This window comes from Rhineura floridana, chromosome 1, assembly GCF_030035675.1.
Source record: "Rhineura floridana isolate rRhiFlo1 chromosome 1, rRhiFlo1.hap2, whole genome shotgun sequence".
NCBI lineage: Eukaryota > Metazoa > Chordata > Lepidosauria > Squamata > Rhineuridae > Rhineura > Rhineura floridana.
This window is the reverse complement of record NC_084480.1, coordinates 288150181-288289884: the sequence shown is the minus strand read 5'-3', so window position 1 is coordinate 288289884 and position 139704 is coordinate 288150181. Positions and strand designations below refer to the sequence as shown.

General features: G+C 42.0%; 1 protein-coding gene and 1 pseudogene across 1 annotated transcript; one reads left to right on the top strand and one right to left on the bottom strand.

Moving 5' to 3' along the window:
• Window positions 1–18394: 18394 nt before the first annotated feature.
• Window positions 18395–130443, bottom strand: GRHL2 (grainyhead like transcription factor 2). The gene is made up of 16 exons (XM_061604559.1): window positions 130197–130443; window positions 105081–105270; window positions 103671–103738; window positions 100760–101156; window positions 99704–99759; window positions 96942–97098; window positions 95217–95328; window positions 88340–88434; window positions 66122–66280; window positions 44192–44279; window positions 43769–43905; window positions 39852–39883; window positions 38262–38353; window positions 37914–37999; window positions 27324–27388; window positions 18395–24350 (listed from the first exon to the last, which is right to left on the bottom strand). Exons 1-16 carry the CDS (start codon window positions 130214–130216, stop codon window positions 24236–24238), a joined length of 1869 nt encoding a protein of 622 aa, XP_061460543.1. The 5' UTR covers window positions 130217–130443; the 3' UTR covers window positions 18395–24235.
• Window positions 117248–117366, top strand: LOC133375754 (5S ribosomal RNA; annotated as a pseudogene).
• Window positions 130444–139704: the final 9261 nt, after the last annotated feature.

Below are 139704 nucleotides of genomic sequence, written 5' to 3'. Positions count from 1 at the left end.
AGTGGTGATCTTGATTGTTGATTACCATTTTGGATCAGGAAAGACAAGTGTGTATGTTGAAAAGTGAACCAAGGAAACCTATCATATGGGGAAATGTATGTTTTGATGGGCTGATGATAATGAAGCAGCTTCTACAACTTGAAGGCCACTTGCCTGGAAGAGGGCGACAAAGAAATGACAGGATTTGGTAGTTGGATGATGGAGAAAAGATTTGGAAAGGAATATTTTCTCTCTTCTTTTAGTTAAAAGAAAGATGATGAGAATCAGGCGGATCTCTGGTACGCCAGCAAACATGTTTTTCCTAAAGACATGCCTGCCAGCTTATGTGAAGGCAGGATGCATCAGCTTAACTCCTCTTCCACCTGCCAGTGCTACTCTGCAAATGACCCTCCAAGGTCATAGAAATCATAAGAGTTGGAAGAGACCTTGGAGGTCATCATGTCCAAAGCCCTCCATCTGCAATGCAGGATGCCACTCATTACCCATGCCAGATGGTCATCCAGCCTCTGCTTAAATACCTCTAGCAAAGAAGAGCCTATCACCTCCTGAGGCAGTCTGTTCCGCTGTTCCATTTCCCCTTGCAGCCTGGCTTCATCTGGACTTGGAACCAGTCTGGCAGGACAACAGTGGGAAAGGCAGAGGGCAGCATTTGCAGGGGAGAATCAGAAGGGTTTCAAGCACCCCTGTCTGCCCACTGCTTTCCCCCTGCAAATGCCCTACCCTTACATCAGAGATAAACTCAGTCTTGGAAATCAGTATTGGAGACATGTAGGTCTGTCCTGGAGAGAAGAAGTTGGATGTGGAAGAAAAGCAGTGGAGGAGTCACTTCAGCTCGAGCACCTAAAATCACTGCACAATTTATGCAGCCGATGCTGAAGGAAGCATGTTGATCTGAGTGCAGTCTGGTTTCACCATTAGAGAGAGGGAAAGCTCACAAGCAAGGTAGCCCGTTCTCCCTCAGTTTTCATGCCATAAAGTAATCTTGTGAAATGGCTAGTTTTTCTTTCTGATGTGTTTCAGGCACCAATTATCACATGATCCCACCCCCTATGGTTGCACTTGCATAACACCATCTGAATCACACTTCAGAAGCGCCATTTGAATCAGCTGTGAAATGCTCTTCCATCCTCATTTTTTTCCTGGCACTCCTGGGTCCATGGGGACTTTTGAGGGGGCGAGCAGGGGCACATGACCATCAAGCACTGTTTCAGATATAAAATTGTAGGGCTCATGCTTCAGTACAGCTCCTTGGTCTCTACTGAAACATGGAAATGGTACCATTTGTTATATAATATATATATTAAAATGTTTTTTAAAAATATATATACAAAAAAGCTATAGGAGAAAGATGTTGAATGTTTTATCTATATATTTTTTTGCCTGAAGGCAACTGTTTGTTTTATCATTCCCCATCTTCTTCAGACCCCCAGATAGTTGGGGTTGGGAGAGAGAAGCAGAATCAAAGGAGTAAACACAGAGTTTGTAAGCAAGAATTTGAAACACCCTTTTACTCTACAACATGGGGGGGGATGCAAACCTGCCATCCTCTGGATGTTATTGGACTCCAATTCCCGTCAACCCCAGCCAGCATAGCTGATGTTCAGGGATTATGGGGGTTGTCATCTGACAACATCTGAAGCATACTCTAGAGTAGCCCTCCACTACTCTAGAATAGAGGTGGACAGAAGGAAGATTTCAGGATGATTTGCAGTAGATTGGCAAAAGTGTTTGCCTCCCAATGGTTTGTTTAACAGTCACAACAGCTAAAATGGTCTCCCCTACTCTGTCCTAAATTAGGCTGTTCTAGGGAAGGAAGCTTGAGGGGATGGATTAAAAAGAGGATTAGACAAATTCATGGAGGACAAGGCTATCAATGGCTACTAGCCATAATGGCTATGGTCTGCCTCCATAGTTGGGGGTGGTACGCTTCCGAATACCAGTTGCTGGAAACGGCAGGAGCAGAGAGTGCTCTTGTGCTCAGGTCCTGCTTGTAGACTTGCTGTAGGCATCTATACCGCAAGAGGAGAGAGTGCAGGCTTCCCATGGGCAACCGGTTGGCCACTGAGAACAGGATGCTGGACTAGATGGCCCATTGGCCTGGTCCAGCAGGCTCTTCTTATGTTGTACCTTTACATGCTTCTGAATACCAGTTGCTGGAAACCACAGAACATGAGAGTGCCCTTCCACTCAAGTCCTGTTTATAGGCTTCCCATAGGTAACTGGTCACTGTGAGAGCAGGATGCTGGACTAGATGGCCCATTGGCCTAATCCAGTAGACTCTTCTTATGTAAGGGAAACCAGGTGTGAATCTTTGTGTGTGACTGTGTGAGCTCAGTCACTAGCCCTTAATTCTAACCATGCAAAGGTCTAGGCCTTCCTAGCCTCCCACTGACCTCCATTCTGTATCTGGATCCAGTTGATGGACCCCGAGGTTCTGGTAAGAAGGAAGTAAATCTATCAAGTGTGAAGTCTGCCCACCCCTACTCTGGGCACATCTCTCAGGCCAGCTGTTTCGATCCAGAGCAAAGGAATGAGCTGTTGGGATAGAGCTGTTGGTTTATTGAAGCATCCACAGGTTGGGGAAGGACTATAGCTAAGTGGCTAAGTGGCAGGGCTGGGAGAGAACTCTGCCTGAAACCCTGGAGAGCTGCTGCCAGTCAGTGTAGATAGTACTGAACTAGATGGACCAATGGTCAGATTCAGTTTAAGGCAGCTTCCTATGTTACTATCTGCACAGAGCAGGGGTTGCGTCTTTTGCTCCGGAGGAATGTCAAGGTGGATCAGAGATGGCGTTTTCAGATGTGCGGAAGGCACTGGAAGAGTACTACATTGGGGGAGGGGGGCTTTTGAGCATTAAGTAAGCACAATGGGGATGTGGGTGTCAATGGCGCCCCCCTTCAGACCGTTGCATTTGCTTAGCTAGCAAAAGCAGAACTCCAAACTCTCCAACACTTACTCATAGGGCCACCATTTCACATCACAGTCGTTGTGGTGGTAGATTTAAGATCATTTCAATTTTGAGGAGCAACAGATTTTAAGAGCATTTGTTTGGCTACTTTTTAATATGTACCTCATAAGAACTATAGATATATTAAGGACACATTAAGAACAGGCATCCCCTACCTTTCTTTAAGTGAAGGCCTTTCTGCTTTTGACCTACATACATGGTCTACAAGCCCATTTCATTGTTAATGACGAAGGTTAGTGGGTAGAACCTGTAAACTAGTCAGCTCTAGGCTCCTGAGGAATAACCTGATGTGATCGAAAACAATGAAGGGGTCTACCCTGCCTATTCCTCCTCCTCATCTCACCTATATGCAAATCTGGTAGACTTTCGAGATAGTTTTGACTCTTTTTGAGTCTATACATGCATCCATAGAACTAGAAGTCCTGGTTGAGAGGCGGGTCTTCCTGGGATTTGTCAAGTAGCCTTGTGGAGGCAGAGCACTCCCCACTGAGTCTTAAAGCAAAGCAAGCTGGAGACGATCGGTTAGTGCTGCTGCTGCTACTGATATTACATGATGTAAACTAGAGGTCAAGCAGTGGCTGTGTTTTACTAGATGTTTAGCAAGAAGGATAGTGATGCTTTATACGCAGTGAGTAGCAGAACCTCTCTTTATTCATCCCAAAATCAACCAAATGCCAAAAGAGATACCCAAATGCAATTTGTTCTGATCAATATCCAAACTGCCTACCAGCTGAGAATTTTATCAGAGGCAAGGCAAGATGTCTTAGCTAACAAGGAGAAAGGAAAGTGAAACTAAACTAAAAGTAACCTGCTGTGCTCCTAACCTAAGGAGCCTTGTCAGAATTACTAAACTGTATAGTTAGGGACATTCCCCAAACAGCAAACCCAGACATTTCCTCAGAAAAAAATATAAACACTATCTTGCCATCTCTAAGTTGTCCTGTTGCCTGTGGCTTATAGCCACGAGACTGGAAGGTCACAAATGGAATGCAGTTGAAGGCTGCCTCCAATTCCTTGTCTATGGCATATGGGACTCAGTTAACTGCCTCTGAACAGAAAGGTCCCAGATATAGCTATTGATAGGCCTTGCCTCCATGAACATAAGAAGACCCTTATTGCATCAGTCCAACGGTCCAGCCAGTCCACTAGTCCTTTTCTGTATTTTTTTCCAGCTCTATGGTATACTTTTTTGAGAACCAGAGCTGTACATAGTATTCTAAATGTGGTCAAATAGTCCGTACGTGACATCAAGCAAAGCATCAGCTACAGCTGATGGATGCCATTGGTAGATCCCTGCCGTCACTGGAGGCATCACTGGAGCTTGTGCAAAGATGCCTGTGGTGGTGCTTGGTGGATTGTGCCCAATAATACAAAAATAACATGCAGCATTGCAAAGTCATTGGAGAAGCACAGCAAAATCAGACATGTTTTTATAAATTAAACTGACAATATCCTAATGCCATTATAGAAATCTATGGAGCAACTGCATTTGGAATATTGTATACAATTCTGGTCGCCTCATCTCAGAAAGGGTATTGTACAGTTGGGAAAGGTTCAGACAAGGGCAACCAGAATGTAAAGGGGACGGAGCGACTCCACCGTTAGGAAAGGTTGCAGCATTTGGGGCTTTTTCGTTTAAAGAAAAGGCAAGTTAGACGTGAAATGACAGGTGTATAAAATTATGCATGGCATGGAGAAAGTGGATAAAGTTTTTCTCCCCCTCTCATAACACCAGAACTCGTGGACATTCAATGAAGCTGAATTCTGCAACATTCAAGACAGATAAAAGAAAGTGCTTCACGAAGTGCATAGTTAAACTCACTCCCAGAGTGATGGCCACCAACTTGGATGGCTCTAAAAGAGGATTAGACAAATTCCTGGAGGATAAGGCTATCAGTGGCTACTAGCCATGATGGCCGTGCTCTGCCACCATAGCCAGAAGCAGTATGCTTCTGAAAACCAGTTGTCAGAAGTAACGGGGAGAGAGTGCTCTTGCTCCTAGGTCCTGTTTGCAGGTTTCCCATGGGCATCTGGTTGGCCACTGTGAGAACAGGATGTTAGACTAGATGGGCCATTGGCCTGAAACAGCAAGCTCTTCTTATGTTCTTACGTCATCACTCTCATTCCATTGTCTCTAGTGACTAACTGATCTCTAAAGTAACTCCCATTTGTAATGGCCACACACATGCAAAAAAAAGGATACTGGATGAATAGTTTGCATGGAGCAATATGAAATGCACTAATGTGTGTATGTGTATGCATATATGTGTGTGTATATGCACACACCATTACGGTTATATTTTGTAGCTCGTATTGTAGTCACTTGGAAATTCTACATTTGAAAATCCCACTGGTTCAAATGTTTTGCGTGTAGGAATGATAACATATAGACCAGCAATTATTTGGATCATGCCAAAGGGCTTGAATTAAGCATATATATCCATTCTTCATCTTATATAACTCTGAAGCTAGTTGTGCAGGTTGAAATTTTTCCTATGTTTAATATGAAATAGTGAGATTTTGGCCCTTTCTGTTTGCTAGAACTTGGAGAAATGTTTGTCATGGCAAAGGCCTGGATTTATGTCTATTAGTATCCAGAGGATAGCCTTTTAACCTTCTACCTCTATCTTCTCACATATTTTGTGAATCCACCAGAGAGGAAGTTGATTAATCCCATCATACACATTTTTATGCTGACCTCACAAAACTGAGGATCTCTTTGTTAATTTCACAGGACCAAGTCAGTGAAATTCATCTAGAAGTAAGCATTCATCTGGAAGTTGCATCCATCGTCCTACCTGGGAACTCACCTTGTGGACAGGGCCCATCAAGTTTCCCTGCCCTATTGGCAAACAGTATATTTTGACTTGCATGACGAATTCAACTAGATGATATGGTTGGTTCATGGGTATGAAATTTGTGACGGCGTTTCAAATCACTGTGGAGTGCCTACTGTCATTATTCCAGAACTTCACACATTCTCCTGGTATCAATCCTCATCAGCAGGAGCAGGGCATTATTGCTTACCTAGCTTCCCAATGCAACGGTTGCTGCGGCTAACCAAGAGGGGAAGGTGACAGGGAGACTGGTGTGGGTGCAGCAGCATAGCCAATCTGCTGCTCCCACTGCTGTACTTTGCCCTTCTTCCTCTTGGTTACTGAGAGCGACCTACATGTTGGGAAGCCAGGTAAAGAACCCCTGGAAAATGTGCTATGGGTGCCAGTCACAAGATGGCTGCTATGCACTGTGGCATCACACAAAATGACTGCCACAACTAGAAGAGCATAAAAAGAGATAAGAACATGAATTAGTGTAGGCATGTCCCTTGTCAATGGTGGAAGAAACATCAGCTGGTGCCATGCTTGGTCACAGAGAGGAGCTCTTTGCACCTCTCCTGTGTTCAAAGTGGAAGGGAGGGTGGAAGTCCTGGCATCCAATGAAAGGTCATGCTGGGGGGGGGTGTTTCACAGGTGCCACAGGAGATACTGGCACTAGGTTGGCCACCCCTGAATTCATCCAATTGCCTGATGTGCTTTGAGCTCACAACACTTTTCCAAAAGCAGCAATGTTAGTGAGTTCTCGAGGTATAAATTACTTTCACTCCCTTATAACTCCAAAGTTAGTGTTGCAGCCCCAGCACAGAAATGCTTGGGATGGGATCTAATCACTCCATCACTGGTGGAATTTGCAAAACATGATGCTTGCACTTAACCCTGCCAGTTCTTTTAAAGCACTGCTGCTACAGGATGCTCCATCTCTGGAGGGTTCCACTTTATGGGGAAAGGGCTCTGTTTGTAAGGAGGCTTAAGAAGAGGAGTGGGGCAGAAATCCAGTTCTATGTAATTCATACTTCCTGAAACAGTACACAAACTGAAACAAAGCTATCCTCCAAAATGTACAGCTGTCTGAATTTTGCAGCGCAGTTCTCCAGCCAAGTAAGTGTAGGAAAATGCATATATCAGGTGTGCATCAAAATGCATGTGTTAGGGGAACTTACAAAAATGTATTACACTTGGGAAATTACTTGCAAAAATTTGTATATTTGGCAAAATTGGGTACAAAATTGGGTATACTAGGAGAAATTCACATTAAAATGCTGATGAATATATCATAAGGACTGTTCTAAAAGAAAAAATCACAAACTGATGTGGAAATGTGAAGAACTGAATGTAGGACTGAGAAACAGAAACTGAAGGAAACCAAAACTGATAAATCTGTCTGTCCCTTCTTAAGAATCATATGCAATTATTCATTTCAACCCTATCAGTGCAGATAAAAAATTAGCCTACTAGAACTCTAGAGCTTTAGCTGAGGTCATAAAAGGCCATGCCCACAATGAGTTCTTTCTCAAAAGCAGCCAGATGTCTTTGAAAATGTTGCCTTTTGTTTAAGCAGCTGTGCTCACCCATTTGCTGCAATGCTCAGAGAATCTTTTGACTCAGAGCCAAAGTCACCCACTTTAGGGGCAATGCATGTGGTTCCTCCTCTGCTGCTTTAAAACTGGAACAGACTTGATTTTTCTATTAATATGTAACAACAAGAGGCCATTAGGATGCAAAATGTGGAAGACCAGCAGCAGCTGCACAGAACAGAGATATTTGAAGATTTTGGTGTGCATATCAATCCCTTACATCCCAATTCTATACACAGTTACCCAAATGTTAAGCACACAGAGTTTAAAGGGACTTGCTCCCAATTTGTGCATCAAATTGGGGCCATGCTGGAACTGAGATTATTAATGTCTTTAGTCCTTGCATGATTGGAGATATTGGGCCTCAGCCAGACTGGGACAATGGCATGGGGGGGCTTTCATTCTTTAACCCGCAAGAGTCCTTTCTGGAATTGACCCCCTGCATACCAGCATTGGCACTAATGGGAGCTTTCCTCCTATTGTGAATAATAGGTGTGTGTGGAGGGCCCTGATTTTGAGAAGGAACTTGGCAGGAGTAAAAGGTTAAAGGGCACTCTCCCTATGCTGTGGTCCTGTGCCAGCACACACACACCTAAATACTAGCTTTAAAAATCAGCCAAATCACTTGACACACATCCTGTCTAGCTTGGCCCTTAGAGCAACATTGATCCCACAAAACAACACAGCTGGTGAAAAGTACATTTACCTGGAAGCTTAAGCTACAGCCCTATGTATACCTGGGAATGAGCCCAGTTGAACACAATAGCACTTACATTTGAATAAATATGAGAGGATTGCACTGTTGGCATTTAAAATGGTGGCAAGCAAGCTTTTAAGTAACGTAGATCTCTTCATAATGGCTCCTCAAGGATTTTTTAAAATGAGAGGGAAGATATTGAATTGGGCCATCGTGCTTTCCCAACTTGAGATGGTTGTTTAATTACCTGTGTTTGCAGACTCTAAGGTACCAAGATGAAGTGAACTGAAGTAAGCACTTAGGCTGTAAAACAGAAGAGGAAGGGGCCATAGCTCAGTGGTAGAAGTCATTCTTGTATGCAGAAGGTCCTAGATTCAGTCCCAGGTAAGGCCGGCAAATGCTCCTGTCTGAAACCCTGCAGAGCACTGCCAGTCAGTGCAGACAATACTGAGCTAGATGGATCAATGGTCTGAGGTGGTATAAGGCAGCTGCCTGTGTTCTGAAGAAGCTGTGCCGGAATCGATAATCATGGAATGGCACTTTCCCACCTCCTCCTTCCTGCTTCTGAGGGTTGGGGGACTGTCTGGAATGGCATGTGATATGGCACTGGGGGGAACTACAGCAGGAATGGTAAACTGGTGAATCCTGGGGGTCCCTCCCCCTTGCACGAAACGTGGGTTCTGCTTGCACAATAGCACCTTTGGATCCAAACCATTATTTCCCTTTTGCTTTTTTCCTTGTTCTCAAATGAGAATGGACAGACTATATGATGATCCCCGTTCCTGCTGTTTAGAGTTCATGGCCCCCATACAGAAAGTCATATGTGCACCTTGCATGAGGAACTGTCTGTGCAACTGCAAATGGGTGTTGTTACACATAGTTCCTAGCTCAGGTCAAGCAGTAACCCAATAGCCCCTCTACACAGTTCCAGAGATTGAGCAATGGGCTGGGCTTGGTCCCTCTCCTAGACCACATTCTTCTTCTTAAAAAAACAAATTGGTCAGCACTGTCCCCATGCATTTATTTATTTTGCCGCTGATGCAGCATGCATGTATATGTAGACATTAAGTTGGAACCGCTGTTGCTAGAACACCTTAATGCTGCCATCCTTCGCAATGAAAAAAAAAAATCCGCATGGAAAATCATCATACATTACAATCTCTGTGAATTGTACATGAATTCCTGCACACACCTGCTTCCAGTATAGGCTCTCTGTAATGTGGGAAGGGGACTGGTGTTGACAAATTGGTGCACAGGATTCTGCATGAAAAGGACCATCGACCTGATTTAGAGAAGAGGACCTTGAAGGTGGAAGTTGAGCTAGGTAAAGTATTTTAGCACCTACTGGCACCATTTTCAAGGCTGACAAAGAGCTCTGTCTAACTTGAAAGCTTGTGTATCCTCATACTGCCATTGTTCTAATAAAAAAAACAAAAACACCAAGTGAGAATTCAGTGGGAATTAGCTGGAAATGCTTACTGACTTTTTACTTATAAAAGCTTACTACAAACCATCTTATCAATGTTTTAGACCACAGTTAAGTGTGGATATTACAGACACATAGTCTTTGTACATACCCATGGTTTACTTCAAAGCCATTGGCCAATAATTGATCATAGATGATGTGGGATCAGAGGTCCGATTGACTCTTGAGCCTTTGCTAGTCATGCTCAGATAACTGCTGAAGTGGTGGCAGCAGGCTAGGAAGGTGTAATGGGATTTCCTTTCCTTTCTCCCCACTTTCTTTCCTCACTTAAGAGCTGTTCCAGTGAGAACAAGCATTTTCATGTCAAAACGTTAGCAGATTTCAGACATACACATGCATGCATGCACCAGCATATACAGCCACAGACTACTGAAGACATTTAAAATGCTTTATACACATTTCTCTGTTTTGTAAATAAATATTAAATCCCAAATGCTGACAGCAAAGAGACTTCAGTTTGTCTCTGTAGCATTTCATTATAGCCTTCTGGAACTGCTTGGTGGTGAGGTGACACAGTTTCTCAGTTTTGTCCTTCATTATATTTTGGAGCCATATGTTTCCTCCATCCTCAGTTTTTATGAGGACAAACCATAACATCACAGAGCTGCATAAGGACTCAGGAACAAATTCAGGATACAACACAGGCTGCTTCACAGGTTATTGGATTTCCATCGCATTGAGGATGGAAACATGCATCTCTGACCATCCTGGCCTCAGTCTGGAGATACCTGGCTCATTATCTTGTTGTTGTTATGTGCCTTCAAGTCAATTATGACTTATGGTGACCCTATGAATCAGCGACCTCCAATAGCATCTGTCATGAACCACCCGGTTCAGATCTTGTAAATTCAGGTCTGTGGCTTCCTTTATGGAATCAATCCATCTCGTTTGGTCTTCCTCTTTTTCTACTCCCTTCTGTTTTTCTCAGCGTTGTTGTCCTTTTTGTGAATTCTGTCTTCTCATTATGTGTCCAAAGTATGATAACCTCAGTTTCATCATTTTAGTTTCTAGTGATCATTCTGGTTTAATTTGTTCTAACACCCAATTATTTGTCTTTTTCGAAGTCCATGGTATGTGCAAAGCTCCAACACCACATTTCAAATGAGTTGATTTCTCACTTAATCCACTTTTTTCACTGTCCAACTTTCATATCCATACATAGAGATCGGGAATGGCATGGTCTGAATGATCCTGACTTTAGTGTTCAGTGATACATCTTTGCATTTCTTTCTGTACTTCTGCTTAAAATCTCTCCAGTTCCTCTTCTTCTGCATTTGCCGTTGGAGTGCAGGCTTGGATGATGGTTATGTTAATAGGTTTCCCGTTTAATCTTATTGATATCACTCGCTCAGACCTTGCGTTGTAGCTCCTAATTGCTCTTGCTACATCACTTCTCACTATCAAAGCAGCCCCATTTCTTCTTAATTTCTCATTTCCTGCATAAAATATTTTGTAGTTGCCTGATTGAATATGTCCTGTTCCCGTCCATTTTAATTCACTCAAATCAAGTATTGTAATGTTGATACATTCCATTTCTTTCTTGACCATTTCTAACTTTCCCTGGTTCATGCTTCTCACATTCCATGTTCCTATTGTGTGTGTCGTACAACTCTAGACTCTCCTTTTGCATCTGTGCGCATCAGCCTCTGGGCTTCTGTTCGGCTTTGACCCAGCTGCATCATTCGTCACAGCGCTACTCATACTTGTGTTCATGATCTAGATTCATGGATCTAGATTTAGATCTAGATCTACTTGTGCTCATGATCTAGATTCATGGAAATCACTGGAGCAAATTAGTCATAGTGACTAACTTGGGTCCCATGGATTTGGATCCCTTGCTCTGAGTAAGGGCCACAGTGTAAGGCAGATGGGGGCCACATCTCATACCTGAAATCTGAATGTGCATTGCAAATCTGCCATGCCTCCATTTGAGCACTGCAAATCATTTGCTCATCAATACTCAATCTGTGTAGCATGGTTCCTGATCAAGGTAGGCCTGGGAATCTACCCATGGACATTGCTCCTGTGGGTGTATCTCCCTTCTTGGATCAGGTCAAAGTATATGTAGTTTTTAAATGTTCGGCATGATACGTTAAAGCAAACCTGTAGAATGAACACAGTGGAAGAACAGAGCAGATTTGATGAATGGTAGTAAATTCTGTGTTCTGAAGCATGGCCACTGTTGTGTCCTTTTCTATGCTTTTTATTAGGACATTTCTAGAGTTCTCAATGTGAAAGGAATAAACTTTTCTTATATACTGACAAATGCACCTGTATTTATTGTCCAGAGAATGACTTTTATCTGTACCAACTATACTTTCCTATTGATCGAGACTCCTCATACATATAATATGCAGATTCTGTGCAAGTCTTTCCAGTGTTGGTTTGCATTTTTAAGACAGTATTGATGCGTGATCCTACTGTGTGTTGGTAGTGGCAACTTTGTTGTAAAACGTAAAACAAAACAATCTTCTTAAAATTGAATTCTTATATTAGTGTGTGGCTTGTAGAAACAGTACCAAGACTTGCATGTTCGTTATATTGCAGCCTTCGCTAGCCTGGTGTCCTCCAGATGTTTTGGACTACAACACTCATTAGCCCCAGCCTACATGTGCCAGCTGGGGCTGATGGAGTTGTAGTCCAAAACATATGAACGGCACCAGGTTGGCTACAACTGTTACGCAGATTATTTCCAATCCACATTGCTAGTTGTTGCACAATGATGCAATTATTTTCAGTTGTACGGGAAACCTGCATTCCTTGTTTGTTTTGTTTGCTTGTTTGTTTAAAAATTGGGATTTGTTACAATCTATTTTTCTGTAATCTGGTTGATTGCTTTTTTTAAAACCACACTTACTCTTTGCTGCTCAGGGGTTAGATCTCCTTCAGAGAAAATTTGATCCCCAAACATGGTAATTTTCATGTACTCCTATCTATGTGGTGGGTCAACTCTTCTGCTTTACTCAAGATTGGCTCCAGATTTGAGGAGGCCCCTGTTGATGGGGCCCTGGTCATAGGCTCATTTTATAGCAGTGGCTGAGACTGGGAAGCAGCCACCATGTCAGTTTCACACAATGCCCTGGAGTGATGCTGCATCAGGTACGCTAGGGCGCGTGGGTTATTTAAAAAGGTGGGCAGGTTCCCAGATCTAGGGCGGGCAGGAGGGCCAAAGCAGTGGAAGTAAGGCAGGTCTCAGTGCCTGTGAGCACTACTGAAGTGCTAACGGTTTAGCAGCTGCGCGAGGGTGCCAGGGAATGATGCCAGGCCTAGCTTCATTCATAGCTCCTCAACCTTTCATGGGACACCTGAAAGATCTTATGTATTACACACAGCCATTCCAATTGTCATCCACTCTATCGATGGCTCAGCTCTGTCCGGTTCCCTTATTTTTAGAATGCCATTTATTAGAGATGGAGCTTTTGTTTCCCATTCCCTAACTTTGATGGTTAAAAGAACTACATACTTTATAGATTATGAACTGAATCCAGACTTACAGTGCAAATCCTAACCAAGTCTACTCAGAAGTAAGTCCTACTGAATTCAGTGAGGCTTACTTTCAGGTAAGTGGGGTTAGGATTGCAGCCCTAGTTGTGCCCAGAGTAGATCATCTGAAATCCATGGATCTACTCTACGCATGGCAGTATGAATCCAACCCATTAAAAAGAGTGGTATAGATGTGTTTTGTCCAATGTAACTTTCTGAGAAGATGTATGGTCTTAGATTCAGTTATCATCATGTTATCTTTTGACAGTTGTTTTTAATCGCCTCAGGCTCCTGAATTAAACCTTTTCAATACATCATCTTCCTCTGACAAGAGATTTACAATAGGCATAATCCAGGCAAAATGAAGCACATTTAAGGCCTAGGCATACTGTGGAAAAAGTAAGAATTAGGATGTAATGGATGTATTCCTCCATCATGCTTGGCTGGGGGGGGGAGCACCATATGCACACATGCTCAGCCTATGAGAAGTCTGGATCCAGACTTTTCAAACGGGCCAGTTGTTTGATTTACCTGTTTATGCACTGAAATAGAATGGAATCTGTAGTGGACAGTACGGCATGATTAGGCACTATGAGTGTTTGTTTTTAATGTGAAAATAGATTGTAGTTGGGTATAGCATATAAATATGTTAAAAGCAGCAAAGTGTGTTGGTTTTTAAAAAAAGATGCATTTGTGACAATGTCTTTTACAGTGCCAAACGTATGAACAGTATTGTTTTGAAGGAAGTAAGATTTTTTTACTGTATTGAACAAATGTTGTTTTTAAATGTTAGATTTTGGATAATTTTGTATTGTAAACTGTTTTGTGACATGGTGCTTTTTCATACTGGAATTACTGATTGCACCTGATGATAATTATTCTGTTTTCTTATATGAATACGTAACCTCAAACAATCTTTATGAAAACCAGTGTATGGTGGAGACCGGAGGTTTGCAAATATAAAGTCCTTCATGAACACTCTAAATGTTCTTGACTCAAATAAATACTCTGCTGCAGCTAGGTTTTCTGGAAAATTCCATTGCAGTACTCCTGGGAAGGAGGGACAGACAAAATATGTAGTCATTGTGAGGAGACCCACATGATTTTGACCTTGCCAATGGCAATGAAGCCTCCTCTTACTGGAGGATTTATTAATGGATTAATTCATTAACAATTTCATCCCGCCCTTCTTCCAAAGAACTCAGGGCAGCTTACATGGTCCTTCCTTTCCTTCTTTTTAATTTTGTGTAACCCTTATAAAAACCATGTTAAGTAGGTTAGGGAGAAAGAGAGAAGGACTGGTCCAGATCATCGCAATGAGCTTTGTGACTAACTGCAGATTCAAATCCAGGTCTTCCCACTCCTAATCCAACACACTTCAATTCAGAGAAGTTCAGTATCACATCAATGTATACACAGTCATTTAGTTGCTCCAATAGAGTGAAAGGAGAAATATAAGTTGCATATGAGAACTCATTTATTTGGGTGGAATACAAAAGTATTGTACTACAAAAGTATTTTGGAATACAAAAATATAAATAAATATTCAACCAAAGCATACTGTGCTGATAACCCACAGAACCCAGGACAGAGAAATATATGTGCTTTGAGAGCAGTGACAGCTCTATCAACTACCCCCCTCATTCTTAAAATGTTATGATTAAAAAAGGGTCTTTACCACAAATAATATGAGAGTAGCTAAAAGCTTTGAAAGTGGATAGATAAATAGGCCCAAAGATATCTGAACTGGAATTTTCAAGTCAGTTTAACATAGATACAAATCATTAGTAATTCACTGGCACATGACTTCAGGTCTAGAACTTTTAACTACATGGAAGAATTACTAATTTCCTTCTCCCTTAGACCTGTTGCAAGGTGTATAATCCATATAACCAGAGGCTTACCTGTAAGGGTGAGTTCATAACTTCAAATGCAGAGGTAGACAATTTCTCATCATGTCATAGCATGTTTCTAATTGTGGGCTCTTGTGGGCTAATTGCTTTGAGAAGAAATCTGGATTTGTGATGGCTCAGTGTGATAATGGACAATATGTTTGAAATTAATGGGTCAGGTTTGAAAGTAAAAATACACCAAGTATGGCATGAATATCCTATTCACACATGAAAAGTAGATGTTCTGCCACTGAGCTGTGGCCCTTCCTGTCATGTGTGAATAATAGCTGTGGGTCTATTTCCATGTACTGTACACTTTTGGTGGAAAGCCGCCACAAGTTGGCTTTCTGACTGATAACACCACCGCAACCGCTACCAACATAAGAACTCAAGAAGAGCCTGCTGGATCAAGCCAATGGCCCATCTAGTCCAGCATCCTGTCCTCACAGTGGCCAACCAGATGCCATACCTGGTCCCAACACACAATAGGGACATAGGAAGCGGTCGTATACAAAATCAGATCATTGGTCCATCAAACTCAGTAGTGTCCACACTTAGTGGCAGTGACTCTCCAGGAATTCAGGTAGGAGGTATTCCCAGCCTTACATGGAGATGCTAGCTTCTAAGGGATCCCAGTGATCAAAGTCTGAAAAAGCACTTTTAGGTTGTTTTAGAACAACCATTACCCAAGTGCTTAACCTGCAGAAGGAATAGGTTATTATTTCTTTCTTGGGCACATTCCTACTGTCTATGCTTACCCAGAGCATAGGAACATAGGGAGCTGCGTTATAGTCAGACCACTGATCCACCTTGCTCAGTATTGCCTACACTGACTGGTGGCAGCTCTTTAGGGTCTCGGCAAGAATCTTTTCCCAGCCGTGCCCAGAGATGCCGGGGTCTGAACCTGGGTGTAAAGCAGATGATCTATCTCCTCCTTCTCCTCTTCTTCTTCAAACATGATGCTTTACAAAGTAAAAGAGGAAAGATCCCTGCCAGGAAGGAAGGAAGTGGAGGCAGGGATAAGCAGGGAAACTATATGCAATCATTTCAGCTACATGTACTTAGTTACAGTCAAGGGGTTACTGAAAAGGTGGGTGTTAAGGAAGGATTTGAAAGATGTAATAGAGGAGGCATCTCAGAGATGTTTCGAGAGGCAGTTCTTAGCCTGTGGACAGCAAAGTAGGAGAGGTAGAGTTGGCTGAGGGAGCAGGAAACTTTTGGATGGCTGAGAATAGTGGCAATGGAGGAGTGAAGATCATGGGCAGGGATTATCCGGGAATCATAACAGAAATAAAGGGGGAAAGACCATGTACCTTTTTACATATTGGCTATAATGTAATGTGTTCAGATGTAATGGTTTAGTGCCACAGGAGTATCCTGGGCAAGTGTCAGGTTTGCACACTCCCCCTTCCAATTTCTTCTGCCATAGTCACAAGGAGATGGGAAACGTCTGTTTTCAACTCACCGCAGTTACTTGTTTTGAGATTAGTAGGTACATGTAGCCAGATGTTGTGGATCACTACTCCCTTTGGCCATGGTAGCTGGGGCTGATGGGAGTCCAATAACATTTGGAGGGCATCATGTTGACTGTCCCTAGGACAGGGAAACAAGCCAACAGTGTAAACCATGGCATGATGTTGGTTTGTTTCCCTAAACCAGAAATAGTCAATCTGCAGGCTTTGAAATGATAAACATGAAATAATAAATCCCTGTCACTAGTGGCTTAAAGGAACAGAGGGGAAGAGTACACAAACCCTGAGATTTATAGACATATTTTAGCATTATGTGGAAACCAGGCCATTATGTTTTCCATGCCCTGTCTATCTCGATTCAGTGTGAAGAATCACTTACTCAGCAAGAAAAAGTATATTTCCCTCTCTTAATATCATGTGGACTAAAAGTCTGAACTTCCACTTTCACCACAAGCACTTCATGGTTTCTTTTGTGGTGAATGCACATCCCTTTTTAGAACATGCTGCTTCTTGAGCTGGTGTAGAATAGCAAGAAAGTGCATGAGCAAGAAGTCCCCATTTTCAGATCTCAAGATTGTGTGAGGTTACAAGGTTAGTCACAGAAAGGCCTGAAAGGGACAAACCCTCTCAGGAATACATTCCACACACCCTCCTGGGGAAGGGCTGTAGCTCAGTGGTAGGGCATCAGCTTTGCATGCAGAGCATGCCAGGTGTCTTCAGGTAAGGGAATGTCCCCTACTAGAGACCCTGGTGAGTTGTTGTCAGCAAGATACTGAGCTACATGGGCCAACATGGCAACTTTCTAAGTTTCCTGAATGTTCTATTTTAATTTTTTTTAATGCACCAATAGGCATCAAGTAGAGAACTTGTGGCAAGAGAGTCACATTCACCCCTCAGCATCCTTTGGTTCCCTGAACATGGTAGACTTAACTCTTGAGGCCCCTCCAGATGCCCTTTTTATTGCACATTCATTATGATTTGTGTTCATTATGCTATTGGTGCAGTCATACAATCCCACTTTCAATACTATTTGCAGTTGCAAATGTTTGGGAGCAATCATATTGCTTCATTTCCAGTCAGTGCATCTCCTGTAACTTCCTGCTGAAATCCCGTAACTTTTCATACCATAAATGTTATTGGAGGGTTTTTTTGGCCTTGCTTTTGTTGTGCTATAGCCCTTCCAGATAGCAATAATGTGGTAGCATTGGAGAAGTGTTGCAGAACAACTAATAAAGCAGAATAAATCCACAACTACTGCATTATTATTGTGTCAAAAACATGTTGCAAAACACACCCATGAGGACACACCAGTCTGGCAGGGCCCTTGCTCTCTGTTCCTTTGGGGATGGCTTCATGTGTGAGAGAGGGAGAGAAAGAAGACGTCGGAGGGCAAGAAAGAACTCGGCATTCATGTCAGACTGCAAATTCTCTCCACTTTGGCTCTGGCTCTGCCCACCATTGACTACAGCTCACAACTGACATTTCCCATGAGTTAACAGCCGTTCATAGGAAAAAGGTCACATCCATACTATGTATTTAAAGAACATTTATATTCTTTAGCAGTCATGGCTTGCCCCAAAGGAATCCTAGTTTACCCCCACTGGGGATGGGGGGGGGATTCAATTCCATTTGCATTTAAAGCTGAATCTATCAAATTTGTATTTTCCGAAACAATACCAGAATCATAATACAGCAATCCTTCAAAATTCACACTTCTCTAAATTTTGTAATGTGCTTCTCCAATCTATGCATACAAAATGCATATATTAGGGGAAAGTGTTCATGAAAATGAGTACCTCCCAGAACTACAGTCTTAACAAGATATCCTTAACAGGGCTTTTGGGGGGAAGCCATGTGCTTTTAACATATGGTGTGGAAAGATTTCCCAGCCCTGGGCCCTGATAATTTGGGAGATAAGAACTGTGCTGGGAGTATTCAGCTCAGTTGCTCACCACATAAACCAATTCCCAGTTCCAGCGTCCTGATGAAGGAGTGCAAAGGCACTGAGGTGACTGACAACCCCTTGGCACTTATTTTTAATTTTTATTAAAATGACTCTTAACATTCAAATCATTCAACGAACTATTATAAAACGTATTTCCTGTACTGGGATCTGTGCCCACCCTGCCCCAAATTGCTGCCAGCAATGATATATGCATAAGCCCACAACTGATTGCACACCTAGTGGGTGAAGACTGAAAGAGCGTTCTTTCACAGCAACCTCCATCACAATTCATGGGAGGATAGACTCTCATTTATTTAATGAGGAACCACATGACAATTTCAAAGAGTCCCAGAAAAAGTGTAAGCCCACTCAAGCACATGTGAGTCAATATCCAAATGGTTCAGTGTGGAGTTGGACAAGCCTTCAAACATCCTTGGAAAAACCAAGCCAGTTATATCTTATGAATATTTATTTCTTTCCTTCTTAAAAATGTACAAAAAAAATAAAATAAACCTGTATTATTTACGTTTATAGATTTCCCTCTCCCATAAACTATTAAGTTACACAAACTATTTTTCTTAGAATAAAATAGCGCACAGTGTTTATACATACAGCTTCCTTGCTTTCCAGAGATGAGGACTATGCACAGATTTTTGGCACAAACACTCTTGTTTGCATCACATCACCCTTTCCAGGAGAAATATTGAGGGAAGGGAGGGAGAAAGGAAGGGGTAAGGGTTGCAAGAGAAACAAACATTTTACATGCTGCACACTTTTAAAAACTTCAAACAAGTCTATTCATTTCCAGTTCTGTGGAATGATGCTGACTGAATTCATAACAACAGCTTTTCAGCTTCCTCTTTAATAAAAACAAACAAACCTGTATTTAAGCAGTTATGTTAGTTTTGCAACTTTCCAACTGATCCACAGAGATCAGAACAGAGGAAGATGAACAAGAAAAAAAATTCTGGGGGAAATGGCTTAATTCATAAATCAAATGTTTCTGTATACAGTACATAACCAAGTCATTCCTAAGTAGCTTCAGACATTTGTCAGCAACAACAAAAGTCAGAAAAATAGCTAAGCTTGATAAAGATCTCTCCTCTTCCATATCCACCAAAAGTAAAAGATGATTTTTTAAAAATCTGGTAGGCTGGGTTGTCTGCATGTAATTTCTTTAAAATGCATACACTGAAGCAGGCCTTATTATTCTAGCAATTGTTATAGCCATGTAAATATTGTCATTTGCAATATGTATCATGTATCTTCAGCAGGTAGACATGGAGAACTTCTCCGTATAGTGAAAGCCTGAGATGTTCTGAAAAGATTGCCTTATGATTCTATGCAAGATTCTCTCTGCAATTCTATGCAAGTGCAGAATATAATATAAGGCTTTTAGCCGCTGCCCCCCCAAATCAGTATTTTTTTTAAAAAAAACCACACATACATGCACAAGTTTCTAGCCCTTTTTAGCTAGAAAGGCACAGCTTTTTGGCAGGGATTGACACATTAAATATTATATCATTTCCCTACACCATCTCTGCATGGATAAAGAGTGTACCAGGCAGCCTCAGAACATATGCAGGTTCTTAGCAGTGAAGATATTTATCTCAGAGTACAATAGTAACAGTGATCTTTGGGTGTGTTCTGCCTATAGTGTTACACTTTCTACAATGTCTGGCATGCCAAGGCATTCATGAGCATTTGTCTTTCAGCATCAGTAAGTGATTCTAAAGCATGTGGTAGCATGCGCATGCCACACAGGATGCTGGCTAGGCCTGTGAACTGACAACTCACCCTAGAACACACTTACTATTTCTTTATGTCTATACATTGCTGGAGGTTAATAATGAATCCGGAATGAAGGACAGTCACAAAAGCTGCCTTTCTGGACTCCTTCAAAACATCACAATAAGCTTCTAAGGGACCCCAATGGTTTTCCAGAACAAAGACTGAGAAACCAGATTGCTTTAGAACAATCATTATCCATAAGTGCTAAACTACAGAACAGAAGGGATAATTATAATTTCTTTCTGGGTCACATTACTACTAACTCTGTGACTTCATAGAACACAGGAAGCTGTCTTATAGTCAGACCACTGGTCCATCTTGCTCTGTGCTGCCTACCCTTGGCTGGCAGCAGCTCTTTGGGGGTTTCATGCAAGAGTCTTTTCCTAGCCCTGCCCGGAGAGTACATATGGGAACTTCTGCATTCAAAGTAGATGCTCTACCACTGAGCTATGGACCTTCTTCAATTCCTTTCCTAATAGAGACTCTTGTGCCTTTAACAGCCAGCAATAGATGTTCAACAGGTGTAATTTTAGCCGTCACTTTACTTCATGATGGGGAAGAGAAAAGCATCTTTGAATTTCATCCAGGCAGCCACTTTGGCAGTCAATATCAGTTTGCTATAAAACGGTTTTGTAAACTCAATTGATTCTCAGGTAATGCTAAATCAGCATATTACTCACTTTAGATATATCAGTCATTGTAGCTTTACACAACTATAAGGGACATACATGCTTATGCAAGTATACACAAATAAAGAGGGTATTTATTCTTCCTTGGGATTTGCATACATTGCAAATTTAGGGCAACTGTTCTGAGTTCTTTTTTTTAAAACAACCAATATTGGTTCAACTCAGAAATGCAAGATTCTGACCTAAATAAATTGACCTTAAAATCACAACCAAAACTGCTTTCCCATAATTCAGGGTTTGGCATTTCTGCAAAATTTGAAACCTCGCAAAAATCTAAAGAACTAAGCTGCTAAAAAGGGCATAGCAGGAGCAAACTCTACTAAAATTTAGGTCACGCTAATTTACATACCAGAAACCTTTCAAAAACATTCCACTCTATAGCACCATTTTGTGGTTGTCTTATTTAAGCAAAAGATCTCACTTTTTGGTCTCACTTTTTGGAGCTTTGATTGTCCCATCAAAGGGGTACTGCTTGAACTTACTTAAAATTTATGCACATTTTCCAAAATGTTTTGAAAGATTACTTTCCCATTTTTGCTCCCCCAAAGTTAATAAAAGAATTTGAGGGTTTAATCTCACTTCATACTTCATATTCACAGGCTTTCGGGGAGTTAAAATTTAAAATAAAAGTTCTTCTACTCTTGGTTCACACAGCAAGGAAGAGCATGTGCAAGCCACAGGAATGCTGTTACGGTATGTACAGACTGTGGAAAGCTTCTGTTTATATCATTGTGCTGTGTGAGCATATAAAGCTGCCTTACACCCAGTCAGACCCTGGTCCAGCTAGCTCAGGATCTACACCACAGTTTTTCAGCCTCAGGTCCCCATATGTTGTTGGATTACAACTCTTATCATCCCCAGCTGGCTTAGCCTATAGTCAGGGATGATGATAGTAGTAGCCCAGCAACATCTGGGGGACCCAACATTGAAGAAGGCTGGTCTACACTGACTGACAGCGGCACTCCAGGGTTCTTTGCTTTGTTGGAGATAGTGGCAATTGAATCTTTGACCTTGTACATGAAAACCAAGTGCTCCACTATAGAGCTATGTTCATTCCTCCATAGTCCCATCAATGGAAATGCAATGAAAAATTGTCTACTAGATGCTGATAAAACAGGCTGAATAACATAACCATACAAAAACAAAGTCTATATAGCCGGGACTTATATGTACATTTAGATCCCAAATCAAAGAAGGTGTATGTACATATTTACATTTAGACTCTAGTGTGACCCATCTGGGGACACTAAGAAGTTTAACTAAGGGTGCAATCTAATACACACTTACCTGGGAGTAAGTTCCATTGAATCTAATGGAGCTTACTTCTGAGTAAACGTGTACTGGATTGCAGCCTAAATGAACAAAATGCACAGAGGGTCCATTCATGCAACACATTTCTTCCATTCCAGCCACAAATCTTGGGAAGATGAATTGACAAGGAAATGACAACCACTGATAAGGCGAGCAGGGTGAGTCAGGAGGGAAAGAAGATGAATGGGGGGAGGGAAGCTAAGGTGAGCCACCAGGGTATGGAGCATAAGCTGCATTCTTTTTCAGGTGCATCAAAATTGCCCTGCCCTGCCTGGTTTTCTAGGACTGTTGGCATGAAATCTCCCAGATCAGTTCCTTTGAGTAAAAAAAGAAGCCTCTTTATGCACATCTGGTCACATCCCTGCCACGATCAGAGGTGTACAGTTCTTTCCTTAGCACTATTTGTGCAGTTCACTTTGATGTGAACTGCATCACCAGATACATGCCTGCAATGCATGTTGTGGGAATGGGTCTCAGCTGTTAATTTATTCCATTAAGCTGTTTTTGTAGTGTTTGCTGACCCAAATCTGGTCTGACCAAAATCCATCCATTCATTCAGTGGAGATAAGATGGTTGTCTTCAAATATTTGAAGGGCCGTCATGCAGGAGATGGAGCAGTGTCGAACTCTGTTGCTCCAGAGTGCAGGACTAGAAGCAATGAGTGGGAACTGCAGGGACAGGAACAGTGGAGCAGACTGCCTTGGGAGGTGGTGGTGGTGAGGTTTTCCTTCGCTGGAAGATTTAAGCAGAGACAGGGTGGCCATCTGTCAGGGATGCTGTGATGCCATCTTGCATTGCGTCTTGCAATGAGCAAGTGGTTGGACTAGATGGCTTCTAAGGTACCTTCCAGCTCTATAAGTCTATGTTTTTGTGAGTTGCTATTTAAAAAATTTTTTAAAAGACCATCTGGCTCAATTCAGGTTTGGCTCCAGTTTGCCTGAGACTCTCAAGTAAAGGTAAATTGCATGGAGATACCATTTCTTCAGAAAGGCCAAAGCCAGAACTAGAAGCAGGCATTGAGGGGAGGGTGGCATGGCTGTTGGAGCTGCCTCAATTCTGGCTGTGTGTATAATGTAGGAGAGAGAAATGGAGGGTCTCTCCAACAAGGATGCATAAGAGAAAAAGATGAAAATCCAAGGGTGCAAACAGAAGATAAATAATTCAGGAATTGGAAGACAATGCAGCATCGCTGCACAGAGACTAGGCATGGGAGGGTGAGTAAGACCCACAAAACCTCCCAAGCTTGTGGAGTAAGTGTCCGATGGGCCAATGGAAGGGGAGTCTTAACGTCCTAATATGGATGCTGGACAAGCCACCCGAGCAAAGCTACAGAAACATCAGCCTCTCTGCACACTGAATAGCTGTTGGCAGAATCTCCCTGCTCAGCAAGAGTGTCTGCCAGCTTCTAATCTCAGCACAAAACAACAGTGGCAGTAAACACATCCACACAGGTAGGAAAAATATATTATTACATATTATAAACATTATATACAAAGGTTAAAAATTGATGTTTTACTTACAAATTACATGCCATCTCAGTCCCTTACCTACAGTCCTCAATTGCCCTGCGCCGGGAAGCACTTGGGGGCATATGGCTAAACTATATGCTACTCAGCTTTTGCTGGAAGTTTCGCACACCATCAGTCACTTTCCTTGTCATTACCTCTGCATGGATTAGAATATCAGATCTTCTAGCAATTTATTTCGGAAGGTTCAATTTTAACTATTAAGTCCCAGCTGAACTAATGCAATTCCACAAATTCATTTTCTTCCATATTAACTGATTTTATTTAAAAAGTCACTGTTTCACTCTTGCAGTGGGTGAGATATCCAGGGTCTGTGGACTATTTACATATTGCAGAATGAGGAGCAATAAATAAGGAACTTTGTGGAGGTATGTTAGCTCATCTTGAACAGACTGGTCAGTTAACAACTAGCCAAAAAAGAACTAACATGGTCCAAACCAATGGCGTTTTGTAACAGCCGCTCTTCTTGGCATCAGTGAGTCATCAGGGCTTTAGAGGAATGGTTCTCTTTCTTAAGACAAGGGTGAAATGCTATGACTTCACAAGGCTGCACTCTGATCTAGGCTAGATCTCTGTCAATGTGACCTTGAAGCCTTCCACCAGGCTCTCCATGTTTAGAATGAAAGTGTCTTCATTGGAATAATGTTCAATTATGTTATCATCCATATTCACCAAGATCCTAGAATTAGGAAGAAATGCGTTAGTAAAATTGCCTATTTTCATATATCACAGGATCAATTCAGATGGTCAGTTTGTGAAGCTGCTATGGGGTGTGTGTGCGCGCATGCATGCACTGACCATGTGGGTGAATGCTTTTAGGCAGCCATAGCACAGCTATTTGTCTCCAGCTTCAAAAGTGAACTATAAACCAAATTTAGCATAGTGGTGCTTCCTTTTGAGTAAATAGGATTTGACTGTTCTAGTGTTAGTGATCTAGATTACTGCAGACTCTCCAGTTTGATCCAAGCCAGTGTAATCCTGTTCAGATATTACAAACTTTCCAAATGGCTGGGAAGTTGTTTGAGCTATATGGATAATTTTTTATTACTGATCTTTGTATGCCACTCTGGGAGCATTTTTCGGATGAGGAGCAGATTAAAAATGCTTCAAACAAATAAATGCTATATTTGCATATACACACAACCTGTGCAAATATTATTTTTTAACATTATACTTCCCATGTAGCACATATTGTGAGGCATTCCACAATGGGTTCCACTTGCTACTGCCTTTGCAAAGGCTTATCTGATCAACACAGTAGTGGTCCAATTCCCACTGATTATAATGTACTGTGCATCCTCAGCAATCCTAGGAAACTAGACATGGCCTCAAGAGGACTGTCTTTTTTCTTTTAAACCACATTCCTAAATTTTATGAATGGCCCTAACAGAAAAATCAGAAGATGCTCAAACCCCATCAAGCTATCTCTAGGCCAAATGAGGAACTGCCAGCCTTTGGGCTGCATCTGGCCAAGGGCACATTTCCGTCCTCTCTTCCTCAGTTTGGCGCCTTCTCCTAGGCCCTGCCATTGCTTTCCTGATGCCCATCACTACCAGCCCATCACCGGCTCTCATGCTTTCCATGCTGAAGGTCTACAGTTTGATTGCTACCATCTTTTGGTTAAAAGCTGAGGGAGAAATGAGAACGGTTTCCCATGGCCTGAGGCTCACTGCCAGCTGGATTAGACAGTTCCAGACTAGATAGCCTAATGCTCTGACTCAAGGCTAACTATCCTGGGTGTGCAGTCAGGGAGACAGAGCAAGGGAGGAGATGTTAGGCACCAGGCAGCTAATTATCGCTACGACAGAGACAAATTCATTGAAGTGATCAAGACAGGAGAGTCTCTTACTCCTATAGGGGTATAGTCATTCAGGGTCTTGGGGGGTCTTAGACCCCTTGCTTTTTGGGGGAGCAGGGTCCCAGCAGGGTCTCTATGTCTCCAATATCCTATGAGCCAATCAGTACAAAAGGGATGTGTGTTAGCCATTGAGGAAAGTCTTCTAACATGCTTCCTTGTCCTTTCCTGCTGATTGGAGACAATCAGAGTAAAAGCAGATGAGTCAGCCACTGAGAAGACTCTTTTCAGTAGCTAACCCTCCCTTCTTTCATGCTTATTGGCTGCTAGGGACGTCTGTTGTTGAGAGAGAAGGCATTAATTCTCAACCCAGCAGCAAAAAAGGGTGGCGGCGGCTGTGACTATCACAAGGGGAGCCTGCACTTCTGGATTTGCCACTACACTACTGTACTATTATCTGTTTTTCCTCCTCCTTTCCCCTTGTCTTCAAATACTGAAACTACGGTTTACAGAGACTTCTACGCTTTTCTGATCAGTCTCAGAGGTAATTAAAATACTAATTATCCTGTATTTAATTTGGAATGCCACTGAATTACATTATACATATCACAGGTGGCCCCTTCTTGTGTCACATTGGGAGAGCTTCTGCATTGGGAGAGCTTCTGCAACGCTCTTGTCTCTTCCCAGGCTGTTTGGGTAATGTGAGGTCAATATGAAAAGTCCGAGAGTCAATGCTGGCCATGGAGGAGGAGCTGCAGTACAGGCTCATCCCGTGTGATCCCAGGGCTTGTCACATAACTTGTGTGAGATGGATTTGCACCACTGTAGCTCCTAGACTGCTTGCACCAAGAGCTCTGTAGGTGCAAAAAAGTGGTAAGAAACTAGTAATAACTACACAGTAGTCAGAGGCCAATGGCTGGCTTGATGCCTGCTGAAGCCCCTATTTGAATTGTGAGTTGCTCTGAACAGGGATCTCCTCTTGCAGTGTAGCCACACATCACCTAGGACAAAATATTTCAGGGTCTCAAGCTGGGGTCTCAAGCCACACTCAGAAAAAAATGTGAATAAGAGCTGAAATGCATGTATGGGGAAAATCTTGGAAGACATCTTGATGTAATGAGGAAGTTTAGAATGGTGTGATCAGTTTCCATGTCCCAGGCTCTTATCTCACGCCCCTGCATTCCAGCCACATAGGTCTGTTGCCATGCTTTCTCACCCTGCCTACATAGTATACAACAGTACAGAAGGCTCAGAGGTTTTGTTTATGTAACATGGATGAGGTAAGGGAGAGGCCCTTAATTGGCCAGAATGGATAGTGGATGCCAATAGCTCACTAGTGAAGATGTTTTCACACACTGCTAAGGGCTTGGGACATGGCCTTCAAGGCAGGTGCAATGAACCATGCAGCTACAAAGCTCAAGGACAATGACTAGCAGGATTGATAAACAAAGACAAAAGCTTGAGACCCAAATTAAAAACATCCCACAAGGTATAGCTAGTTAAAGTCACAGGTGCAAACCTGCACCCAGGTCCAAGGGCTCTTTTGGGTATAAATAAGGCTCCCTAAATACTGTTCAGAGAGCTTCAACACAGACTTAGACCACTGAGGTGCTGTGTACCTATTGGCCAGCTGGGATCTCTCTGTTGCCGCTTATCTGGGGCTCCCAACAACAGAAAGGAGACTGTAAGAAAAACTCTACTCAGGAGCTGCTGGTATCTTTTTAGTGCCTTGCCTGTTGTAAAACACCAGCTGCTCACGAATAAAGCTTTAAATCTTTTCCACTGGTGTGTTCATTGCCTCTGAAATTCCCCAAACCTCTTGCCTTCGGCAAAACAATGTGTTTTAGTTTCTCTTACCCCTTTTTGCTCTTCTTGTAAAGTTTTGCAATTTTTTCAGCTGGAAGGCCATATTTCTCAGAAATCTGAATTTAAAATTAAAAAAGGAAAGAACAATTATTTAAAGTAAAATCCAATCCAGTATCACCATCTTCAATTAAAGAGTGTGGCTAACTTTTTTTTTATATCACAGAAATGCCATGAGTCTCCAGTGACTTTCATTCAAAGGAAATCAAGTCCAAAGTACATTCTGGAACTGTGAAATTTCTCAGTTTGGAGGCAGGTATGCTTATAACAATATGAACATATGTTAACTGACATAGAAAAGATATGCTTTACATCAAGGATGAACATTAACATGAAATGAAATGGACTGCCTTCAAGTCGATCCTGACTTATGGCAACCCTATGAATAGGGTTTTCATGGTAAGCGGTATTCAGAGGGGTTTACCATTGCCTCCCTCTGAGGTTAGTCCTCCCCACTTGGCTAGGGCCTGCTCAGCTTGCCACAGCTGCACAAGCCAGCCCCTTCCTTGTCTGCAACTGCCAGGTGGGGGCAACTGGGCTCCTTGGGACTATGCAGCTTGCCCACGGCTGCACAGGTGGCAGGGGATGTAACCCTGAGCCACTCCCTGTGGGGGGTGATCTTTAGCTGGCCCTTGACACCCAGGAGACATGAGCGGGGATTTGAGCTCACAGACCCTGGACTCCCAAGCCAGGCTCTCCTCCCCACTGTGCTGTACCAGCAGTGAACATTAACATAGTAAAATATTAATATTTCTTAGTCCTATGAACATTAACATAGGAGTAAGAAATATTTTTATTTTTAACTTATCTCTTTGATTTATCTTTTATTATTACATTTATATGCCACCTTTCCTCCAAATAGGTCATGGTGATGTATGTTTTATCCTCACAACAACTCTGTGAGGTTAGGCCAAGAGACAATGACTGGCCTAAGATTATCTAGCGACCTTCATGTCTAAATGGGAATTTGAACCCTTGCCTCCCAGGTCACATCCAATACTCTAACTACAATACCACATTTTAGGATTGGACTCAGGATAAGCCCAAATGTTAAACACTACTGAGATTTCTGTGTATAAAATCTCTGGATTAGGGTTAATCCAGCCTGCATTAGGCTGTCTGGTTTTCAGCCAGATACTCTGGCTTTTGGGGGTCTGCTCCGGGTCTCCGGGTGAGTCAGTTTAATCTCCGGACTCTCAGCTTTCATTTAAAAAAACATTGTTTCTAGGTGGTCTGGTTCTCGAGATACACACCAAAATGTCAACCCCCCCCCATGTCCGTGAAATGATCTCTTAGCTGGCTGCTCTAACCCCACCCTTTCAGTTTGTAGCCAATAAGTGAAGTCAGGGTTGTGATTGACATGGGATTTCTGGGCCTCCAGGGAGTCCTTAGACTCCATTGCAAAAGTAGAAAACAATTGTTTTTTTCTGTTTATCTGAGAATCTCACAACTGAGTAAGTATACAGGTGGGCCCCACTTCCCGGCACTTCACTTCCCGGCACTTTGCTTCCCGGCGTTCCGCTAATGCGGCGGCTTTGATTTCACTTTTTTAAAGCCAATTTTGCCGTTTTGCGACATTTTGGCGTCATTTTCACGTGACAGCACCATTATATTCAATGGGGTTCCGCTTTACGGTGGGGGTCCAGAACGGCCTGTATAGCTTTCAGCAGTACCAAAAGTATTTTTTTTCTCTTGTGTTCATGAGTCAAACAACTTTAAATTTTCCTGGGCTGTTGAAGATGGCAGTGTTTTGAAAACCTTCCCAATATGAAGCTTTAATCCAATAGTTGCTTTTCTGGGAGTAAAACTGCAGTGCTGATCCCACATACATGGAGTAAACCCCATTGAATTCAACAGGACTTACTTTTGAGTAGACATGGTTAAGATTGTGCAGTAAACGAATGGGACTTTTGAGTAAACAGAGTAAAGAACTGTGTGTTGTAAATCTTTCTCACCCTCCAATCCTATTTTTAAAGCAATTAGGCAGGGTTTACATAGATATCACTGCTTTTATTATATAGAAACTAATACTGATGTTTTTTAAAAAATATTCGGCAATGACCATCTCATTTGGACAATAAACTAATATATGGGGTCTATGTATTTTTACATCTCCAGTGTGTGTGTGTATATAGAGTCTTCCCAACAACCCTGTGAGGTATGATTGCCGATTGGAAACCAAGGCAGCTCACAAGAAGAAATAAATCCCTTTAAAAACCAATAACCATAAAAAGTATAAACAGTTGCAAAACAGCTTAAAGTAGCATGGTTCTGAAGTTTGGGTTGGGTGAGTGCTCCTTATCACTTGAGGCTGCAGTTCTGTGCACATTTCCCTGTTTGTGTAAGTCCCATTGTGTAGATTGGGACCTGCTTCTGAGTAAACAATCACAGGATTGCACTACAAATATCTTTACAGGTTGTGTAAATAATAAACATCTTTGACAGTCATGCTTATATAAATATTTCTTCATTTAAAGCACATGACTTCCCCTAAAGAATCCTGGGAAGTGTAGTTTCCCCCTCACAGTTATAGTTCCCACCACCCTTAACAAACTACAGTTCCTATGATTCTGTGGTGTGATTCATGTGATTCAAATGTGTGTTGAATGTGCTTTAAATGAATAGTGTGGGTCTGCCCTAGGTATGATATACATTCATTAGTGCACTGAAAAGAACATTTTTAAAAGATACTTTTTTTAAACAGGGGAAAGGCTGTAGCTCAGTGGTAGGGCATATGCTTTGCTTGCAAAGATCCAAAATTCAATTTCTGGAAAAGACTATTGCCTGGAATCCTGGAGAGCCAATACTAGTCCATGTCATCAGTACTGAGCTAGATGGTACCAAATGGCCTGACTTGGTATAAGACAGATTCCTTTATTCCTAAAAGTGGAAAGAGACCCAAGGGCCAGAGCGACTCCAAAATTTATTTATGTATTTCATTTACAACATTTATATACCGCTTTATTTTAAAAAACCTAAAAGAGGTTTACAGAAGGAATTAAAACAATATAATTATTGGCAAAAACAGTTAAAGACGGATATTTAAAAACATTCAAAATAATGAAATCAACGAAAATGATTAAAAGCACAATAAGTTCTACATGTCTGGATAGGCTTGCCTAAACAAAGTTTTTAGCAGGTGCTGAAAACAGTATAACGAAGGTGGCTGCCTAATATCAATAGGCAGGGAGTTCCAAAGCGTAGGTGCTGCCACACTAAAGGACTGATTTCTTACAAGAGCAGAACAAGTGTTATGTGGCAGCTGTAGCATGGAAAGCACAGCTTGAACTTGGCCTGGTAGCAAATCGGTAACCAGTGCAGATTTCGAAGCAGAGGTATTATGTGCTGATAGGGTCTCACTCTTGTCAGCAATCTTGCCACAGCATTCTGCACTAACTTCAGCCCCCAGGTCAGGTTGTGCTGCATGGGGATTTCTGTGACCTTGGCTGCCTGGTTGCCAGGATTTTTTTAGTTTTGGTTTTTGGTTAGGAAACCTGACTGGTTGTGGGATGCTGAGTTTTCTGCCTTACTCATAGGAATTTCTTTGCTGTTGGTATGGTATTGTATTTAGGAAATCATCACTGTCTTTTATTTTTTTTTCTGTTTGCATTTCATTTACCTTTAACGTCACTCCCTTACATCCATAGCAGCAACAACAGTGGTTCCACGTGCTCAGTTCAACCCCCTTAACCCACTGATGATGCACCATGTTGGTTGCATGACGGTTTGTTTCTTGCCCAATAGTGGTAAAAGAGAATTCACATACTAGGAAGTGTGGCTGCAATTGTTGTTCCCAAGCTGCTGTCTGTGAAGGTAGATCAAACCATGTGTGTTTTCTGTCCGTTATTACTCACTGGAATTGGATTGGCTGTCAAAGTGAGTTTATAGCAGCCCACAAGGCAGACAGAAAAGGGGAGAGAATCTTCTTACTCTTATTCATTTCTCAGACCTCTTTCGGAAGTGAAGGGTCAAATCTATAAGAGGTTTGGAGCAGCCATGTTGAAAGGTACTGGCAGGGCATTCCTGGCAGGGGGTTGCTAACCCTGCTTGGATATGGATATCTTTGCAGAGGATCCCTAGTCAAGCTTTTACCAACAGCACAATCCAAACCATATCTACTCAGAAGTAAGTCCTATTGAGTTCTATGGGGCCTAGTAAGTATATTTAGAATTGCAGACTTTAGGGGCATCCATCTTTACTCCTGGGTGCTCCTAACATCTCCACAACGCTAGGCTCCTTTCTTCCTACAATGGCCTTCTGGTGACTGGGCTGGCCTGAGGGCACTTAAATCCTTCTTGCCAGAATGAAGTAGACTAGTTTAAATGTTCCCTACCCAGGGTCTATCTTTCAGCTAAGATTTCTCTCTTAATTTCCAATCAGAGAAATGTTTTTGTTTGAATTATGCTCCAAGCAACTGTGGTTGATGCTTAACGTATCATGCTTAATGACATCACTTGGGCCTGCCCCTGTGACATCACTATGACCTGCCCCCATGACATCACTTGGGCCTGCCCCTGAAATCTCACGCTTTGGGATGCTTCTGACCTGGCAACCCTACTCTGAATACCTATTTACAGAGTGAACTAGAATTGGAAGAAAAATATAATTGGAAGGGCTTTTGCAGACTGATCAGAAAAGCTCCACAATCATTTTTTGGAAGCATTTTGCTCCTCTCTCCTTCCCCACAGCGTCAGTAGTATCAGAATAGCTCTTTTCATGTTGATAATGTGATAACATCCATCTGCTTTTATGGAGGTTTGGAGCAGATAGATGTTGCAGTGTGTCCTTCAATTAGTCATGGATGTGTCAGCCTCAGAATTGTTAGCATGTTCTTTTTCAGGAGCACACACTAAAGTAATATATAAGGGTGTCCCTTAATGAGGATAACATTATATCTAGAGAAGCTTCTTTGTCACACATTGTCCTTGGCAACAGGATACAGCAACACATCAAAGCAAATTTCTCTTTCTCCTTTGCCAGTCAGAAATACTTTGCAGACCTAGAAATTACAGGCCTAGAAAGAATTAAAGGATGACTAAATCTCTACACTGAGAAAGATATCTATATATTTAAGTGACTCTCAAAGTAGTGTTAAGTAGCAGTTACATATTTGCCTCCCTCCCAATAGTTTTTCCCAATCATAAAAAAAACTTCTTTCTCCATACAAACCAGCAGACTGGAGGGAGATGGGTAAAAGCACTCCATTTTCAGATTCCTCTAGTTTCAGGCTGTTTGTATCCAATTTCAGCTTTCTATGTATTGTGGAAGGGCCTTGGGGAATAGGTTACACAGTGAGTGCCTTGAAAATAATTTCATAAAAGTTGCCAATTTACAAAGAATTTTAGTAGCCTGCCTATGAGAGATATGAGGTTTTTTTAAAAAAACTTCTTAAAAAAAAGTTCTATAGTCTCAGACTTTAGAAAACACAGATTAAAAAGACAGCTGTTCTGGGATTATAATTTTGCAAATGGAATTTTTTTAGAATTGCTAATGTTTTTCTCTTCATGAGCATATAGAATAAATCACAGAATGAGTTGCATAGGAACCATTCCTTCCTAGTTCCCTTTCATAGATTCTAAATGAACAAAATTTTGACCAAACTGGCACCTGTTCACAACAAAACTGTGCATGGCTTTGAAGGTTAGCATCCAGGTCTCCTCTCTCCTTCTCCACATTTAAACTTTACCAGGGTTTGGTGAAACTCAGGCTTGTTTCAGCTCAAGTACGTATCTCAGGCCACATCTGCATCTTACATTTAAAACAGTATTATACCACTTTAAACAGACATGGCTTCCCCCAAAGACTCATGAGAACTGTCATTTGTTAAGGGTGCTGAGAGTTATGATGAGACTTCTTATTCCCCTCACAGAGTTATTATGCCCAGAGTTCCCTGTGAAGAGAGAGTGATCAATACACCACTCTGGAAAATTGTAGCTCTGTGAGGGGAAGGGGGGTCTCCTAACAATTCTCGGCACCCTTGAGAAACTACAGTTCCCAGGATTCTTTGGGGAAAGTCATGGCTGTTAAAGTGGTATAATGCTGCTTTAAATGTAAGGTGCAATGTGGCCTCAGAGACCATGTGAAGCAATCAGGCAGTGAGTGCTGTTGCTTATGTAGCCAAAATGGCACCACCGTTTGTTAGCAGGAGGTGTTAGTAGATCTGAGGGAAGACCAAGGTTTGCAGAAGTACAAAAAAAATCTGATGAAAAAGCACACAGGTGGTGATAGGAGACCAAAAACAACCCAATGAGAACTAAGCGTTCTCAGCAGCTACAGAATGCTGACTGTTAGGGACAAAATGGAAGACTGTGGGGGAGGCAGAATGAACTGGAGTGGCTGGAATCCTGAAGAGCAGAACTCCAAACTGCAACATTTTGTTGCAGATTTCACTGGTAGAGTGCCTTTTTTACTCACAGGCAGCACACCCCAAAGCAGCCTTGCACAACTCACAATAAACTTCATACAAAAGCATTTTTAAAGCTTTTTCTCTCTTTGCAAATGCAAACATCTAATTAGTGTTCACTTCACACCTTTCCTTATTACTCAGACTCGGGGAAAGGAAAAAGAGATCAGAGGCCATCCACAGAGCACCCGACAACCAGCTGACTAGTGGATCATCTTAATATGCTAGGTTTTGTTGGAGGTGTGCGAACAATTCAAAATTGCACAGCCCTTGACAAAATAAAGCAGGAGGCTTTGGGTATGAAAGTACCAGCTGGCTAACTGAGATTTCAATCAGAACTGAACTGAGCATATCCAAAGGATTGTATTTCTATTTTTATTGTTAAGGAGGCTGACATGCTGAGAAATGAACAGAAAATCAGGGAACAGAGTCACCACCTGGTCACCTGATGGTAATTTCTAGTTGCCAATGGTGATCAGGCAATATTTTAATAACAAGACTGAAATACCCAGTTTTCAGAACTGTTTTAGTTACTTGGATTCCTGGATTGTTACCTTCTAGCAGTGCAATCTTACACATGTCTACTCAGAACTAAGTCCTCTGAGTTTAATAGGGCTTTCTCCCAGCTAGGTAAGTATGTACATATTAGGGTTGCCAGGTTCAGGGCCTGAGACTGATCCTGTATCTTTAGGAGAAGAGAAAGTCAGCCAAATGCAGGTGTTCTTGCAACACTGTAATGCCAACCAAGAGGTCTTCTGTATCTTTAAAAGTTGTGCAGGGGGAAGGGAGAATTCCACCTTGTGGTTTTTCCCATTATAGTGTTGCAAGACCACCTGCACTTGGCTGACTTTCTCTTCTTCTAAAGATACAGGATCAATCTCAGGCCCTGAGCCTGGCAATCCTAATACATATAGGACTGCAGCTAAGTGGTGTAAAAATATCTTTAATCATTATGATAACCCTTTGGGGATTTTCCCAGCATCTTTCTCCTCCTCCTTCAGATCATTTGAGTTTGCTTGGACAAATCTTTTATTTTACAGTCAAGGCTTTTAAAAGGGTACTGGAATATGGCAGCTGAGAATCAGAATTCATAAACAAATCTGATTGTATTTTTCAGATCATGGATAAGGGTTCGAGGAAGTTCTGTACCAACAAAAATTGTCTCCTATCTGAGTGTTTATGATAAGCACGAGCTATTTAGTACTCAGGGTGGTTGTTTTGTCCTGCTGTTTCTTATTTTTCAACTTATTCCTCAAAACCCATGTGTCATGTATAGCAACAATGTTCTTGGTCCTTCTAAAGATGTTTGATGAAGCAGGCTGTTGCCAGTGAATGCTCATGCAATAGCAAACAGTTATTCTCTAAGGTGCCATAGTACTTTCTTGTCTCCAGAAAAAGCGCAATTGTGAAAATAAACTGTCTATTCTTCTGGGAAATAATTATAAAAGGGGGAAGAATGAAGCAAATTCTAAATATGAGAAAATATGATCAAGGATCATGGAAAAATTTGGAGGAGGCCACAGATGCAAGTGATAAACAAGAGGAAAAATGTGCAACTTGTAAACAATGGAACTTCCTTTTAGTATTTTATGTTCTTGTTGGTTTGCTGTTTTTGAAAACAATGGTGCTAAGCTTAAAGCACACAGCACTGCCAAACTCAATTAACTGTGTGTGTGTTTGCATGTGTGTATATGTGTGTGTGTATGTATATATATATATATATACACATACATACACACACACATAAAAAAAAATACTGTCTTTTGCATGCGTAACATTTTCAAGGTATTTCTCATATGTTGCCAGGGGGTAAAATCATGGCTGGATTAATATGCAATGAAGTGTAAGGGATGTCAATGTGGCTCCAGTGCAAAAGCTTGTAGTCACAGAGCATAGGAACATAACTGGGAAAGCTTGGCTCTTTCCATAAGGGTTCGTATTCAGAATTTATTTTGTGGGAGATTTCTGTTTTCTAAGCTCCACCATGTCCCTTCGTGGCAAGCAAACACATATACAGGTAAACTGACCCAGAAAGAGGAATCCGTGTGCAAGAAGACACTTCCATGCACTCATTGCCCTTCTAGACGGGTCTATGCAAAACAAAGCTGTGCAAACAAGGCACAGGGTGTGTGGAAACAATTCCAACCTGCGTGTCCTGGCCCTGTACCAGAGGTCCTTGGAGGAAAGGGCAGGCCACGATTGCCTGTGGGGATCTCTCCCCCCGCCAGCATATGATTGGTGCGATTCCCAACGTTCCCACGTTCAATCCTCAGAATCCCCAGGTAGGGCTGGAGAGGAATCTTTGTCCAAAACTGTTGAGAGCTGCTGCCAGTCAGTGCAGACAATACTGAGTTAGATGGACCCATGGCCTGACTCAGTATAAGGCAGCTTCCTATGTTTAATTAAGACGGTATACTTTAAAATTTAAAACCATGAAGGAAATGGATTCATGAGAAAATATACTGGAGGTTGGGGGAGACGACAGGAGGAGAGCAGGGCTGAGAAGCAGAATTTTAAAATCCTGACGACAGAGGCTGGATGCCACACCTGAAATGCCTTCCTCCCTCTCCTGATTCTCTTTCCCAGAGTAGCTGGCCTGGTAAGGAACAGTCCAGATGAAGCAGAAGCAGGTGTTATAATGAGACCTGTTTTCATGATTTCCTCCTTATTCCAGTGTAATTCAATATGTATTTTAAGATTTTTGATGTGAACAGTAACCTATGGGTATTGAGCACATAGTTTTGGGGTGGGGGGAGATAAATAAACATGTGTGATAGAATAAACACTTCAATTGCAGAATGAAAACCACATTTTATATTTGAAGCCAGGGGAGATTTGCCAGCACAAAGCAATCTAAGATCGGGCTCTCTCTCTCTGCTTAGAACTACTTTGCTATCTTCTCTAGTCCAGGCTGGTGAGTACGGATGGAGATGACAAAATCCTTGAAGTCAAAATTTAATGTACTAGGAAAAGAAGACTATCAAATGCTTGGAGCATGCACTGGAATGCTCAAAAACTGCATCCATTCTGTATAAACAGATTGCAAGCAACCACGTTGCTATCCAGACCATACATCTTTGGGGAAGATGTAGAACCATGAAGTTACTCTGCCTGACTTCCTATAATGTGTGAGTATAGAACAGGCTAGGCAGATGTATTGTTTTTGTTCTGTGGTTGAACTCTCTCTCGTATTTTACCTAACCTTCTGGGTGTTTGGTTTAAGGAATCATTTGCTGCTATATTTTTGCACTTATAATTTTATTTTAATAAAGACTACCTCTTATTTACCAGTGTGTATTCATTGCAGGGGACTTTTGGCTCTGAATCCAGCATCTTGGCCCTTTAACCACAGACAACTGTATAACTGGGTATTTTTGCCTTAAGGTTCAAAGACAAGGAGTGTACTTTGGTTCTTGTCTTTTGGAATCCTTGGCAGGTCTATTTCTAGCACTTTGGGTTTCCCCATGGCCCAGAGTGGGTGCCCAGGTTAAAGGGGTGATGGCAGTCTACTTACCTTACAGGGTTGGTGTTTGGCTTAACTCAGCCCTGGTAAGGGAGGCACAGGTTGTGCCTGGCCGGGATCAACTGCCCTGGAGTTGGGAGTTGACCCTGCAAGTTCTTTACAGGTAGCAGACATGATGAGTACCATCCATTCTTATGTGAAAAAGCTAAGCACTGCATTTGGGGACTGTGGCTTGGGCAGGAGAAACATCTGCCCTCCATCTTTGACACTGGGAAGCCTAAACTTTTCCAACAGGGCTTCTGCAACATTCTGTAGAGAGACACAATGTTTCTTTCTACACCAGCGACAGGGAACTTGTGTCCTTTCAGATGTTGCTGGACTCCAACTCCCATCAGCCCCGTCCAGCATAGCCAATGGTCAGGGATGATGAGAATTGTTGTCCAGAAACATCTGGAGAGCTACAGGTTCCTCTTCCCTTCTGCACACAGCGCATGCAATAGCCAAGTCCCCCCTCCACATACGCACAAACCCTTCTATCATCCTGATAGCAGTTTGCTTGTTAAAAATCAACATCTTTAGCATAGCTTTGACCAAATATAAAATATGCAATTATTTTGCTTGTATCCTGCCCCTTCTACAAGGAAGTTCAAGAAGAGTATGTGGTTTTCTCTGGCTTTAATTGTGTACAATAAATGAAATTGAGATGACAGATACTTACTGCTTCCATCAGTCCCTTTACAGTGGGCGATTTTAACATCAAAGCATCAAACACTTCATCAGCCTCTTTCCTTACGTATAGCAGCACTGAAAGAATAAGAACCAAACTTTGGAACAGACACAGAACAGTCCCACAATTGAATTACTTCCCCTTGGATAGAAAATCATTCCTCTCAGACCAATGACAAGTGAGAAAATCCAGGCTCAGATTAAAAATAAAACTATTCCACGTAGGAAGGATGTCCTGGGTCAGTAGTATTCACTGATCTGGAAATATCCAGAGGGAAATTAGGTGTATGAATTCTGACTTAGTGAAAATGAGGGAAGGAGCCTGAGAATTAACAGGTACCTCTTTTTGTTCCTTCTTCTTTTATTTGCTTCAGCGGTGGGGGGCCAAAGTCCTCCTCTACTGGCCGGAATATCCTTTTAGCCAAAATACTACTGTTGGGGGAGAAAAATAAGAGAGTTAATTTTATTCACTACTATAAATCTAGTTTAAGTTTTACCATAATCATTCTCCCAGCCACAGAAGAGAGGCTGTGCTGTGCTGCGGTTACACTGGCCAAGATTCCTTGAAGACTGCGTGTTTGCCACTTTGACAGAATTCCCAGAGCAGAGGTTAGCAGAAGGTAGATATGGGTCTATTGGTAGATCTCTGAGTCACTTGCAGTAGATCTGCAAGAACCTCAGATTCCAACTGTTTGACAACAGCAGCAACAAAATAACTCCTCCCCCAAATTGTACTGCTGAAACGTAGGAAGTCCTGAGTAATCAGGAATGGATTTCTTTTGTGGAAAGATTGCAAACGCAGTTCAGTTCCTGTACTCAAAACAAATTCCTGGGTTCAGTCTTTTTAAATTCTTATGTGTATGGCTTTTGCAACAGGCTCCAGTTGGTGAATTTCAGGATTGTAGTAAAAAATGAAAAAAAAAATGAAATGAACCCTTCCCACCCCTGCCTAGAGGGCCCACATATGCAATAGCACCCACACATGTTCTTTGTCTTCCCCCTAGTTAAATCCCAGGTAATTATTTCTATCACGCTTTATTTATTATAGTTTTGTAAAGGAACAGATTTTTAAAAAAAGATACCATCAAAAATCAACACTTTAATTCAAGATACAAGATAAAATTATGCAACACAACAGCAATAATTTAAAGAGAGAAAAACAATGATCAACCCACGGGTTATTAATTACTAAATAGATGAATCCTATTTTTTAAAAGCTTTAGTACTTTTGACAGACCTAATCTAAAAAGCAAGCTTACTGTTTAATTTCATGACTGTGTATTGCACTGATTTATTACCACAGCTAACGGCTTTATATATTTCTGTAAAGTGCTAACTGCAACAAAGCTGGATGTATTTTGTAACTTTGTGCAAACACTACACAGAAACCTGTAGTGAGGCAGAGGCTTGGCACCCTGAGAACTTAAGGGCATATGAGCACATACGAACACACATGAACACAATTTTTAATTCTTAAGGCAAAAAGAGAGAGGCTGGACATCCTGAAAGCCAGGGAAAGGGTGAGAAGGGCTCAAGAGAAATCCCAAAGACTAAAAGAATACATAAGTTCAGCAAGTATATACATTATTTCTTAATTTTGTACAATGTATATAGATCACAAAGTTCAGCTTTTGGAGCTACAGAATTTGGGTCGCCTTTCTGCAAAAAAAGTTTGGTTTGAAATAAATATGTAAGACAATGTGCACATGAAGACATGCAATCATATGTATGAGTAAAAAAACCACAACAGTTTGCTTCTAGCACAAGGCAACAGAAGTTGGAATAAAGTAAAGAAATGTGCCTCTGCCACAAGAAAAGTTAAAACATTTGACTTCAAACACATCGGAACTTTAGTGCTTGGTTATTATTATTATTTTGTCAAGGGATTGAACTCATGGCTGTAAAACTTATGAGACAATAAATGCCTTACCCTTCTCGCTCGTCATCTGTGTTATAGTAAACCTGTAAAAGAAAAGGAACAGATGTATTGTTGAGACATCACCGGAGTTGCTATATAGGAAAGCTAAGGAAGGGACAGAGCAGTTGCACCCGGGACTCCATTTTCTATTTGCTCTCCGTGTTGAAAATCATCTCTTCACTTCATCTAGCATAGGCATGCCCTGTTGGTTCCAGTGGGACCTGCACAGGAAAATACCCTAGTAGCAGATTGGGTCCTTTATTTTTTGGTGGGAATTTCAAAGATTAGCTGCGTTTTGGTCCATGGAGCGGTCTGAGAAGTGCCAGTTAAGAACATAAGAAGAGGCTGCTGGGCCAGTGGCCCATCTAGTCCAGCATCCTGTTCTCACAGTGGCCAACCAGATGCTCCAATAGGAAGCCTGCAAGCAGAGCCTGAGTGCAAGAGCATTTCCCCTCCTGCAGCTTCCAACAACTGGTTTTCAGAAGCATACTGCCTCTGACAGCAGATAGGTTTACATTAAAATGTGAAGTTCTCCCCCATCTCTAGCTCTATTACTTAGGTATGCTACATTCCCCAAGACAGATAGCTAGTGGGTTATAGAGATATATATGGTATTGTATCATACAGTCACAAATCTTTACATTATAAATTTATATACAATGTTTCTTAGGTTAGCTCATGATTCCGGCTGTAATACAAATACAATTTCCCCTTGTATTCCCATACAAGGAGGTGACTGATGGGTTGCTACTACTCTTTCAGTGCAGGACAATAATTTTTAGCTGACTACTACTATCACAGAGTCTAAGGTACAAATACTTTCAAAATGATGGCTGATTAAAAGAAATTAATGGTAAACTCCCACCCGTGTCACTTTAAGTTTAGTTACATGGAGCATTCCAGGGAGATGCTGATCATTCTGTGCATCATGTTGTCTGTCTTAATATTCCACTCTTTCTCAGAGATATTAAGAGAAGGTGTTTAGACACAGGGGAAAAGCTGTATAAGTAAATTCTAATTTCCCTAGGATAGATATCAAATGGAGAGAGATAAAATCTCAAGATGCTACAATTGGAATTTCATTTGGAAAAGAAAAGAAAAGCCCAACATGTTTTGGCCTGTGATTGGTTTAGACCTTCATCAGGGGCTGTAAAAGGAAAAATATATCACATAAATTTTCAACAATGAAAACCCAATTAAATTATAATTAAATTATATATGCCTGTATATACTTACTCAGCATAAAATGTAGAAACAGTCTGCAGAGATCTCCGTTTAAAGTCACTTTTTCACCTTCCCTGGCAACTATATATACTATCTCAAGGCACTCAATTATCAAATTTTGTCCAGTATAAACTGGTGGAAGAGGCAGTAGTCTTAGCCATTGCTGTCTGAGGCATACAGTTGCCAGTACTGCCTGGGCCAATGAAGACTATCTATGGTGTAGTATCATATCTACATTGGTATTTTTGCTAACCATAATTAGCTCAAGAGTTTACAAACAATGTTTAAGAACGTAAGAAGAGCCTGCTGGATCAGGCCAGTGGCCCATCTAGTTCAGCATCCTGTATTCACAGTGGCTGACCAGATGCCCATGGGAAGCCCACAAGCAGGCCCTCAGCACAAGAGCACTCTCCCCTCCTGCGATTTCCAGCAACTGGTATTCAGAAGCATGCTGCCTTTGACTGTGGAGGCAGAACATAGCTACCAGGGCTAGCAGCCGCTTATAGCCTTATCCTCCATGAATCGGTCTAATCCTCTTTTAAAGCTATCCAAGTTGGTGGCCATCACTGCCTTCTCTGGGACCGAGTTCCAGTGTTTAACTAAGCACTGTGTGAAGGAGGACATTTGTACATGATGAGGCAGGAAGAGAAAGGGAGTCAGTGGAACACTCCCAGTCTCCCTATGCATGGTAATAGCAGCAGCAGTAACTCAATAGTAGTAACATGTGAGGGAACGAGGTCATGGGAGGGGAAAGAGAGCCAAAGGAGCACTCTCAGTCTTCTAAGTAGCTCAGCAGTGGTGCCCAAGATCTAGAATGGCCTCCGAAGAGGGATGAGCCCAGCCCCGTTATTGCCTGCTTTTAGGCAAGCAGTGAAGGCAATCTTAATTCAGCAGGGCTTTTGCTGCTGCTCCCTTTATTTGTATTATTATTGGTTTGGGGGATGAGATAGTGATTTCTATGAGTTCCCTTCCAGCCTCTGATTTGGAACTCTGTACCTGGAGGTGGGCTCTGCAGCTGAGATACCTGCTCCGCTGGTCAGATGAGTCTCCTTTGTTAATCTAATAGAGTGGCCAGGTGGGGTAATGGGTGTGTCAAGTGTCCATTAACTGGTGAATGGGCCTATTGCTAATGAAAATTTGCAGAAGATCCCCCCCCTTCCTGGGGCCAAAGAGAGACATGTGCTTTTAGTTAAGTCAGAGGGAAGGCTGGGAACTGGAGACATGCAGAGAGGCCTGCTCCCTGCACGATGGCTTCAGGATGACTCCTATAAGCCTGATGGAAAAGCAAGATCTGTTGGACAGTTGATGCTCTGAACCCCTCCACCTTATGCTCAGGCTGGGAATGTGAGTAAATAAACCATATTTCTTAAAGACATCACAGACCCCGCTGACCTTCTTTCTAAGGAAACCAAACCCTGGGCAAGTGCAGGGACCCCCTGAAAGTCTCACACCACTCAGAGATTGGGGTGGCATGCAACAGTATCAACCTGTTTAATCTATTTTTAAAGTTTTTTTTAAAAAAAGCTGTATGTATTTGCTTGCATACACTGCTTTACACTTAGAAAATTCCAAGGTGGGATACAGAAAAGATACAAACGTACCATAAAAATAAAAACAACATAAATTCAAAATACAGACATGCATAAAGTACAATAAAGTACAATACAATAGTAGTTTATTCCATTTTGTTTTTATATGACTTTTTTTATGACTGTAAGTCACCTAGAGAATCTTGTGGAACAGCAGGGTATAAATACTTTTAACATTAATAATTCTAATAATTCACACCAGGGGTGGACAACCTGCAGCCTGCAGTCCTAATTTGGGCCCTGGGGCCATATTGGTGAAGCCGCACCCACCTGCCCTACACCTCTCCTCAGCTTATTAACTATTAAGGGGCTATTAAGAGAGCAGGATATAAATTCAATAAATAATAAAGAAAGAAATTTACCCCCTCTAGGATGCATACCTTAATGTGGTGAGGGGGTTTGAGAGTGTCAAAGAAGAAGAGAGCAATGCCGTCAGGAGTCTAGACCAAGAGGCTAGGCTCCTAGCAGGGGCACCCAAGGCGGAATGGTCAAAGCTGAGACACCAGACTAAGATGCATCCAGACTCAGAGGAATGTATAAACGTATAAATAAATTATTACATAAATATTAAATATTAGTTCCCATTCATTTCAACTGGGTTAAGCACAAGGCCCACAACTTAGTGACAGAGCAGATGATCTGCATGCAGAAGGTCTCTGTTTAGTCCTTGGCATCCCCAGTCAAAAGGATCATTTAGCAAGTTATGATATCCATGGAAAGCCCCTGCCAGTCAAAGCAGATAATACTGGGTAGATGGAGAAGTAGTCTAGTAGTCTGACCTCGTATAAGGCAGCTTCCTATCTATGCATGCTTAAATATCCCACTGAAATCAACAGAATATAAAAATTGCTTTTATTTTGTCTGGATCATGTCCATTCACTTCTGAACTTCCTGTAGCAGAGGTGGGGAACCTGTGGCCCTCCAGATCTTGTTGGACTCCGACTCCCACCAGCCTTCAGTCAATGGTCAGAAATGATGGGAGCTGTAGTCCATCCCTAGCCCACAGCATGTCAGCACTACTACAGATGTGAAAAGACATCCTCTTACAGGAGTGCAGCCCAAAAAGCCCACGTCTATACTTCTACAAAGAATCAGGCACTTTGCCTCATTGCCTACCTGCCCAGTTCTTTGTAGGTTCCCAAAATGAACATCTGGTATGAAGAGAACTGGCTGGGAGTCCAGGTCAGCCATTGTTTTGAAGTAGGTGATGTCACTCTTCTTCTGGAGAGGGACGGTGGTTAGTTTCCCTTCAGCTGTTCATGGGAGAAGGATGGACTTGTAAGTTGCTTTGAGATTCTTTTTGAAAAAAAGTGACTAATAGATAATAATACATAATAATAATGGCAAAGTCAATGAATGGAACAACATGAGGAGTATAGCTGAGCACAATATAGGCCAGCCTGTGCTAGCCTGGTGCCCTCTAGATGTTTTGGACTACAACTCCCATCAGCCCCAGCCGGCGCTGGTGTCCAAAACACCTGGAGGGCACTAGATTAGTGAAGGGTGGTATAGACTGAAGGAAGGGAGTGTCTTCCTCACCGTTACTACAGGGGGGTTGTGATAGCTGGCCTTTTGCTTTCTTTCTGTTTTGCTTTCTTTCTTCATCCCGGATCTTCCTCTCAGCTCCCTGTCATGAGAAAAACAGATATTAATAAGTCTACTGCACATGCTGCCTCATCCAACAGGGATAACTGGCTCACAGCTGTTACACCCCATTCAACGGGTGCAGATGAATTTTATTTATTTATACAATTAGTGACATGCCACCACTTGGAGTACAGCCCACGCAAGGTAGCTCACAGCATCGGAAAGGCACCGTATTTCATATGTTGCTGTTCTGGTAACAAACCTTATGCAGGCTATTCCTAGGCTTATTGAAATTATAAAGGAATATGGATTTCTGGCTGGCTTACAAATTAATTTTGATAAATCAGAAATGTTGTGTTTTAATTTGGCTCCAAAATTACAAGCAATTCTACAACGGGAAACTTAATTAAAACTTTGAGTTTCAACACTCAAACATCTTGGGGTTTTTATTCCTAAAAAATAAGCAAAACGGAATCACTTAATTACACTCCTTTGATAAAGATAGAAACATTGTTGCTGGATTGGAAACACTTGCCTCTTTCACAGATGGGCCGAGTTGCAGCAGTGAAAATGATGGTTCTTCCAAAGTTATTGTTTCTCTTTAGGACAATCCCAACTGCCAACATCACCCAGAAATTAAGAAGTTGGCAAAATTTGTAACTGAGGTTCATTCACCAAGGGAAAAGGCCTAGACTTCGTTTATCTATTTTATATAAGAGGGCAGCATAGGGGGGTGTAGAAATACCAAATGTGAAACTGTATCATGATGCTGCACACTTGAAAAATGAGTTGCCAGTAATTCAGAAAGATGTGAATCATTCATGGTTGTCTATGGAATGTCCAGCCTGCTGGGAATCGAATGCATGCCTTTTATGGCATACAGGGGAAAAGAACTTCATTTCCTAGATAACCCCTTCCTATTTTAGCAGACTTGTCTGTCTGGAGGTTGTGGAGGAAGTGTTTGATATCTCAGCCAACTCCTATTATTCCATTTCTTCACCATCCACTATTTTATTATCAAAATAAGCTCTCAGACTTTGCTTGTTGGGAGGCAAAGGGGCTTTACACTTTACATGACTTATTCAGGAATGGAGTTCCACTTACTATAAAACCAATTCAGGAAAAACTATACCCACATCAATGTACTTGGTATCAGTTACTTCAGGTTCAGCACTTCATAACAATACCTTCTGTGGAGGAGCAGGAGTAATATAAAATATTACTAGATCTAACTACTGGGATTTTAGATAGCCTACGACAACAATGGAAGGAAGATGTTGGTATGGAGATTGATTCTGTAAAATGGGAAAATTTATGGGATAAATTCCAATTTCATTCAATATCAGCAAAACTGCGACAAAATTCATATAAGATTATTCATAGGTGGTATTTAACTCCATTAATTTTGCATAGAATCAATAATACTGCTACACAGAGGTGTTGGAGGGTGTGTGGAGAACTTGGAAGTTATTTTCATATGTGGTAGACATGTGCTGTACAGGCATTTTCCAAAAAAGTGTTTCATGAAATTGGGATGATTACAGGGCAGAACATCAAGTCTGATCCTGTTACGTCTCTTGTCGATTTTCCAAGGAGATACTCTTTCACTGCACTCTAAGGATCTAATAGTAGCCTTACTAGAGGCAGCAAGAATTGTAATTGCTCGTCATTGGAAAATATTGATTACAATTTAATAGAATTATGGTACTCTCAGGTATGGAACATAGCTTTAATGGAAAAATTAACGCAACAAAGATTGGCGAGGTGGGATCCAAATAAAAAAGACAACTTTTATATTAAATGGTTTATGTTTATAAACTATGTAGCAGTAGGGCAGCATAATTTCTATCAGCCATCAACATGCCTCATTATGGAGGGAAGTCACTGGGTAGTCTATGGAGTTCATTGCGCTAAATTGGTCTACCAAAAGTGAATTTCTAGATCTCTATGGCATTCCATGTATTAAATGTTATGCTTTTTAAAGCTTACATTAATCTTTGGAACTCTGTTCTCCACCTCTTATTTATTTATTTCTTATTTTTATTATTATTATAATTTTGAAATGTTTTATTTTACCTTTTTCTCCCTTTTTAAATTTATCTATGTATGCATGTTTTGATTGTATAAGCTGTATGTCAGTACATTGTAACAGGCATTTAAATTGCTACAAAGAGTTTGGTTTGTAAACGTAAGAAGTTGATTTTTAAAAAAAGAAAAAAAGAAAGGCACCATATATGAAATAGCCCAGAATAATAAAAGCTAAATAACAATGGTAGCAGCATTAGGGATGGGGGAGAACATCTGCAAAATTCGTACTTAATACCGGATTTCGACTCAATCCAACAGTCCGCTGTCTTTTCGGACAGGCATCTCTTGTGGTGGGCTGCAAGTGTTTTTTCCCCCCTGAATTTTTCCCTTAATTTTAGATAATTACTTTGGTAAGTTTTTTCCCTATATGTTGATGCATTCTTAACAGCTGTCTAGGTGATAACAATTGCCATTAACATTCATTAACCTCCCTCCAATTTTCTATTTGTTTTGTTAAGGCAGTGGACACGACTTCTTGAATGCAATAGGAGCTACTACTCAGCAAGCAAATTTGTCTGGCTTTGGGTTTCTCTTCTAAGTTATACAAATAAGCCCCTGAGCGCTGCTGCCAGAGGGGGGATGACGATGCTTATCTGTACTGAAGCGCATGGTGCATGTGCGTCTGTCTGCCATTGGCATTGCCCATCCCTTTGCTACATGGCATAAGGGTGCACATGCCCACATTGTCATCATAAGAGGGAATCCTCCAGGCTGCGCTGCTACCAGTTCAGGAATCCTATAGGCCACCATTCCAGTGATGGTGGGCTTTTCCACAGTAAAAATCAAAAGTACTGCAAAACAAGACTAGCATATAGCGAAGGGGGGGGAGAATATTAAGCAGCACATCAGTTAGCCCAAGGCAAGAGTCAGACTCCAATTATCTTCCTAACTGATAGGTAAATAGGAAAAAAACCCACGTGGAACACCATAATCATTTTCATAAGTATTTTCGTTAAAAATTAAGTTATTTGTTTGCAAATGAAAAAGAAAACACAGCTGATCGAATCGTCAAGTGCAAAAGCAAGCGGGAACAAAAAAGGGTGGGTTGGGAACAAACGACAGACTATCAGAATACAAGCGGATTGGAACTAGGCAGCGAATCCCACTCCTATGCAGCATTAATATATTTTTTTAAAGGACAGTTAAAATACTTATGACTAACAAAACAACTAAATGGGGGCGTATTATGTAACACAGCTCTGTGGGAAAAGCCTCAGGGAAAACGCAATTTGAAAAAGATGGTTTTTAAAAATTGTTCAGCAATCCATAGCATGGAGGCCATTCACACAATAAGGGGAGGGAGAGAATTCTAGCATCCTTGATTACTTCCAGACTCACCATTTTGGGAGAGGGATCCAATCACATTCCAGTAAATGTGGGTTTGTACAATTAAAGTGGATTAAAACTCTTAACTTTTTGTTTTAACCAAGCTTCTTGTAGTAAAGAAATTGGTTAACTGGAAGTGTAGGTTAACAATCGATAGGAAATTATAAAACCTCTGCACAAATTGGAATGAATGCTCAATGAAGAGCATACATCATATAACATCAGCACAAGCTTTGCAAAAACAAATCAGGATGAACGCTCAATAAAACAGGTCACCCGGAAGCAACACTGGAGCCATCACCGAAAAGGCCCCATCTCTCATGCCCACCAACTTGATTGACCTCACATGTGGTATATAAGCAGAGCTTCTGAGGCAGATCTCAGTGCCTGGACAGGTTTGTATGGGTGCAAGTGGTCCTTTAAATAACTCAGTCTTAAACTGTTTAGGTTAACTGTTTAAAGCAGTGGTTCCCAACCTTTTTTGTATGGATTACTTGAAAACTGCTGAGGGTCTTGGCGGACCACTTAACCATTTTTCTGCCTGTGGTAACAATTGCAAAGTGCTGTGCTAGATGCTGTATGATTTTTAATTGTATTTTTAGTGCTTCTCCTGTTTCCTATATATTGCATTTCACTGTATTCCATAGAATTCAAACTGTAATACAAAAAATAAAATATAAGAAATAAAAGAAGCAATTAAAATACAATTAAAAATCAATACAAATATTTAATGCGACTGTCTCCTGTCTTCAACCACAAATCCACAGACATGCCACAGACCACCTGAATGAAACTTGCAGCCACTGGTGGACCATGGACCACAGTTTGGGAACCCCTGGTGTTAAAGGTTAAAACCAGTACTTTGAATTTAGATATGCACTGGTAGCCAGTGCAACTGGTATAGAACTTTTGCCATATGCTCTGATTGTCCTGCCCTCACCAACAACCAAACAGCAGCATTCTGGATTGGCTGGAGTTTCCAGACCATCTTCAAAGGCAGCCCACACAGAGCACACTGTTTCCCCCTTTTAAAGTACAGGCAGATTTCAGGTCTTTAGTTTCCTTAAAATAAACAACAACAACTCTCCCACAGGGTGGTGAACCAGCCTATAACTTGGTGTATTTTTGTACCAGAACTGAATCTGAACAATTTATATGGCCCTGCTTAAGAACCTAACAAGAGCATGCTGAATCAGGCCAATGGCCCATCTAGTCCAGCATCCTATTTTCACAGTGGCCAACCAGTTGCCCATGGGAAGCCTGCAAGCAGGACCTGAGTGCAGTTTCCATCACCTGGTATTTGGAAGCACACTGCCTCTGCCTATGGAGGCTGAGTATAGTCCTCATGGCTAATAGGCACTGATAGCCTTTTCCATGAATTACTAAACCAACCTTCTCCAACTTACTGCCTTCCAGATATTTGAGCTCCAACACTCATCAGCCCCAGCCAGCATGACCAATGGTCAGAGATTATGAAAGTTGTAATCCAAAACATATGGAGGACACCCCATTAGGGAAGGCTATACTAAAACACGGGTTTTTAAATGAGACCACATTTCCCTTATGTAGCCACCAGGGGCTTTTGATGGAGCCAAGGGAGCAGTTCACTCAAATTACTTTTGTGGGATATCATCAAACTACGAGAGCAATACTGGTGCCCACCATGCATACTGCGCCTGAAGCTAAATACTAGTTTTACAGGCAATGAAGAAGAGTGTTGCTATCATTTACTGAGAAGGTAAGAGCAGCCCTGCTGGATCAGACCAAAGACCATTTAGTGCAGCATCCTATTTTTTACTGCAGCCAATCAGATGCCAATGGAAAGCCCCCAAGCTGGGCATGGAGGCAGCAGCTCTCCTTTGCTGCTTCTCTGAACCTTGTTTTGTTGCTCCTACCTTCCACATCCCTTTATTTCCCATGAGAAAAGAGTTACAAAATGCCTCACTTTATCCAGCGTAACCTTGCTTTGAGTTACTGCCTCACCCAGGCACTTCTGATTTCCCTGATCTAGGGGATCAATTTTCTAGTTAGAAAACCATTCAAAGCATGACAGAACAAAATGCCAACTCACAAGCTTCAGGAGTGTCATCAAGACCCATAGGGGCCATATTTAGCACACAATTAAGCAAGTACACATGGGAAATAAATTAAACGGGAAGCACAAATTCACAGACAGTCAGTGCTCACTCACCATCAGACTGTGTTTGCTCTGCTGAGGCCCTGCTGGGATTGTCTGCATTCAGCCCTTAATCCCTTTCCCCAACCTTTCCCAAGAGGCGCAGGACTAATATATTAATACCAGCAACAGAAATAGTCAAAGCTATAAATGCAGAAGATTAAGGGAGCCCCGCAAGCTATTACATCCATGCTCACAAACAGACATTTAAAAAATGCAGACTTGTTCTGTGGGACATTAAGAGCTATCTCTGTTGACTTAGTAGGCCTAAGAGCAAGTTTGCAGTCACTGATCTACGACAATGTAAATGCATAATGAAGGAATTCCATACTACTATATATGCAATAAAGAGCTAAGCACCCATGTGGAAGCAGCTACATTATAACCAAATGAAGAAACAGGAATCTAACCTGTAATACACAATACTCAGAAAGTTGCTAGCTGAGGCCAGTTAATGCTTCTAAGACAGGGCTGGGAAATTCCAGCCCATGAGCCTAATTAGGCCTCCCCATTTAGCCCACAGGACATGTTGACCAAGCCATGCCCACCTGCCCTGTTCCATATGACATTAGGGACAGATAAAAACCTTTCTCAGGCAAAGGGGGGATTGTAGGCACTGCCAACCAGCTGGTTGGTGGTGCTTACAAAGTCCTATGCAAAGCACTAGATTGCCTTCCTGTGGCCTCTCACTGGTGCAGGTTGCTTTAACTTGCCTATTGGTTTTTATGGGTTTTAATTTGGTATGGTTTTAATGTTGTATACTTGTTTTTAATGTTTTAATTGTTGTAAACTGCCCAGAGAGCTTCGGCTATGAGGCGGTATATAAATGCAATAAATAAATAAATAAATAGATGCCACTCTGAAAGAGCCTTCTGAGGACCCAGCAACCAGCTGATTGCTGGACCTTCAGAATTCCCTTTCAATGTGCTATCTTTCCCAGTGTTTTGAAAGTGGCTTCTAGAGGTCCAACAATGAGCTGAATCAAAGGGGAGAGATATACAAATAGGAAAAGGCTAGAAAAACACACACAAAATGAACAGACAGGACAGGTCAGGAAGAATGGATGGACAAAACGAGCAAAAACAAACATTAACACAAATGAAGACAACACAAATGGAAAAAATGTAAATTAGATAAAAATAGCTATAAAATCCATTATTTACTCATTATTTAACCCCAAACATAAGCAATTAATGTCTCCCTCCTAGTGTGACTTTGGGTTGGGCCAACCCTATCTGTGTAAGAAGAATGGTCAAACTATATGTCATGATTAACATGCTATTCAAAAAAGCGTGCTTGTGCTGGCCACTTTTATTTTGAAGAAAAAGCAGCCTTGAGGGTCCCAGTTTGAGTCAGATCAGTGCCTTGTACCACTTTCCTGCCACCAGGCTTCTGTCTGCCCCCCTACATTTGGTGCAGAGTAAACAGTACCTTTGGGGGAAAGTAACAACCAGGGAAAGGAGGATTCCAAGGAAACTTGTTCACTAGCCCTTGAAAGTCAACAGGCAGATATCACAGCTCAAGCTGGTCTCTCAGTGCTCCCCAGACCCCCAGTCAGCAATCTAATGAAGGACCAACATCAGCAGAAATCTCCACATATCTGGACTGTGGTGGGAGATGGAAAGAGAGTTTCAGATGCGTACTAGAAGTATTGGAATGACATCAAATCCCTTCAAAGCTGCAACCTTTAGTCTTGCTGGATGAAGAATTAATGTGGAAACCAAGAGAATTCATTCACACAATCACTTCATGCTCACAGATGGGGAAGGCTGCAATCACTCCAGGGTGAGCTCCACTTCAAAGCCTAGTCTTCTGAATATTTTCTGAACTTGGCTCATTTGATACAGGGTGAATGACAAGCCTCTGAAGTTCTTAATTGCCCTTAGTGGCTGGGAAATCAAATATTTGATGGGATGAAGATCGGGAGTAAGGTGATAGCATCTTCATATATAAATCTATCTTCCCTCATACCCAGTTTTGATGCAGAAACCTGCGATACAGCTGTAAACCCAGGGAGTATAAGAAATCCAGTGAAATAAAAGCAGCAACATCCAATTGTTCTGATGCCTTTGGTTTCAGCTTAAATGTAGGCAGCTGCATTTTACTGAACTAGACCATTGGTCCATCTAGCTCAATCCTGTCTACACTGACTAGCAGTGGCTCTCACAATTTGAGACTGGGGTCTCTCCCGGCCCTACCCTACCTGGAGATAGAACCTGGGACCTTCTGCATACAAAGCAGATGCTCTATCACTGAGCTATGGCCCTTCCCCTTAAAAGATCTGTCAAAATGAAGCAAATTATACATTTGGGACTTTTCTCATAGATTCATAGTTGGAAAGGACCCGAAGGCCATCTAATCCTGCTCTTTGCTTCAGTGCAGGACTGGCCACTTCTCAGTCCTCAACACTAAAGCATTCAATCTTAAATAACCCCTTTGTTCATCACCACAGACTGTAATAATATTAAAGATTTTAGGTGCCCATCACCCTCTAGTGATGACCTTCCAGCTTGACACCAAAGCCTCTAATAAACAGCCATATCATTCTGGTTTGCATCCAGAGCTTGGAAGTAATCTGTTACAAGTCACAAATTACTTGTAATTCATTACTTTTTTGAGGAACAAGTGGGTAATTCCTTTACATTTTGAATGTAATAGAACTAGGAGTAATTTTATTACTTTGGTGGAGTGATTATAATATTTCCAGCATTACTTTGGGGCATTACTTGGGGGGGGGAAGCAGGGGAAGTCTTTTGTTCCTCTGACTTGTGGATGAAAATCATGTGCCTCAAACTGGGCTTCTATGCAGTGTCACTCTTCCCTTGTGCTCTGTGGGTGGGTAGGAGGCAACGAGGGAGGAGGTGGAGAGCAAGACGGGGTGGAGTGGAGAAAACAATTGTTTAAAAATATGCATGGTGGTGGTGAAGAATGGAATGGAGGGGAAAAGGAGCTGGAGGGCAAGAACATGGATAAAGGAGGAGAAGGAGGCAGCAGCATAATGGAGATAAAGAACTGTGGAGGTGAAAGATGACAGTGCTTGTGCGTGTGTGAATACTGTGTTTGCACTTGGCACACAAAGTGGCCTCCACCACCTCTCTGGCTACTGTGCTGCATTTGCAGTATTTTAACTTTTTTGCATCTCGGGGAAAATGTTTGCTTGGGTGAGTGTCCCTTAGTTGGTGGCAGGGCAGGGTTTGGGAGGTGGTTAAGTGAGAGAGATTATGCTTGCTGGCTGAGGGTGGTGGTGGTTGCACTTGGTTTGACGTACAAAGATCTGAGTAGTTGCCTCTCTCCCTCCCCACCTCCCTTACCAGTGGAGAGACCACCATTGCTATCTTATGGATAAAAATAATTATTCTACTACCTCTGTATGTGTATGCTTATTTTTAATGTTGTTTTAGGCTACTTAGATGTGTGGCAGCCAAGGCCAGTACCTTGTAGGCATTATTTTAAAAAAGTAACTGAAATGTAATTGTAGGGATTACTTTTGAGAAAAAGTAATCAGTTACTTTCAGAGCAATTGTAATTGCGACGATGATTACTACCTTTTTGGGCCATGTAATTGTAACTGTAATTTATTACTTTTTAAAAGTAATCTTACAAGCTCTGTTTGTGTCCCACTGCCTTGCACTTTGCGTCACTATTTAAGTTGGTGCCAAGTCAGTGTGAATAAACAAGCTATCCTTTCTGTAGCATTTTATTCTCACTTAGCAGGTACAGAAAGGGGCATAAGCTGTTGGGAAACCATGTGAAGATCTTAAGGATTTAAGATGCTAATGCGGGGGGGGGGAGAGGGGTATCACAGTGCAATTCTGCATAGCAGAGGCTCTTTCCTGATGAGTTTCAAATGCCTGAACCTTTGAATGTTAATATTTGTCATGCTCTGTTAGTCATATGAGTATTATCTTAAATCACTCCAGTCCCCAGCATGCTAAAGTTGGAAATATTTTTTGCAGGCATCTCATAAGCAGTTTTCCTTCTTTCTTTGTTACCTGACACTGTTATGCACCTACGCTTGGAGGCTTATTTACATCACGTAAAATAAAATGTATTTGGAGGGCTGACATCAGCTGTGAAGGTCACAGAATCGCAGAATTCTAGAGTTGCAAGGGTCCTCAAAAGTTGTCTAGTCCAGCCCCCTGCTCAGAGCAGGAATCTTGCAGCTACAGAATCCCTGGTAACACCCACACCATACATTTAAAGTACTCTTATATCACTTTAACAGACATGGCTTCCTCACTCAAAGAATCCTGGGAACAGTAGTTTGTTAAGAGTGCTGGAAATGGTAGGTCTCCTAACAACTCTCAGCACCCTTGACAAACTACAATCCCAGGATTCTTTGGGGGAAACCGTTAAAGTGGTATAAGAGTGCTTTAAATGTATGGCGTGGATGTAACTCCTGGACAGACAGCAGTCTGGCCTTTGCTTAAATGCCTCCAGTGAAGGAGAGCCCACACTTCTCAAGGCAGCCTGTTCCACTGTCAGACAGATCCTATCATTAGGAAGTTGTCTCCGAATGTTTAGCTGAAATCTACTCCTTTGCCATTTTCACACATTAGCTCTAGTCCTCCCCTGTCCATCCTGAGTGATAGCAGCCCTGCAGATATTTGGAGAATGGTATCATGTCTTCCCTAAATCTTCCCTCCTCCATGCTAAACACACACTGCTCTTTCAGCCATTCCTCATAGGGCTTGCTTTCCAGTCCCCAATTGCATCTTTCCTGTAAACAACCTGGAGGCTGCTGCTGGCAACTGTCCTCTTCCATGTAGTGACTTTTATGACTGCTGCCATCTTGGAAATGTTCAGGGTGTGTGAGCAGCCCTTCAACATGGTGGCAAGGGCAACAAAGGTAAGGACCAGGGTAAGTCTGGTGTTCCTGGGCTTGTATGTACATTGCTGCTAATCCCAACACTGGATTCTGATTGGCGACTACAATTTGGATGGTATATTTAGATTAAAAATATATATATTTATATTATGTATTCAATTTATTAGTCACTTGCCAAGCAACCTGCACAATTTATAGATCATAAAGCAGCCTTTCCCAACCAGTGTGCCTCCAGGTGTTGTTGGACCACAACTTCCATCAGCCTCAGCCAGCATTGCCAATGGTCAGGAAAGATGGGAGTTGTGGTCCAACAACATCTGGAGGCACACTGGTTGGGAAAGGCTGTCATAAAGCATAACATAAAATGAAAATGAATACAAAATAAAAAGCAGAGAATAATGCATAAAACAGACCCAGTAAAACAGCAGCAAACACATAATAAACAGCAAAATATTGAGGGGAAACAACATGTAATGAATGGTATTAGAAGCATGAGATGCTCTGGGTCACACAATCTCACTACCAAGCTGTGAAGAAAGAAACCCCTGGTAGGAGCCAGATATAAGCAATGTCCTGAATTCTACCCCAGGGGGGATCACAAAGTAATTTGGCCGCCCTTTGGTGCCAGCCCTGATCTGCCCATCAGTTGCAAAATCTCTTAGAAGCTACTTTTTTAAAAAACGCACCCAAGTTGCTCCTATCAGGTTTTACAGTAAACAGGGGCAGGGTTTGACTAGCGTCACGTGCCCCTGTTTTCAGAAGAGAGAGATGGAGACGCACTGGAACTGACAGAAAAGTAAGTGTGCTTCTATCCTAAGTTTGAAAAATGTGAAATTGTACATGCTCAGTGTGTTTTTGTTGCTCTTTATCAAGGCTTTGAGTGTGGTTTTATACAGTTGTATATGTTCATTTTAAATATATTTTTAAATATTTTCTGTTAAGTTGCCCAGATTTTGTTGTTTTTACTCTTGACTTGAGTTCTTTGCATGGTTTAGGGATGGCACTGGGGGAGAGCAAGGCTTGTGCCTTTAACAGCTGTGTGGCAGTCAGAAATTAAATTAAGGCTTTTCTAGTATGGAAATACAATTATGGGGAAAGCTTCACCTGTTGACATTCTGTCTGTCAGACATATTATTATTATTATTGTCATATGGAGCTTCTTGAGCCAAGTGCAGAAGCGGAGGCATCACTGTATACAAGTGGAACACCAGAGTCCAAATGCCCTGGCATCAACCAGGCTCTGTTCACCACTCTGGGTGATTTACTTTTATCTCCTTCCTTTGACTTCCTTCAAAATGTGTTAAAAGTTGTTTATATTGCTGTAACTTGCCGTGGGACTTTCTGGTGAAGGGCAGGTAATAAATATCATCATCATATTTGTTTTTGTGATGAATAATAAGTGACATTATTTAATCTTCGTTATGTATTTTTTCAATTAACAAAGACTAAAATCACAACAATTAGCATGTGGGGGTTGCAAATATTTTTGAGGTTACAAAGGGGTCCCATGATCATAAAGATTGTGAACCAGTGTTCTACAGTGCTTTGCTCAAGAATGCCCTTATTCTTCTCTGTGTCCAAATATAATGGGATACATCTATGATTAACCTGCGCGGCACATTCCTATTGGTTGCTCCAGCATCAAGAATCAAAATTATTTTCTTTGGGGTTCCAACAAAGACTTCCTTATGAAGAGAACTGACTGTGCCTGAACATCCTGCACTGCAATCCTGCATAAAGGTACTTGGAGTGTTGACTGTTGGTCTGAACCTGCGATCACACCAGAGCTTAGTCCAAAAAGAATTTCACCTCTTGCTACCACCTGGTACCAAGCTGAAAGTGACACACATATGGAAGTTTACAAAACAGCCCAGATGGAATGGATTAAGTCAAGTCTTGCTGAGGTGAATGGGACCAACATTCACATCTTGCCTGAAGTTTTAGAGAAATTTTATCTCAGAGATGTTATTATGAACTCAGTTGGATTCACCTGCTCCATATGGCCTGTGTGAGTCTCCCAGATTATTTGCCAAATTTCATATGCATACAACTTCCACATTCAATATGCACCTCACAGTCAAAAGTGAAATATTTTAGTTCTACCTGGTGCTACAATGAAGCCAGTAGCCAGGACCTTAAGTTAGGAGACAGTAAAACCTGCTGAAGTCAATTGCTCTATTCATGAATAAATTTGCATAGTTGATCTTAAAAAAAAGCCAGCATAGGGCACCTTTGGTTGCTAAATATCCTCTTCTCCAACTATTCACATGGCAGAAGGGCAGAGGGCAAAGTGGTTAAGATACTGCAGACAGATAGAGATGAAATGTTGCATTAGCTTTTAAGAGTAGTATATATCTGATTTTTTTATAAAAATACCATAACAAGTGACAAAACACCCCACCCCCTCTAATAATTCTAACCTGCTCCCTGCAATAGATTCATGTTAAACTGACTCAGTGTTGTGGCTGAGGTTTCCTTGACAACCTCCTTAATGCTATTTAAAGCATTAAAAAACAATCTATCATCTTAAGTTAATAAGAAATAACTGTTTTCCAGAAGGTGAAAGGGCATTAAGTGCAGTTGGAATAATATGGAAAGGAAGCAAATCTCAGGGTTGAGCTGTTAAGTACCTGCATAATAGGGCAGAGTCAATTGCATCTGCAGAGTCAAACACAAAGAAACATTTGTTTTCCAAATATATCATGCACCTATGATTGTCCTTTTAAAAACAGATTCCATAATAATATATAATACAATGCATGCTGCTATAATGTCTGGGCTTAGCTATGGTAACTTGCTTGATTATACAGTTGAAGACAACTCAGAAGCAGCAGCTAGAGCAAAATGCTGCACCACGTCTGCTGTTAAATATCAGGAAAGCTTATGGTGTGTAAAGTGGGGCAGCACTGCTGCACTTCCTTTCTGGCTGCAGCAGCACTGCCAGTCAGCGGGATTGGGATGGGACAGTGCATCAGTGAGAGTGGGGGAAGCAGGAAGTGCAGCTGTGCCCGCCACTGGCAATCTTGAGCTTCCTTACCTTGCAGCTGCCCCACTTCACTTCTAACAAGCAGCAGCAGCAACACTGTAGTTGGGAGGGTGGTGCAATGGTGGTGCCCACTGTACATGCCATGACTGGTCAGGAAGTAGGAACATGTGTAGCTCTTGCTGGCTATCAGTGAGCCCAATTCAAGGAGCTGGTGTTGACCTATACAGGTCTACTTGGTCTGGGACCAAACCTTCTGTTATGGTTGCCCATCAAATCAACTCCATTTCAGATGTTCAGGAGAACCATCTGCAGCTAGTAAGTAGGACCTTTACAGTCATGGCCCCCAGACTGTGGAATAGCCTTCTTCTGGAAAGAATTGCTCCTCTTTCCAATAGTTATAAAGCCCTTCTTTTTTTAAATCAAGACTTTGTAGTTTCTCCCTATAGCAGATTTTCTGGCAGGCTGATATATATTCTAATTGTTTTATAGCACTTTGATTTTTTCCTCTTTGATATTATTATAATTTTAATTTCTCTCTGTGTGTTGTTGGGCTGCTTTGAAGACATGCTGGAAAAGCAAGATATAAATACTGGGTAATATTCCATGGTACTCCTACTCAGAGTAACCCTTTGAAGTTAATAGACATGACTAGCAAAAATTCATTAATTTTAATGCATCTACTCTGAGCAGGACCTAGTTGAATAAAACCAATTTTCAATAAAACAAGTGAGCAAACAAATATATTGGATCTGCCATTCATTCTCTCTCTCCCCCTAACCTACCTCATAGGGTTGCTGAAAGGATATAATGTGGAAGTGGGGAAACTATGAAGCCACCTTGTGCTGCTTGGAAGAAAGACAGGATATAAATGTAACAAATAAAATAAAAAACTTGTATTCATATGTTGCTGTGTGTGCCACTTTATTGCCTTAGATAAGGACTCCCAAACTTGGTGCGCCAGGCCTCCCTACCTGGCCCCCCAAGGGTGTTTTTCTGCAACCACGCCTACCTGCCCCACACCTGATGTCATATGCAACATCAGGTGTGGGGCAGGTAGAAATGCAGCTGCAGAAAGTAGGACTGCACTCCCCACATATCAGCTGATGTGTGGGAAGTTGAACCCTGCTTTCCACAGGATTGCCCCTCAATCTGCTGGGCCAAGTCTGAAAAGGGGGGAAATAAAACCCACCTGTCAAGCACCTGAAGTCAATATGACAGCAGATTATTGACAGGTGAGTGATCCCACCCACCTGTAAAACTTGGCCAGCCAGGGTGGGGAAGAGAAAGACCTGGCTGCCCGGGCCAAAAATGTTCCCTACCCCTGCCCTAGATGGAGGTGGGTGAATGAACTGGCTGTAAAATGTATATTCTATTGCTGTAGTTGGGAGATGTTATCAGTGGCGGGGAATGCTACTAGCAGTTTCTATTGGAGTTATTTTGACGCTTCAACATGTAGCATTTTAAATGTATTTTGTATCTGCATTCCCCATGCTTTTTGTTTGTTTAAGGTAATCTTTTAGTTCCTTGTTAATTAAGCTGCTTTAAATGTGGATCTTAATTATATTATTTGATATTTTATAATGTTGTACTCATATGTTTTAAGAAATGTAAAGAGTTTTTTTTCAGAACTGCAAAATGGTATAGAAATGATCTAAATAAATAAAATAAATATTGACAAGTTCATCTTATTTACTAATTAAAACAAACAGCATTCTCATATGGAGCCACTAGATGGCACAGATGGCTTTATAGAGGTAAACCAGGTACACTCAAATTGGGCCCTGGGCTGGGCATCGGCTCCACTCTCCACTCTCTCATAAGGTTGCAGGTGGCCCTTCAGATACCCTGGACCCAAGGCCACAACCAGTGCTCCAGAACTGACCCTGATTCTACCTGGCAACCGCATTCTACACCAGTTGTAGTCTCCACTCTTCAAAAGCTATTCCATATGTTGTAATAGTCCAACCTGGATGTGACAAGTGGCCAGAGCTACCTTCTCCAACAAGTGGCACCGTTTATTATAAAAATATCTGTATACGGCAATTTTTTTTTTAAAGGACCAAAGTGGTTTACAACAGTTGGGACTTCAGCTGAAAATGAGCAACAGTGCTGCTAGCCACAGCTGCCACCTGGGCACTCAGGAACAAGACTGGCTGAAAAGGACTCCCAAACGGCACACTTGAGGAAGCGCTATCCTATCCAAAACAGGAGAAATTTCTTTGTCCCTGTACAATAAGGCCAAACTCATATTTTAAGAGCATCTGGTGTACTGGGATGCTGTCCTGTCCACTTCAGAGTTTGGTCTGAAAACCCTAAACTTAAGGCCACTAATGCTAGAGAGGATATAACTGCACAACACGAAAATGGAGGACATTAAAGGATGCTTTCGGTAGAAATTCAGAGCTGTTTCCTGCCCTGGCTTCTCAATTTAATACAGAACAGGAGCCAGTCTAGACCAGGGATATGTGGCCCCAAAGAGTAGGTGGATAGTTTCAGTGCAGGATATGATGGCAGTACCTAGCTGGGGGCTTCAATGATAAACTACTTTTGGAACTGGAAGCCCTTTGGGCAAACAGCACCTCACCTCTGTGTCTTGCACAATTTGGGGTCTGATCCTAACCATGTTTACTGGGAAATAAGTCACATTGTACTTAATGGGTCTTACTTCCTAGTACATTTGCTTAGCCCTGGAGCCTTAATACACCATTGGTGCTAAATCAGGTGCATCCAGAGGCAAAATTCAGTGCAGCAATGGATACAACTCTTACCTTTACACAGTAGACTACATTCCAGCCACACAAAATCCACAGCTTTACACACACATACACATCACACACCTGGGGAGAGTCCTAAGGGCCATACAGAGGCCTGGACAGCTGCATTTGGCCCCCAGGCTGGAGGTTTCCCACCTCTGTGTTAGATACGTTAATAAATATTAGTAAATATTTGAGAATAGTATCAACAAGACGCTTGAACCATTCGCCCTTCATAATTGAATTACAATGTATGAAGAGCTGAGTTTTAATCAGTGTTTTATCACTGCTTGCTAAGTGACCACTTGAATGGAACTGCCAGTGTCCTGCAGACCACCAATCTAAGAAAGTTTTAAACCAGGGTGGGGAACCTGGGACCCTGCAAATGTTGCTGGACTACAGCTCCCATCATCCCTGACAACTGGCCATGGTGGCTGGAGCTGATGGGAGTTGGAGTCCAACAACATCTGGAGGGCCACAGATTCCCTGTTCCTGTTATAAGCTATATTTTACTGCAGTGTTCTTTAAGGCTATACTGTCTGTAAAGGTTATCAGCAGTGATCATTAGACTATGGCTATACAGTAAATAAACCAATAACAGCAGGCTACAGAATGAGTTACAGGCAGAAACAATTTTTAGCCACTTGCTGCCTCAGGCCAGCCTCAGCATGAGTGATCGCATATATCCTATTTTAAGTCTCCCTGAGCTATCCAGACTCTAAGTTTGATAAGAGTAACATTTTAACTACCCTTGTGCTCTTTTCTCCTACTTTTAAGATGGCTTTGATTAAATCTGTCAACACTCATTTCCTGTTCCCCAACCATGAAATGTGAAGTATCAATTAAACGGATAGATAGTCAAAGTGATAAATATGTATAATTCAAAGGCTCAACTCCTTGTCGTCTGTAGGTCACTCTTGATGAGGCCCATGCTCTTAAGATCTTTTCTCTTCTTCTCCTTCCCCTCATTACTTTTCAAAAACTGGTAAACAGAAAAAAAGCCTCTATTCAATCCTTTGAAATTTACTGAGCTTTTAGCAGGCAGCTGTATCTTCAGGTTTCTGCAAATATTTGACCTTTAAAAATTATCATTTAAATATAGCTCTTAAAATGCATTACTTGTAATACATAATTTTTTAAAAAAATAGATACTAATCATAGATGGTATTCCTCTCCACATTTTTCATCTGTGGAGTTGCCCATAAGCAAAGAGACATCTTAGATGTGAGACTAGAGAATCATGGGGGTAGTTCTGAGACCTTATCTTCTGCGGCTCTCTCGTCCTCCCATCCACAATTACAACTTATGAATGGTGGCTATTTTATTTTCTGATGGGCATAGTAAATTGGGTGGGCTGGGATACAGAGGTGGCATCTGGTTGAAAACAGGACTTCTGCACAGTCAAGGCCAAGAGCCTCAACTGGTAGAATGTCCCTTCTAATCAGAATTTGGCTGAAGAACCTCTGCCAGCTTTTGAAAACAAAAAAGAGTGAATCCCGATCTGAAACAGGTGGAGATCCAGCTGGCTGGCTCTTTTGTTTTAGGCAAAAAAAGTTAAACGTAAAAAAAAAAATCAACAGACTTTTAATGTGTAATTGCCTTTTAAATTTCTTTTGTATCTATTGTCCTTTTAGATGAGGGGTATGGGGATTTCAGCCCAAGAGCTGCATTCCCTCTGGAACAACCTTCTGGGGAGCACAAGCCAGTGGTGGGAGGTGCCAGAGGCAAAAGTAGGCAGAGCAATCGATAGGACTCTTACCTCTGTACAGTAGCCTACACTCCAGCCACACAAAGGTCACAGGTTTATGCGCATGCATGTGCGCATGCATGCACGCATGGACGCACACACACACGCACACACACACACACACACACACACACACACAGATACACCTCTATATCCTTCAGCCAGGCAAGCAAGACTGCATTATCCCAGCTCAAGGACACATTGCAGCCAGGCAAAAACACTTGGGGAAGGTGCAGGGCAGAACCAATACAGCGAGGTTATGTGGTCTGAAGAGAGTGGTAATGGACAGCTAGAGAGGCCGGGGGGGGGGCACATTCAGCTCCCAAGCCTGAGGCTGCTTTAGAATGTTTTCTTACGTCTGTTTCTCCCTTCCCCCATTTTTTAATTATGTTATTATATTTTTATTTAACATTAACTGCTTTGAGTGCTCTCTGAGCAGAAGAGCAAGATAATTAATATTAGTAATGGTGATGCAATAGTACGTGTCTAGCCAGTCACGTATCAGGGATGCTGTAGTGGTGGATTTCCATTATCAGCAGGAGGTTGAACTAGATGATTTTGAAGTCCCTTCCACCCATGATTCTATGAAAACTAATAAACATTTGATGCAAAACAAGTACCAAAAAAAATATCTACAATAGAATTTAAATTCTGCAAAATATTTTAAAGAGCGCGTGTGTCTGTGTCCATGTGTGTGAGATGAGCAAGGCCCCGGCTGCAAACCTACTGCCATGAAAGCAAACTGCAAAACATCCGGATGTATGTCATTTTTTTAAAAAAATCAATAAACATTCTTTAAAGTGTTTCTGTTGTTATCACTGGAGTCTGGAATAGATCAATGTAAAAATTCTATGCATGAGCTTCAGCTTGAACTGATAGCTAGACTTCGCTATTTTAAAATAACCCAACGTATTTATGAGCCAGAACAATGCTTTGATAAAAAAAAGTCTGTAATCATAACCTGAACGAGCCAATGTTTTTGGAGAGGTAGACTTCACACTATTATGAATCTGATTACATTTCATGCACAAAAGAGCAGAGCATTCTATACACATTTCATGTAATTCTGGTAATAATAGCACACCAGTTACTACGCAATGAGAGGCCAATGTATCTCCACCACGATCACCACAAGCTATAACTACTTCTTTTTCAATCTCTACGTTCTCTTACTCTCACTTTTCCTCCCTTCTTTTATAATCTCACTGTACTCCACCTCATTCCTTTCAGTCCTCATGAACCAGCCCTCTCTTTAAACCTGGGGTCTCCTCTTCCATGTGCGGTACTCATGAGGTATTAGAACTCGCTGCCCATTGAGAATGGACAGCTGTAGCAGATGGCAGGATGGGGTGGCAACGTTCACCTGCTCTCTCCGCCTGCCTGCATTGCTGCTACATACTGGGACAGAGAAGGGGAGGTGGCAGTACGGTGCAAATGCACTGGCAGAGCCAATCCAGCACTCCTGCTAGTGTCTTTGCACTGCACCAAACTCGCCACCGCCTCACCCCCTCCCCATTTCTGTCCCAGTATGCAGTAGTGACTCAGGAAACTAAGGGTCGGATGAGCACTGCCTCCCCACCTTGCTGTCCACTAAAGTTGGGCAGCTCTCTTTTTAAAAAGTCACTGAACACTAGGGCCGGCACCAGGCATGACTGGGCCCTTGGGGACCAGCCTGTCTCAAGGCTGTGGCACCATAGCCCAACTCACTCATACAGGAGGTGCAGGGCTAATAAAGCCCGCCTGCACATCCCACCCACCTCTCCTGTCTCTGTGAATGACGTGCATGCTGCATGTGCCTGCCTGCCATCAACCAAGATGGTGGCAGGGGCATCAGCCCCTTAAGGAAGCTTCTGCTGCCATCTTGGTTGATGGTAGGCATGTGCGCATAGCGCACATGTCATTCACAGGAACAGGAGAGGTAGGTGAGGTATGCGGGCGGGCTTACTGAAGCCCGCACTGACTGTATGGGTGCTCCACCTTTGCAATCTGCAGCAAGGTCAGGTGCTGACCAACAGGAGTGCTACTCTTCCACCCTAAGGAGAGGCCCTTCAGGGGCCCCTCTGAGCCGCAGGCCAGGGCCCAACCTGGCAGCCCTATGGTGCTGGCCCTGTTGAACACACCACTGACTTTCCTTGCCCTTCCTTAACTAACATCTTCCTTTTACCCCTTCTCCCTTTATGTTAATTGAGATTGTAAGGCTGAAGACAAGCCTGCAGTTATACTGGCTTAATTGCTTTTCTACCTCTTTTTTTTTAATCCTGGTACACACAATGTTCATTATGCTCTTTGTACTCCAAAAACTGTGATTTTTGAGATTGGATGAGTTTTCCCTTCAAGCCAACTTCACAATGACTTGAACACTGCTTGGTCTATCAACCCATTGTGACTCCAAGGAATGTCCAATGGAAATGCTTTGCAGTGGGCTGTCCTAAAAGCTCTGACATCAGCAGTACGGCTGGGTGTATTCCATCAAACAATAAAGATGCATACAGCTGGGTGCACATTTGTTTCAAAACGCACCCAGACAAAATGGTTTTTAAGCAACTTCTGTGCACATAATCTAAGTCTGTAGTCAAATACCTGTTTTTGATTTTCTTTATATTAGAAGACATAGATTCATTTCATAATAAATGAAAAGTTGAACCAAAGTCATCAGAAATAAATGGTTATAAAATGAGCTTGTTATTGTTGCCTCATTGGTAGTTATTTGATGCTCATTTAAAGGTGGAAGGCTTACCTTCTCTGGCAATGGCAAAGCTGTTATCAGCAGCAATCTCCTGGCAGCCACCATTTTATCTTCCCAGAATGCCCTGGGAGTTCTACTAACCATGATGGCTATGTTCTACATCCACTGTCAGAGGCAATAAGCCCCAAATGCCAGTTGCTGGGAATCATAAGTGGGGAGAGTGCTGCTGCATTCATGTCCTGCTTTTGGGCTTCTCATGGGCATCTGGTTGGAGAACAGGATGTTGGACTAGATGGGCCATTGGTCTGATCCAGCAGGGCTTTCTTATGTTCTTATGAGCTGTGTCATGCTGGAGCATTCTGGAGGGTAAATGGTGTATGCCAGTGGGCATGCCATTTTTGTGTGGCAGCTGCCATTCTGTCCACACACACACACCCCAAAAGCCACAGAATGAAGCAATTCTCAGGGCATTCTAGGAAGATAAAATGGCAGTTTTAAAAAAAGTTAAATGAAATAGCAACAAAGCTAAACAAAAATGAAGGTCTCCTCTCGCCTAGACTACTGTAATGCGCTCTACGTGGGGTTACCCTTGAAAATGGTCCGGAAGCTGCAACTGGTACAGAATGCAGCGGCTCGCCTGATTAAGGGTAGCTGCCGGCGAGATCACATCACTCCAGTGCTGAAGGAGTTGCACTGGTTACCAGTTGCTTTCCGGGCCCAATTCAAGGTGTTGGTTTTGACCTTTAAAACCCTATACGGTTTCAGCCCAGTCTATCTGGAAGAGCGCCTCCAGCATCATCAACATTGCCGCCCAACAAGATCAGCCTCAAAAGACCTTCTCTCCGTCCCTCCAGTTAAAACAGCTAGACTGGTGAGAACTAGGGAGAGGGCTTTTTCAATTGTGGCACCCACTCTGTGGAACTCCCTCCCAAATGACATCCGCCATGCCCCCTCCATGATGAGCTTCCGCCGGACCTTGAAAACCTGGCTCTTCAGGCAGGCTTTTGGGGCAGGTTAGGTTTTAGTGTTATTGTTGGAATTTTAAGGTTTTAATGTGAATTATATGTTTTTATGTTGTACGTCGCCCAGAGTGGCTGGTAAACCAGCCAGATGGGTGACAAATAAATAAATAAATAAATAAATAAATAAATACGGTAATGAAACAAATGTAACAAATACGTAATGACACAAATGAGGTCTTTTATAGCTAAAACAATCGCTAAATGAAAATAAATGTCTCGCTCACACCTCTCCTATGTATTTTTAGGCACATAACAAACGTATCATCTCACCTTATCACAGAAAACCTTGATCTGGCAGAAGGCACGATGGATGGGTTTATTGCTGCGATTATTGTAGCTGTATGTGTCAATCTGAATCATCAAAGGAAGCCCCTTGACTCCTTTTTGAGAAGAGAAGTCTGTGCTCAAGCAGTTCACTGTGATGAAAATCTGTTTTTTAGATGAAGAACAAAGTTACAAGTTGTGCTGGTGTGGTTTTTGTCATCCACAAACAAAATTCAAGCAAGTGCAACCTCTAATTAATATTTAAACTTCTGTATGCAGCACCCTTTGAGAAATCTACCTGTGTGCAATGGAGGGTTAAGATTATTGTTTTTAGTTTTTTTCAGCAGAGAAACTATTTGACAAAGCCAACTCGGCTACCCAACTCAACTCACATGTTTACATGTGTGATGGATTAGAATCAATACAAGAAAATTACTACATGACTGCAGCCAAACGATTGACTGATTCATTCAAATCAATTGTCAAATTCTCACATCCCTCCACAACGGTTTCTTGGGCTGCCTGGTAACAACACTGCAGGAGCAGTCACCATCAATAGGATTCTTTTTCTATGCAGTTTTTTAAAAATACAACTTTCTCAAAGGCCTAAACTCTAGGCCTAAGCACACTCACATCACTTTGGCTCCCTGACCCAGTCTTTTGGTAATCCACTTGTGCCCTGCAAAAACCCTTCCTCTACCTGAGCCTCAGTGTGAGTTTTTAGTTTTGCTTTTTGCCACAGTTTCACTTTGCCTTGCTGCCCCCTTTTTTCAGATTCATATCTCCATCAACCATGCGTTTCCTCAGGTCCCAACTTTTCAACCCGCCATGTACTCTGCCTAAGACTGGTATGAGGGCAACAGAAAGAATACATACAAAGAATACAGCCCTTGAACTGAAAAAGGTTCCTCAGACCTGTTCTAGCACTTCAGGACTACTGCAAATAAGACCCTGCATCTTCTGGCTGTCAATTTCCTTAGGTTCCCAAACATTTTCCCCGTAGGCCACTTGAAAATTACTGAAGGTCTTGGTGGACCATTTAATGATTTTTCCCCTGCCTTTTGTAGCAACTGCAAAGCACTGTGTTAAATGATGTGTGATTTTTAATTGGATTTTTATTGCTTTTTATTTCTTATGGGTTTTCTTTGTATGACAATTTGAATTCCATAAAATTCTATGGAATTCAATAAAGTCCACAGACCAATGGTGGTTTGTGGACAACAGGCTGGGAAGCCCTACCTTAGATGGTGGTATCCTGAGCAAGGCCCTACTCAGTGATCTAAACTGGTCCTTCCAGATGTCCCCTGTGCTAAATTCCCTAGTGGAGAGGGCACATACTTTGCATGCAACAGGTTCTGGGTCCAGTCCCAGTCATCTCCAGGTAGGGCTGGAGAAGACTCCTGCCTGAATAACCCTTGAAAACAGTTGCCAGTCATTATAAAGACAAAGTCCAAGATGAACCAATGGGTCAGATTCAGTGCTAGTCTATGGATGAGAGTACTGATAATACACAGAATTCTGTAAAGACTGAGAAATCCTTATTTATAAGCTCTGCACTTGGAAGACAAGAGCTCATGTCCCACTTACAATATTTCCATGGAAGCCTTAACTTTTGACATTCATGCAGACACCAGAAGGGGAAAGGCTAAGTGGGGAAGGGGGGAGTTTGGCTGAAAGACCACATGGAGATAAAGCTAATGTGTCTTACATGGTGAGGTTAACAGCATTCATCTGATTACGGAAGTTGATATTACTGCCCAGTATTTTATGGTGGAGTCAGCTCAGTATGTTTGCTTGATTGAGCTAACAGCACACCAGCATTTCTGTGCTTGATGGTATCATAGTGCTGTGCTTGCAAACAACACAGCTGAACTTTAACTGATGTGAGGGAAGTGGGCTGGGGGAAATCTGCTTTAGTTGGATATGGAAAACTGATTGCATTTCCTGTCTTAATATAAGCTACATTCAGGCATTCTCCAAGCAGAAGATGTATGCTTGAAGAAGTGGGCTTGAAGGAACGTCCCACAACATCCTGCATTGCACTGGATGTGCCCCTCCCTAGTTGTCTGCGTAGGTAACAGCCTATAAATGAGCAGCTTTCAGGAGATTGGAACACTGTGAGGTCTTCCAGTGGGTGTGGCCAGTGCCACAAAGGATGTTGGGACAGGGCCAGAGTGCACTTCTACTTCTCCACATGTAGGTTCTACGCATGCAGAATGCCTTAATGGGGCTATACTGGGGGTTTTCAGCCTGAGGGCCACACTCCATTGTGGTGAACCTTCTGGGGGCCAGAAGGCAAAAGTGAGCAGAGCCATAGATATGAAAATCAGAGGCTTCTATGCACACACACAAAATCTTGCCATCCTCTATCAGACAAGGAAGAGGCATTAGCACTAAGGACCCATTTAAGGACCCATCCAAACCGATCAAAATTAGGGAAGGGATATGTTGGCCACTGCCACTTAGAAAGCATTCTGTTGACTTAACAGGTTGTATCAATTTGAATTTGTTCTTTGTCTGCTATCCATTGTTTTTACAGGTCTGTCTCATTTTTCCTCCCCCAAAATATCAATATTAATATTGATATTTTGAAGGAAATTTTATATTTTAAAAGGAAAGCAACAGCTCTTCCTCCTCCTCTGTGACTGAGGCTGGTCAGTTTTCACGTTAGCAAGCAGAGACCGGGTGTTTTCCTTTTGCAAAGGAAAGGAGGAAAGCAGGTTTCAGTGCCACCACTATCCTGCCTGCCTGCCATCCATCCATCCATCCGGCTCCTCTTCTCTCCTTCCGCCTGTCTGCCTGGCCATCCCTCCCCACCACCCACCACCCCACCCTGCCACTTCCTCTCCTTCCCTTCCCTCCCCTCCATTGCTAGTCCTGGCTGGCCCATTTGCTGCCTGCAGTACATGCCTCCAATTCCTGCAGTGCAGCCTCTCACTGCTGCCAGTGACAACCACTTGTGCCCCTTTCCTGTCAAAAGCAGCTCTCTCTCTCTCGCTCTCTCTCTCTCACACACACACACACAGGGCACCAGCAGGGATGCAATTAACAAGCAAAGACAGGCTGATCAGTTTCAGAAAGGTTCTCTCTGCCTTCTCCTAGTCAGTTTTAGTTAGCAAGCAAATCAGACTGATCAGGTTAACTTATATTTGATGTGGCAAAAATCTGGTGTTAAGAAAAGCAACGGACCTTCATAGGTTTCAGGATTTGTTCACCTACAAATCATCAGGGAGTCTGATGCCAATTCCGATTTTATCAAAGTCCTTGCCCATCCCTAGTCAAAGGCACTTGAGGAGGGCCTGGAGCAAGTCTGGTGAGAGAGCAGCCTAGGGAAGGGGCATTGTCTGGGAAGAGTCCTGAGGGCCAGATAGTGAGGCACAAAGGGCCACATTTGGTCCCCTGGCCTAAAGTTCCCCCACCCATGATGCTATCCATACTGATAAACTTTGACAACAGGGGAAGGGCCATAGCTCAGTGGCAGAGCATCTTCCTTGCATGCAGAAGGTCCCAGGTTCAAGCCCCAACATCTCCAGGTAGGGCTGGGAGAGAAGCCTGCCTGAAACCCTGGAGAGCCACTGCCAATCATTGTAGACAATATTGAGCTAGTTGGACCAATGGTCTGACTCAGTATAAGGCAGCTTCCTATGTTCCTCTGCTGCATGCTGATTTCTTAATGCTATACATAGCTGCCAGTGGATACAAGTGAAACATAGTTCCTTTTGCACTGAGAATACATACACTCTGTCAATGAGAGCATCAGGAATTACTTAGCATGTCACACATTTGAAGGGAAACTCCCCTCGCTCCATTCAGACTATCTCTCTGCAAGAGACTCTAAATATGAGGGCATTAGCAACATTCCCTTTTTCTATTTGTAATCCTACTGATGCCACAAAGTGAACATATTTACTGTATTTTAACATGCCCTTCATCAAACAAGTGATCCCGGAGTGGTACATCAAATACAAAATCAAAGTAATAATAATAAGAAAAAGTCGTACATTTCCATTTCTGAGATAGCTATGTATTCCCTTCCAAATTCTACTGAGAACCAGTGTGGCGCAGTGCAGAGAATGCTGTATTTGAAATGAGGGAGGTTCAAGTGCAAACCCTTCTTCACCTTGCGTTTGACAGAGGCCATGAAAGCTTATGCCATAATAAAATTAGTTAGTCTTCAAGGTGCCACAAGATTTATTGTTTTCACTGCTTGCTTAAGAAGTTTCCTGGGAGACCTGGGGCCAGACACTCTCTTGACAATGTGATCTATCCCATTGGGTTGTTTGAAGTTAGGTAAAACATGATGTGTCACCCCAAGAATTTGAAGGAAGTATGGGATATGAAAAGCTTAAATGAAAAGAATGAGGAGTGGCTGCAGTTGGGGAAAGGGGGTGCAGAACAGCAAGGGGCAGAGATTGCTGTAGCCAGCTCTTTTCATGGAGAATAAGGCTATCAACAACTACTAGCCATCATGGCTATGTTCTACTTCCAGTGTCTGGGGCATTATTATTATTAATAAGAATAACAACAATAATAAGATTTATATACCCAAAGGTCCCCAAGGGACTTACATAATGTTAAAGCAGAAACAAAGAAAACACACTAAAAACATAACAATCAACAATATGCCTCTGAATGCCAGTTACTGGGAATGAGAGTGGTGTCGTGCTCAGCTACTGCTTCTGGGCTTCCCATGGGCATCTGGCTGGCCACTGTGAGAACAGGATGCTGAACTAGATGGGCTTTTGGCTGATGCAGCAGGTTCTTCTTATGGTGTACAAGGCATATGGCTTGACTGGCCAAGTAAGCATTTTGTTGTTGTTCTTATCTGCCTCCAAGTCGACTACGACTTATGGCGACCCTATGAATCAGCGACCTCCAAGAGCATCTGTCATGAACCACCCTGTTCAGAGCTTGTCAGTTCAGGTCTGTGGCTTCCTTTATGGAATCAATCCATCTCTTGTTTGGCCTTCCTCTTTTTCTACTCCCTGCTGTTTTTCCTAGCATTATTGTCTTTTCTAGTGAATCATTATGTGTCCAAGGTATGATAACGTCAGTTTCATCATTTTAGCTTCTAGTGATAGTTCTGGTTTAATTTGTTCTAACACCCAATTATTGGTCTTCTTCACAGTCCATGGTATGTGCAAAGCTCTCCTCCAACACCACGTTTCAAATGAGTTGATTTTTCTCTTATCTGCTTTTTTCACTGTCCAACTTTCACATCCATACATAGAGATCGGGAATACCATGGTCTGAATGATCCTGACTTTAGTGTTCAGTGATCCAACTTTGCATTTGAGAACCTTTTCTAGTTCTCTCACAGCTGCCCTCCCGTCCTAGCCGCCTTCTGATTTCTTGACTATTGTCTCCATTTTGGTTAATAATTGTGCCAAGTTATTGATAATCCTTGACAAATTCAATGTCCTCGTTGTCAACTTTGAAATGGAAATGGACTGCCTTCAAGTCGATCCCAGCTTATGGCGACCCTATGAATAGGGTTTTCATGGTAAGTGCTATTCAGAGGGAGTTTACCACTGCTTCTCTCTGAGGTTAGTCCTCCCCAGCTGGCTAGAGCCTGCTCAGCTTGCCACAGCTGCACAAGCCAGCCCCTTCCTTGTCCACAACTGCCAGCTGAGGGGCAACTGGGCTCCTTGGGGCTATGCAGCTTGCCCACAGCTGCACAGGTGGTAGGGCACATAACCCCTGAGCCACCCACTGTGGGGGTGATCTTTAGCTGGCCCTTGACATCCAGGAGACATGAGCTGGGATTTGAGCTCACCGACTCTGGACTCCCAGCCAGGCTCTCCTCCCCACTGTGCTACACCAGATGTTGTTGTCAAATTTAAAGTTATATAAATCTTCTGTTGTCATTACTTTAGTCTTCTTGATGTTCAGCTGTAGTCCTGCTTTTGTGCTTTCCCCTTTAACTTTCATCAGCGTTCGTTTCAAATCATTACTGGTTTCTGCTAGTAGTATGGTTTTGTCTGCATATCTTAAATTATTTATATTTCTCCCTCCATTTTCACACCTCCTTCATCTTGGTCTAATCCCACTTTCCGTATGATATGTTCGGCATATAGATTAAACAAATAGAGGGATAAAATACACCCGTCTCACACCCTTTCCGATGGGGAACCAATTGGTTTTTCCATATTCTGTCCTTACAGTAGCCTCTTGTCCAGAGCATAGGTTGCACATCAGGACAATCAGATGCTGTGATACCCTCATTTCTTTTAAAGCATTCCATAGTTTTTAATGATCTACACAATCAAAGGCATTGTTGTCATCTATAAAGAATAGGCTGATTTCCTTCTGAAATCCCTTGGGCCGTTCCATTTTCCAACGTATGCTTGCAATATGATCTCTGGTGCCTCTTCCCTTTCTAAATCCAGCTTGGACATCTGGCATTTCTCGCATATATGGTAAGAGCCTTTGTTGTAAATTCTTGAGCATTACTTTCCTTGCATGGGATATTAAGGCAATAGTTCGATAATTACTGCATTCTCTGGGACCCCTTTCTTTGGAATTGGGATGTATATTGAACGCTTCCAGTCTGTGGGCCATTGTTTAGTGTTCCATATTTGTTGACAAATTTTTGTCAAAATTGGGACAGATTCAGTCTCAGTAGCTTGTAGCATCTCTATTGGTATGCCATCTGTTCCTGGTGATTTGTTTCTTCCAAAGTATTTTAAGAGCAGCCTTCACCTCACGTTCTAAAATTCCTGGTTCTTCATCATACGGTTCCTCCATGAATGAATCTGTCATCTTTGCATCTCATTTATAGAGTTCTTCAGTGTATTGCTTCTATCTTCCTTTTATTTTATCTTAGACAGTCAGTGTGTTCCACTGTTGATTATTCAACATCCCTACCCTTGGTTTAAATTTCCCTTTAATTTCTCTAATCTTTTGGAATAGGGCTCTTGTTCTTCCCTTTTTGTTGTCCTATTTCTATACAATAACCATTGTAATAGTTCTTTGTCCCTACGTACTAGTCGCTGTATTGTTGTATTTAGGGTTCTAATTGTGTTTCTATCTCCTTTTCCTTTTGCTTTCCTTCTCTCTTTAATCATTTTAAGAGTTTCTTCAGTCATCCATTGAGGACTTTCTCTCTTTTTAACTAGAGGTATTGTCTTTTTTAATTCTTCCCTGATAATGTCTCTGACTTCACTCCATAGTTCTTCTGGTTCTCTGTCAACTAAGTTTAAAGCCTCAAACCTGTTCCTTATTTGATCTTTATATGCTTCTGGGATGTTATTTAAATTGTATTTTGGTATTATGATTGCTTTACTGTTCTTCTTTAGTTTTACTCTGATTTTCAATGTGACAAGCTCATGATCTATACCACAGTCTGCTCCTGGTCTTGTTTTCTCAGAAAGTATGGAATTTCTCCATCTTCTGCTACCAGTTATATAATCAATTTGATTCCTGTATTGACCATTTGGTAATCTCCATGTGTACAGTCGTCTTTTCGGTTGTTCAAAAATGTGTTTGCAAGAAACAAATTATTAGCTTCACAGAAGTCAATAAATCTTTCTCCTGCTTCATTTCTATCTCCTAAACCCCATTTTCCCACTGTTCCTAGTTCTTCTCTGTTCCCTACTTTTGCATTCCAGTCCCCCATGATTATCAGCACATCTTGTTTTGGTGTGTGATCAATTTCTTTCTGTACTTCTGCATAAAATCTCTCCAATTCCTCTTCTTCTGCATTTGCCGTTGGAGCGTAGACTTGCATGATGGTTATGTTAATAGGTTTCCCATTAAATCTCATTGATATAACTCACTCAGACCTTGCGTTACAGCTCTTAATTGTTTTTGCTACATCACTTCTCACTATTAAAGCAACCCCGTTTCTTCTTAATTTCTCTTTTTCTGCATAAAATATTTTGTAATTGCCTGATTGAAAATGTCCCATTCCCGTCCATTTTAATTCACTCACGCATTAGTAATTCACTTACGCATAAGTAAGCATTAGGTCTAAACAAAAATAAAATGTCCAAAACTCCAAAATGAAGCCTCTTTTCCTTCCAAATTTAGTCCAAAGGTATTGCCCTATATCAGGTATGGGGAACCTGTGACCCACCAAATGTTTTGACATCCCTCACCAAAGGCCATGCTGGCTCGGGCTGATGGCAGCTGGGGTCTAACAACATCTGGAGCACCGGAGGCTCCCCATCCATGCCTTACACATTATGAGAACAGCTTATTATAATTTGAACCATCTCTGACTACCAAAGAATGCAGGATGCATGTGCAGGTTATTGTCCAGTTTAGTAAAAAATGACTCGAAGATGCACAGTCTGCTATTCTGTCTCAAATAACAAACAAGAGGAAAATTCAAGCAAGAAACTTTCCAATAGCAGCTCTGAGCTTGGGGAAAACAGGACACAAACAGGTTAAATAAATAAATTCAACAGCAGCAACATTACCTTGATGGAGATGCAAAGAGCAGAGTGATGAAAACTGATGAGTGCAACAGACAATCATTTTCTAAGATTGAATATCATCTTCCTGACACTTTAATAGATCATCTCTAACAATCAATAATTGCAAACTCACGCACCCCCTTCAACAAGTTGTCATATCAGTATTAATGCTGTGTTATTTCAAACTGTGCATGATGGTAAGTGGATTAGAATTAAGGGAGATCAATGATTTTTGCAAGGTTTCATGCCTCAGTATCCCATCCTATTAGCTTCGGGGGGGGGGGCTTTTAGATAGAAAAGGCCATGTACAAACTTGTAACACCAAAGCTATAAAATATGTTTGAGTACATTTTTAGTTTTCATTTATCTTCATGGTTAAGATGACAGCAGTGCTCCATTACATTTGCTTCTGAAATATGACTGATAGATCATTAATTATCTGGATCCTCAGGATTCTTTCAGTGATGTCTCAGAGCATCAGTTATTTTCATGGGATTTTTTTTTTAACTTCAGAAATCGGGTCTAGGTAGAAGGGCACTTTGATGCCACTATGATGGATGCTTCAGCGTGAGGGAGGCTGGTGGGAAGACCGTAGAGATCACAACAAGCAGACATCGAACTACTCACCAGAGATGAGAGTGTAGCTCTGATTGCAAAATATAATTGCTTAATAAGTACATGTCTTGGAGGAAATGTCTTTCTCCCCCTCTGTTCTATGGCAAATTCAGCCTGTTCTGATTAATATTTTTGATCTGTGGAATCAGTGGAGACTGGTGGTTCCAAATTTAGTGGGGCAATGAATCCGCTCTGGGTTTTAGTCCAAACTTTCAAGGAACTGTCCGAGGTGCAGCACCTTGGATAGCTCCTTGAAAGTTTGTATTAAAATCCAAAGCGGATTCACTGCCCCACTGACATCGGAGCTACCAGTCTCCACTATATGGAATAATCCATTTATTTTTACATTTATATCCCACCTTTTCTCCACTGAGCTCAAGGTGGCATATATGGTTCACTCTGTACTCATTGTATCCCCACAACAGCCTGTGAGGTAGGCTGAGCTGAAAGTCAGTGGGTTGTAACTAAGTCAGAGTAGACCCATTGAAATTAATGAACCAAAGTTATTGTGGAATACTACCTAGTGACTGGCTCAAAGTGGTTGACTGGGGATTTGAACCCTAATCTCCCAGGCCTTAGTCCAATACTCTAACCACTACACTTCAAAAGTAGTGTCTAAAAGTAATGACAACAGTAATAATGACAACAAAGTGGCCTTCGGGGATAGACCGTGCTGAGCAGGAAGGAGTGGGGTGGTCCATCCAGAAGCTATATTAAAGGATGTAGGGATGTTCTCATCAGAATTTCCCCCAGCAAGGAACTGAGTGGGCTCCTTCCTACTATATAATGAAGAGAGAAAACCATATGGGGCATCAGGGAACCATTTGAGTGCATTTTAGTACAAAAATGGACACCCACCTGCTATATTTCTGCTATGGAGGTCACTGGGTTGGCTTGAGTATAGGTTATAGTAAAACGGAGCCCTTGCTCTACCACTGGGAAAGGCCCTGGCAAGGCTCCCTTAATCATTTTTTCTAGCACCACCCTCCAAGCAGCTGAATCCACGATACCTGTTGGAACGCCTCTCCCGTTACGAACCGGCCCGTACACTACGTTCTGCTACGAAGGCCCTCCTCCGGGTTCCGACTCATAGAGAGGCCCAGAGGGTGGTGACAAGATCTAGGGCCTTCTCAGTGGTGGCCCCCGAACTGTGGAACAGTCTGCTCGAGGAGGTGTGCCTGGCACCGACATTGTTATCCTTTCAGCGCCCGGTTAAAACCTTCCTCTTTTCCAAAGCATTTTAATTTAAGTTAACCTGATTTTCATATCTGTTGTACTGATTTTAGATTGTTCTTATTTTATATGTTCTTATTGTATTATATTGTGTATTTTATTGTATTCTCCGTGTTCACCGCCCAGAGAGCTATTGCTAGTCGGGCGGTATAAAAGTCTAATAAATAATAATAATAATAATAATAATTGCCATTTAAACATAGTGACATTCTGAGAATTGTGGTAAAACACTCTGAGGAACTGTGGGGGGAAATGGTGGCTAAACCTAGCTGCTTGGCACTGTTTGAAGCACTGCCATCACAGCCAGTTATGTGCCCCAAGATTCACTAGAACAGGGATGGGGAAGCTGTGGCCCTCTAGATGTTGCTGGACTCTAAGTCTTGTCGCCCCAGCCAACATGACTAATGTTGCAGGAGTGGATTTGTAGTCCAGCATCATCTGGAGGGCCACAGCTTCCCCATTCAGAAGAAGGGGCCTCCCAGAGGACTTTGCCTGGAGCTAGCCCTGTAGCAAGTAGCAACCCCGAAAGTTAGACAGCATGGCACAACTTTGGCTGGAGACACACTTGCAGTTGTGCTGGTTTCAGCGCGTCTCCACCTGTTTTCTGAAACCGGAAGCACACAACATTAGTCAAACTCTGCCCCTTTTTACTCCAAAACCTGGGAAAGTGGAGATCTAGTGCATTTTACCTTGAAGTCAGCTTGACCCAAATTTCAAAACTGACTGGCCATCAACCTTGCAGCCACTCCAGGTGTGTCCAATGGAAACGCTTTGCTGTAGGCTCAGGCAGAGACAGTGACTGGCCCAGTGCTTTTGTGTGGGTGGTCCTAAAAGGTTTGGCATCAGCAGTAGGGAAGGGAGATGTGTCCAGCTGTGGGCAAATACTGTATGTTTCAAACTGCAGCCAGACAAAACAGCCTCGCCGCTCTTGAAACAACCAGTGTGCCCATAGCCTTGGGCTGTGGGCACACTAGCTGCCTACACAAAGCGTTTCCATTGGCCACACCTGGAGAGGCAACAGGTTGATCTGCCAATCAGTTGTGAAATCTGCCGGAAGCTGAATTTTTTTAAAAACAACAACACTGGATCAGATCAGGTTTTACAGTAAAAAGGGGCAGAGTTTGACTAGTGTTATGTGCCTCCATTTTCAGAAAAGAGAGGTGGAGACACAGTGGAACCAGCACAACAGCGAGTGTGTCTTTATCCTTAGTCTCTTCCCCTTTGGAAGCTGATACCAACACTGGTCATCATGCTATCTTATGGTATACAATCTGTACAGCAGAGACAGTCAAAACATGTAGGTGCCTCTCAAATGTCAATATCCAAGCTGCATTGCCTTAGGGCTTGGCACTTATTACAGAGATTAAGGTAGACAGCAAGTTCATTGGTATTTGAAATAGCACAAAACAAAACAGAGACAAAGTGTACAGATGAGAGAACAGATAAGCTGGATTTTTGCTGGGGGCACTGGGGATATATGAGCACTGGCGGGGGATCACATTTACTTATCTCTTGTGTGAACATAGAGGATAAATCTTTTTAAAATCAGAACTGTATTAAAGTCTTTCCCTTACTCATTTGTAATTCTTAAATATAAACAGGACCCTGGAAATCTCTATTAACAGCAGCAACGCTGCTACCTTATCAGCCCAAATGTGACATCTCTCCAACTCATGCCCTGTATAACCTATTGACAAAAAGAGTGGGTGGCATTCTGGGGTAAGAGAACAAGGCAGCCATATGTTACTTTATAATCAGAGTAAATACCCTCATAATTCTGGTATTTGGGATACTTTAATAAGCTATTGTTTATCTGCTCTTCACAGACGCGACATGAATCAGGGGAACATTGATGGGGATTTAGAGGACACAACGCTAATTCAAGGTTTTGCTGCTGCTGAATTTGGGGGGGGGAAGTCTTATTCAAAACAATAGAAGTCTGAGGGGAGGCAACCAACAAGAGGATCTGGGAGGAAGACTGTTCAGTGAATTTGACACAAAATGATGCTTTGTAAGTGTATGAAGTGCAGCAGAAGCATTTATTTTGCCAAACTAGCTATCCGAGTTGGCTATCTCCATGTGTATATATAAATATGTATATCCAGCCACGAATGTGGGTGCTCTTCGAGGACCCCTACTCTTCCCGAGCCACCAGGGCTCCTGATAATCTGATACCCTAAGACGCAGTTTACTTAGCTTGTGCGTAAATCCAGCACTGGCCATCCGCTACCCCATGTCTTACTATCTGAGCAACACAGAGCTCTTCGCCGAGTACCTTGTGCTCGAGCAGTACTGAGCTGGTGGAAGAGGGAGAAGGAGAAAAGTTTTTCCTCTGTTCTTGTTGCATTGCTCTTGTTGTATTGTATTTGCACTGCTTTTGTTGCATTGTATTTTTACTGTATATTTTTTACTGGTTATTTCTTATGTAATTTTTTTTGTTCACCACTTTGGGAGCCTTTTGGCCAAAAAGTGGTATATAAATAAACTATAATAATGATAAAATAAAATAAAATAAAATAAAATAAAATAAAATAAAAGAAGACGAAGACGAAGACGAAGAAGAAGAATCATGGAAAATAACATTTGGCTTTATACAATTTATACAATGATGTCACTGGTGCTACAGCACCCTTCACCAACGTGGTACTTTCCAGATGTTTTGGATGACAACTCCCATCATCCCTGACCATCGGTCATGTTGTTAGGAGCTAATGGGAATGGTAGTCCAAAACACCTACAGGGCATCAGGTTGGGCAAAGCTGTGTATGACTAATAGAAGAAGCTCAGGGTGGCTTTGAACCTGGACAACGCTGAAGAACTGAGTGATGGTGGATAGCGCTTCTGCCAACATGGCAAAGCACATTTGAGGGTGTTGGCAACTTTGACATGTGTTTTTCAGAATACATTGAGCATGCATTTTTAACCTTAGCAAGGAATAACTTGCATACCAAGTCACCCTCAGAAATCAAAATACCTAGGAAGTGGTTTTGACAGACCCTTGCTTTGCTTTCTCATTCTGAAAACCCAGGTGTTCCCATCTTCATTCATGAGAAGCCAGAAGCTATGGAATTTGGTAGCATCAGAGGCTTTGGCCCCATTTGCAATATCATTTAAAACAGAATCATACCACTTTATAAACAGTCATGGCTTCCCCACAAAGACTCCTGAGGACTGTAGTTTGTTAAGGATGCTGAGGCCCCCTATTCCCCTCACAGAGCTACAATTTTCAGAGTTCTCTCACAGGATGAGATCTTTCTTTATATACATAAATACTACACACACACACTGCATTTCATGTTTGAGTTAATACTATCACAGCTGCTGTTCTGAGGATTACATGTCTGACAGCATACAATGTTTAACAATAGATATAAAAACTCTGAATTGAAAGGAGTTTTTTTCTTTCAGTATTTACTCTCGCCAGAGAGTCTCCTACCAGTCTTTTAAAAATATTTTATAGGCCTTCAATTATAAAAAAAACATTTAAACTTTAAACACAACCTTTTTTTGCTTATTTTCTCACATCAACAATCAGTTGCTTAAAAAATGAAGAAAAAATACAGAAGGCTGTGTTTAAATGGTCTAGCTTAGCAAATTCCCGAGAGAAATTTAATTTAGACTACGTTGCAAGTAAATATGAACAAACAGTTTAGGAACACAGGAAGCTGCTTTATACCAAATCCAACCATTTGGCAATCTAGCCCAGTACTGTGTACTCTGATTCCCAGCAGCCACATCACTTGCTGCCTGCAGAAGTGGCTTGGCTGGTGGGGCAGAGCCACAGCAAAAGCCTCTTAGCAGGGACGTTGCTGCTACTTACTAGGAGGGCAGGGGCCAGATTGTGGCTGTGCAAGTGTACTGGTGGGAGCACACAACCTGCTGCTGCCTTGCCCCTTCCCTGCCAGAAGACTATTATCACACTTTTGTCCCAGCAGGTGACCCGCCCTAGGCTACCTCATCCATTATTATTATTATTGAATTTATATTCTGCAGCAGACAAAAACACTAAAAACACTCCAAAATATCTTAAAAACAAAAGAATTTAAAACATATTAAAACAAAACATCTTTTTTTAACAGCTATAAAAACATCTTAAAAAGCAATTCCAACACAGATGCAGACTGGGGTAAGGTCTCTATTTAAAAGGCTTGTTGAAAAAGGAAGGTCTTCAGTAGGTGCCTGTGAACGGGAGATGCCAGGAACTGAACCTAGGGCCTGCGTAGGGAGTATGAAGGACTCTGCCTGTGAGCTATGGACCATTCCTGAAATATCATCCCATTCGTGAGGGCATGATCTAATAACAGAAAGGAACTGGATAGCCGTCACCTGTTTCAAGGTTTGTTTTTAAAGGAGATGAGAATTGCAACCATGTAAGCAGTATCATCTGTATAACCCATACTTTATTGTTACAAGGCATCCAATCAGCTCTTAAAGAACCACTGCGTAGGACTGCACTGTCAGGAACTTTAGAAATAATAAAAGTTACAAGTTACAGCGTATCCTGTCTCTTAAAAGGAATGCTTCTGTTCAGCGTTCAAACTATCCATTCCCTCCAAGCACAGAATTCCACTCCACACACATATTCAGGCAACGTACATGCTAAGCATTTAAAGCATAATCCCCGCAAAGAATCCTGTGAACTTTAGTTTACCCCACACAGAGCTACAATACCCAGCACCCTTAACAATACCGTTCCCCGGATTCCTCAGGTGGTGGGGAACATGTTTTAAATGTATGGTGTGTACACAGTCACAGTATTCCATTTTTACTTTTCTCAGACTTCTAGGTAAAATAAATCAGCTAGATTCCTTTTGAATCAATGGCAGGGGCATTTCTCAGGCTCTGCGACAAGGACTAGAGCAGAGGAAGATGTATGTTGGGCAGAACTGTGAAACTGGAATAGTTCCTTCTCACACAAGGTTTGTGGGAATGTATTGATGCTGTATATTGCCATGTGAAGTGTCATCCTACTCTTTTATTTTGGTTTTTTTTCCTGAGGGGCAGTAGTGTAGTAGTAAATTCAGAAGTGCTGGGTCCCTTCAAGATAGTGACAGCCACATCCCTCCTCCCTTTTTTGCTGCTGGGTTGAGAATGAGATCCTTGTTAATGCCTTCTCCCACAACAAAATACGTCCCAGGAGCCAATAAGCATGAAGGGCCGAGTGTTAGCTACTGAAGAGAGTCTTCTAAGTGGCTGACTCACCTCCTTTTACTCTGATTGGCTCCATAGGAAAGGACATGGTAGCAGGGTAGAAGACTCTTCTCAGTGGCTAACACACTCCCATTTCATGCTGATAGGCTCGTGGAATGCTGGAGACACAGGAACCTGGCTGGGATCCTGCTCCCAAAAAAGTACAGTAGGGCCCCGCTTATACGGCGGGTTCCGTTCTGGACCCCCGCCGTAAAGCGGAAAACGCTGTAAAGCGGAACCCCAGTGACTTTAATGGGCTGCATCGCGCAAAAATGACGCAAAATGTCACAAAATGGGGAAAAAAACTTTAAAATTGAAAATGAAAGGCGCCACATCAGCGGAACGCCGTAAAGCGGGGCCCTACTGTAAGGGTTCTAAGACCCCCTGAGACCCTGGAGCACTACACCCCTGCTGGGGGATTTGAATGGGTATGATACTTATTTAACTGTTCTTTTCAGAGTCCTTTGGCTTTTTTGGTGACTTATTTCTTGAAACAACAACAACAACAATAAAATCAGGTGAGGAGAAAGACTTCTGTTTGGAAACTTGGAGAACTGCTGTCAGGTGGAAGACACAATTCAAGCCTGACATGGTATAAGGCAGCTTTTTATGTATTTTCCCAGTAGCTTTTGCATGTTAAAAACAAGCATTTTTTTAAAAAAGAACAGCATATTCAACTCTAGAGAGTTCCATCTTCGTGCCATAAAAGAGCTTAAGAGATCTGTTGGTAACACTTTAACTTTAAACAAAACCATGCACTAATTATATTTTTATCCTTTTGGTTTTGTTTCTGGATTTTAGAATGTTACAGCCAGTCCTGAGCACTACACACAGGGCAGGGTAGAGTTTTAAATAAATAAAACTCCTTTGTGTAGAGTAAGTACAGCTTTTATAGTTTCTTTTGACATCAGTTACCTTATAAATTCCATACAAAGTCAACGCCTTTGTTTCAGCTCAATACCAATGTCTCCAGCAAATGTTTACCTTTCCCTTTAAGAAGCTTCCTTAACCCTGCACCACGCCCCAGCGGCTACATAAAAACTCAATTTGCTGCAAATGGTAGTTGCACACCTGTTCAGCCATTTGTATACACTGAAGTTCCTAGACACATGGCAACCACAGCGTTTTATTTAAAACATTCTATTATATGTGTGATTTAAAGAACCCTGGCTGTCCACCAGAAAACTGCAATAGTTTTTGCAATGGTGCTTATGGATAGTTTCTTCTTTTAATTCTAATGTTCAACGTACTGATCATTAACAGAAATTATATTTTATTAAGAGTATTAGCAAGGGAAAAATGAAATACACATACATGCATAGTCACACAAAGACACAAACTGGTTGAAAATTACAGGGTCCTGCAGGGTTAGTAAAGATTCTGTACTCATAATAGAACCCTCTTACCCTTGCAAAACTACAAGGTAGAGGCACCTTAGCAAGGCCAGTCCTACCATTAGACAGAGTGGGGCAACTGCCTTGGGTGTGAGAGTTGGGTGCCCAGAGGGCGTGAGTCTTTTGCCTACAAAATCCTCCAGATGTTTTGGACTAGATCTCTACTGGGCTGATATAAATTGTAATCCAAAACATCTGGAGGGCACCATGTTGGGGAAGGCTTCTCTAAGGCAAATTCTCTTTCCCCATATGATTTTTTCATGGATCTCAAGTTCTTACGTATAATTTTACGGCTAAGTCCTATTTTACATTCTGTACTTGAAATAAGTTTCTCATCAACGCTGAAGGACACACATCTGGCACATGCCCCACTAAAATACTCTGCAGCAGTGCTTTTCAACTTGTTCACAGTATGTGTCTGGTGGTACAGGTATCGACATATTCACACCTGCCTGAGTAGTCTGGGACTGCATCATGAGGAAGAGGCTTTCATCCCGGTGTGTGAAGGAAGCATGGTTGGCAAGCACACTGAATAAGCTGTTATCACTAAGAAGATCGAAAAGGGGGCTTTCCCTCCCCTCTCCTTGAAAAAGCACTATGATAAAAGTTTTGAGAACTCTGGTTAAAGAAAGTGCTTCCTCCTCCACCCTACCCCCCCCCAATCCAATTCTGGTCAGTACTCTGGTGCATTGAGTTTTGTATCTTAGTTTCACTAAGAGAAGTCTTCGTACGAGTGAAATTCATTTTAATCTCAAAATTGTGGGAAAAGAGGAAAATGGCACCAGAACAATGAGCCAGTTTAACTACTATCCTTAGGGGAGTCTATAATTAGAGCTTCCAGTTCTCTGGAGTGAGGAAATTGCAGAGGGAAAAAGCCACCTCCACTGGCAGGAATCTTTGCTTCAAATGGCTAGGTTAGTAAGAACAAGTTAATGCCCAAAACTGGAAACTATTCACCATGTGATCTTTCACGTGTTATGCATCACATGCACCTATAGGAGTGGGAATAGCATTGTCGTGAAGGTTGATGAGCTGGCTGGCACAAATCGATGGGAGCGTTGTTTCACCCCACTAGCTACAACCCCAACCTATTATCATTGCAAGCTTACTCTCGTCAAAATACTTGGGTTGTCAGTGCACGCCTGTGGTCAGAGATATTTGATATCTGAAAAAAAATGTGCATGGATTGTCATATATTTCAGTGAAAAGTTACTGCAGAAATAGTACGCCCTTCAACTGCCATGTCAGGGAGTCTTATACCAAGTCAGGCCATTGGTCCATCTAGTTCAGTACTGTCAACGCTGTCAGCAGCGTTGAGATGCCTAGATCTCTAGGTCTAGAGTTTGAGATGGGGTCTCTCCCAGCCCTACCTGGAGATGTTGAAATACTGAACCTGGAACCTTTTGCATGCAAAGCAGATGCTTCTCCACTGGGCTACAGACCTTCCCCATATATTGGCCGCAAAACGGCCCTAGCATTTAAAATACCCTGACAACTCGGGGGGGGGAAGGGGGCTCAAAAGCAAAGAAAAGCTCTGTGCAACTAAGTAGGGAGCAAACTGTTGAAGGAAGCAGGGCTAGTCTTAGAGCCATCAGTATGCAGATGATACCCAACTCTACTTCTCCTTTCCACCTAATTCCAAGGAAACTGTCTCGGTTCTAAACCAGTGTCTGATAGCAGTGGTGGACTGGATGAGGGTGAACAAGCTGAAACTTAATCCAGACAAGACAGAGGTGGTCCTAGTCAGTCGAAAGGCGGATCAGGGAATAGGGGTTCACCCTGTGCTGGATGGGGTTACACTCCCCCTGAAGACGCAGGTTCACAGTTTGGGTGTGCTCCTGGACTCAGCCTTAAACCTGGAGGCCCAGGTTTCTGCGGTGGCCAGAAATGCTTTTGCACAGTTAAGACTAGTGCGCCAACTGCGCCCATTCCTGGAGTCGTCTGATCTGGCTATGGTGACACATGCCTTAGTTACATCCCGCTTAGACTACTGTAACGTGCTCTACGTGGGGCTGCCTTTGAAGACTGTTCGGAAACTTCAGTTGGTGCAACGAGCTGCAGCCAGAATGTTAACTGGGGCTGGTTACAGGAACCATACAACTCCCCTGCTGCAACAGCTCCACTGGCTGCCAGTCTGTTTCCGGACACAATTCAAAGTGCTGGTTATGACCTATAAAGCCCTATACAGCTTAGGTCCAGGCTATTTGTCAGACTGTATCTCCCTATATGAACCTGCCCGGGCCTTGAGATCTTCAGGAGAGACCCTTCTCACGATCCCAACACCTTCACAAGTGCGACTGGTGGGAACACGAGATAGGGCCTTTTTGGTGGCTGCCCCTAGGCTCTGGAACTCCCTCCCTGGGGAGGCAAGAATGGCCTCCTCTGTGCAGTCCTTCCGCCGACAGCTAAAGACTTTTTTCTTCCGGCAGGCCTTTGGAACTGAAGGTTTTAAGGGTAGTGACTGAAGAGGATGCTGTATGTTATTGTGTTACTTGTATGCTCCTAAACTGGGTTGCAATATTTTAAGTGTATATCTAATTGGTTTTAACATCTTAATCGTTTAATCCTGTTTTAATGCTGATTTTATATCTTTATAAGTTTTATATTTTTATAGGTTCTTAATGATATGTACTTATTTTTATCTGGAAGCCGCCTTGAGTTCCAGTTTGGAAAAAGGGCAGGGTATAAATAAAGATAATAATAATAATAATTAGAGCATGTATTAAAATGCTCCTTCCTTCAGAGGCTCTGGCCCTGTGGTCCCTCCTCATTCAATCTCTCATCACCTTGGCCAGTTCCACTGGGTTCTCCATCAAACCAATCCCAACATCCGTTGGTTTCTTGCTGTGAACCCCAACTCTGTTCCCCTCCTGTCCTTCACCTCATTGAGGAGGTTCAGGTAAACGGCTGAGATGATGACAGGGGTGAACCCATCAAGCAGTGATGGTGTAAATGCATTTAAACAGCACTGCCATGTGGCAACATCTCTACTTACCATCTCCTTCCTTCCCCAACATTGCCATAAGAATACTAGGAGGAACAGAGCTGTGGTCACATCCCTTGGCAGTGAGAATTCAGTGTATTTACACAGGTGATAATTTAAGCTCTTCATCTGAATTTACCTTTAGCAAGTTCCAGTTATCTACCCCAGCCTCTACTCACTCAACTCGACTCACACCCATTCCTGAACTAACAGGGGCTCCTGTCAGGCATTGTAGGGCTTGAACTATGACCATGGCAGATCATGCACTGATTCCCTGCTGGTTAGAGGAGGAGATGACAGGCAGTTCCTGCTGAAATATTCAGAGGGTAGCCCCATAATCCTCTTGAATTGGGATGTTAGGTGATACTAGTGGGCCAATCAGATGCCTCCATGGGAAGAGCATTCCAAAGGTGGATGCTACCAATGAAAACACCCTCTTCCTAGATGCCACTTGCCTTCCTCACCTCAAGAGGGTAAGGACACCCAGAAGAGGGTCTCTGACGATGACCTTATTAATGGGCAGGTTAATGTGGAATAGGCGATTCTTCAGGTAATTCAGGCCCCAAGTCACATGGCAAGCTCTATTTGTTTTAACTGCTCTGAAATGAGCCATGAGTCCATGAGGCTGTTTCAGCACTGGCAAAATACATTCCCCATGGAATATAGTAGACATAGCCTGGTGTATTAAGAGCCCAGCTCTGTTAAAGAGCAAGATTTTGGACTCAGTGCAGCTTCTGGCAGCCCTACACCGTTGGAAAGGACTAAGGAACAGATAAGAGTAAAGCTCTACCTGTGTTTTCCCCACCTGGATAAGATTTCCTTTTGAAACAACAAAAGACTGTAATAACAACGGCAAAGTTGTGTGAGTGTCAACGAGTTACTGAGACTTGGGTTCCCACAGGACTTTTTCTTCATACCATGGTAACCTGGGTCAGGCTGACCTGGACAGCAACAACACTGCTGATTGAAGTAAAAGGCATTTAAGCAGCAAACGTACAATTCCAGGTTAAGAATACCAGCCAGCATTTATCTGCAGGTGGGAATAATCTGAACTGCAACCTTGCAGACAAACACTGACAATGCAGAGGCAGGCTGACGATGCTGTGAAAGAACAGTTATGCACGGAGGGGAGATTCAGAGAGTAACAGCTTCAGGATGTGGGATAAGTTGTACTGGATGCTTCAGTTGGGAACTTTGGGGATCCTCTGAGTCTGCTAATATCTCCTTCCTGTGCATAGGTGGTACCGTTTGGCTAAAGGATCAGTACTCAGAGAGTTGAACAAGGACAAAAGTAGTAATTGTGTGAACAAAAACTGCTACTCCGACCTTTTGAAGAAATAAATGCAAAAGTGGATTTAATACAAAAATGGATTAAAATGGTCTTTTCATATAAACAAACTTGTGTAACAAACAATAATCTATACCAATAACCAGACATGTTTCACAGCTCTACAGGTCTTCCTCAGTGGTTCAAAAAAGTAACAATTTGACCATGAATCTGGCCTCTTAGCCAATATGCCTAAATGATATGGTCAAATTACCACTCACTACTCATAACAATCTAGTTGCTGTAAAAAATTCACAGGCATGCTGATGTAAAAGGGTAAATATTGCCAATGGAGTTCTCATTGTGGTAGTGCCCAATCACATATCCTTTGAGGCATCTTGCAGAATTCTTTTTACAACCATCAGCTACTGATTGTTTGTTGACCAGTTATTTATATGGACAGAATGTTGTAATCCATTTTTGTATTAAAATGTTTACATCTTTTTCTTTGTAAGATTTGAATAGTAACTGCTCACACAATTTCTACTTTTGTCTTTACCCAACTGGCTGTTAATGTTAGGGCTATGGAAGACTCCTGTCTGAAACTCTGGACAACAACTGCCAAGCTGACTCAGTATCAGGCCACTTCCTGTGCACCTGGTGGAAGAGAAGAGTTTTGCAGCTCTTCCAAGTAACATTTTATGAAACCGCTCCCAAGTCAAAATTCCCCTGAATTTCAGTGGAATTTCAAAAACAGATATTTCTCAGCTTAAAATGAAAATGGAAATGGACTGCCTTCAAGTCAATCCCAATTTACGGCTACCCTACAAATAGGATTTTCATGGTAAGCGGTATTCAGGGTGGTTTACCACTGCCTTCCTCTGAGGCTGAGAGGCAGTGACTGGCCCAAGATCACCCAGTCAGATTCATGCCTGTGTGGAGATTCGAACCCTGGTCTCCCAAGTCATAGTCCAACACTCTAACCACTACACCACACTGGCTCTCTAATTAAAATGAAGGATGGTTTAAATATTTGGCATACACCCTTCCAATCCTATTTGCTGAGCAGTCCTAATAAGAACCAATACATTTTAACAAGTGTGTTGTGGGATGATGCCTTACCTTTGCTTCTTCATTGACATCCCAAGTAAAGGATATGGCATTATAGGCAATTTCTTCTATATTCCCAATTGTGTTAAAGCTCTCCTTGTAGTCAGCTTAAAAAAACCAGCATAGAAAAGATCACGGATGATTATCTAAAATGTGCATCTTTGTCTTTTCACCCCGGCACATTTTCATATTCCACATCATTTGTGTTGCAGTCTTGGTAATCAGTTGAGCGGTGGTGAGAGTACACCTTGAAACAGGCTTGCTCAATTAGCACAAAGCAGTTTGCACTGAAACCGCTTGCTAAAATTGAGCTTTTTTCCCCTCCAGAGGGGAAAAAAGCTTGTTTTTACAAGCAGTTTCAATGCAACCCACTTCAAAACACAGCCCCCTGAGCCCTACTGCAGCCATTCCTCAATCCTTTTACGTCTCCCTGTCAGTGACAATCAGGTGATTGGCATTGACAGGGAACCGCAATTGCAAAACTCCCTTTTAACTCCCGATTGTTTCTCTGTAGCCATGTCTGTACCTGCCCCACACCCGCCAACCATTTGATGGCAGGTGGGTGTGGTTTGTGAGGAATGGTCTCGTGGGCCAAACTGGGACCCATGGCAGGCGTAATTAGGTCCATGGGCTGAGGGTTCTCCACTGCTGCTATAAATGCCTACTATTGGTGGGCAGCTGGATAAGTGGGACTTCACCACACACTGTGGAAGGAGAGAGGAAGAGGATGTAATGTCACCAGCTGAAGCATGGACAGAGGATGCAAAAAGCATCATCATGGCTGGGGAAGTGGAGATGGCAGAATAGCATCTGTGCAGATATAATGTTGCCATCATAGTTATTACAAACCACAGAGGTAAAGAGAGAATTCATGTTGTGAAGGGGAGAGGTCATATGAGCCTATGGCACATTCCTGATCTACTAATCACGATCTGGAGACTGATCGTTTTATGCCTGTACTGAGCCTGTTTCATATCCTCTGTCCTGAGGTTCTTTTTTGACCTTCATTCACACTGCTGGATTTAAAAGGATTCTAGGTCCCTGTACAATGATCTAAGTCACTAGGGGAAATTTTGTGGTGTTTTCAAACAAACAAACTCAGACATTCACATTTAGAATAAATTATAAGTAACATTGCTTGGTAGTCAACACAGTGGTTTTACTGATTAAACAAATATGTTTTCAATAGAAAAAGATACCTCATGATTATGAATAGCAATGTTTTCCCCCTCCCCTAACATAGAAATTTTCTGTCCCATTTTCTTTCCACCCCTTAATTTGAAAACAATACAAAAACACAACACAAATGAGCTGTAATCAAGAGAATAATCACAACTATATTCACATGAAAGAAATCTGACTGATTTAGCAGAAGGTATTCAACAGCATGCCTGTTCCGAAGGGTTTGGATGTTGCCTGGACAAGTGAAACAATGTCTTACACACTGTAGGGCACAGAGATCTGTGGAATTTTCAGTTGGGAGATTTGGCTTTTTGGAGGAGAAGGAAGAGGAAAAGGAATCTAAGTTCAGAGTTTTTATTCAGAAGAAGAGATTCTTGTTAAATTAATTCTTTGTAACTCCACTATGAACTGACTAGATCCATACCTTCCAGACTAAAGTGCAGATTGGAATACACCTACTGTTCAGATTTCACACTTCGCAGAATTTTGCAAAGCTATTCTTAGCTCAAAAACATACCAAAATTATTATAAAAATGAGTATTTCAGGATAAAAACACATATCTTGTGTGAAAAAAGTTTAGAAATGCATCCTGAAATTTGCCTGTTTACTGAGACCACACAGGCTACTGAAGCCAGCCTTTTGTCATGACTTTTTAAATTAAATTTTGTGCTTGACTATAAATGATGTTCAATTCATGTTTTCGTTATTTTCATATTTTAATGGATTTTGTTGTAAGCACCTTGAGATGTTTTCATCATTTATAAAGTATTGTTAATTATTACATTTTTATATCCTGCATCTTCCCTCCAAAGGAGCTCAAGGCAGCATATTGTGTGAGCAAATGCACGTTTAAGTATGTGAAAATAATGTTCATGCTCATTAAAAAAAAACCCTCACAAATTAATATGGAAACTGGATGGGACAGACTTTTAAAGGAACACATATGAAACTGGCATAGACTCCAAGTAGAGTTAATTAGAGTCTTAATTAGTGTGGCACAGTGAAAAACTTGGGTCACCTTAAGCAAGATTGGGTGGGAAATCAGACCCACACCCACTCTGTATATTTCTGATTCATACAACATGCATCTTGGGGAAAGTCTGCCTGGGAGAGACAACATTTAATCTTGAAAATAAGGCCATATATACATTAGACATTTTTATCAGATCTATACTTGTTTAGCTGTCATGGTTTCCTTTGAAGAATCCAGAGAACTGTATGTTTTTGTGAGAATGCCGAGAATTCTTTGTTAAGAACTCTATGCTCAAAACTTCAGAATTAGGAACGCCAGCATACCATATCATCATACACGCTGACAGTGCTAATTCTTCAACTGCCATTCTTTATATAGTTAAAATGGCACCACACACAATCAAGAGGGAGGTGTCAGCAGAGTTGGAAGAACCCCAAGATTAGAGGTACAAATCTTTACAAGAAACCCCTTGGGGGTGTTTCTGGCGGGGATTAACTGCCGTTATCGCAATATGTTATACATATACATATGAGTACATACGCGTTTGGGTTTTGGGTGCATTTTCTTTTTTTAGTTTGGTTACCATGCTACTTGTTTTAGAATTACATGTCCCAAGGATTCCCTGGAGAGGAGGAATAACAATTAACATTGTGTGTCTACTCAGCCCTAATGTGGTCGATGGGACTTACTGGCAGGTAAGTGTGTATAGGATTGCAGCCAAAATCAGTTTAAATCTGTGGAGCAATACAGATCAGACCTTTGGGTGTCTTATCCTTGCCTCTGTTTGCAAAATCCCTCATCTCCAAATTCACACATAGATATCACAGGTAATATTGTATGTAAAGACACAAAAGACACACATTTAGTTCTCATGGGCAGCAGTTTTGCATTGCATCAACATGAAAACGCTATCCAAGACCCAAACATTTACTTAAGTGGTACTGCTCTGAAGCACACTAGACAGTCCTCGGTATGACGTGTTCAGTTTAAGTCACTCCACGTGAGAGTTAAAATGTGACAAAAGATTATGGAGAAAAGTTATGAAAGGAAAGGCTGATTACACCTGATACATATACAGACGGGGGGGGAGGGTACAGGATGCCAACATATTTCAAATATTTAAAGATTGCCATGAATAAGGGGAAGAGCCATGATTAGTGCCAACAGCTAGGCAAGCTGAACAGTGGGGCTTCTCTGCTCTGAAAGGGCAGGGGAAAGTACAACTCTGCTGAACAGGAGAGGGAGAGGTCACATAAAGGGAAGAGCATGGGAAAGGGGAAAAGGCTGATGATGGCTAATTACCCAGAGTGCTTCCCAATTCTGAGCCTATTTCTGCAGAGGAAAATAATGATAATATGGGGAAAGGGCTAATAGCCCACTGTCCTGAAGCTAGAGCAAGAGATAATAATTTAAGTGGGAGGAAGACACAACACAATCCAAACATTAGGAAAACCTGAGAAACACAAACCTATTGAAGCACTGGTCTTCAATGGACAAGGCAGGACCTACATCTGGGTTACAACAACACGATGTAAAGCAGCAACACTACTTTCCTTACACGTTTCTTTATGGATTTATTTATTTATTTAAAAAAAGAGAATGGAGAGAAAAATGGGAAAAGGAAAGAGACAAGAATAGAGGAGATAGGCATATAAGGTCAACTAATTAAAAGGGGGTTCTATGTTGTGAGCTAAAGATGCATCTCATGAAAAGATTAGAAACTACTTTAGTATAGCGCTGCTGCACACAGTGACCAGTCTGGGGTGGTCCAATGCCAAACTGATGGGCTACCAGTAAAGATGGTTCTGTCAATTTCAGTTGTCTCAGTTCCTTCATTTTTCTAATCTTAAATTAAGTTCTCCAGATTTCTGCGGCAATTTGCTATTTTTTTAAAAAAAATCCTCATAAAATTCATCAGCATTTTTGTCGTTTCTCCTAATAAACACATTTTATATGCAATTTGCCTAATATAGACATTTTTGCAAAGCAATGTCCACTAATATAATGCATATTATATTAGAGGGTCAGAGTCCAGAGGGTCACATCACTCGAAAATGCTTGGAAGTTGTTTAAAAACACTATATTAGAAGCTCAACTGGAGTGCATACCGCAGATCAGAAAAGGTACCGCCAGGGCCAAGAAGATGCCAACATGGTTAACGAGCAAAGTCAAGGAAGCTCTTAGAGGCAAAAAGTCTTCCTTCAGAAAATGGAAGTCTTGTCCGAATGAAGAAAATAAAAAAGAACACAAACTCTGGCAAAAGAAATGCAAGAAGACAATAAGGGATGCTAAAAAAGAATTTGAGGAGCACATTGCTAAGAACATAAAAACCAACAACAAAAAATTCTATAAATACATTCAAAGCAGGAGACCATCTAGGGAGACAATTGGACCCTTGGATGATAAGGGAGTCAAAGGTGTACTAAAGAACGATAAGGAGATTGCAGAGAAGCTAAATGAATTCTTTGCATCTGTCTTCACAGTGGAAGATATAGGGCAGATCCCTGAACCTGAACTAACATTTGCAGGAAGGGATCCTGAGGAACTGAGACAAATAGTGGTAACGAGAGAGGAAGTTCTAAGCTTAATGGACAATATAAAAACTGACAAATCACCGGGCCCGGATGGCATCCACCCGAGAGTTCTCAAAGAACTCAAAGGTGAAATTGCTGATCTGCTAACTAAAATATGTAACTTGTCCCTCGGGTCCTCCTCCGTGCCTGAGGACTGGAAAGTGGCAAATGTAACGCCAATCTTCAAAAAGGGATCCAGAGGGGATCCCGGAAATTACAGGCCAGTTAGCTTAATGTCTGTCCCTGGAAAACTGGTAGAAAGTATGATTAAAGCTAGATTAACTAAGCACATAGAAGAACAAGCCTTGCTGAAGCAGAGCCAGCATGGCTTCTGCAAGGGAAAGTCCTGTCTCAGTAACCTATTAGAATTCTTTGAGAGTGTCAACAAGCATATAGATAGAGGTGATCCAGTGGACATAGTGTACTTAGACTTTCAAAAAGCGTTTGACAAGGTACCTCACCAAAGGCTTCTGAGGAAGCTTAGCAGTCATGGAATAAGAGGAGAGGTCCTCTTGTGGATAAGGAATTGGTTAAGAAGCAGAAAGCAGAGAGTAGGAATAAACAGACAGTTCTCCCAATGGAGGGCTGTAGAAAGTGGAGTCCCTCAAGGATCGGTATTGGGACCTGTACTTTTCAACTTGTTCATTAATGACCTAGAATTAGGAGTGAGCTGTGAAGTGGCCAAGTTTGCTGACGACACTAAATTGTTCAGGGTTGTTAAAACAAAAAGGGATTGCGAAGAGCTCCAAAAAGACCTCTCCAAACTGAGTGAATGGGCGGAAAAATGGCAAATGCAGTTCAATATAAACAAGTGTAAAATTATGCACATTGGAGCAAAAAATCTGAATTTCACATATACGCTCATGGGGTCTGAACTGGCGGTGACCGACCAGGAGAGAGACCTCGGGGTTGTAGTGGACAGCACGATGAAAATGTCGACCCAGTGTGCGGCAGCTGTGAAAAAGGCAAATTCCATGCTAGCAATAATTAGGAAAGGTATTGAAAATAAAACAGCCGATATCATAATGCCGTTGTATAAATCTATGGTGCGGCCGCATTTGGAATACTGTGTACAGTTCTGGTCGCCTCATCTCAAAAAGGATATTCTAGAGTTGGAAAAGGTTCAGAAGAGGGCAACCAGAATGATCAAGGGGATGGAGCGACTCCCTTATGAGGAAAGGTTGCAGCATTTGGGGCTTTTTAGTTTAGAGAAAAGGTGGGTCAGAGGTGACATGATAGAAGTGTATAAAATTATGCATGGCATTGAGAAAGTGGATAGAGAAAAGTTCTTCTCCCTCTCTCATAATACTAGAACTCGTGGACATTCAAAGAAGCTGAATGTTGGAAGATTCAGGACAGACAAAAGGAAGTACTTCTTTACTCAGCGCATAGTTAAACTATGGAATTTGCTCCCACAAGATGCAGTAATGGCCACCAGCTTGGATGGCTTTCAAAGAAGATTAGACAAATTCATGGAGGACAGGGCTATCAATGGCTACTAGCCATGATGGCTGTGCTCTGCCACCCTAGTCAGAGGCAGCATGCTTCTGAAAACCAGTTGCTGGAAGCCTCAGGAGGGGACAGTGTTCTTGCACTCGGGTCCTGCTTGCGGGCTTCCCCCAGGCACCTGGTTGGCCACTGTGAGAACAGGATGCTGGACTAGATGGGCCACTGGCCTGATCCAGCAGGCTCTTCTTATGTTCTTATGTTATGTTCTTATTTTTGTTATGTTATTTTTACTAATACATACCTTTTTAGGCAGACTACACTAGTGTATGCCTTTCTGTACACAACACTAGGCTGGTGTACTACATTACAAAATTTGGAGATGTGTAAATTTTGAAGGATAGCAGTGTTTTGGTTCACATATTGTTTCAAATTTGGTAGGTTAGTCTTGGAATGTGTTGGAATGCAAGTCCACCTTGGATTTGCATGGAGTTAAGACAGATAGAGAAGAAACCTCCAAGACTGCCACTCTGCCTAACAAGTCTTTATATGTGAACTTAATCGAATTTCTCCCCCATCCCCAGCCACCAGTTGGCCATCTCTGCTCTACAACAAAATCAACTTTTTGAGATGCCTGTACTTATTCCTCTACCTCCAACATAACAAGACAACACCACGGAGTATGGATGTTCATAGGGCTGCTCACTCACTCACCAATGTCAAGGACCCTTTGCTTTGCTGTGTGCTGCCGGGAATGCCAGTATTTCCAATGCTTCAGCTGTTCGTCACGGTTTTTATCCTCACTGAACACTACCATGATCACACTCTGGAAAGACCACAGAACAATCATCAGATGGCTGATGGGAATGACTACGTTTGAATGAAAATAAAAATAAATCTTTAAACATTTTGAGTTTTGCCATTCAGCCATGACATTTTGCTCTTATTTTTCTGAAGCAAAAAAAAATAACTGGACTTCCATGTCCAGAGATGTATAGGGAGATGTGTATGACATTTGCAATGTTGGGCAAGCATGGAGTTAACTTCTTTATTTTATTTATTAAATTTATACTCCGCCCTGCCTCCTAGAAGGAGCCCACAGCAGCAAACAAAAACACTAAAAACACTCTAAAACATCTTTAAAATGTATTAAAACAAAGCATCTTTTTAAAAAGCTTTCAAAAAAAGCTTTAAAAAATCTAAAAAAAGTAATTCCAACACAGATGCAGACTAGGATAAGGTCTCTTATAGGCTGTCTGTTGTCTTTGTATTCATAGAAAATCAACAATTCAGTTATTAAAGGCTTTTTGAAAAGAAAGTCAAAGTTTTTGCAAAGAAAAGAAAGTTACCGCCAAACTAGACATGATGTGGGTGATCCTTGAATACAATCACCTGTATTTTTTTTAAAAAAAGACATTGGGGTGGGACTAATTCAGCTTGAGAGCTCAAGCACTGGGAGAGGGGAGGTTAACTCTCTCCACTGAGGTTAACTCTACATCCATTGTTGGAGGCAGTATGTATCTGAATATCAGTTGATGGAAACTGCAGGAGGGGAGAGGGCTGTTCCACCCAGGTGTTGCCTGTGGGCTTTATATGAGCATCTGGTTGGCCACCATGAGAACAGGATGCTGGACTAGATAGACCACTGGCCTGATCCAGCCAGCTTTCCAATGCAGGAAAGAAAAGATTAAATCCCTCTCGTCCAGTGCTGAAGTGCCAAGCAATTAAAATTTATTTTTAAAAGAGAAAAAAAATGAAACACAGAGAACCTATTTAAAGATCTCTTAGGTCACATCTAGCTTCGCTCCCTTATCATGTCCTTTTAGAGTGAAGATATCATCATCATTATCATCATCATCATCCTAACATATTATTAGCTCTTTTGAGTGTTCGTAGCATTAGGGATTGACCTTGTCCACGCAAAGTGCGCACTGGTACTGAAGCATGTAGATGCAGAAATTCCCCATGGGCTCTGAAACAATTTGTGCCAGAGGCAGGTTTTCCAGCATGCAATCAAATTGATTTTAATAGATGCTTTTGTAGTCCTGCTGTTTTTTAAAATCCTCTTGCACTGACTTTGTTGCTTTTTTTGGATTTTTAAATACCGTGTCTTCTTGTTATTGTTTTGCTCTTTATATGAGCTGCACTGGGAGAACTGAACGATGTTCTATTTCAAATAAATAAATAAATGGAAACTGAAATAACCTAGCAGTTCTTGGAATTCAGTGGGTTTTTTTAAAAAATAAAAAAAACCCAGAAGATACTACCTGCTTCAGCTACCTGCCTTGTAACTCTTTTGGACAGAAATGAGCTTCATCTTCCATTAAAATGGTGGTCTTTTCAACAAATTATATCCTGAGGTAGTGAAAGACAGAAAGAAAGTACATGCACACACAAACAGTCATTACTAAATCAGTATATCATAAAGACCAGCCGTACCCTGACTTTGCTGATTGGATGTCTGAAGCATTTATTGTCTCCAGTCTCGCTCAGTGTTATGGCATAAAACTGCCCTTTGTTTAAGTAGGTCATTGGTCCTTCTCCTTGCTTCTGACGCAGGGATTTGGTAGCTTCCAAAGTATACCGAAATGTGCTGCTGCATAAAGAAAGTAAGAACACAACACCAACAAAATTAATAATAAAGCCCTTATGATCTAAAAGGCAGTTATTAGACCAGCTGGATAATCCATACCTGCTCTGTATTTTGTATGGAACCAAAAACTAGCATGGCACTGTGGCTACCATGCTAGGCTCGAACACAGAAAATGCAGGTTCAGCTCCATCCACAATTGGATATGAAGCTCAGCTGGTGACCTTGAACTAGTAGCTGACCCCCTCTCTCACCTTAATTTACCTCATAGGAATGCAAGACTAAAAAGCACAGCTCTTTGACCCTTGGAGGAAAGGGAAGATAAAAGGGTGACAAAAATAAACGCTCTAGGTAACTGCCACTGTACTTAGTGTCAGAGTTTGGGTTTATACAGATTTCCAAGAGGTTCCTACAATGGGACTGTTGGGAGGATTTATTAGCCACAAAGCAAACATACCACACCCCCTTCCCCAAATCGTGGGGGGGAGGTGTCTGTGTATGTGTTGCTAGTTCATTTCCAGGCCCAGCTCAAAGTCCTCACATTAGTGTTTAAAGCCCTAAACGACTTAGGTCCCAAATATCTGAAAGACCACCTCCTTCCCTGCAGACCCTCTCAGGTGTTGAGATCAGCAGAGGCGGCTCTTTTGGTAGTTCCACCCCCCCCAGAGGTTTGGGGGGACCCCAGAGGGCATTCTCTGTGGCAGCCCCTAAGCTATGGAACTCCCTCCCCACCAAGGTGCATCTGGCAATTTCATTATACAACTTTCAGCAAATGCTGAAGGCGCACCTCTTTATCCTGGCCTTTATCCTGGCCTGAGATGTATATTTTTAGGACCCCCATCCCTTTTTTTCCTGTGATGTTGTTTGGGATGTTTTTAACTGTTTTTAATTATATGTTTTTAAATTGTTGAAACCCGCCCTGGGACCTCTGGGTGAAAGGCAGGTAATAAATGTAAAGATTTATAAACCACCTCCCAACAACTGTTTCTGAAGCGGTGAACAAAAATATCAAAAGGCAACTTATATACTAAAAATAAATATATACATGACAATCTAAAAAGCAGATTGTAAAAGCATCAAATTATACAAATACTGTTTAGCATACCATATAAAATGGCTGAGTCACCCTTAAGGGAAAACCCTCTTAAAAAGATGTGTTTTCAAAGTTTTCTAAGTTTAAATTAGTAAATTTTAAAAAAGCAAAGCTGAGACTTTTGCTCACATGTAACCCTGATCTCCTGCCCCTACAGTGGCAGTCTTGTCCCTGTGGTTGGAAGATGTCTCATGGACAAGGCCGGCCCCAGGCTGTGTTTTGCGGCTGCGCACATTGCACGCGCAGGGCTACCCTTAACCAAGATGGTGGCCAAGGTTTCCCTAAGGGGCTGACGCCTCTGCCGCCATCTTGGCTAATGGCAGGGATGCACGTGCATAGCAGGCATGCATGCCATCAACCAAGATGGCGGCAGAGGCTTCAGCCCCTTAGGGAAACCTCGGCCACCATCTTGGTTAAGGGCAGCCCTGCGTGCTAACCATGGACAGCCACAAAACACAACTGAGAAAGGTAGGTTGAACGAGGGAATGGCGGGGGCTCCGAAACTCTCACCCTGTGATCTGCAGCACCAATTCTGCCGTGAACCATGGAAGGGGAGCGGAGTGGTCCCTCAGGGGCCCCTGTAGCCCCAGGGGCCCTCAGCCAGGGCCCCATCTGGCCACCCTTTGGAGCCAGCCCTATCCCATTCATGCTTTGTCTTGTTATTTGGCACAATTATGTGATTGAAGGAGCACCTCTCCCTTATATGAACCTGCCTGTGCCTTAGGATCTTTGGAGTAGATGCTTCTCCATATTTCAGTGCTAGAAAAAACACCTGGTGATGCAGGACAGAGCCTTCTTCATGGTGTCCCCTGCTTGTGGAATGCCTTCTGCTTACAATCCCAACAGGTGTCAACATTGTTAGCATTTTGGCACCAAGTTAAAACCTGTTTGCTAAGGCATTTTAAATGTTCTTAACTTTGTAACTGTTTTAGCCTGCTTTGTCATTTTTAGTTGCCTCTGTTTTTTTATAAACTTGTTCTATGGTTTTATTGTTGTTTATCTACATGTTGTTTGCTTATTTTATTTTATCCTGTATCCTGCACTAGCATCTATACTGATGAAGGGTGGGCTATAAATATTAAATAAATAAATATTAAATGAACCGGTGATGGCCACTATTACAACATGCTGTAGACTTCATCTTGCCGGGTTTTCAGCATTATATCTAACACCAGCCAAAGTTCAGTCTTCTGTTCATTCAGTTGTAGGGAACCTTTGGCCCTCCAGATACTGCCTCAGTAAACAGGGATGATGGAAGTTGTAGTTCAGCAACATCTGGAGGGCCAAAGGTTCTCTATGCCTGTATTAGATGAAGCAGCAGCACCCTAACAACGTTGATTCCTTCACCACTGGTTGAGAGATACATGGGTAGAAAACATGGAATGTGTCTGCAGAAAGGAAAGCAGCACGGTTTTCTGAATAACAGAATGACCACCAAAGATAGCTCCTACATGCCGTCTATTATCACCTGAGGCCAATCAGAAGCCACCATCAATCCAGTCTATTGCAGTCACTTACTTGGCCGTTTGTTCATAAATGTATTCCTCAGGCCCCACAGATCCACTGCGATATTTCTGAGAAACAGAGAGAAAATATGCATAAAAAATAGTTTACAAAGTTGTATCATTCATGTTTTAACAGTCAAAAGATTCCTCATATGATGTACTTTTCCATTATATTTGCATATGGCTAAAACAATATTTCTGAAGGCCAAAAATATGCAACTTTTAAGATGGAGCTTGCCATTTGCAGTTTTTATAACAACAAGTTGTATATAGACTAAGTTAGTTGCACTTAGTTCCTACTGACATCAATAGGACTAAAGTCATGAGTAACTCCATCATTTCAATGGCACTCGGATTCAACTAATTTAGTGTGAATCCAACCCATCCAAAAATCTGCTGTCTATTTAAATAGAGGCAATTTAACTGAAAATCACAACCACCTCTCTGATCACCACTTGCCTTACCTCAGAGAGTGCGGCACCTGGTGGAGACCCTCCAAAAGATTGCCACCATTGGATTATCCTTCTTGTTTGGCACTGGTTTGGGGCAGCTTTTGCCTCAAATCCCTGCTTAGCCATGAAGCTCACTGGGTAGCCTTGGGCAAGTAATTCCCTCTCAGCAGAACCTACCTTGCAGGGTTATCATATGGGATAAAATGAGAGAGCCACCCTGAGCTTTTTTTTTTTTTTGAGGAAAACTGAGATACACAGGTTAAAAATAAATAAGTAAGGCTCCAGTCCTGCTCACCTGAGGGTAAGCCCCAATGAATTCAATAGGACTTACTTCTGAATAGGCAAAGTTAGCATTGTACTGTCAGTATTTCCACATCATGGTGGCCCAGTTTATTTATTTATTGCATTTATATCACCTTTTCTCCAAGGAGCTCAAGGTAGCATACACAGTTCTCCCCCTCTTCACTGAATTCCCACAACAATCCTGTGAGGTTAGGACTGGCCCAAGGTCACCCAGTGAGCTTCATGGCTGAGTGGGGATTTGAACCCTGGTCTCCCAGGTCCTAGTCCAACACTCTACCTGCTTCACCACACTGGCTCTTAACTGTCAGACATACCTCTGCCCCTCCATCTTTAAAAGTTTCACTGTAAGTACTATCAGGAGTACTGCGCTGGTCATCTTTCAGATAGGTTGAATGGGGTGTGATGCTGGCCACTTCATAATGTGCATGTTCAAATATAACCCCCCGGTGCTCTTCATTTTCTCCTCTTGCATAATGCACCGATGGAGGCATGTAAACAGGGGTGTAGTCTTCTGCTTTCACCACCATAACTCCTGTCACAGAAATGGAAGTTGGGCTTCCAGATACGCTCGAACTGAACTGCTCCCTTTTGGAAGTCTCCAGCTGCTCCTGATTTAAAGAAAGGTTTACTGGCACGGTTTTCAAGACCTGCACTCGGTTTTCACCACCGCTGCCCAAGTTGCTCTGAGTTTCACTGGTGGTAAGACAATTTCTGAAGAAAGAAAAGTGAACAAAAGATCATGAACTGAGTTTTATAATTACACTTAACCAGTGTGGTACAGTGCTTAGAGTGTTGGACTAGGATTAGGGGAACCCAGGTTCAAATCCCCAATTGGCCATGAAGCTTATTGTGTGACCTGGGGCCAGTCACACTCTTTCTCAGCCTAATCTACTTTATAGGGTTGTTATGTGAAGGGGGAGAACCATGTATGCCACCATGAGCTAACTGAAAGGAAGCTGGGATATAAATATTCCACTTTTCTGTTTTATGTTTATATTGTTTTGGCTTTATATGGGAGTATTACTACTTTTAATTCCATTGCAAACCACCCAGAGACAAATATTATGAAGGAAGTATACAAATACCTTAAATAAATTTTAAAAAACCTAAATAATCTGGTTCGTTATACAGTAGGGCCCCGCTTTTCAGCAGCCCACTTTTCGGTGTTCTGCTAATACAGCGGCTTTCAATTAGAGTAAGGCCCCACTCATACGGCGCTTGTTCTGCTTTTACAGTGTTTTTCAGGCGTCAGGCACCATTTTATTGACAGAGTTCCGCTTTTCGGCGGGTTTCACTTTTAGGCAGAGGTCTGGAACGTAACCCGCTGTATGAGTGGAGCCCTACTGTAGTTATTAATGTATAAAGTTGTGTATTATTAAACTGATTGGCTTGGAGCCTAAGATAAGGTTACTTACAGAAGCTCATGGGAAAAGAGTTTTGCATCCCTTTCCTTCCTCCCTCCTGCAACCTCCTCGCACCCCGAAAACCCTCTCCAGAAGGTTGGGCCCTCTGAACAATGCAGGATGCAGTGGGGGGAGGGACTGCTGGCAAAAATATATCCTGGGTGGAGGTTGGACAATTTTGGACTAATCTTCTCTGCCCCAGCATCCCTCCATTTCTCTCAACCCTACAGTGTTCAGGTGGGCTCCTGACCCTCTAAAGAGGGCTTTGGGGGAATGGGGGGGTGCCACAGAGGAGGAGATGGGAAACCTCTCTTGCATAAACTTCTTTAAGTTAACTTACTTTAGGATCTAAACCATTGTTTTGCCTATGATTATATTTACATGGAGTTTTTGCACCACAGATTTTGAAATAGAGTAATATAGTATTTTTTAGAAAAAATCATGGTACATAAAGGCTTTTAAAAAACATTACCACAATTATTTGGAAGCAGAACCATCTGCATTTAGCTTAAACAATAAAGAATGTTGAAGCTCAACATTCACTCGTAAGTCCCATTGGTTTCAACAAGGCTTACTTCTTTAACAAGACCTACTCCTACGTGATAGTTCTAAGAATTGCAGACAAAAGCTTTGACATATGGTCTTCTCACAGCGTCCGAGGCTATGAGCCAAGAGAAATGCTTGTGGACTTGACAACAGAGTAAATTGGGACAGCAGCTGCTTTGGTTGCAGTCTTCCATAGCACCAACACTATGGATTGACACTCTGACAATTTCTTCTGCTTGTCGGCTCCTTGGCCGATTTTATTTTTAGCTATGTGACATGGCTGTTTTCCTTAGCAGTATCTTTCGTGATGTTTTTTGGAAGCAGGGATGAGAGAAGGAAGAACACCACAAGCACTGCTGGCTCCAGGTTTTGGAAGGCCCATGGGCCAGACACCCTCAATGCCCTTCCCTCAGCGGCTATTCTCAATGCCACTGTTGCCAGCTAGTGCTCCTGCTGCTCCCCTGCCTCATCATTTCTACTACCTGCTTGCTTGCCAGGAAGAGCCAATGAGCAAGAGGCCGTGGCAGCTCCTCTTCCTCCCCACCACTGCTGCTGTTGCTTGTTCAACTCCTCTCTGGACCAGAGTGAGAGGCAGGTGAACAAACAGGATACTACAGCTGCCAATTAGCTACTGTGCTAAATTCACGATGCTGGTACTGATCCACAAAGCCCTATACAACCTGGGGTCAGAATAAGTCTCACCCTGCATATACCCAATCAATTACTGTACTCTGCAGAAGAGGACGCCCTGCAGATTCCGTCTTATCAGGAGGTTCATTCTGCACAATGCTGGAATCGGGCATTTTGTGCACTTATCCTTTGGGATTTCCTCCTGTTATATATCAGACAGGCAATTTCTCTATTGTCTTGTTGGCGCCTGTTGAAAACTTTTACCTTTCAACAAGCCTTCTAAATGGAGATTGTTATCCTAGTTGATAATTGTTACTGGATTTGAAATTTTACATATGCAGTTGTTTTGTGAATGTTTTTACTGTACTGTGAAAATTGCTTTGAGATGTTTCATAGGAAGCAATTCATAAATGAAATAAATATTAACAATATAGTGACAGCCAGGCCCAGGAGGCTCTCGTGAGTGGACCCCTACTGGGGTGTAGGCCCTTAGCAGGTGGCCAACTATGTTGGCCATTGCCCCCAGCCCTGACCACAAGCCATCCTGCTACTTTTTTGTTCATATCCAGACATATTGTTCCCTTAGAAACAGTTTATTGGTGTACTCTTCAAATTAATACTACTACTAACAATAATAATACTGTACCTTTTATCTTGATCTTCTTGATTATCATTCACTTTGTTAACAGACAACAGTCTTTTATCTCTAGGAACCTGAAACAGCAGAATTCACATTATGTGATTATGATAGTAGAGTTTATTTGCAAAAACTGAATGCTTCACCAAGGCTGGTAAGACTACAAGGATGGTAAGATTACTCTTGATTATGCAGGACACAGATTAGCTGGCTGGCCAGTAGCGGGCAAGATTTGACTATCAAAGCAATCTTATTTAGTGCCTGGTGACCTACTAAATTTAAAAATCAAGGTGGTACAAGATATTTGCTTACAGTTTCAGGAACAACTGACACTAGACACATCTTTTGAAATTTTGTAGTTTTTTCCCTTCTCTTTACTTCAAATACTAGCCACTGGGGGAGGGGAGGATTAGACTGTAACAATGGCACATAGGGAGACAATTTTAACCCTTTCCTCCTGTGCTGCGGAAACTCACACCCCAATTCATATTTGGTGTGGAATGGAGATTCCCTTTGATATCAGTGGAAGTTTCCAAGCTAAACTACAATTTCAATTATTGGGACTGTAGCACAGGAGGAAAGGGTTAAGCCCGCCCCCAATGCACTATGATCCTGATCTGCCCCCAGTGGCTGTTTTTTAAAGTAAAAACATCCTTTTTTTTAGACAGATGTAGCATCCCATGCAACTTGGCACTCACGCATAAAAGAAAAGAAGGAAAATGTTTTCCAGTTTGTAAGCAAAATGTCCAAACTTTAGTATTTATTTATTTAAGAATTTCTGTCCCATCTTTTGGACAAAAGAGCACTCAAGGGAGCTTAAACACACACAAGGCACACAATAAAATCACAGAATAAAAGATATCAAAAACAAAGTAAAACAAAACATAAGAACTAAAAACCCAAGCAACACTAAAACCAACCGGAGCATCAAGGAGACAACACCAAAGCCCCTAGCAAAATAAAAACATTATTAACTATTTGCCTAAAGCAGAAATGGCTAACTTGTGCCTCTTCAGATGCTGTTAGACTCTAACTGTTGTCAGTCCCACCAACAAGGCCAATGGTCAGGGATGATGGGAGCTGTAGCCCAACAACATCTGGAGGGCCACAGGTTAGCCACCTAATGGCTACAAAAAAGGGAGTTAACCAGGTCTACAGAAGAAGGACATTCTACAACCTTGGTGCCATTACTGAAAAGGCCCTGTCCCGTGCCCCAGCCAAGCATACTTCCGAAGACCAAAGGATAGAGAGAAATGCCTCAGATGGCAACCATAAAGGGTGGGCATATTCATGCAGAAGGAGACAGTTCTTCAAATAAACTGGCCCCAAGCTATTGAGGGCTTTATAGGTAATAGAGCAGCAACTTGAATTCAGCTAGAAGCCAGTGTAACTTAATTAACACTCCTTTGGACTCCCTACCTTATAATAATCGTATAATAATCCAAGAGCAGCTGCACTGTCCTCATCCCCATTGATGCTCATCATAGCCTTAGTAGCTGCTGTTAACGGATTCTCCAGATAAGATTTCCAAGCTTCATCTTCACTTGTGTAGGCTCTCCTGGTATTGAACGGACCATCACTCGGAACTATAGCCACAAGCCGGTTTTTACTGCACATTAAAAAAAAACACAGGCAAATATAAATAAATGCAAGGCTACCCAAATAGACTTTTCCTTGCAATTTCACAAAAACACGTGCATATTTCAATAGCACATCTAATCCTAGGCAGAATAAGAAAACAAGTTTAAAAAAAAAAACCATCCAAAAGATGCAACAATAAAAGAAAGCAAAAAGAACTGGCCTACTTAATATTGATACTTTAATTACACATTGGTATCTGAAAACCCCAGTTTCAGCCTGGAATGCATACTAGTGTTAATTTTCACAAGACGCCAACTTCTTCACATCTGGGAATAAACAGATTTAAAATAAACACATTATTCCATACATTTAAAAAGATATTCATCAGAAAAAATAGTATTACCCAACTGATACTGCAAAGTCTTTTTTTAAAGCACCTTAGCAATCATTGGGTGCACTTTCAAAAGCATGCACCAATGATGAATGGGCACAATTCACTAAAGACTTCTCTTTATTTACAGCTGCCCTCAACAGCCTTGTGCAGAAATAATACTGCCATTCTGTTAACTTAGGGTGAATCAAAGACCAACAATATGATGTGGCTTTCCATATTACTTCCCCTCTCTCTTCCCCTTTCCTGTATGCATCTATACACACACACACACACACACACACACTTTGTTGTCAGCATTTATCATGTTCTAGCATTGGGGTGGGCAAACCTTTTTTCAGATAAGGGCCACACATTCCCTTAAGGGTAATTTGTTGGGGGTTGCATGCCAGGCGGCCACCCATTTGATGCCATTACTGAAAAGACCCTGTCCTGTGTCCCAGCCAAGCATATGTCTGAAGGCAAAAGGATGGACAGAAACGCCTCATGCAAGAGAGGCCACCCATAGCTCTCTCTCTCTCTCTCTCTCTCTGAGCCATCTTTTTCTTTCTCTTTCTCTTTCTCTTTCTCTCAGGCCCTAGACTGCATGACATGGTAATCCACACTGTGGCTTACTGGGACTGTGTGAATCTGTAGGCTCCCAAGATGGAGTGAGGCTTCATCCTCACTCACCACAAGCTGTAACCATGGGTTGTTCTCAGCATGGCATGCAGTAAAAAAGACCAGGGAGGAGCAAGGCAGCCCACACATTTGTGGAGTCCCTTTAAGCCATAGTTCAGCTTACTATGTTGTGCAAATAGGGCTTCTCTCTCTCCCCGCCCACCACTTCCACTCCCCCAGGAAGCTGCCAGGAGGCTGCTAAGGGACAGCTAAATTGCTCTTACCAGAGGTCAGAACATTCACTTGCAAACAGGTTTTTAAAATTAGGCTGAGGGTCGCACATTGCCCACCCCTGGTCTAGCACTATGTCTGCACTGACATAAAACACACTTAATGCTAATCAAGATTCCCATCTTAACCAGGTTGTAGAAACCTTGGTTGAGAAGGAACCTGGTTAACATTAACTACAGTTAGCTTTGAATTGATGAACATGAAAGCATGGTTAAAGAACAGGGAAAACGAGGGAAATCTGTATCAAGCCAGAGGCCAAAGTTACATAGGGCCAGATGGAACCCCACTGGTCCCTTTCTTGGGTCACAGTCTGAGTGCAAGAATGCCCAAAGTTTGGAAAGGCCATCAGTGGGAAGCAAGCAGAAATATCGTTGCACAGACATGCCCTAATTCAAAGGTCCAGACATAGGATCAGATTGAAAAAACAACAACAGCTTGCTCTCACTGACTGCGTCTGCTTCTGCCTACAATCACCCATTGGAAAAACTTTCTGCTTCACCAATTTACTTGAAAAGAATCACAGGCAGGCTTTATGCTTATTTTTGAAGATCCATGCTTTTATTTTTTTAAAGCTAATTTTCTAATGGAATAATAAAGAAGATGGCTTTCGGAGAGATTACCATCTTGATAAGAGCACTACGATGTTGCACTGTTTAATGGAAAAGAAAGTACTCTCTCCCAAACTGGTACATGCAGAAAGAAATTAATGGAGCATAATTTCATAGCTTCGTTTCATAAGGAATCAGACCAATCACTAATCAGGTAGTACCAATTTACCTAAATTTCCCATTTATTATAACATTATAGTTAAGTCAAAACATAGTGGAATACTTAAGATTGCTTTGTTTTTACATATCTAATGTAAAAGGAGATATAGATATGGACACCCGTATATATGTATATCTAACTATATTACATAATATTCATATATGTGCATCTATGCTCTATGTTTAGAAACCAAATGACCCCAAACTGTTGCTTTCAATTTCATTTTAGTATACATACTTGGCATGATGGTTTAATCTAACAATGCTCTTGACTAAAACAAAGATGGTAATCAGAAGATGGAAGCCAATTGAAAAAATGGCCTTGTTTACACACAACGTTAAGCCAAAGTCTGACTTTTGGTACTTCTCCTTGAGCTTTTCCACACAGCTGGTCATTAGAAGAACTTATAACAAAGAACATGTGCCTGAGTTGATTATTTCCTCCTCCCTCCCAATCCATTTTTCTTTTGCATCATCTCTTTTTAGATTGTAAACCTGAGAACAGGGGCTATCTTTTTTTTTTTTTTTACTGATCTTTAAGCCACTTCTTGGAGCCTTTTTTGGTTGATGAGTGAGATAAAAATGCATTGAATAAATAATAATGTAGGGCCCCAGAAAAATTAGGACCCTGATCTTGCAGGATTCTAAATCCATGGGGAACCTAGATGCTCTATAGACCTTTCCTCTCCATGTACAGATACTGGGGGCTAGGGCTGGGACAGTGTGGATGAGGCCAGGAAGAATGGCTCCACTCTTCACCACATGATGGGCAACTGTACATTGTGAATACTACTGAAGGGTCCCAAATTATCCTTGCTGGTTTATAATGCCTATTTTGGCATTAAGCGATATATAAAATAATAATTTAAAAAACCCAAAGACTACAAATGCAGTCTGTTCCAGCACATCTAATGGTGGGATTTTGCACTACAAGGGACAATCCTGAATAAATGAGTCCCATGAGTGATGCCCAGAAATGATGCTCAGTGCCAGCTCTCAGCCTGGAAAGTAGTGATGAAGAGAGCCTCTGAGCATGTGCAGAGCTCCAGCACTAATCGTTCTAGAAGTGAATCGCTGTGAGAGAATTTGAGTTTCTGTTCAGTGTGCTGCATGGGTGTCTAAAGAAACTCGTCCAGCAGGACTCTTGGCCATTCCCACCAGCCCTGCCAAGATTGTGCAGTGTTTGCTCGGCTTTTAACTGCACTCCTGGGCACTGTCAAGAGGAAGAATCCTTTCAAGCAGACGATTCCAGTAAACGCTTCCAGTGCAAGCTGTTTTGTCAACAAGGGCTCCAAGTTAGACACTGTGCTGCCAAGAAGTAGAGAACTTAAAAGAGAGAGGGAGCACATGATTCGACACCATCCAGCAAACACTCAAGGCTGACATAGGGCCTGTTCACACAACCACTGGGAATGTAGTAGCCACAGGAAAATAATCTGAAATGTTTTGCACATGTCAGTCCCCAGAATGCAACCGACTGGTCATACTCATCCAGAGCTGTGCACCAAGGATTCAGCTTTAAACAAGCTCTGGCAAACACTCTTAACTTGCCTTCCAGGTGGTGAAACAGAAATTGAATCTGGTGCACAGTGCTAGATGCACACTACCAGGTAGTCCAAGAAGTCAGCATGCCGATGACTTACCCATAGGTAATGGTCACATTAGCAATATTTATTTATTGTTTCATGCATTTCATTCAGAATATTTTTAGCCCATCCGGCATCCATGGTCTCAAGGTGTATTACAGTATTTAAAACAACAATGCCACATTCAGTTAAATAAATACAGCAAGTAAACTCCAGCAGGCATTTTAACTGAACTAACACAATACCATATGTTAAAACTCAAACATTTTTACTGTCCCCCACCCCCACTCTGTCCAGGATTCTGGGTCATACCTATGGGATCCTTCCACAGAGGCGCCATTAAGTTCATTTGTGTCCAGTGACTAAAGATGGCAGAGCTTAGCTCTCAGATTCTAAGTCTGGGATTTAAGTCAACACTTTTCAACAACCCATGGCAACTTCCAGCTGCCCTGCCCTGTGCTGAGGCACTAGTGACATTGCTGATATCATGCACTGAATTCAGTGCAAATCTGATTTTAGGACTCAGCAGTGACTGCTCAAAAAGCTGCAGTTGTAATTGGCTGCTGAAATTTGATCTATGGACCTAATCAGCACACCCTGCAAGCAGCCACACAGCTGGTCCAGCTCACAGCAGTGTGGATGAAGGAAATGACTGCACATGCCTCAGAATCAAAAGACTGATGCAGACATGCCCAGAATCAGTCCTCAGTCAATCGATACAAAGGACTATGCATATGCCAAGAGTCTAGTAGAGCACAGAAAACCCAAAATGTGGTATCAGATTAACTTTCAATTTTTAAAAATTAAGTTTCTAGTTCTGTGGATGAAAAAGATTTCCAGCAGTCATGGGCTAGTTTCTCTCCATGGCTTCTTAAGAACATAGAAAGCTGCTTTATAGCAGGCTGGACCAATTGTCTCTGACTGTATCGGCTCTCCAGGGACACAAGCAGAGGTTATTTCCCCATCATCTGTTACCTGATCCTTTTACCTGGAGATGCCAGGGATTGAACTTGAACCTGGGATCTTCTACATGTAAAACATGTACTCTGCCTCTGAACTATGGGTCACATAGACATCATACATTTAAAGCACTATTATACTACTTCAACTACAGCTCCCAGGATTCTTTGGGGAAGCCACAGGTGTTGAAGCGGTTATATGGGTGTGGGTATGACCACGTTCCCTCCTGGCCCTCCCTATGACAAGCAAACACAGAACAAATAAAATAAATTGTGTACATTTACTTAAATTGACATAATTTACACAGATTGCAGACCTGAGCTTTTGTCGATTACCCTGGTGCAGAATTTTTAATTCTGTGCTTAGAACAGAGAGCGTGCCTGCCTGCAGTTTTCCCCAGGAACAACGTGCTGTAATTTCCTCCCACCCCTATTACTACCAAATATTGAAGCTCTCCCACGGACATTGGAAAAAAAGAGAGCTCATTGCTGCTTATCTTAACACCTCACTGAAATAAACTTTTTATAGGTACTATTTCTGGAAAGTGAGTGGCAGAAGGAATATGTGGGAGGAAGATAAGGCCGGGGAGGAGATGATAAAAATGTGGGGGAGAGTCTAACAATTACATTTTAAATGATGCTCTTCAATGGTCCATTTCAGCAGCTCTGCCAACTTCAGAGAAGGTGATGTGCCTTTTCTCTTGACCTCCCTCCTCTAGCAGGGCTTGCCTGGTCTATAGCACAAGCTTCTTAAGACTAGCTCTCTTGATGCAGCCAACCTCAACCTAGCCTTGACCTTTCCCTAAGGCTAGGCTTCACTGGCTTTGATGTAGCAACTAATTGAGAATGACTCAGGAGGTAGTTGCAATCTATAAATTAAGCAATGTCGAGGCAAGTCAAAAGCAACTCCAAATGCAGCACAAAAGACTGGATAAATCCCAAGGCTGATTGTAAGAGACACCTGCAAGGAGTTTCAGGGGTGGGGGTTTCCAAGAATGATCCACAAGACAAGCAGTGGCTAGGGGCCCCCTCTCTGTCTCTCAGCCTGAAACCCCAAGCAAGAATTCGGAAAGCAACAGCTGGAGAAACTGACAGCCTCCAGAGCCTACTCCTGTTAGCCTGTTGCAAGAAAAGCAAGAAAGAGTCCTTTGGAGAAACGATCTGCTAGTTTGCATCCTTGTGCGCCAGATAGGCTTGATTGCCTGGCATGAGAGTGGAAGGGAGCATCAATGACAACATTTTTAATATCCATTTGACCCACAAGTTCTTCAGTGTAGCAGAGGACTGCCCATCAAGGCAAGCAGGAATTCTTACATACCCAAGCACATGGTTGGTGTCTGTGTGTGTGTGTGTGGGGGGGGTAATTGGCAAGTTCAGAGCAAGTTTAAAAGAGAGTTAGCCCAGACCGCAAAAAAAAAGTTTGAGAAACACTATATTGATTCTTCTCAAGCAACTTGTGGAGCAGAGATAAGTAGGTGTTCTCAGACCACTGGAGGGAATAGCCTTGGAACACTGGACAGTGCATCCTCAGAAAATTTAACATGGTATGTTACCCTTTACACACGTTTTCTTTGCTTTTATTCAGAACCCTACCGATTTAAATATCTACTTCCGTTTGTTTTATTGCAAGAACGGAGAACCTGTGGCCCTCCATATGTTACTGGACTACAGCTTCCATCATTGCTGAACATTGGCCATGCTCGCTCATGTAGATGGGATTTCTCACTTGCCCAGAGAACTAGTGGGCAAGCATACAAGCAAACAGGAAATGGCAGCAAGGAGTAGATCAGCAGTTGGTAGTGGTCCCTTCAAGGTACTCAGACATCAGCAATTGCCCAAGGATGCCAACTTCTGACACTGGTTAGAAGCTTGTATCTGGGGGTGGGGTAACTTAAATCCACCTTTTTTTTAGATTTAAAAAAACTGTGGCAGGTATGTGAGCAAGAGAGATCATCATTCTGCAAAGGTATGCTAGAGGGGGGAAATCACTGCTAACTTCTATACAATTTTGAGCATGGCATAACTACCAAGAAATCATTCCCAGCCTGTTAAAATTAAACAGAGAGGGAGTAATCTAATAAATATTTAATTGCAAAAGAAACTTTTGCAAAACAAAAGTTATTTGGACTGGCTTTGTTTGCTTCTTTCATGGCATGATGATGGGAAGAGGGGAAGGAGGACGTTGAAACAAGTCTCATAAATAATGAACTGTAAGAAAAGGTATCAAAACATTTCCATCAGAGAAAATGGGAAGGGCCAAGATATATTATGGGAAAATATTCATAAAAATGAATATATTAGTTAAAATAACATATATAATACATTATATTAGGAGAAATTGCTTGCAAAAATGTGCTCATTGGACAAAACTGCATGCATTAATAGGAGATATTCACACTAAAATGCTGAAGAATTTTCATCGGATTTTTTTATTTTAAAAAAATCACAAATTGCTGCAGAACCAAACAGAAGATTGGAAAAACTGAAAAACTGAGAGAACCGAAATTGATAGATCCTTCAATCTGTACTCCTCAACCTGCTTTCTTAGAGTTTTCTAGGCTTGCCTTTCTCCTATTCACCATCATCATAAGTGAGGCTGGTTACATCTCATTGTAGGGCCTTCTTGGTGGCATTATATCCTATTCACAGATGGGATAAGGGAAAGAGCCATAGTCAAGTGGTAGAACACATGTTTTGCAGGCAAAAGGTCCAAGATTCAATCTCCAGCACTTCCATGTAGTGCTGGGAGAGATCTCTTCCAGAGTACCGGGCACATTTGGAAATCTAATAAAATGTGAGCACCTTAAAGTATCAATTTTACAGAATAAAAAAACAATGATGCTCAGACACACACACCCGATAACTTTAAAGTAACTTAAATCTATTTATTTCAATGGGTCTATTCTGAGTATGACTTAGTTTGATAGAATCTTGTAGGGGTTTTTTTTTAAGATAGATGTTTTTTCTGCTGTTGAAGTGATCTGAGCATCACCAGTTTTTATTATGTGAAATTAATATTCACAACACTTTCTTAAATTGAGGGTTTTTTTTGGCAGGGGTTGTTTAGTTGGGAGAGGATTGCCTATTTTAGGGTGTGTTTCTGGCAGGTGGGGGGGAGAGTTGTATATCACCCAAATAAAACACATAACGCTAGCCATACTCAGAGTAGACCCAGTAAAAGGAGTTTTGCAAACTTTTTAAAAAAATATGTCTTCATTTATTTTTCAGACTTAACACAGAAACAAAACACGTACCAAATACAAAACAATACAACACAACCACCATCATCTGGTAGAACATAAGCACATAATGATTTGGACTGAAGCAGGAAAAAAGGGAGAACAGGGAAAAGTGAAATAATCACAGATACAGCACCCTCGAAACCATAACTTGTAGAGCCTCAAACACTTCCTAAGGAGAACTCTTCAAAACACCAATTGTGCCTCTCCTGGTGTAAAGTGACACTCTCCTCTGTTCACATCCGTTAGGAATGGCTACCATGCAGTTTGCAATTATATTAAAAGTTAAGAATTGTAGTAAGATCTTTTTTAAGCAATAAAACAACAAGCGTAAAAAAACAAAGAGCAAAATACAGACTAAACAGAGAAGCAACCACAAATAATCATTAAAAAAACTGTCATGGAAAAATCAAAATGTACAGAAGAGTTTGAAAGTTGCCAAAAGCCTGGGCAAATAGGAAAGTTTTTAATATAGTCTTAATATATACTCAGTTGGCACTCAACAGATGTGCCCTGGGAAGGCACTCCCAAGGCCTGGGTGTCACCGCTGAAAAGGCCCTATCGCCCATCGCCATCCACTTCATAATGGTACACTTAAATAATAGGGAGTGGGCTTCTTCAGTAGGGCATCCTGGCTGTTGAATAGCCTTCCAAGAAAGGCTCACTTGGTGCCATCTTTGTGGTCTTTTCGTCACCAAATGAAGACCTTTCTGTTCACCTAGGCCTTTAAAACAACTTAGGTAATCTGGGCTTGTTTTTTAAACCTGTTTTAATTTTTTTTGGCAGGTGGTGGCAAGTTCTGTTTTCTTGTATTTATATACCAGCTTTCCCTCCCTCCTCTCCTTTCTAATGAGTTTCTGTTTAACTTTGTATTTTCATTCATTTTTGCTTATTTATTGTAAAGCTACCCAGAGAATACTGTGTTCTGGGGTGGAATATGAAATGCCATAACTAAAAGTAAATGTTAGATTCTGGACCTAATGATCTTATGGGTCCCTCTCTGAACTTTATAGTCTGATAACCACCATCATCACCCCTCTTTAGATAGGAATATATGTACTACTGCACTTACTTCACAATGTGGTAAACTAGCCCAATAGTGGGGGTGCCTGGAACTGGACTCCGGTAGAAAGTGCAGGCAGGTTTGTATGGGAACAAACAGTCCTCCAGATACCCCACCCCTCCCTGTTTAGTTTTATAGGTCATTTTGAATTGCAGTGAAACATAAAACTGATCAGTCAGTGAAGTATGTTTTTAAAAATGCACCATTGGCTTTGTTTAAATTTAGAGGAAGGTAGGCAATAATCAAACCAATATAGAACAAATTAAATAAATAGCCATGGTAGCTTCAAGGGCAAATTAGAAACACAGCCCAGCTGAGTTCAGTGTTTTTACATACATTGTATTATTATTAACCATAATTATGACCACAGCTCCATCAGCGTACATGGCACCTTCCAGAATTACATAGGCAAAAACAGATCAGCCCTTGACCCCCCCATCTTATAATCTAAAATTATATACTGTCCTGTTGTATAGGATTGTACTACAGCTGGATTGTTTTAATCTAGACCTTTCAGCTAGCATCTTCTTAGTCCCCCTCCTGTAAAGTTGAAACTGCCTCATGGCATTTTTGTTCTGACAAGAGAGATAAGGAAATATTGGCAATTGCCCTGAATCCAGATGGACCACATTTCAAAGCAAGCCTGCCTTCAAGGCTTGTCAATGGGGCAATTTAAAATTTGCATATATTTCAGCCCACTGGAATATGCAAAACAGCCATGTGTGGTACACAAAGGCAGCATCCAACTCTCCCCATTAAAAAATGAAACCACTCTTATTTCTGTGCTGTAACGATTATGATGACTTGTTACATTTATATCCCATCTATTCTTCAAGAAGCTTGAAGCAAAACACAAGGTTCTCTCCTCCCATTTCACCCTAACAACAACTCTATGAGGTAGCTTAAGTTGAGAGAGACTGATTGGCCTAAAGTCAACAGATCAGATCAGTGACTGAAAGGGGATTTTAATCTGGGACTCCCCAGCCCTGTTCTGACACTCTAACCACTACAGCACGCTGACTTTTGTTATCCCCACTAGGAAATGTAGGTCCTTTGTGCCTGTGCAGAAAACATTTCAACATTAACTCAGGAAGGGTCTTGCCAAACAGCACCAGCAAGCCAAGAGGCTGCTTCCTATGGCAATATTTTAAAGCCAGCTATGAATCAGGGTGCAATCCAAAAAGGTGTGGTCCAGGAGCAACAGCACTGTCTGATGCAGGAATAGCCAACATGGTGCCTTGCAGTGTTGCTGGACTACAGCTCCCATCATCTTTGACTGTTGGCTATGCTGGCTAGGGCTGACGGGAGCTGGAGCTCAACATCTGGAGGGCGCCATGCTGGCTACCCCTGCAATGCAAGGGATTTATTCTTGCCAATCCTCTGCAAGCCAAATAAATAAACTTTTCTCAAGACAGAAAAAACCCACCAAATAAGTCCGGCAGAGGAAATAGGTTATATTAGCATGCATAGCTAAGGGTTAAGCAGTCAGTTTTATTATGGAAAGACTCCAAAATCCTTTTATTACGACTAATCAAAAAATGTCACAGAATGGCAAACAAGCTTTTGAGTCCATTAGAACTCTTCATCAGGCTCAAAGCGAAGTACAGGGGGAAGGGGGGGGGAACTGGCTGATATGGAAGCCATAATGTCTGCATTAGTCAAAAGTCCATTTTTGTTGTAGTCTTAGAAAGGGCAGGCTATGGGGATATGGCTATGGGGGTTGCCATAAGGAGTGCCTGCACTTCAGAATTAACCAAACACCACTGCCTTTCCCATTCATTCTCCCTCTCAGTTGCCTGTTCCCCTCTAGCCCCACTAGAGGGTCTTTTTTATGTTACTCTGTAAACCAATGTGTACAGTGATGAAAGACAAATAAAACATTTTTTTCTTGAGACTGTCCTGAAGAAAAATACTGTACTGTGCTATGCTGGCTGGGGCTGCAGTCCAAAACATCTGGAGGGCACCAGGTTGGTGAAGGCTGTTCTATAGAAGTGTTCTTCAACTTTGGGTCCCCAGATGTTGTTGGACTACAACGCTCATTATCCCCAGCTGGCTTAGCCAATAGTCAGGGCTGATGGGAATTGTAGCCCTACACCACCCAGGGACGCAAAGTTGAAGAACAGTGCACATTACATTAATACATGGACTACATGCTGCACAGGGGGGCTAGGAAAAGACTCCAGTTTCCCCTGCCCCCCAAGAACTGTGGCAATGAGTAGATGGTGGGGAAAGCAATGCTTTGGGTTTAGCTGATGGCTTGTATTGGGCTATCCAGTGAGGCCACATCTGCATCATACATTTAAAGCACTATGATACCACTTTAACAATCCTGGCTTCCCCCAAAGAATTCTTGGAACTGTAGTTTCTTATGAGTGCTGAGAGGTCTTAGGAAACCCCTATTCCCCAACTCCCTGAGTAGATTAGCACATTCCTTCTTCCCAGGGGACTACAATTTTCAGGATTCTTTCGGTGGAAACCATGATTATTAAAGTGGTATAATAGTGCTTTAAATGTATGGTGAAGACGTGGCCTGAGTCTCTTTAAACTATCAGCAAAGCTACAATCACTACATGGCTCGCAAGTCTCACGCTTTATTTATTTATTTATATCCCACCCTTCCTCCTAGGGCACATAATGAAGTGTGAATAACACCTGTGAAGCTCTTTCTCTAGAAGTGACCAAAGTGCAGGAATCATCTCTGCTCCCTTCTCACCTCTGCTTTAGCACTACCTTGGCTCACTTGCTGGAGTCAGGTTTAAATCATTTAAATCTGTAAAAGGAATTCAGGAAAGACAGGTTTTAGACTGCAGGGCTCCAATAAAGCAGATACAGCCAAAATAGCTTCAGGGACAAAACCAAGTTTCCTTATCCGGATAGCGACAGAATAGAATCATTTCTTTAGGGTTAAAAGGTTTCTCCATGTTCACTAGGCTTGTCTTTTATGCTTGGAAAACTGGAATACACTAATTTTAAGTTTGAGCTATTTTTTTCCTGTGTGTGTGTGTTTGTGTATGCATGAGCGTATTTCTGTCTTTTAAAACCTCTGGGCCACTTCTTAATACAAAGAAGTAGGACTGAAAATATTTATTGGAGATTAAAAAGTAGAGGAGCCTATGGCCATAGTACCCTGAACACGTCCGATCTCGTCTGATCTCAGAAGCTAAGCAAGGTCAGGCCTGGTTAGTACTTGGATGGGAGACCACCTGGGAATACTGGGTGCCGTAGACTTAGAGGAAGGCAATGGTAAACTACCTCAGTACCTCTTACCATGAAAACCCTATGATACATCCAAAGGATTCATAGAGTCATCATTTATTATTTTATTTATTTATTAATTCAATTTATATACCGCCCCATAGCCGAAGCTCTCTGGGCGGTTTACAACAGGTAAAAAAACATCTGACATACAATTAAAACCTCATATTAAGCAATTTAAAAATAAGTTAAAATATCAAGAATTAAAACATAATTAAACACACACTAAAATGCATATTAAATACTACTAAAATGCTGAAAATGCCTGGGAGAAGAAGAAGGTTTTTATCTGACGCCGAAAAGATTATAATGTTGGCGCCAGGAGTATCTCTTCAGGAAGAATATTCCATAGTTCTTTAACAAAACACTGACAACTTTTAATAAATATTACAACATTCAGAGAATTTTTTATATTCTTATGTGTTGGGAGACTGACTAACATTAATACATTTATATGACTGTGCAGCTGAAAACATCCTCCATTTTCTTAGGCTCCTATGCAGCAGCTGTAACCTGGCCCCCTCCAGATATTGCTGGATTATAACTCCTATTACCCCTAACTATTGACCATGTTGGCTTGAGCTGAAGAGAGTTGGATTCCAACAACACTTGGAGGGCCACAGATCTCTAGCTCCTGCTATATCTGGGAGCCTCACTGAACTCAATAGGACTTACCGCTAAATAGTCATGCATAGAATTGCACTGTTAATTTTTAAATTTGGTTTTCTGGTACCTATGGTTTGCATTAAAATATGACAAATTTACTGAAATATGACCGATATAATCTACAAACCAAATAACAGAAGAGTCTAGACAATTGTCTCTCAACTTAGTAACCAAAGATATGAACAAGACCTTTGCTTGCACATGGGGCTCTTTCACTCCTCCCTTTGCACATGCCGTGATTAATGAAGAAAGCTTCTAATTAACCATAATTACCTATTTCATCTAAAGCAGAAAACTATGGTTACCACCTTTGGGGGAAATCACAGTATTTCACATTACTTCAAATCATGGTTCAGACAAAATGAGAAACTATGGTTGACTGAAGCTTTCCTGGTTTATTTGTTTGCACCATAAATGGAGAAGTAAAGCTGACTGCGCTGACAGAAGGCTCATTCATATATCAGCAGATGAAGCAGAGATATGACCATTTAAATGTGGTCATAGAAAACCATGAACAAATTATTTTAATATTTTTGAGACAGCCCAAAATTAGGGAGATTGAATTACTTTTTGTTTTAATTCTTTGTATTTCATATGAATTATCTAAAATACCACTCACCAGCAGTACAAAGAATACAAAGAATACAAATGTGATGAAATAAATTGGTCCAAGGATTCGATTTGCGTGCTCTATATTGGCAAAGTTAAAATCTCCAAGCACAATGCGGAATTGAGTAAAGCTTGAGAAGAAGCAAAAATATAGAAACAGTCAATATACAATGTTCTTCTACAATTTATATTGTTATATGATACAGTTTATATTTAATTTAAAAATATTAATTTCTGACTTCCAATAGATTATTCTGAGCTTCCATATCTAATTATGTTGAAATTATCTGACATGATTTTGACGACGAGCATCTCCAGACAGTCATTTTATTGCTGGTGTTTTACACTTCATAAGTTGTAATCAACTTGAAGGCATATAACAACAAGTAGAGGAAAGCCATCTGAATACTAAAAATTTCAATACAATCACATCTATTGAATGCTAGTAAAGTTGTGAGACCGAAGCAAGACAAGCATTATTGTGGTAGCTTAAACTCCACTCAGATTGAGTACACATCAGAACTAGGAACACACAACGGAAAGCTGGACCCTCCTACTTAAATATGTACAGATGGATTATGTGTTTTAAAACACCCTAGTTTCATAATATTTTATTTATAAACAGCATTCCATTTATACTCCCTTTTCAGCTAATCTTTCTGGCAAAATTGGGAACTTAATAAAGCAGGAATTCCATTTTTAGTTGCACCAGGCTCCTCTGTGGAATTATCTTCATCATCCCAATACCATATTGTAACTAGCAACACAACCCTATACATGTTTAATCAGAGACTCCACTCTGTTCAGTGGGACCTACTACCCAGTAAATGTGTTTAAGACTGCAACACAGGCCTAAGCAGATGTTACTGAAATAAACACACATGCTTCATTGTCTATTCTTTCCTCCCTCTCCCTCTCCTTCCTCTGCTGGTCTCTCCTACATTGAAATTTCAGTTTTAAGTTCTTTACATATTCATGACACCATATAAATAAACAACATCAAACCCTGTAAGAAGTGTCCAAATATCTACAAATATTACTTTTAATTGCCCTAGAACAAGAGAGGAATATGCATTTTTTGCTATTTGAACGTTTAAAACTTCATGCTGAAGTGAACGGAACATTTTGAAAAACTGATCTAAATCTCATTCTGCAAACCTTTTTCTGACCCAAGTGCTAGGCTGTTTCTTTATCTTGCACATCTTTGCATTCATATCTTCTGTTCTCCCCACCCCCCCGCTGCCGCTTCCCTTCCCTGACACCTGAGGTATTTCATAATACACAAAGACAACCCAAATTAAATGAACATGAACTGACGCGATGGTTACTGCTACTACTTCTTTTTAATCATTCCGGATTCCTGCTCCCTCCCCCCTCCAAAAAAAAAGACCCATAAAGAAAATCCTCATATTTGGAAGTAAACAAGATGTATTTTGTCAATGATACGTTCTAACAAGACAATTACTAAAAATATCCAAAATATGGAAAAAATTAAGCAAAATGGAGAAGATTTTTTTCTTGATTAAAATTGTTTTTTTTCTATTTGATTCACACTATTATGGCCATAATCAGAACACTAGGCACACTAGATCTCACTTAAGCCAACAAAACCTACACACTTCACTCAGCATTTAAGTCCAAGAGATGTTCCATGTAACCCAAACTTACCTAGCTTTCTAGGATGACACCCTACTACAAGTGTCAATAACTGTGCTATCATTTTGGCTTCTTCTTCAGACTTTTGCTTCTGTGATCCTTCCAGAAGGACCTTTAGATGAGGTCAATGGCATGCACTCAAGTGTAAGAGGTCACTGGACTGCACCCTATACCCATGCTCTAAGTTCAGCATCCTACTACAGGCGACACACTAATACAAGTGTCAATAACTATGCTATCACTTTGACTTCCTCTTCAGACTTTTGCCTCTGTGATCCTTCCAGAAGGACCTTTAGATGAAGTCAATGGCATACACTCAAGTGTAAGAGGTCACTGAACTGCACCCTATACACATGCTCTAAGATCAGCATCAGAGGTGCTGCTTGTAGGCCCACCAATGAGATCAGCTGGGTTGTTCAGCATGAGAGGAAAGGCATTCTTGGTGATGGCACCTTGTTTATGGAATGCTATTTTAACTGAGGTGTGTGTGGCCCCATCAATACAAGACTATTAAGAGAGCTGTAAAAACACATTTATTTTCTGTTGTTTTCCCTTTAACAGATATTGGGTTGGATCCAGACTTAAGCTAAGAGAAGATCCATTGAGACCAATAACTAACTTAAGTCCCATTGATATCAGTGGCTCTACTCTAAGTGTGACTAAGTCTAAATCCAACTCATTAAGTGCTGCTGGTTTGGTGTTTGGATTGTTTTTAAGTGTTTTAATTGACTTGAAGGGTATAATACTGGATCTCTTTTCAGTTAGATGTGTTTCTGAATTATACTGAATGACTTTTTTTTAATCAATATTGATTTTCGATTTTATGTTTATGCCCGAAAAGGCAACCAAAAATAATAGTTGTTGTTGTTGTTGTTGTTGTTATGTGCCTTCAAGTCAACTACGACTTATGGCGACCCTATGAATCAGCGACCTCCAAGAGCATCTGTCATGAACCACCCTGTTCAGATCTTGTAAGTTCAGGTCTGTGGCTTTCTTTATTGTGGTTAGTTGTGGTTAAAGAGGCAATATACCAGGGACGGCTAGCCTGTGGCCCTCCAGATACTGTTGGAGTCCAACTCTCATCAGTTCCAAAAAGCATGGCCAATAATCAAGGATGACAAAAGCTGTAGCCCAGCAACATCCCAATGAATTCATTGTGGAACTTACTTCCAAGTAGATATATATAGGACTGCACTTTGTTGTTGTTATGTGCCTCCAAGTCGACTACCACTTATGGCGAACCTATGAATCAGCGACCTCCAAAAGCATCTGTCATGAACCACCCTGTTCAGATCTTGTAAGTTCAGGTCTGTGGCTTCCTTTATGGAATCAATCCATCTCTTGTTTGGCCTTCCTCTTTTTCTACTCCCTTCTGTTTTTCCCAGCATTATCTTTTCTAATGAATCATGTCTTCTCATTATGTGTCCGAAGTATGATAACCTCAGTTTCATCATTTTGGCTTCTAGTGACAGTCCTGGTTTAATTTGTTCTAACACCCAATTATTTGTCTTTTTCGCAGTCCATGGTATCCGCAAAGCTCTCCTCCAACACCACATTTCAAATGAGTTGATTTTTCTCTTATCCGCTTTTAGGACTGCACTACACATCACATTTCAATGGGATTCAGCAGAGAATAATTTTGGCTGGATTGGGGCCAGCAAGTATAAGCACTATGGCAATGGCTGCTGGTGGCTCCATGTCAGTGCAACACGGGAATCTGCTCCAGATTTTAGTCCAAACTTTCAAAGTTCCGACTACAACCTGGAGCAGATTCTACTGCCCCACTGACAGAGAACCACCAGCCGCCACTGCACCATGGCATAGGCCAGGAATGGGGAACCTTGGGCCCAAGGGCCAAATGCAGCCCTCCAGGCCTCTCTGTTCAGCCCCAAACTCTTCCCAGGCCACACACCTCGCTGGCCCTACATTGCACCCTCCTCAAGTGCTTTTGCCTGGCTGGAATGTGTCCTTGAGTCATGATAATGCTTGCCAAAATGGAGAGGTATGTAATATGTGTGTAGAAACCATTGACTTTTGCATGGCTAGAATATAACTTACAGTACAAAGGTAAGCGTCACCCACTTTTCCCTGTGGCTCCTCCCACCATCATACATTCATCATTGGCGATAGCTCGTGGCCGAGTAAGATTGTCTTCCAAGATAAGGTCTTTAACAGTGGGTCCGTACGTGACTGTGGAGGCCAATTCTGGATCCACACAGCCTCCCACAGTGAGGAGATAGGTTTCCAGATGGAAGGAAAGGTTGCCCATGAAGAAATGAGGCCCTCACACTGAAAAAGGTTCCCCACTCCTGGCCTAGGGAGATATTTTTTTTAACCATCAAATCCAGGGAATTTTCTCCAACAAATTCACCACTCTGCCCTAATATTCCCCCCCCGCAGTTTTGTCCTCTTTGTCTCAGAGTCAATTAATCATATATATATTGCATAGCACTATAATTGCTCCATTGTAGTATTGATTTATCTCACTTAAGGCCAGTTCAAATGTAATATTTTCCTTCATGGAAGAGTTAATGGAGGAATTCCCATGGAGGAATATGCATGGAAACATTCAAACAAAATTGAAAACCTTTGTGGCTTTGCAGGAAAGATTCCCAAGCAGGATATTCAATTCCCACCAGCTTCTGGTATTACATTTCCTCCCTCATAATTCCATATAATAATAATAATAATAATAATAATAATAATAATAATAAAAACTTTATGCCGCCTATCTGGCCGAGTGAACGGCCACTCTAAGCGGCGCCAACAAAAACAGCCAGATTGGCGGGTACAAGAGAGAGGGCATTCTCAGTGGCGGTCCCCACTCTTTGGAACTCCCTCCCACAAGATCTCCGGCATGCCTCTTCCCTAAATGTATTTCGGAAAGCCTTAAAGACCTGGCTTTTTCAGCAGGCCTTCGGGGTATCCGGGGAGGGTTAATCGATATAATTGTAATGCCTCCTACCCAGTTTTAATATTGTTGTTGTAGATCTATTGTTTTTATTGTATTACCGTATTTTATTAATTGTATTTTAATAATTTTGTAAGTCGCCTAGAGTGGCCATTGGCCAGATAGGCGACGAAGAAATTAAATTTATTATTATTATTAATACAATATAAATACGACATATAAATACAGTCTTCAACTAATCAACCCACCCACATCTGTACGTTATATACTAAAATTTGCTAGGGATCCTGTATGCCCGCTGAAATAGCCACGTCTTTAATCCTTGGCGAAAGCCTACCAAGGAGGGGGCATGGCGAAGATCATAAGGGAGAGAGTTCCAGAGGGTGGGGGCCACAATTGAGAATGCCCTCTCTCTAGTCCGCACCAGCCTGGTTGTTTTCACTGGTGGGACCGAGAGAAGGTCTTGTGAGGCTGATCTTGTAAGGCGGCACATTTGGTGATGCTGGAGGCGCTCCTTTAGATAAACTGGACCGAAACCGTGTAGGGCTTTAAAGGTTAACACCAACACCTTGAATTGGGCTCGGTAGACAACTGGTAACCAGTGTAGGTCTTCTAACACTGGAGTGATGTGATCCCGCCGGCAGCCATTCTTAATCAGCCGTGCCGCCGCATTTTGTACCAGTTGTAATTTCCGTACCGTCTTCATGGGTAGCCCAACGTAGAGCGCATTACAGTTGTCTAAGCGAGAGGGGACCAGGGCATGCACTACTCGCGGGAGCAGATGAACCGGAAGATAGGGTCGCAGCCTCTGTATCAGGTGTAACTGATACCAAGCTGCCGGCTCACTGCTAACACCTGAGCCTCTATGGACAGCTTGGAGTCAAGAACGACCCCGAGGCTGCGGACCTGGTCCTTTAGGGGCAATCTTACCCCATTCAACACCAGGTCGATATCTCCCAGTCTTCTCTTGTCTCCCACAAGCAGTATCTCGGTCTTGTCGGGGTTCAGTTTCAGCCTGTTTCCTCCCATCCATTCACTTACGGACTCCAGGCACTTGGAAATGGTATCCACAGCCAACTCCGGTGAGGACTTAAACGAGAGATAGAGCTGAGTGTCATCCGCATATTGGTGGCACTGCAACCCAAATCTCCTGATGATAGCTCCCAGCGGCTTTACATAGATGTTAAATAGCATGGGAGAGAGGATAGAGCCCTGTGGCACACCACAATTAAGAGGCCAAGGGTCCGAAACATCCTCTCCCAATGCCACCCGTTGGTGCCTGTCAGAGAGATAGGAACGGAACCAGCGTAGAACAGTGCCTTCAATTCCCATTCCCTCCAGGCAGCCCAGGAGGATACCGTGGTCGACGGTATCAAAAGCCGCTGAGAGATCAAGGAGGATGAAGAATGAGCATTCACCCCTATCCAACGCCCTCCTCAAATCATCCACCAGAGCGACCAAGGCTGTTTCAGTTCCATGACCAGTCCTGAAGCCCGACTGGAATGGATCTAAGTAATCTGCTTCCTCCAAGTGTGTCTGTAACTGTTTGGCCACCACACGTTCGATCACCTTGCCCAAAAATGGTAGATTGGAGACTGGGCGAAAGTTATTCAAATCTTGGGGATCCAAGGAGGGCTTTTTCAAGATGGGCTTTATTACCGCCTCCTTGAGGGCAGATGGCAATGCACCCTCTTCCAAGGAAGCATTTACCACTGCCTTGATCCCATCGCTCAGTCTCTCTCTGCAGTCCACAATGAGCCATGTAGGGCAAGGGTCAAACAAACAGGTGGTCGGTCTCACAGTAGAGAGCACCTTGTCCACTTCCTCAGAGGGAAGAGGCTGAAACCGATCCCATCGGACCGGATAGCAACTGGCCGTCTCTGGCCTACTTCCTGTGTCCACGGCGTACGGAATTGAGCTCTTCAGACAATCGATTTTATCAGCAAAATGTTTTGCAAACGCGTCACAGGAGGCTTTAGAGTGCTCCATGGGGTCCTGAGCAACTGGACCGACCAGGCTACGGACCACCTGGAACAACCTCCTGGGACATAATTCTGCGGATGCAATAGAGGCAGCAAAGAAATCTTTCTTTGCTGTCTTTATTGCCACTTGGTAGGCCGCTATTGCTGCTCTAACCAGTGTCCGATCGTATTCGGAGCGAGATTTCCGCCACCAGCGTTCTAGTCGTCTCACCTCCTGCCTCAGACCCCGCAGACATGGTGTATACCAAGGTGCAGTTTGAGTTCTATTCAGGGGGAGAGGACGTTTTGGAGCCACCCGGTCTATTGCCCTGGTGATCTCCTTATTCCACTCTGTCACCAGGGTTTCGACTGGGCGACCTTCAGACAGCTCCAAATCTCCCAGCGCCGTCAGGAATCCTTCTGGCTCCATCAGGCGTCTGGAGCTTTAAAAGAAATGGGGATGCCACAGCATCCGATTATCCTGATGCGCAACCTAGACTTTGGACAAGAGGCTACTGTAAGGACAGAATATGGAGAAACCAATTGGTTCCCAATAGGAAAGGGGGTGAGACAGGGGTGTATTTTATCACCCTATTTGTTTAATCTGTATGCAGAACATATCATATGGAAAACAGGATTGGACCAAGATGAAGGTGTGAAAATTGGAGAGAGAAATATCAATAATTTAAGATATGCAGACAATATCATACTACTAGCAGAAACCAGTAATGATTTGAAACAAATGCTGATGAAAGTTAAAGAAGCACAAAAGAGGGACTACAGCTGAACATCAAAAAGACTAAAGTAATGACAACAGAAGATTTATGTAACTTTAAAGTTGACAATGAGGACATTGAACTTCTCAAGGATTATCAATACCTTGGCACAGTCATTAACCAAAATGGAAACAATAGTCAAGAAATCAGAAGAATGCTAAGAGGACTGGGAGGGCAGCTATGAGAGAACTAGAAAAGGTCCTCAAATGCAAAGATGTATCACTGAACACTGAAGTCAGGATCATTCAGACCATGGTATTCCCGATCTTTATGTATGGGTGTGAAAGTTGGACAGTGAAAAAGGCGGATAAGAGAAAAATCAACTCGTTTGAAATATGGTATTGGAGGAGAGCTTTGCGGATACCATGGACTGCGAAAAAGACAAATAATTGGGTGTTAGAACAAATTAAACCAGGACTGTCACTAGAAGCCAAAATGATGAAACTGAGGTTATCATACTTCGGACACATCATGCGAAGACATGATTCATTAGAAAAAACAGTAATACTGGAAAAAACAGAAGGGAGTAGAAAAAGAGGAAGGCCAAACAAGAGATGGATTGATTCCATAAAGGAAGCCACAGACCTGAACTTACAAGATCTGAACAGGGTGGTTCATGACAGATGCTTTTGGAGGTCACTGATTCATAGGGTCACCATAAGTCGTGATCGACTTGAAGGCACATAACAACAACAACAACAGCCAGCCCCACCTTACTTAGCCTTCTTACTTACAAGCAGTCCCGAGGGTGGCACCACCTGTCAGCTTCCTCCTTCTCAGTCTCAGGGTCCAGAACTCAGCAGGGAGAAGCATGGGGATAAGACTAGAATTATTTGGCTCTGCCTGTCATTGGCTCTGGCTCCACCTATTGTTGGGCTCAGTGTGTTCCACCCCACCAGTTCCAATGGGCATCAGCCACCACTGGTGGTGAAGCGATCAAGTAGTGACTGTCATTTGGTCAATTCACTCATCAGCACTCAATACGGTTTATATATCTTTAACTTGTCTCTCCATGGGCGAATGGGCAAACTGAACAAGTGACATCACAAGACCACCTCTTCACGCAGTCAGGTTGACTGATCCACGCAACCAGTCTCTATCTGCCTACAAAGAGTTTGTGTGAATTGGCCTTTGTCCTCATCCCTCTGTCCCTTGGCTTTCTGGTAGTTCCTGTTGTATATTTTCCAAGAGCTGCAATATGCCTATAAGCACCAAAGGGGGACAGATTAGCTTCCACATAATAAAGAGTGCAGTCACTTTGAAAGATATGAATACTGGATTCTTAGACTGTGGGCCATGGTACATTTTCAAGTGTATTTTCAGCAGAAATAACACAAGAAAATTCTGAAGACCTTTTCAAGAGCAAATAAATATGATCATTGAACAAAAACAAATTCTCCAACAATCCATCAGAGAAATAATGGTGTCTTGACAAATATCTCCAGTTCTCCATGATCTACTCCGAGTGCAAACCCAGCAATGTCTACACTCTATCTAGCTTTCATTTCCCTGTATCCTCATGTATTCAGTGCATCTGAATCGGTGCAAAAGAAGCTGAGGTTTAACTGAGAAGCATTTCAAGAATAAGGTAATGAAAGAAAATGTGGCATCTATCCTACAAAGAATAAGAATTGCTTTTACACTGGCAGATCCAACCTGGAATAGGTTAATGTAATCACAGTAATCTCAGACAAAAAGATATAAAAACCATCATCATCAGGTGTTTTTTTATTTGTACCAGTTTGGTCAGTTTAGGCATATGCAAAGAGTTCAACATATCTTACTGCACATGCAAATAATTATATATAGTTGATAACCTCACTGAAAGCATTAAGCACTTCTGCAAAGTTAAAAATACATTTCTCATATAAAGAAGTAAAGCTTTGTATAAACTCTTATATCAAGTCAATGACAACACCTTACCTGTCCTAGATGTCTTGTAGACCAATCCTACGTGTAATTATTTAGAAGGAAGTCCCATAAATGCAGTGGGCAATTGTACCAAGTAAGTAATCATGGGGAATGCAGCCTTAATGCTACACAAATTAGTTTTGGCGTTAGACTAAAATTGTAGCGTGATTGGCTGTATATGAATCTCCATAAACATAGTGGCAGAGGGTGAAACCCACGGTATTTGAAAAATCTACACCTGTTTCTTTACTTTCACCAAAAAGAGTGGAATGGCCAAAACTCCCAAAACACTTTGAGTGACTAATCTATCCAAGCAGATGTGCAACATCTCAGATACTGATCAAAATCCTTATTTTAAACAACTGCCCTTCATACCAGAACCAGAAAAGGTCTTCAGAACATAGTGGGCACACCTTATTTCATAACAAAAACCAGCACCACAGAACAAAACCAGCACCTTCCAATAGTCCCAAGGGGTGATAAAACAGCATACCTTTTCATTCTGGATTATTAAACCAGAATTATCATCACCCTTTGGCTCACAATCTTTAGCACAACTAAGTGTCGTTGCCATGCATTGAAAGTGTAGTAAAATGCACACTTTTTATATGGTTGTTTAAAAATGGTGAAAGTGCAACAAAACTCAGTTGAGTGGTCTTGATATGCCCACTAACTGAAACGTTTTATTTGCTGGTCCTATACTGACCATACATAAGTAAATTTCCCTACACACAGTGGTAGGGGGAAAACCCACATATATCACTTTTTCATATACACCCTTCAACATTACAGTTATTTTCTGGTTACAAAACTTCATGTGCCGTGGCTCTCAACCAAGCCAGTCTCCCCCACCTACCAACCTTCTCATGTAAGAGATTTGTCTGATACCGGCTGTGGTCAGAACCACCACTTTGCTTAATAACACCCTCCTCTTTTCTTCCTCCCCTTTTCCAGATGTATGGTGTAGGTCACCCTAGGGCAACAACTTAAGCGCAGGACTTTCTTCGCTGTGCATATGTGTGTGTGTAGCTGGGAGGTGTGCAGCCTCAGAAGGAACATTCAAGGTAAAAAATAAATTCCTCCAGATCTTGCGATCCAACCCACTGCAAGCTGCAGGCCCCCTCTCTCCTTTCATTGTGAGTGTGATGTGATCTAAAGTCACCGGGCAAACTACAAGGAGCCCGTAACATCTGCTGAAAGGAACAATAATACAATTGGCGGGGGGGGGGGGAGAGAAGGCTGTGAAAGACTTCCTGTTTTTTCTTCACCTTGCACATGTTTGTGAGCTGGCAGAGGGCTAAAGGAGAGGCAACTGGATGTAGCCAATCTACAGTGTGTACACACAGACACACATATACCCCAGTCCCAGGATCATGATGTCCTTCAGCGTTGCCATGTTAAAGTTCAAGGAAACTTTTATACTAATGCTACTTAGTTTGTTTTCAACTTCCTTAAAGACTAGGTTCTCGTGCTTGTTTCATGCCACTTATGGTTTTCCAAATAATTCCAATTTCTTTAATAAAGAGTCGTTGTGTATGAATCACAAATATGCCAGTTTTTAAGGAAGAGAACTTCATACAAGTTTTCACTTGGGGTAGAAATTCTCAGTGTCATGCTGCCTGGGATTCCCCCTTCTTTTTTAAAAAAATGACAAGCAATCTATTGAAAAACGGAGACAAAACTTTTGCATGAAATCACTTCCTCTTGCTGGGTATGGGGGTAAAAACGACACACCCGTTTTTCTTTATACACTCTTCTACAATGCGGTTATTTCTGATTATGGCAATAGAATCCCAGTCCTCTCCGAAAAAAGTGAGTTGAAATAAAAGGATTCCTGAGCTACATCTTCTACTTCTTTCTACCCCACAATATAAGTACAAAAATGCCAGGAGAAGGGGAAGAAGATGGCCGTGTTTCTGATCCAATATAAAAGCTCTTTTGTTGCATTCACCCACAAAAGCCAAGCATCGCTTTTCATCTCTCTAGGCCCTGAAGGAAATGGAAGGCAGCACAAAAGCAGCAGCAAAGGTCTCCCAAAAGTTTGGGAAGGTGCAGTGGAAGTTCAGAACTAACCACTTAATTAAAAAGGGGGGGGGGGAAGCAGTGGAAAAGAAGTGCGAGAAGCAAGGTGGAATCCAGCAACTCTCCTGTTCAACCTCTTTTATGCCTCGTATAAAGGAGGAAATGTAATCCCAGTAGGTCCACCACCTAGATTATTGGGTTTGGTTTTTTTAGGGGGGGGGGAGAAAACACAACCAACCAGTTGATCCGTTCAGGAGCAGCAAAAGTAGCAAGCTGGCTGTGATCACTTACTTGTCCGTCTCTTGTGACATGTTTGATCCAATGAACTCTCTCCCCTTTTCCAGGTGCCTCAGTCTCTCTGGTGAAACTGGACTTTCAAGTCTGTGCAGGTAAAGGTGTGTGTGTGCGCGCGTGAATGAGTGAGAGCAAGCGAGCGCCCGGGACGGCAGAACCAGAGCTACTGGTAATTCTGCTTTTCTTCCCCCCCTCTACTTCTCCCTCAGCCAGCCGTAAAGGTAGGAGTGGGACAGGTAAAGCCCCCTTCTCCCCGCCCCTCGCATGTGAAAAGAAGACTGGGTAGGCTCGCTCCCTCGCTCGCCCTCCCCCTGCTGTTTAGGGCACCGAGCAGGCAAGCAACAAAACCTAAAGGCGCCTACAGGTAACTTTCCCAAGAGGAGTTGGATTCTTTCACTAAAGGATACAAGGCAAGAGGGACGAGCCGCGAGCTGATTGGGCCGAGCGGGCCCACAGGTGAGCAGCCATTGGAAGAGGCGCGCTCAGGTAAGGCCCTTGCTTAGAACTCCGAGCGAACTCGCCTCTTTGGAGAAGCAGCGCTGGCATGGTTGAAGGAGAGCGCTGCTGAAGGCCGGGAGGGGGTGGAAAGTGGGAGGGGGGGGACCGTACTGGGACAGGCGAGGCCTGGCTGGCTGAGGAAACCTCTCAGGGCTGCACTAACTGGCTGACGACGCCTGAGAAGAGCCTGTGGTCGCAGAGGGGGGAAGAAAAGCGCGGGAAGGGTGGAGAACGAGAGAGCCTTTGAGCTACAGAAAGGAAGCCATGAGTTTGGCTGGCCTTAGACTGGGGTGGGGGGAGATCAGAGGCAAAGGCTCCTGTAAAGGCTGCGTTGACTTGGTTTTGGGGGGCCTCGACGGTCGCTCTGCCAGCCTCGCTGCGCAAGCCATGGGGAGAGAGAGAAATACTACCAACCAACATGGAGTCTAGAGAGAATACAAGGCACCAGCTTGTTCATGGACCTATAAAAGAGGGGCTGCGTGACAGAAACGGCCGGCCTAAATCACCTTTTTTCCACAAGTGGTTATCTCTCTCTTACATAAATGCCTTTCCTTGTAATTTGGGATTTTAAAAAAAACTCTTGACAAGAGGATTTACAGGCCTGCTGGGAGCTATAAAAGTCTCCAATTAAGACGTCTACTAAGCTGTAAACCTCATTTTGTACGGATTTGCTTGGTTTGGGGGCTTTAGATAGCCGGGGGTAAGGCAGAGAAAAGGAAACCAATCTCACCGCCCCCGTTGTTGAGCTGAAAACTTTTCAAGGTATCTCCCGGGGTACTGGGGAATTAAATTTATTGCATATCTCTTTTCCCCTGTATAATGACGTTTTAGCTGCGCATCGAGATCATGAATATGTGGGTGAAATATTATTTGAAACATCCATTTTCTGCGTGACAACAGGCTTACAATAAGTGAAAATTAATACACAATGACTTTAAAGGCAGTGTTGACTTATCAAGACTCAGGGCGGGATTCTTTAAGCTTTGGATTCTATAGCGCTTAGTACTCTGCACCTGCCTGCCTTCAATAGTATTCACAGAGTCAGTGTCTGTTGTTTGTAAATGTTTTCATGACCAGCCTATGAAATACAGGGTTCCCCAACACTTTTTTTTCAAGGGAGGCTGTTTTGTACTGGCTATAGTGCCCGTGTCTTCACGGGTATCAGTCATTGACTCCATAGTCAGCAATTCAGGTTTGAATTCTGTGCCTGCTTGCTTGGGAGCAAGCTACACTGAATGCAGGGAGACGACTTTCAGGAAAACATGGATAGGTTCAGGATGCATTTATTATAAATAGGGACTAGCTCACTGACCTGCGGTGAGTAAAGACAGGCGACCGGATAGGGAAGCTTTTTTAAACTTTACTAGAATGAGATCTCTTTTCAGGCTGTTTGTTGGTGCACCACCAATGACACAAACTGGTATTCATTGTTAAGTGGACTGTTTTGTGGACTGTTAACTTTTATGACCCAGCTTGCAAAGTTGAAGTAGTAATGGAATTTGCCACTCCAAAATGTGATGGCCGCTGGTCTGATGGCTTTTAGAAAAGGATTAGTCAACTTCATGAGAATAGGTCTATCAAAAGGCTATTATTCATGATAGCTAATGGAACCTCCATTTTCAGTGACCGTTTACCTCTGAGTACCAAGTGCTGGGCCAAAAAACAGGGGAAAGCCCTGCTTGTGAGCTTCCAGAGGCAATTGGTTGACTGCTGTTGGAGACAGAATACTGGTTTGGATGGCTATTTGGCCTGATCTAGCAAATAAATTCTTATATCTGTAAATCAAATGAAACCTAAATTCAAAATATGTTTTATTTGGAAGCAAGTTCTGATTTCAGTTAAACATGTTTTAAAATAGCATGAGTTTAAGATCACAACCTAACCCTAATCCTAAACATTATATGGATGCAAGTCTCATGGAAATGTAGGATCCAGCTGCTTTTTGGCTTAAATACTGGTAGCTTCATGCATCAAGCTAGAAATCAAGAAAACTGTCAAGTGCAACTTGCCATTCCTTTCCAGAAATCTACCAAGACCCTGTAACTTTTATTTGTATATTTGCCACTAAACCAGCTCCATAATAAACCAAATGTCTTCTCACCAGAGTGAGTGCCAAGAGAGATCAAAGCCTTGTGCATCCACTTAAAAACCGTGTGATGATTACAAGAACAACTAGAGTAAGGCTGCAATCCTATGCATACTTCATGTAGAACTGGGAGTAAGAACTATTAAATAGAGTTGGACTTGCTTAGGAACAGGTTGCAAAAGGTTTAGTTACTCTTCCAGTCCACAGCCATTTCTCAGACTTTTACTCTGGCTAGTTACTTTGACTAACAGCTGTAATTCTGTGTAGCATTGCTTTGCTGAAAGGAAACAAGTTAAAAAGCATTTGTCTTCACAAATTACCCAACCTCAAGTGTGCATATTTTGCTCCATTTAATAATGGTATTGTTCGGATTTGCCAGCTGAGGACAGAGAATCAGGTATTCAAATAGGGTTTAACTAAGGTTACAAATTATAATTATAAGTACCTAAAATTATGTGTTATGGAAACTGCTAAAACAAATCTGTGGGATGACAGATGCTAATGGCTTGTATTTGTATCAAAGCAGTGCTGTTAACAAGTTCAATGCAAAAGAGCAGATGTTTGAACAACCCATTGTCTTAGTACTGGGGGAGGCTTATCATGTATTTGTGCGTATGTGTTGCTATGTCTCTGTCTGCTTTGTGCCAGATTCCAGCTAGGAGCACCAGATACAAAGCCAACTACTCATTTTGCAAGAGGCAGCACTTATGCTGATCCTTCTTACATCTTAAAACTGTGCAATTATCATCATTTATCATCTGTACTAGGGACTTCTGTGACTCTTTGTGGTCAAGAAGGACTTTTTCTTTCTCAGAGCATGTAAGCTTGTCTTAGTTTCTTCAATTATATGATCCTTGGTCACTTCTGCTTTCAGTTTATGGCATACATGGGTTAATCTTTTTTTTGGGGGGGGGGAGAATTGTGTAGAGGCCTCTATCTTGAGATAGGGCAAAGTGTCTATTTTTATTATTCTCTCAAAGCGTCTTTACAGAATTGGTTTAGTAATGACTTTCTGCCCCATTCTAAAATGTTTACACAGAAATAAAACCCCAGTGAGCAGTTCCTAGTAAGTGCATTTAGGACTACAGTGTTGCTCTGATTATTTTTGTGCTTGCTATATGGCTAACCAAAGTCAATTATTAAGGGAATATGAACAATAAAACACTGTTTTCTGTTCAGTAATAAACACTATTACAGTGGAAATGCTAGCACTGTTACTTGTTTCTTGCCCTGCTTCTATATTGGAGGGGATTGGCATGAGCTTGGCTTTATCGATGTAAGAAGTAGACCATATAAGCATTAGTTTTAAATGCTGCTATCTATAGCAAGTTGTTTACAGTTTTTGTCTATTTAAAAGCAGCTGTACATAGCAAGTGAAGACTGAAAAGCAATAATACATTTTGGTCACAGATATGAACAGGTATTAGCACTGTGTTTCTGAAAAGCAGAGAAATAAAATAGTCACATGTAGAAGCTTTTTGGAATTTGATTGCCTCTCTGCTAAACACCATCATATTCCAGGAACAAACCATGGTTACAGCTCGTGGTTAGTCTAGAGAGAGCTTAACGACAGGCCCAGGTGCTAAATCAAACTCAGCACAGTATGGCAGCAAAAAGGACTGAGGGAGTGAGGAGCAAAGTGACTGGGAGCTTCTGTAGAGCAGCTCGTGTATTCAAACTAAAGCAAGGCTTGGCTTTGTTTGATTTGTCAACCAGGCCATACTTATTGAGCCACTTTGGATATTACCCTAAACTATGGTTTAGCCAGATTACAAGAATGATCCATGGCAAACCTCAGACTCTCACACTCTCCGCCTTTCTCCAACATGGTCACAAGGGAGTCTGGATGCTTTCACTTCCATTATGGATTAACCACAACTTGCTGTGTCATCCAAATCTGGAGAAAACTATGATTCTAAGCCAAATTTCAAAGCCCAAGTGTTCACCAAATGGTTAATGCTTAGCAAAGCAATTAGTGCTTTGACAAAATTTCTTGCACTTCATTTTCTGAGGATGCCTCTCTGTTTGCAAATGTAGGTGCTTGAAAGAGTCTGTAACCAGGTGTTGGCCTATGACTGGGAAGAACATGAAGTTCACTGGGTGACCTTGGGCCAGTCAGCCTAATCTATCTCATATGGTTCTTGTGAAGGTAAAAATCGAGAAGGAGGCAGGTATAATGCCTTGGTGCGCCTGGGAAAAACTACAGACCTTGGAGCCTTTAGTCAGGCTGATGGTAGATGCCGTGTAATAACACTACAATGCATCTGTGGTCTGAACTTTTCAAGCTTCTTTTTTTAACTGAGTAAAAACCTTGAAATGCTTTGTAAATAAACAATGACTGCATTGAAGGATTTGCTTCCTTATTCCAGTAAAGAAAGCAAATATCTCTGAATAAACATGCTTATTTACACTTGCCACAATTCTTCTACCAAAGACTCGCAGCCAAAGATTTGCTGGATCCTAAACCCGTCCAACAGCCAGAGAGGGGCTCAATCTAGATTTCTTTATTAAAGTATTTATAAGCCACACTTGTCATAAAGGTACACCAAGGTGCCTTACAACATACAAAGACATGATACAATTAAAAACCAATAAAAACATCACTAAAACAATTAATAGAAAAATCAACAAATTCTGTGTTTGTTGTGGGGGAAGAAAATTCATGTTAAAGGGCTTGTCTGAAAATTTTGGTTTTCAAGAGACACTTGAAAGTTAGAAGGAATTGGGTTCTGTCAAACCTCTATTGGTAGGGAGTTCCACAGGGCAGGGTGAACCTGGTGGAAGCCAACTGAACCTCGTGGGCATGGGGAACCACCAAAAGTGACCCATCAGAAGATCTTAGTGATCGAGATGGAACATAGGGAGTCAGGCAGTTCTTAAGGTACTTTGGGCCTAAGTTGTTTAGGGCTTTGTGTAGTAACACAAGTACCTTGAACCTGGCCTGGTAGCAAACTGGCAACCAGTGCAGCTCTTTCAGCAGCAGGGTAACATGTTGCCAGTAATTTGCTGCTGTAAGCAGTCTGGCTGCTGCATTCTGTACTAGTTGCAGCTTCTGGACCAGTCACAAGGGCAGCCCCACATAAAGCATGTTACAGTGATCACATCGTATCAATAGAGTCTTATCATTCCTAATAGATAGTGTCTTGTCACTCCCATCCGTCCCATTTAGATAAGCAGCAATTCTAACTCCCAGCTGGAGAGCAGTGGGGCAGAACAGAGTGGCAGAGCCACTACTGCATTGGAAGCCCTTAAACTCACACTGACCAGGGCAGAAAGAAAGTGTGTGGGTTCTTAATCATTTCCACTTCAGTCTCATAATGGATGGTTGAAGAGCATATAAATCTGTGCACCACAATGATTTCAACAACCTTTGACTGTACAACTGGAATCAGACACTGCAAGTTGTATAATTTCAACAACCTTTGACTGTATGATTGGAATCAGACACTGCAAGTTGTATAATTTTGGCAACACTTATCTTCCATTGAAACAACCTGTGTGTGAGATGTATGGCAAACAAGCATGATGACTTACTGGTAAGACCAGATTTTTCTACTGTGAAGCAGAATTATTTTCTGTGGCCAGATAACAGACAGATGCTCACAGTTCCAACTTAGGGCTTTTTACTGATGAAAGGCTTTAAAACATTAATTGTCAAGTGCTTAATAAATTATTTGATGATTCTTTATTTGTAGGTAAGCTGACCCAAGCTGGAATGTTCTATTATTTATTTCATTTCTATCTCACCCTTTTGTGTAGGAGCTCAAGGATCTCCCCCCCACTTCATCTTCACAACATCCCTGTGGGGTAGGTTAGGCTGATCTACTGTACAACTTCAGAATGTACTTGCAGGATTTATTTGTTTGCAAACAGTCACATGTCAAAATTCTCCATTAACGTGTCAGAAAGCTTCTAGCCTAAACTTGCTCCCTGTAGTGTTAGCTTCTGCATGCAAGTGGGGCGGGGTGAGGGTGATGCAAATAATAGATTTTACTTATTTAATTTATTTAGAAGATTTATATAGTGCCCCCCAAAAACACAACATTTCTATGGCTCCATTCCAGCTGTACAATGACAGTGGACAAGATTCCTGAGTTCCTGACACAAACTATACTGATTATAATTTGCCTTTTTTGTGGGGGGAAACTTCTGATGGGAAATATTCTGTAACTTTTCCACGTAGGCAAGATTAAAGGGGGATGCTCAAGCCAAGTGAAGCATAAGGGCAAGAACTGTTTGATTCTATTTAAGACAACACTTAAAAGGGCTTGGTCATAATTTTCTTGGAAATTGCTTTTCAGCTGTAGTTAACAATAGTCTGACGCTAAGTTCAGAAGTCAAAGTGCCTCTGGCCCTAGTTGAATATTGTTTCAGCCATCTGGAAAGATAAGCTGCCTGGATGGCATATAAATGGGAAATGAAGCTATGCGGGGAGAGATGACGTAGATAAGACCACACAGAAGGAACATGGGGTCCTTGGTAATAACAGTGATAAGTGTACCGTGCAATCCTTGTTCATTGGGCAGAGGTGAACTGCTTATATTCTTAGATGGTTAGCAAACTATGCCACCATCTAGCCTAAAACATTAGAGTGTTCTGCACTGCAATCTGGTGGTGAGAGTGTTTGTCTGTAGCTGTAAAGGCGGTTGGGATGTATGTGTGGAAATCATGTGCATATTTGTTTCTACTGTAGACTGTACTTGGATCAATCTCTTCTTGGAATTTCCATGCATGAACAAGATGTATTCCTTCACTATTTACACAACATTGCCTTCTGGCTCCTACTCAGACAATGGTTTTCCTCCTTTCTTCATGTTGTCCTTTGTTGAAGAGTCAGTTTCTCTCAAGAAAATGTACTTCATATTGAGATGTTAGCATAGTAGTTCTAAAGATATAGCTCTCTGTTTTATATGCTGTTTAAATGTAATGTAGGAGGATATTATCCTGACAGCCTTCAAACCATGACTGGAATATGGCAATCAAAATTGATGACGTACTCTGTAATTTGAATGCTTTTTACTAACTCCAGTGTACTGGTGGTCTCCTCTGAAGACCAGTAAGATTAATCGATATTTTCTACCTTGATCTAGTTCAGTTGGTTTTGGACCAATAGAATTTGATCCTGGAAGTCAGTCCAATAAACTAACTCCTAAATTGCGCAGGTGATAGTGTGTTTGTTTGTTTGTTTAGCAATGGCAAAATGAAAGACTCCAAAGCTGCTCTAAGGCTCTTGGTCATTGTGATCATTTTTACAAACATTTATCAGTTTTCCATAGGGATGGGTGATTATCCACTTATTATCCCCAAAAATCAAATAGTCTGCACTTTTGTTTGCTTTTTCTTGTGTTCAACCTGAATAGCTTTTAGAAAAAAGTTTTTCTGAATGTCATACTATAGTTGGACATCACATAGAACTGGCACCTTCCATTGCATTAACTGTTTTTGATGGTATAAATATGGATATACTATACAAAAAGATGCTTTCACTGCTCTTAGCTAGTGCTAGGCAGGTTGTAGCATGTGATTGGCAAATGGAAGGAGGGGTCACAATTCAAGAATGGAAAAATTTAATTTGGCAATATGCTTAATTAGAAAAACTGATGAAATAAATACAGGCAACAAGACGTGTGAACAGGGAGGTTGATTTTGTAAGACAAAGGTATGGCTTCATTTGAAGGTCCACTAATAATGGCGCTTCAGCATCTGTCACTGGGAATTTCATGGAGAGACTTGTTGGGGTGAAAATGGGTAATATACTGGCCTTTTTGTTTTTCCTGTAGACCGAGTTATGTACACCCTACTTAATGAATGCATACTTTATGTACGGTTCTATTTTCTATTGTTATTGTTATATTTGGAAAATAAAAAATAAAAAGTAAAAAAAAAGGCCAAGCAGCCAGTTCCTCCTCTGCAACCCTGCCCTCTGAGAAGTCTCCTCCCTGTCCCCAAGAAGAAAATCCTTACTTGAGGGAAAGGAGGGGGTAGTAGGTAGTCACAGGCAAGACAGGAGGGAAGGTGACAGAGGGAAGGAGTGTTGTTCACTGCCAGGATTGGTAGAACCCATAAGCCCCATGATCAATAGTTGCAAATGGTGGGGGCGGGGTACAAGCCCCAATTCAACTCAGAGTAAGCTTGAAAGTGGCATCTGAACTAAAGCAAAGGCAGTCAGTTTCAAGTGCCCCTGCTCTGATCATTTTGGTCCATTTCCAGTTTTACGCTAGCTTAACTGCCATGGCTTCCCTCAATGAATCCTGTGAACTGCAGTTTGGTGCAGGAGAGGAAAATTTTTTCTTAGAAGGTAAAAGGAGCCCTGCTGGATCAAACCAAAAAGGTCCATTTATTTCTGTTTCCTCCTTCCTAGAGTGACCAAGGAGATGCTTCTGGGAAATAATCCTCTGCCATTGTCTCCAGTAACTGATATTCAATGGCACGCTGCCTCTGAACATGGAGATTAGAACATGGAAATTTAATAGTTATGGCTCCTAGTTGTTGTTAGAGCTATCCCTTCCATGAATTTGTCTGATTCCCTTTTAAAACATTTCCACATAGCACTGTGTCAGGAGGGGGGGGTCAATTCCATAGGGAAGATCCACATAATTGGGTTCTACCTATGAGGGATAGCAGTCTTAGAATCATATGATTTTATTTATTTATTTACTACATTTATATCCCACCTTTTCTCCAAGGAGCTCAAGGTGGCTACATGGTTCTCCCCTCCTCCTTTGATCCTTACAACAACCCTGTGAGGTAGGTCAGGCTGAGAGGCAGTGACTGGCCCAAGATCACTCAGTGAGCTTCATGGCTGAGTGGGGATTCAAACCCTGGTCTCTTAGGTCATAGTCCAACACCCTAGCCATTACACCACAATGGTTTTCATTTTAAAACTGGAAGATCCCCCTGAAGGTAATCTAGTCTAACCTC

Coding starts and splice junctions, on each gene's coding strand:
- GRHL2 (XM_061604559.1), bottom strand. CDS start 130,216: ATGTCACAAGAGACGGACAA. Junction 39,884..43,768: donor ACCTACAAAGAACTGGGCAG/GTAGGCAATGAG, acceptor TTTCTTTTACAG/GTTTACTATAACACAGATGA. Junction 27,389..37,913: donor TAAAGGGACTGATGGAAGCA/GTAAGTATCTGT, acceptor TTTTAAATTCAG/ATTTCTGAGAAATATGGCCT.